Source organism: Argopecten irradians, chromosome 3, assembly GCF_041381155.1.
Source record: "Argopecten irradians isolate NY chromosome 3, Ai_NY, whole genome shotgun sequence".
Taxonomy (NCBI): domain Eukaryota; kingdom Metazoa; phylum Mollusca; class Bivalvia; order Pectinida; family Pectinidae; genus Argopecten; species Argopecten irradians.
Window position 1 is genome coordinate 33,094,939 of NC_091136.1, and position 134,182 is coordinate 33,229,120.

At 35.5% G+C, this 134,182-nt stretch overlaps 7 protein-coding genes, 1 long non-coding RNA gene and 1 pseudogene across 8 annotated transcripts; 6 read left to right on the forward strand and 3 right to left on the reverse strand.

Annotated features, from left to right (window-relative positions):
- The first annotated feature begins 390 nt into the window (after positions 1–390).
- Positions 391–3,162, forward strand: LOC138318296 (uncharacterized). Its single transcript, XR_011207866.1, has 2 exons — positions 391–1,301; positions 2,659–3,162. It is a non-coding gene; the product is annotated as an uncharacterized lncRNA (long non-coding RNA).
- A 19,879-nt stretch (positions 3,163–23,041) lies between these two features.
- LOC138319636 (uncharacterized) lies at positions 23,042–23,677 on the reverse strand. The gene has a single exon (XM_069262786.1). It carries the CDS (start codon positions 23,675–23,677, stop codon positions 23,042–23,044), a length of 636 nt encoding a protein of 211 aa, XP_069118887.1.
- A 4,218-nt stretch (positions 23,678–27,895) lies between these two features.
- On the forward strand, positions 27,896–34,678 carry LOC138318297 (sodium-dependent phosphate transport protein 2B-like). Its single transcript, XM_069260517.1, has 9 exons — positions 27,896–29,837; positions 30,320–30,373; positions 30,729–30,819; positions 30,953–31,081; positions 31,253–31,396; positions 31,911–32,102; positions 32,361–32,479; positions 32,711–32,867; positions 33,323–34,678. The coding sequence occupies exons 1-9, from the start codon at positions 29,799–29,801 to the stop codon at positions 34,186–34,188; spliced, it is 1,791 nt and encodes a 596-aa protein (XP_069116618.1). The 5' UTR covers positions 27,896–29,798; the 3' UTR covers positions 34,189–34,678.
- A 9,653-nt stretch (positions 34,679–44,331) lies between these two features.
- On the forward strand, positions 44,332–58,611 carry LOC138318298 (sodium-dependent phosphate transport protein 2B-like). Its single transcript, XM_069260518.1, has 9 exons — positions 44,332–44,521; positions 51,846–51,899; positions 52,067–52,148; positions 53,667–53,795; positions 54,095–54,238; positions 54,440–54,631; positions 54,951–55,069; positions 55,309–55,465; positions 57,166–58,611. Exons 1-9 carry the CDS (start codon positions 44,474–44,476, stop codon positions 58,029–58,031), a joined length of 1,791 nt encoding a protein of 596 aa, XP_069116619.1. The 5' UTR covers positions 44,332–44,473; the 3' UTR covers positions 58,032–58,611.
- An 8,260-nt stretch (positions 58,612–66,871) lies between these two features.
- LOC138318300 (sodium-dependent phosphate transport protein 2B-like) lies at positions 66,872–75,558 on the forward strand. Its single transcript, XM_069260519.1, has 7 exons — positions 66,872–67,180; positions 67,983–68,118; positions 70,616–70,759; positions 71,537–71,728; positions 72,184–72,302; positions 72,630–72,786; positions 74,399–75,558. The coding sequence occupies exons 1-7, from the start codon at positions 67,133–67,135 to the stop codon at positions 75,292–75,294; spliced, it is 1,692 nt and encodes a 563-aa protein (XP_069116620.1). The 5' UTR covers positions 66,872–67,132; the 3' UTR covers positions 75,295–75,558.
- Positions 75,559–75,600: 42 nt separating this feature from the next.
- On the reverse strand, positions 75,601–91,741 carry LOC138318303 (trafficking protein particle complex subunit 6B-like). Its single transcript, XM_069260521.1, has 6 exons — positions 91,627–91,741; positions 90,590–90,651; positions 90,113–90,230; positions 83,341–83,424; positions 82,548–82,641; positions 75,601–80,301 (listed from the first exon to the last, which is right to left on the reverse strand). Exons 1-6 carry the CDS (start codon positions 91,705–91,707, stop codon positions 80,270–80,272), a joined length of 471 nt encoding a protein of 156 aa, XP_069116622.1. The 5' UTR covers positions 91,708–91,741; the 3' UTR covers positions 75,601–80,269.
- A 177-nt stretch (positions 91,742–91,918) lies between these two features.
- LOC138318302 (pinin-like) lies at positions 91,919–107,124 on the forward strand. Its single transcript, XM_069260520.1, has 9 exons — positions 91,919–92,074; positions 98,255–98,323; positions 98,797–98,856; positions 100,802–100,889; positions 101,640–101,737; positions 101,876–101,951; positions 102,555–102,710; positions 102,959–103,097; positions 103,758–107,124. Exons 1-9 carry the CDS (start codon positions 91,956–91,958, stop codon positions 104,426–104,428), a joined length of 1,476 nt encoding a protein of 491 aa, XP_069116621.1. The 5' UTR covers positions 91,919–91,955; the 3' UTR covers positions 104,429–107,124.
- LOC138318299 (piggyBac transposable element-derived protein 4-like) lies at positions 94,172–98,248 on the forward strand (annotated as a pseudogene).
- A 3,088-nt stretch (positions 107,125–110,212) lies between the features above and the next one.
- On the reverse strand, positions 110,213–121,679 carry LOC138318304 (uncharacterized). Its single transcript, XM_069260522.1, has 7 exons — positions 121,539–121,679; positions 117,682–119,520; positions 117,277–117,354; positions 116,827–116,948; positions 116,382–116,508; positions 115,697–115,767; positions 110,213–115,529 (listed from the first exon to the last, which is right to left on the reverse strand). Exons 2-7 carry the CDS (start codon positions 119,481–119,483, stop codon positions 115,189–115,191), a joined length of 2,541 nt encoding a protein of 846 aa, XP_069116623.1. The 5' UTR covers positions 119,484–119,520; positions 121,539–121,679; the 3' UTR covers positions 110,213–115,188.
- Between the last annotated feature and the right edge of the window lie 12,503 nt (positions 121,680–134,182).

The following is a 134,182-nucleotide window of genomic DNA, read 5'->3' on the forward strand; positions in this document are numbered from 1 at the left end:
TTTTGGGGGAGAGTAAGTCTGTTCTAAGGCATCGCACGAGGGAGTTGAGATTGCTGCATTGGGCGACTCTTGTAGTGGAATAAATCGGTTAGTGACTTCAACTTGGTACATATCCTGATCAGCGGTACACTTTTGATTCTTCGCGTGTACCGGTATTTTGTTTTTCAGCTGTTTTTTAATATCACATATTTGTTTCTGTGTATTGTCAGCTGCTATTTGTAATGCGTTGATTGATTCTCCCATTGTATGAATGTCATCTTCGCACTGTTTTGTTGTTTGCATTGCATGCTTAAGTCTGTTTTTTTTATACTTTCAGTGCCATTTGATTGCTTGTCGTCGAACCTTCGAGCTATTATGCTACAATGATTTTTTGCTCAATTTTCATAGGAAATGAGTCAAACTTGTGTAGAATTATTAGCCTGAGATAACATTTTAATATCATATATCATATTGGTTCTGGTCAACCCCCTCGGGGCAGAGGGGCGGGGCCAAAAGGGGCAAATAGGCTCAAACTTTAAAAATCTTCTTCTTAATACTGGAAATGGTAGAATCTAAAACTCTTCATCCCAGATAACATGCCAATATTGGCCCGATGTTGGGTAATGGTCGTACGGTCGGGTGACCGCTGGCAGTCGGTGTACTATCAATGGGCCAATGTTGGCCCGATGAAGTACGACCAACGGTTGGGATGATAAAGTTGGCCCATTATTGGTCCGATGTTGTACGCCCAATGCTTGGCCTGCTTACATTGGTAAAATGTTGGCCCATTATTGGCAAATTGGCCGATTCCCAATACAGTTTCATTAGGCCAATGCGACGTGTGACAGAAAAAAACTTTCAATAAAATAATGAAACAATGTTATGTACTACACACAGTTACTAGAATTTCTCTAATGACCGTGAGTTGATTTAATTGGTTTGTACCGTAAATAATGTAAATGAAATGTAAAATGTAAATTTATTTCCTAGGCCTATTTTATTTTTTGTCTTTCTCCTCTGTGTGTATCTGCGAGATTCATTGCTTGAATTAAAATTTTTGCATATTTGACTCGGTCTTCTGGTCATACTTATACCATTACGTGTACAAGGATTTACAAGTAAGTCTAATTTCCGCTGGCGGGCACTATCAATGATCCACATCTGCTATGAGTCACGTGACTATTCCCGCCAAGACCATCCCCATCTATTTGTATCTGGACCACACTCTATAGCTAGTTGACCAGGAGCTGACCAGCACACATGAATTCATATTGAGTTTTGCTGACGTATAGGAAGAATTACTTCAAGACCACATCAAAATTGTAAGTAGAGTTACTTTTGTTATAATATACTAGTTAATGATCAATAATAATGATATTATATCTGTTTTAACGTTGTGGCGATGTACAGATTGTTTGGTGTATGTTTATAGTTCCATTTCCATGTTCAAACTAAAGCTAAACCTTTGCCAATTTATCAGTATTATTACACATGCCAAAAACATATTTCACACTGAAATTTGTGATCAGGTTGAAAGTGGTACATGTAGATGTAGATAATTAATGTTATAAAACATGTGCATAATGTACATGCAACAACGAAATATATTATTTTTGAAAAGCTGGGAACGTCATATTCATAAAAATTCGGGTGGTTAACAATTAAGCTGATTAGGTAGTGGGCGGAAAGTATACTTAAAGTGCTTAGTGACCAGCCTCTGCTGCTGCATGTAAACATTACCACATGTGTCTAAACCACATGGTCAGTGTACGTATACACTGTAGATGGTGAGAAAAGATTAAGTTGAATAACATCCACAGACATAATAACATTATTTCATAAGTAGTATAAGTTATTTGTCTGATATGATATAGAGTTTGAAAGTTCTAATAAAGAAGTACATTTTACAGCATTAGAGCAAGCTTAAAATTATACATCAGTACAGAAAATTCCTTTTGAATTATAATTAATGTTGCTATAATCAGGCTGCATACAATCAAGCCTACTTTAGATAAACAACTTAACAAGTGAAGAGTTATATAATTATATACAAGATTACAATTTTGAATACATAATCCAATGCTGAAATGGTTGTGATGTATAGAATAGATCACACTCCCTTCACAACATTCCTCTGTAACATGAAACTAAAATCACACATCCCTTATTTCTCTTCCGTCCATATCCTAAACACTGACCACTAGTCTCCCTCCAGGCACTTGGTAAGAAGGTTATTGATAACAAAACTATAGCATCACCTGATTGTGGTGGAAATCCCCAAAGTATGTGCAAATTTTGCTGCTTGGATATAGATAGTACACCCAATTTACACTGTAATCACAAGTAAGTATAAAATTAGTCATTGTATAATGTCCATAAAGGGAAGACATTTTATACTTTGTTCTGTCAAAGTTTGATATTGAAGTTATAAGTAGAAAATGCTTTAATCATAATGTAAAGTAATTAATTATTACATATCAAAATTTAGTACTTAACTGTACGATAAGTTAGCTGCATTTTGTTATCAAAGCAAAGCTTAGAAACGTGTTGGCAGAGAGTGAAAATTAAGCTCAGATATAGACATGAAAATGTAGAGATTTAGACCTGTGTTTAATGGTATACTCTTACAATATTTCTGTACAGTACATATCAATAGATGTATTTACTTTTTTATTATAGAGGCTGTAAGAAAAAACAGAATGGCATCTAATGCAACAGATGCTGAAATTCACAACATCATAAAAGCCTGGCTTTGCACATTTGGAGACAGAGAGGGAGGAAGCAAAGAAAGACAAAAACAAGAAGCTGGCCACTATATACAATAGTAGAGACTGTCCAAGAAAGTGGAGATCCAGATTAATTTAAACGTGTAAAATAATCCTCTTTGTGCCATTGGCTGAAATTCCTTTGGAGAGATTGACATTTTCCATAACTGACATTTAAAAAAAAAACATACCAGTGAGCGCAAGTTATACAAGCTTATTTGGGGTTATTTCTTTTTATGTCCAGAGGAATTATAGTAAACTGTTATGAATACACAAACAATGAACATAGATTTGGGAAATACCACAAAAGGTTTGATCCATTAAAAACAGCTGGCATGCTCTTTAATCTTTATGATTTAATAAAAAAATATTTTATTGTTTTTGAAGTAAAAAAAATACACTACAATGTTATTCCATATCTAATAGTTGCATTTTTCTGTGCTGACATTTTGATAATTTTAGAAATATATCATAACAGGTTATTTCATCATTTAATTAATTAAGTTTTGGAATCTATATTTTTAATGTCATTTTAGGAAATATATATATATATGGAAGAATATGAGCTTTTAAAGTCTATTTTGATCAATAGAAGCAATGTATTATCAAATGTTGAAATAACCTGTTCAGCTCATGTGGAATGGATTGGTGTTTAATTAGGAACCATGCGATTTTATGGCATTAATTAGAGAGGTATTTGCCAAGCTTAAAATTAATTAATGCTTATATTTAGCATCGACCCAATGGATCAGACAAATCAACATCAGACCAGCATTGGGCCAACAGATAGCCGGAATTGGGCCAATGCTGGGCCAATATAAATGCTAACTTCTACATCGGCCCAATGTTGGCCTGACATTCAAAAGCCGACATGCCAACATTGGGCCGACATAGAACCGACACAATGGGCCGACAATGGACCAATTTGCAAATCAACAGCGGGCCAATGTCAACTGCCAATACTGGCCCGATGTAACTGCCAGCATTAGGCCAATATTGGGCCAACATTGCGATGCTATCTGGGATAGATGGACAGGTCTTAAAGCGTTTTATGAAAATTGTGAATTATATGACCCTTGGGTCTCAGGTTTCCCCCTGGGGAGGGGGTAAAGTTTACAATAATTTATATAGGGAAAACACATTTTTGAGCATTATTTAGTCATTATAATAGGAAATTAGTAAATTGTCGTCAGAATTATCCCTATGTGATGGCCATTGAATCTTATTAACAAATTTTCAATGACTGATCCCCAGGGGCCTTAGGGGCGGGGCCAAAACGGGTCAAATAGGCTAAAACTTCAAAAATCTTCTTCTGAAATTCTGGAACTGGTAGAATCAAATACTCTGCATAAATGGAAAGGTTTTAAAGTCCTTTACAAAATTTGTGAATTATATGACCCTGGGGTCTCGTGTTTCCCCCTTGGGAGGGGATTAAGTTTACTTAAGTTTATATAGGAAAAACACATTTATGAACATTATTTGCCTATTTTTCATAGGAAATTAGTCAAACTGGGTTAGAATTATTAGCCTGAGATAGCATTTTAACATCATATCCATATTGGTCATGGCTGACCCCCAGGGGCTAGAGGGGCGGAGCAAAAAGGAGTCAAAATGGTAATTTAAAAAATCTTCTTTTTGAATTCACAGATTTGATGGAACCAGATACTCATGATAGATTGGAAGGTCTTAAGACCCTTTACAAAAATTTGTGAGTTTCATGGCCCTGGGATCTCAGATTTTCCCCTGGGGAGGGGGTCAAATTTACTATAGTTTATATAGTAAAAACACATTTAGGAACATTATTTGCTTGGTTTTCATAGGAAATTAGTCAATCTGGGTTAGAATTATTAGCCTGAGATAGCATTTTAACATCATTTCCATAATGGTCCTGGCCGATCCCCAGGGGTCAGAGGGGTGGGGCCAAAAGGGGTCAAAATGGATAAAATTTCAAAAATCTTTCTTCTGAATTCACATAATCTTCATAGATTAAAAAGTCAAATTAATAAAATCACTGACTGACTTCAAGAGCCTGATGGGCCAATAAATAGTGTTTATATGCAAGTCTTTGTTTCATTCTGTATCTGAAATCAGGTGACAGTTAAGGCCTATGGGCCTCTTGTTTTTTATCCTTTGCATTTGCTGCCCGACAAAAGGCGACTAAATTCAGGACTTTGCTCCTTTGCACACACACCGGGGATATAGGCGACTAAATTTGTATCCTATACAAATTAGCACTACGTATAAATTTCGCCACACATTTGACGTCACACGTGACACGCTTTCAAGTCAGCTCATATTGTACTTGTTCTACCGAACATAATGGCTACATTTTGGTAGATCCGGCCTTCGGCTGCCACTTGCCGAAGGGTTATTTGCGCTCCACTGTGCTGTCAAATATTTGTCCACTTTCATGGTCCCGTATTACTGTTCGTATTATATTATGTAATCGTTTTCGTTTTGTTTGTCTTGATAAAGGGGCAGATCGCCTCGAAAATTTGACAATTTTTATTTTGTCCACACGGTTGGAATTACTTCTTTGTCCCATATCATGGTCCTTATTAACGTGTTCATGAATCAAAAATTGAAGTCACATGAAAAATTTAAAGATACTCCACCGCCGACAGAGCATAAATGATATTAATCATTTGAACAATAATTGATGTTTAATCGTGTATTTATATGCCTAATTAACACAAAAAATAATATGAAATAATTTATTTCGCCTTTGGTGCATGCGCAATCAGTACTTCATTCCATATAGGATATAGTGTCACGGAATTTTTTCGGGATGCAATTAATTATTTTTCATATCTTTAACTTGAAGTTAAATTAGAAGCTCAAACTTTTAAATGGTGGTAATATTGTAAAGTAAATAACTTTTGTAACTAGAGAAAAATACTAGATCGTCTGCTCCTGTTTTTTTTATAGTGAAAAAAATACCATTTGTCAGCGGTGGAGCATCTTTAACTTTGATTACTGAAAAAAAGTACGAAAATGTAATTTAAGGTTTTTTAAAGAGAAATCAAGAAAATTCATTACTGACTACTACCGCGACATCTAAACTACTATATCCGAGCAAGTGCGTCAAAGTTATCTCCCCTCGGACACTACAATTTGAAAATATGACTTTAACTTATAAAATTAATTTCTATGATAGAAATAGTCCTAGTGGATTCCTAATGTTTATTTTTCTCGATTTTTTTTCAATGCTAATTTTCAATGTATCTATCCTTACAAAATTCGCTAAATAAGTGATGAATTGTTCGACCGATCCCTAACTTACAAGGAAGTCTTCAGCATTTACATAGGTGTACGGCTGACTTTCAGTCTAAAGCAAGCTTGAAAGCAACACTGAATCTGAAAACGCATAATGTAAGTAACTGTTCGGCTAACCACTAACACCAGTTGTATTAGTGGTGGGTTCATCATGTCATAAATAGATAAATATATTTTGTATTTATTTCCCGTAAAAGAAGGAGATAGAAAAGAAGAAAAATATCAGTCAGTGGCCACGCTTGAGTCGTCCATCTGTCCAATGTCTTAGGTGTACATGTACTTAAAAAGAGCGTTAGAAACTCATTCACCGCAAGGTTTTATAATGATGTTTGGGTGGAGTCTACATATTTGTCTAAGTACTGCTTATTCATTCATCCTAGACCGGGATTCCCGTGAAGGATATCCGGGTTTTTAAATTACGCATTAAGATAAATATTTCAAGAAAATATCGCCATCCTAAATGTAAACAATTTACATAAACACCGAAGGCCCATTTAAAATGTTTAAAATGGCGCTTGTCCAATGGCCCACATGCTTTATGTATTACTCATCGATTAAGATATTTAACTTTATCGGTACGAAGCAACACTTAAACAGATTAATGTCATTGTTGTAATTATTTGGCACTTGTACATTGTATTACATCACGTGTCTATGTACAGTTATTACTGTATAAGTACATGTGCTACATATATTGACGTGCTGCAATATTGTAGTAGCTATGGTTTCACAAGGAAGACACCAATGCTGTTCACTCAATTTATTCATTAAAATAATACCCTGTAACATGAATTACATCATATTACCATCTAATACACAAATATGTATATGCATACAATTATACGGCTATACTCATATGTTCAATATTACTTTACATATTCTAACGGATAGTTAACCAGTTTTTTATCAGAACATAATTAATAGCAATTTACAACATCTATATGTATAGATGGCAACTATTACATAACCATAGGATATATAAAAATACCCACCTATTCAGTGTGAAGAGGGTTTCATCGGACCGTTGTCCGACGAGCTCGAACCACTCGTTTTATACAACTGTTGAAATAATAAAACAATACAATTAATCAAAACAATACGAATACCATCGAAATCACTCTCCGTCTGAATAATTATGCCCGATATTAAAATTTATCGAAATTCAAAAAATGATAAGTTACTTTTAAATAAACGATTACCATAATCAAATACATTGAATAGATATTATATTATAGATTCTTTTATGCTAATAATATTTAAACTACATACAAGTACTTACAATTATTATTTGGCTAATTTCCTATGAGACTGCAATCAGTTCATCTATTACAGATCGATGCTGCCTCTTGGTCATCCAAACCCCAAATGACCAATACCACAAATAAACTACCCAACATTCACTCGAGGTAGACAATATACTTACATAACTCATCGCTCTCACTCACACGCCTTTTTCCGCGCTCGCGCCAACGATCTTGTCGCATTGCGTATCCGCGACCCGCGAATATCGCTACACGGATCATACTCGAACGCGCACTCAAATATAACGTATACAAAATAAAAGTAGTAAAATAACACTACTACAATATTAGAAACAAGTTAATTGAAAGTTCATTGTGCATGGCCCAATTTTGCTACACAAAACCACGAAGAAAATATAAAATAATTGAAATGCAGAACCACTTGGTGCCCAAAAGTGCAATTATTCTTTTTGATACCGAAGTTACTCTATCTACTTTTAATGTAATAAATGATATTAAGAATAGGTTTATTTGTAATAGTCCTAAGCTCATCTTCCAATAAGTTATTACTCACTGATAATCCTAACAGTGTGACTGATGTCCTGCCTGGAAATGCGGCCGAACATCTTTGACTGTTATGAATTGCCCCTTTAATAATTTTGTACTTAATACGATATCAAAGTTGGTAGTCTACACTATTTCAGCACGGTCTGTAGCTTTTCTTTCATTGAAGACTAAAATAGCTCGAACGTGTAATTGTGGTTCCATTTATATATATTTACACTTGCTAGGCTTGTTTACTATAGCCGATTTGTTTAAGCCGATTTTGAGTTACCATAACTGTTCAATTGTGAGTAAGCTCCTCCCACTTTTGACCGACTTCTGTTGAATAATTACCTCACTTTCAAATGACGATTTTATTCCATAAAATATACATAAAAAGTCGTGTGAGTGTAAATATAGGGATTGGATTTCGCTTTTATGTTAACCATGCTTGTATGGAGCAATTACTCTAAGAATATATTCAATATGCACTGGGGCCTCATGTCTTTACTAAGGTTGGAGCACGCCCAAGGCACAGCGTGTCACTTGTCGTTTGTATCTCTCAGTTGTGAAAGTGATGTGCAACTAGATATGAGGTATCAAACTTTATGCATTTCAAATGACAAAGTTGACAAATTCTTAAGTCTTTTTTTTCTTTGGATTTGGATTTTATTTGGATTGGGAGTACATATCATTCATAAAAGTAGAAAAAAATCGTATTTTGAATTAATGCCAATCAAAGAAGCATGCATTTTCTGTTAGATGAAAAAAATGAAACATCAATCATCAACAAATACTTTTACTTTTTGTGAAATCCTATTACAACATTATAAATTGTAATATATATATTCAACGAAACTATTTTTTTTCGTATAAAAAAATAAAATTTGCAAATAGCTTCTGATGCAGATTCTGTATCATCACCGTTATACTAATCACTAATGCTATTCTCGATATCCTAAAGTTTGATTCATTCGGTAGCATTAGAAATGTAAAAATGTATTTACACTTTTCTGTGGAATGAAGTCAAGCTATTTGCGTGTCCACCGAAATGCACTCGCATATGTTACATGTATTATATCTCCCAGGTTTTAAAGTTGTATGGTCTATAACTTTCGCTCTTTTTGTCATAGTGAAAACTGTTTAAGTGTTATACATCTTTTTCTCCGTCTGTCTGAGGTTTAAACTTTCTAATTTTACCACTTTTTATAAAGTTGCAGAACTGGAAGTATCTTTAATTATAAAATATTCCGAACTCTTCCGAACATCGTCGGGACAATCTCGAAGTAAAACGAGAGTTGTGAAACCAAGAGAAAATATCAACAATTTTTCATAAACAAAATATGTGGTCGACCTCATTTTTAGACTCTATCTACAAAGAAAATAATGCTCGCACATTACAATATTTGATACACACAACATTTTACGGTAATGTGTAAATTGGATGTTTCAAATACTCAATCTGTGGACATATACTAGCATGATAGGCCAGAAGGAAAACGTAAACAAACACATGTGTGCTTACGCTAGTTACCTGGCTCACCACGTGCAGGTCGTGTCGAACGTCAGTCACGTGATACGATTAGGAATCCGACAAAACCCGAAGTCACTGAACATGGCGGTGATTGAAGGCGCTTTATTCAAAACCAGGAATATATGATTCCTAGATTTCGGCTCTCTTATAGGCCGACATATGCTTTTGGGGAGCTAAATCATCAAGTTACATGTCAATGTTTAAATATCAAATGTTTAAGTTACATATCGTTACAGTGAAATTAGCAGCAATACAACTTTAATGTTAATTATACGTAATTTTTGAAATTTTAGTATTGTATTTCGTTTCGTATCATAAACCGTCTGAGTAATACCGCTAGCTAGTGACCATGAGTGAAGCATTCACTGATCATCCGTGATCTCCTTAAAACTCATCACAAGTTAAACATGGTGTCATACCAAGGTCCTCTTAAATGTCCTGTCATCGACTATGGCCATTTAGGACGAATTCCCTGGAGGTATGTGTATCGTGTTCTAACGGGCTGAACCCGGAAGGTCGTATTTACTAATAATAGGGTCTTTCTATTGTTACATTTTTAAAGCAAAATTAAAAGAAATAAAAATAAAAGTAAGACAGCAAATCAACTATTTTTACCGATGAATTTATACTTCAATTAACAACAGGCATACTTTACTGGAGTTTTTAATATCCCCAACTAGTACCCCACTCCAATATTACCTTCCTGTAAAACTGTGGAGAAACTGAACTCTTTTTTGAGCACGTCTAGTTTAAAGTCTGCTACAACTAAAATGTCATCAAACCAGAGATGAAAGACCTCAAAATATACCGCTTTAAAGGCCCACTACCTTTCCGAAACGGCTTTTAATTTTTAAAATGGGAATGTAAAACAAGATCGATATTTTTGTAGAGTCTTAAAAATTATTAACTTACCGTTAATACTACATTTATCATTACCTTCTGAACGATTTGATTAAAATAAATAAAATGTTTATTTTCATAACGCGGGTCGTATTATGTTTCCCGCCGTCGTCCTAAATACCGCGCGATAGTTGACTATCACTGCGCCAGACGGTAAAACAGCGAATTGACTCTCCACTGTTTTCATATGTTACGCAGGAAATCTTGCATATGTTTGGTGTCGTAACCTTATTTTAGGTCATCGGTATGCATTTTCTGATGTTATTAATGTTTTTTAAGAAACCTTTATATTTTGCTCCGGAAAGGTAATGGGCCTTTTAATCATTGTTTTACTGTAATATGATTATTATGTGTGTCTTTTGCCTATAATCTCGTTGTCATCATTCTTTACTGAGCAATAATGCAGATGTCTTCCTTGTGTTTACTAGTAAAATATTTGTGAGAGTCAGTAATTTTTCAATCGATGTTTCTTTAGTCATATTACCCGATCATCAAAAATGGAAGGCTGCCTACTCGCCTGATGCAATAGAATGAATGCTGACAAGATAACAAAACTTAGACTAGACTAGACCAAAGCTTGAAAAATATAGCTTATCATAATTCAGGAATTCAGAGGTTGTTTTAAAGATTTTAATTGTTTTCAAAACTGAATTTAGAAAGAACGTTAAGTAGATATGAATATTCTTAACCATGTTTCTATAAACAAAATTATTATGGAAAGTATGTGTTTCAAAATTATTCATCGACTGAAAAATATACTAATAACTGCAAGATATACAGTATCCTTTTGATTTTAGAACAAGTTTTAAATGCAATAAAATTGTGCTACGGTAAGCCTACGAATAAAGTCATCATGCTATATAATCATTCAAGGTGGTCCATAGCCTACAGGACATTAACGACATTCATTATTTGAACACTGTTTAATCATGTCTGTATATGTCTAATTAACACAAAAATAACATAAAATAATTTAATGCAAATGCCTTTTGTGTATGAGCAATCAATACTTCATACCATATAGGACATAGCGCCACGGAATTTTTTTCGGGATGCTATCAAAATTATTTATCTTGAAGAAAAATTAGAAGCTGAAATTTTTCAATAGTGGTAATGGTGTAAAGTATGTAACTTTCGTAATCTGTCAGTGGTGGAGCATCTCTAACTAATAATACATTTAAAGGGTTCGACTATATTGCTAAAATGTTTTTAAAACTTGAATATTTATACAAATGAAAATGCATGTATAAGAAAAAAAATCAGTGTTTATCACATATTTTGACCTCGATACCCATGAAAAGCTTTAGTTGGAATGTTTACATCTGTACATAGCGTGAAGATTTCAGATTTTCACAAGGAAGTACAGGGATACATTATTATCAGCGTTGTGAATCAGGTGAGTACACAAGCACTTTACAGGTAGACGGTATCACGCGTTTGTATGAATAAAAGACACGAGTGTACCAGTAGTGTAGAAATCAGTGCCATTACTTAATATATAAAACGATTTACATACCAGTTACATGAGTTTGCTAAAGTCAACTGTGCGTGTGTAAAACAATATGTTATTCTCTTGTTAACTATCACAACTTGTTTGAATAAGATCTGGGATTAAAACTTATACTGTGAGACAATTAGTGCGTTGGATCGTGTTCTAAATATCTCCGGGGTTTGTTTCCGCATGCCAACGCTATATAATTATAACTGTCATGCAGACGATGATTAAAAAACACCCGTACTTACCCACTTCGATTCATCAGACTGTTAAACTGTAATTGTAGCAAAATAGATATATAAGATGTGCTTCTGTTTTTTCCAAAGAATTTTCTCCGTCCAAATTATTAAGATTAATATTTGTTGTATGCATTTTAAGTGGTTGCTGATTTATGAACATTTTTAAATACATGTTTGATAAATAAATTCATCTGACAAATAATTTACTTTCAGATATTAGTTTTGGTTGTCTTTTAATTCATAAGCTTTAATCTTGAATGCTGATTTTCCGAGAGATCAAACTATCGTCTAACCAATGTTTATAAAAAATAAAGATTATGTTCTATAAAAGAAAAACCTAATATCGTTTTAAACAAAGGCTTATTTTAAAAGAATCTGTATTATAGTATTCCAAGAAAAAACACATTTAACGAAGCCTTTTAAAACACGTAATTACAGAATCAAGCTATTGTTTTGACAGTAAATTAAAAATGAGCATTTTCTTCCGCTTAGAATCAAGTCTTTCAAAGACCAACATCATTGTAATATTTAGTTTCTAGATCAACGAAATCAGTTGTTCTCTAGTTCTTCATTATAAGTTGTACCATCTTAGCCCTTGATTCCTACATGTGGTACACTGCCGGTTGATTAACTGTCACTTCCTTGTTAGTTTGCCTTGTGAACCTAATACGTTACCAACATGAAATAGAGTCCCGAATTCGACGGTCTAAAACTGCAATCAAAATCCACTGTATCAGTTAAGAATTTTCCAGTTTTCTCCACAAAAGAAGCGTTATTTGCTCGTAAAATGAATTCACGATTTCGTTAACTTCCCGTATCTTAATTTGGTATCCATCCTTGATATCCAGGGGTTCCGATCACTTACGATCTCTACACCCCTGGACTATCTCATAGTAAAACTGGAGGCAACAGAATAGAACAGGTAATTTAGTCATTTGATGTACATCAGAAGTGTCGTTGTGGTTGACTGTGTGGCTTTGATGTTAGGCGTCTCTCTCTCTGTAGTCTTCAAAAAAAATCTTTGCTAGCCTGTGATTGGTCAAATGTTTTCCACTGAGCTGCCTTCAATTTCACTATGAGATAGTCCAGGGGTGTAGAGGTCGAAAGTGATCGGAACCCCTGGAGTATCGAGGATGTAGAGATAGAAAGTGATCGGAACCCCTGGAGTATCGAGGATGTTTAGTATCCAACTGGTCATTGAACATGCAACTCTTCCACGTTCAATTTTAAAATACAATAGGTATATGTCCATCAATAACGAAAACAATGAAATCATAACGTTATAATTCATTGGAAAAATATTTGTTCTCGACGTTCAGTCAAGCCATGCAGCTGCCTTTAAGCAACGTTGCTGGATTTAACCATATCGGTCTCGGCTAATGTAATGGTATACATGTAAATCATACAAGAATTAAACATGTAGCAAAACCTTCTACAACATCTCTAAAATGGATAGTAATAATGAAGGAATTTAGTTAGAAAAAAATGATAGAGACTTGTTGAAAAATGCATGGTGCAAGTATCATTTTGTCTAATCGTGATGAGATATTGACTGATTAACATTGATAAACGATGTAAATCAGCGTAGAAATCCTGAAAAACTTTCACCGCCATATCATAACTGGTCCGAGGTGATATTCACACTACGAACATCACATTAACCTCGATGGGTCACTAGACTCGGATCACGCGTGTCCACGTGCTCACCTAATAACCGTGAGGGTAAACCAGCTTTTGAAGTGTAGTGAGAGGTCATCCAATGCAATGAGAAGGTACAACTGGCTGAATAACTATATATTGACTACATATCCCAATGTTTCCAACGTGATTTGTTTTATAGATATTTGTATCCACTGAAGCTTGACGTTACATCAATGATATATATAGCATGTGTTATATAGTATATAGGTTTTTTTTATACATTTAAAGCTCTTGTGGTGTACCTGAGGCTGATATTCTCAATTTACCTTTGATAACTTCAAATCTTTCAAGAGTTTTAAGAGAAGTGTGTTTGAATGGGTGGTATCATGAAACGTCAACACAAAATATACATGTGCTCTGTATGCTAGTTACATTTTGAATACTTTTAGTATACATCAGTTCGCATTGTTTTCTCGAACAGTTCTAATATTTTTTTAAATTAACAATTATAGGTAACATATTCCATACAAGACCTATAACGGATATAGACTATTTTGTGACGACCAAATCGGTGTAATACTATGGCCCTATCAAATAATATTTTGCATGAAGATACTTTAAACTTCGATATAACAAAAGAAGGCCAATGGGGCAAAGGTACTCATGGGCTCTTGAAGTATAATCGAAGCTTTAGGCATGAACAAAGCTATACTGATGTAATCTTGCTTAAGAATAACAAATGCTTTTGTGGCCAAGACAGCTCATGTAATCGGCATTAATATTTTGATTGCCAGAATATCGGTAGCTGATACCTATACGACCAAGCCCGTGCACTAATCCGGATGTATGGATGGATACCTTGTGTAACTCCATTAGTGTAGGAAATTACGACTAACACTGGCATACTAAATATCTTATCAATATAACTTAAAACAAATTTTTAAAAAAAAATGGACTGCTTTAAGTTCTGAGCTAATGATCTTGACAATTGGAATTGAGCTGAGGAGTGTTTCAGTTTGAGGCCATTTTGAGGTTGATTTGTTTGTATAATGCAGGGGTAAATCTATTTTAAATAATGGAGTCTCTGTGCCACTGAAATGCTTTTTACGACAGAAATATTCGAAATAATCGGTTGGTTTGCTACATTATAACAATGATATCTAAGGGCATTAAGTACACGGGGATGTGTAAAGAGTATGTGGTCTTGTTTTTATCCACGTTGGGAAGTCATCCGAGACACCCTTGGCTGTGTTTATGCTCCGAGTGTGAGCGCAACTGTGTACTGAGATATATTATACACTATCCTGAATTCGGAATTATGCATACACATCGACAATCTTTATGAATATAAGTTCTTAAAGTATTTGAATTTACAAATTTAAATAATCATTATATTCTTGATAAAATTACTGTTCTAATATTTGTTTTTAATTATATATTCATACTCTAAGGTTTATATATTTTATTATCAATAGTGTATACCAAGACATACTGTTTTGTGCTTCTTATTTATTGCAAAACTGAAAGGAGGCATTCGCAAAACGCATTGCATGCATAATGAAATATTTGGATAAAAACCTATTAAAATCAGGCAACCGTGTTTTCATCAGATTAAACCACATTTCACACAAACTTTTAAATGGTATACAGCGGTTTTGTTCACTTAGAACTAGTCTCTAGCACTCTCACCACGTATGTGACGCGTGATGATGGGTAGTCAAGGTACGTCAGCACCTGAGGTTTACATGAGTGTACTCAGCAGTGTTACGATAGAATATTCAGGATTGAACACGCTTGTATAGACCGAAAAGTTCACGCTGTATACACTGTGATTAAATATTGGGTCCAAAACTTGACAGACAAAATGATTTAACCAATAAAAAATCTCGTTACAACCAAAATTATCATATAAAAATAATAAATGTGCTTTATAAGCGTTAGTTAAAACACAGAATTGTGTTCTGTAAAATTGTTGTTTTCTATGCATTATTTATGTTTAGATAGAAACATACCTGCAGAAAAAACTAATAATACTGCAAAAATTTGAAAAAAATTGTAGACCACAATTTGGCTTCATGGTCTTGACAGTAGATGTAAATAAAATGGCAGTTCACTATAGATGTAAATAAAATGGCAGTACTATCAAAAATCATTATCAGTTCTTATTTGTACTTGTACAATTAAAACCTATGCATCGTAAGTTCTGTAATTATCAGAATGTTGGTAAATTTTGGTGATGAATCACATATTAAAACTCTTCTTGATTCGTGAGAATGTAAAATACGGCACATATAACTTTTACTTATAATACAGGTGACTATGTAGGACATAAATACAATTTAACTGTCCATCCAACGATATTTTTAGCTTCCGTTATCCAACAAGATATCTTACTTTTATGCAGCGGTGCATGGTAGAAAATATACACTTTTGTATTCCGGAAAAATGCTACGGCTTCAAAATATGAACATCACTTAACAGAAGACATTTGATGAATTACATAAATTAAAGAAAAAGAATCCTTTTAATTAAAAAAAAATAGAACATTCCATATACATGTATTTTCAATTAAAATAATGAAAAAATCACCGACACAACTGCATCTAAGCTTTGCCTACTAAAAGATGACATCTATGATTTCAGAGTACCGGTCAGAGGATTTCTGTAAACAAATAAAAGGAAACTTACCATAAATTCTGTACATATACAATAATTAACACAGTAATCAGTTTTCATTGTTAAATGAATCAAACACATTTGCTGCTATCCTAATTAAACACATTTCAGGAAGCCTTGGATAAAGTATTGCGAGTCAATGCCAATATTGTATTTTGTTCTGTAGCTTAATTCATCATTATCCTAGATAAGCAACCGTTTTATGTTTATACACTCCTAACTCCTTATACCCATGTTATTCCATACGCCGGATTAGCGACGGAGCAGTTTCCTGTAATCTTGACCCGTGGTTACAGTTTATAGCTAATTGTTCCTCTACCATTGTCTTCAGGAAAATGATTTCACATTCGTATGAAAACGCACAGGTATACCATATCAGGAACGAAGCTCTCATGTTTCTTGATTCTTGATGCTAAATCATTACAAAACTTCCATTTTTCTTTTCCGAGTCACTTTGGATATGAAATTGACCGTCTTCCTAGTGTAAAAGGCCTCTAAATGTAAGTGTATCTAACTGTAATGATGGGACATTATATCGCGACTCCTTATTTAAATATTTTACTGTGTTTCTAGATTTATAGGGTCGTAAATGCATTGGTTAAGTAAACATCTCTAATTAAACCATACAACAGGAAGATAATGTGACGATCTGCTTGTTAACCTACATAATATAAGAATCAAAGTACTGAAAGTACTGCAGCGGTAAAACTTCTGGATGATAGGAGTTGATTCGAGTGTAACAGCTTGATAAGTCAATGGTTAGATTATCAGTATAACTGCAAATTGGAAAACGATCCAAAGAAGACGGGACTGAAACTTAGGTTAAAAAACGAATACAAGTAATTGTTTTTTTTTATTTGGTCGTAATAATTTATCACATTGATTTATTTTCTCACATTTTGTACATGTCCAGTTATTCTATATACACATAATGCATTTCAGTGCAGAACCTTCAATCAAAAAGGAAACATTTAAGTTGCCTAAGTCAAATTTATATAAAGAAAAGTTTCAGCACTATGGTGACTTGTAATGTCAAATTAAATTGATTTTTTTTATCATATCATATATGTTAAGTGTAGGATCAGAGATCCTTCATCTACGAAGAAAAAACTTACTGGTTATATTATATAAAATCTCATATAATGTTCAAGCAATACCATACACATATTTGACCTTTAATGACTTATATGAATGACATCAAGGATTTCCTTTTTAACAAACATAAGTTTGTTAATGTTGTCTTATGTATCTAGCAAGTTTAAGAACACCTTACTATCTATAACTACAAAAAATAATGGTTGTCAGACCGTGTAACATATATAACTAACGTATATTGTCATAAAGGATGACCTTCATGCTTCATAACTTCACTAACACTACTTTGGCAACATATCAGGAAGAGAGAAGGGGGGGGGGGGGCGGGGGGGGGACGAGAGAGGGGAAAGAGAGAGAGAAAAAATCTCTAGCTATCAGCTGTTTACCGGTATATGTTTTATCAAGTTTCAAGTACATGAATGCATATATATTAACTATAAAACTAAATAACATAAGTTAAATAACTAAACGACATGCAAATGCCACGAAGGATGATTTTTTCTCAAAAAATGTTAATATTGTTTCTCAATGTCTAGTACATCACAACATATATCCTAACAAACAGAAACGGCACGAGTAAACTAAATGGCAGATATTGTCCTCATTGTACAATTTGTAAATATCTTATTATTAAACATTATGGAAAGTTGTTCAGCAAAATTTGCAGCAAGGATAGGTCCAAAATTCGGATCGCAAACTCATTCAGATATTTTACTTTGACATGATAATTTACTTTGAAATTTGACTATTGATAGCAAAACTGTTCTTATAAGGCTTGGTTCAAGAAAAATATAATTGCAGTACAATGAATATGATTTAATGAAGGATAGTGACACGCTTACTTTTTACTGTTTTGATAATTTATACAAATCTATCAGATTAGTACTAATTTTGTGGAATATCACGGTTTTATTATCTGCTATCAGAGAACAACTGAATTAAGCTGACTAGGAAATATGTCAAATTTTATTCGTATTAACATTAAATATTTCATATTGATCTGTACAATGTAATGAAAAAAAAAACTCTTACCGGGAGAAGAAGATGGGAAGACTTAGTTCAGTCGAATCATTTGAAATGGGTTGATATTTCTAAATTTTCCCTTGCAGTAACGAAAATTGTAAGCTTCAGTGGTTTCAATATATATTATAGCAGATTCACTCAGCAATTTTATTTTGATATGATAATCTACTATGAAAAAAAATATTTGTGTTACAAATTATATAAGTACATTTAGCTAGTTCAGAATATTACGTACATGTATTACAATTTCATTTATGTTTTAAACACCTCCGGAACTACCAAAAGATTTCCTTATAAAATGACACCAAGGATTTATAAGTGAGACTCATATACGTCCTTTATGACACTTAATCCTCTAAACAATACAATACAATACAATACAATTTATTTTATTAAAGTGTCACATGTCAATTTACATAAAACAAAAAAGTACTGTACAAAATATTCAAATTTAAAATTGACACCCAGCCTATAACATAAAGGCTTACGAGACACTGATATCTATAGTATGTACTTAAAAATTCATTCTTCTACTATACATTTTATAGATTGTGCTTGCTAAAATATTTTGAAGATTGAATTCATTCATTAAAAAATAGTTAATCTTGATTATTTAAAAGGCTAAAATCTGGAAAAATTGATTCAGCCAAAGTAAAAAGATGTCTTCGTAAATCTGAATAAAAATCACATACAATTGAAAAATGACATTCATCTTCAACACAGTTTGAGTTACATAATGTGCAAAGTCTGTTTTCTAAAAGAACCTTAGGACGAGAATACCGACCTGTTTTTATATTCAGCTTTAAATTTCCACTTCAAAATTTAGCTAACACCTGTCTATGTCTAAAATCCATGATATTGAAAGCATATGCTTCGGTATAATTACTGGTTTTATTCAAACGGTATGTTCTAAATTTATTACCATTTATACAATTTTTATCATGAAATAACTCCTTTTTCCAGTTATCATAATCGGTATTAGTGAAATGATGTTTAACTAATTTTACACATTCTTTAGTAGATGATTTATGAACATTCGTGAGTAGTTGTTCTAAGTTATTATTCCTCAATAGTTTGACCACTCTGTTTTCTCAACTTCTATTGACCGCTAAGGGCCAGTTATGAATACTTTTAGGTAATCTATTTTCATTCAAATCTTTTAAACTAAGTCATAGTCTGCATACTTCGACTTTTTGGTTCACTTCACAAGAGTTCCATCCAAGGTCACCTCTAGCTGCGATATTGGAGCCGTTTTTACCCGTTCCAAGGAAAAATCTACATGCTCGATTTTGAACAGTTTGGATAAAGCTGTATTTGTTATGACCCTAATTCCAGCACAATAGAAAAGGACAGGTTCCACAAGTGACGTGTAAAGTTGTTTGAAAACTCCTAGTGACATTCCTCCAGCACATTTGGTCTAAGTTATCAACGCACTAAGGGCTCTGTTTGCAGATTTTGCTAACTCACGCACGGATGCGGTCAAATCCAGATATTCCGTAAGCCAGAATCCTAAATACCGGTAGCGATCCATATATCCTATATCAAGGTCACCACAACGAAAATTAAAAGACGAACGCTGACTTGAGGGATTTCGAAAGTGTATTATTTTCGCTTTTTCTTGATTGATGAAGAGTCGCCACTTTATGCACCATGAATTTATGCATTGAAGCATGCGTTGAAGTGAAATTTCGTTAGTTGCTAGCAGCGCGATGTCATCCGCGTACATCAGGAGCGATATCATATTGTTGTTATATTCAACACCACATTCCAGAGCATTAATGTCGCTCGCCAGGTCGTTCACTTATACAGAAAATAGGGCAGGCGATACGTTACATCCTTGTTTCACGCCACGTGCGACGTTGAACCAATCTGTAACGTAATTGTTCAAGCGTACTGCACATCTGACGTCATTATATAACGATTTGACGGCATTCATGAATGCTCCCTCGATGCCGATTGTATAGAGTTTATACCATTAACAATCCCGATTGACGGTGTCGAAGGCTTTGCGCAGGTCTACAAAACATACAAATATGGAAAGTTTCTTCAATTTCCTATTATTTACGATATTATAAAGTGAATATATATGGTCTAAACAGTTTCTTTTCCGTCGAAAACCATTTTGTTCATTTTCCAGTATGTCATGAATTTCCAACCATTTGTTCAGGCGTTGGCCAAGAATGTCTGTGTAAATTTTACAAGGAATCGACAGAAGTGATATCCCACGGCAGCTGAGCGGGTCTGTCGGATCTTTGGTATCAGACTTTGGAATGGGATGTTTTATTCCGGCCGACCAGTCACGTGGTATCTCTCCATTGTTAAAACAATATGTAAAAATTCTATGAAGGATATCAATACAGCCATCATTTCTGAGAACATCGGCAGGTATATTGTCGAATCCGAGAGATTTTCTTAGTTTTGCCCTGTATATGGCCGGTTTTTACTTCGTCCCGCGTTATAATGGTGTTGAGTGTGGAAATGTCAGGGGGCTGACCCGGGCCGACGTTGCCGTCCCTAAAATTTCTCCATATTGTTTCCAGGTGAACGTCGTCAAATGACTCACTACTTTCGGCCCCATTATATAGAGATTCATAAGTCGACTGCCAATGGTTGAGCACACTATTTACATCATATACATTACTACCATCCGATCTTGTTATTGTCATAGGGATACTGGACGAACGGTCATTTGCGATACCAAATTTATAACGTTTCGGGGCACGCTAAAATTCATGTGTCAGCGCGAGCTTTTATACCCTCGGATTTTGTCAATCCGGGTCTTACAAACGCTTTACTCGCTAGCGTAAACTTGACAAGCCAAGCGTGTAATACACCGAGACAACAAACAGGAAACCCGGACGCACACATGTTGTAAACAAATATACAGCGTTGTCTGATCGGTATGTGTTGATTATTTTCATTACATTACCCCCGCCTTCGAGGTTGAAGCTTCCACGCTTCTAAATCATCAAAACCTAATAACAAAAATCATAGCAAACATATTTACAAACAATGAACTAGTTTTAATATATGAATTAATCGTTTCTACCAGGTCTGATACATATATTGAACTAACCAATGACTAAAACAAGATAAAGTCGGAGTGTTTGGCAGGTGCTTTCCTTCGCCAACGACCATGTCGTGGTTCTATTTCTGGCGTCTTAGAATTACCATCCTCACTCACTTGCTCAGACTTGTATTCTGTCTGTTGGAACCAGCAGTTTGCATCATAGGGCTCATATGTGTTACTCTTAGCTTTATCCTTTTGGCTCTCAAAACGTCCTTCGAGTTCGGTTGACCGATTGGCCATCTTGACATAACGCAGGTGTCTGTCTACCTCATGATTACTTGGTGGCCTTCTAACTGACCATGGAATTGGTCTTGTGCCCCCTTTGTTGATCCTATGTTGGATTACATCTGATCTACCTAGACCGCCGGCAGTAACAGCATCCAGTGCCCGGTGTGCTACCAGCAACTCGTATGCAGCGTTGTTCTGCTCTTCCTTAAGTGCTTGAATGTCAGCCCTCAGTCTGACTGTCTTCTTAGGTGTTTAGTAGTCGACATTTCCCATAACCTTACCGAAGGTGCTGACATGTGCATTCGTCACCTCAGGGTAAAACTGTGGACTCTCATTGCATGGATTCATCAATCTCACAGGTACAGTCTTATTATACTGCTCATGTGTCTTGGTGACTAATGCTCTCTGTGCTTTAACAAAAGTATCTGGCTTCTTTACTAGAATCAGTTTGCTGACGGTTTCGTCCTCTTGTAAGCATACATTGTCTTCGACAACGAACTCACTGTTGGCTAGAACAGCCATTTTCTCTTCTAAGGAAAGGCGGTAGCAACCCATAGCACCCTTATTGCTACGCCGCTTGAGGCGTAGCAGTTAGAATCGGATGCAAATCACGCCATCTTGCAGGATAGCCATGTAGCAAGAACGCTTGAATCAGAAGGATGTTGGTGGGTTTCAAGCACTGCCTGTTGAAGTAATATTAAAACGAATTACGGAAACAGACTTTAATATGTCCAGATTTGGACGCCATCTTCCTGATAAAGCATGGTCACATGTGCGCTTGCATCTGTTAATTAGATTTCGGTGTTGAACAAGCATTCGTGGTAAAAGTATTCTGAATAAGGATTTTCAAGAAATTGATCGGGCATTTTAATTAAATCTGGTTCCATTTGCAGATGGAACAAATATATCTGTAGTAGTATACCATGTTCGAGACATTACTTTTATATTTCTTATTTAGTTTAGATCATTATCGTGTAACATTAATAATCAGACATATTATTAACCGGACACGGATCATACTAAAATGCGGAATGACAGTACATACTGAAAGCGGAATGAAAACAGACCATGGAAAACATAGAAACATATTAGATTAAGTTCAATATTTTCTTTGCCTTTTCTCTGAGCTTAGCAATCTCTGCATAAAATCCTTTTTAATTTGTTGGAAGCAAAAGTATAATTAAAACTGTTCGTCTGTACTAGACCTGGCTACCTTGCACTAGTTCAACAGAACAATTAAAATTGCTAAACAATATCATCATATCATTGTCTAATTTCCATATTCTGTCCAATCAAAGGGTTAAGCTTCGGCGTAGCCCACCTAGCTTTTGGGAAGCTAATACTTGTAGGTTGTTGGTACTTCCACAGCGTCAAGAATGAGAACACCTCTCTTGAAATCAATGGAACCATTTCGGTCCTGCATCGCGTCTAGTCCCAGTATACCATCGGTATTAATCTTGGCTACAATGCCTTCAACACAAATATTCGTTGTACTGTTCAGTCTGATGACAAAACTGCCCATGCCTTTGACCTTCAGCATCTCACCAGTGGCTGTCAAAACCTCTTGATGAACTTTATTCAAGCGGGGTCTCGCTGAGTCTGGAACTTGATCAAAGATGCGCTCTGATATAATGGTGACTGTCGCCTCCGTATCAACCAAAAGATTTACTTTTACTCCGTGCACATCGGCAGCTATATACATGCCGGACTCATGCACTGCAGTTGAGGAACCTATGCCAGCTCTCGGCTTCTTCCGTCGCTGTCGACGGCGGGTGTTCACTTGCTGGGCACCAGCCTTTTTGTTAGACTGGGGACAGTTTCTCCGGAAGTGTCCCTCCTCTCCACAATTAAAACAGCTTCTGTTTTTGACTATATTGCTTTTTGTATTGGGCTTGTTCTTAGTTTTAATCTTCCCAACATCTTTTTCTAAGGGCTCTAACTCCTTCTGCATATCTTGCAGAAGCCTAAGCATCTCTGACTGTTCAGATGGTTCAGCAGTAGTGTTACGGAGATTTGACTGACCCTCTGTTGACTTCTTCTCGCAGCGGTTATAGGCTTCTAACTCTACTGACTACTGTATAGCTTCAGTCAAATTCTTAGGCCTAGCCTGCTTGATGCGTATGCGCATATCTGAGTCTGCGAGGGCCTCTATGAACTGCTGTTTCGCCAACGTTTCCTTAACATCACTTGACACAGTATGTTAAGTTTACAAGCCGCCTGATGGCTTGCCCCAACTCTGATAGAGTTTCGTTAGCCTTTCGGCGTCTCTCCATTTACTGGACCCTATACAACTCCGTCTGGTTAGGGGGAGCGAACCTTTCTTCTAAGGCTCTGACCAGTGCCCCATAATCCTCCTGCTCAGCAATATCGAGGTCATCTAATAGGAGATTTCAGAAAAGATGGCGATGACGTCACACAAAGGTACATCCGGGCGCTCAAAGGTACAACTCTGTATATTTATACATAAATATAGTGGGAACACAGCCGCTTGCGATGTTTGTTTACATTTTATTGTACTAAATAGTACGACATTCAGAGAACTATTGCGTTATTTTAATTATAAAAAGGGTAAATAAATACATTTAACAATAATATTTAGATATAAAATTATGGTATTCATATATTTTACTCTGTTTATACTCCATTTTCGACCGCCACGAGAAAAAACACGGTCGCCATTAGACCTACGTATAAACATTGACAGAAGTTACAAAATTGACAGAAATTACAATAAATTCCAAGTTTCCCCCAATATTATACTGACATTTTAATAATCGATTACTGTTTTCTAAGTCTAACTTGGTAAAACACCATACGATGTGTGATAATGACCAAATTAAAATTTGCCTTCGTAGATTACCCCAAGCGCACGGCAGCCATTACGTTCAGTACTGCCGAGATCCCGAATTTTATCATTTTTGAGATTCACAAAATTATATATTCTGATTAACTTTTTCGTCAGAAATTTTGGAATTAAGTTAATGACATTCAACTGAGTAATTTTATAGTTACTTTTTATCATATTTTAAAACAAAACTTCGAGTATTTTAGGATTCTCGAAGCCGTGCGCAATGTGTCCTAGTCGGCATTTATAATTATAGTATTACGATCTAGCTATATTCATAAATCTAAATGTAGTCTATCTAACATGTATTCAAATCATTTAGAAGTAAATCATCTCAATTTTGGACTTAACGGCACATGGAATAAAAGTGATAAAAAATTCAAAAATAAACTCATGAAATTGAACGATTTCACTATTTTATTTTTCGAGATATCGGCAGCCATACTGTACGTGTACGTACACGTACATCTTCATTTATGTGTAACAGTTGTTTATACCATTCATTTTAAACAAGATATACATGGGAAATAATGAAATATATATCTTTTACAAGTACTTATTGAGATATGTGTTGGTAATTACGTATAAATATTATTAATTTCCCAACTAATGATTGTTACCCGAGGTGATCTACCAGCGAAGCCATGCACGAGCGGCTCTGCATGGTCTGGCCAGGTGGTTCACATTTCGTTATATTTATATTAAATAGTGTTATGAACAGATTTTTCGTGTATAACAGAAATATGATACATTGAAATCAATTATCTATTCATAACTTGTTCACAAAATGGATTTCTACGCGTGAACAAAAAGCGGGTACGAGTGACGGCCTGGCACCGCTTCGCAAACTGGCTTCAACACTAAATCTACACAAATATATTTAGCAATAAACAATTGTAAATATAAATGTCTGTAACCTCTGAAACAATAAGGAACTATTTTAAAATCAGAATTTGCAAGTATGAAAGTGTATACTTTTGTCAACGTATCGATTGTAAAGCAGGGATACGTATCTGTTATTGTTTTTATTAGTCACCATACTGTGTTTGTACCTTTGAGGACCCGGATGTAAACTTTCTGTGACGTCACGCCATCTTTTCTGAAATCTCCTATGAGCCCTGAGCTTGGCCTCGTAGCGACACCGCTAGGTGGAGACCTTTCTCACTAGTCGACCAGCGATTTATTCTCGAGCAGGCCTCGAAATGTGACTTAATGTCAACCCAGGGAGTTGTGCCATCGTATGTTGATGCATTCACATTAACAGTTTTCTTTCTCTGTTTCCTGGTCGTGTCACTGAATTCGCCGTGCTTATCGTCTGATCCATCAACATCATGACCAGTACTCCTATATGATTGTTTATTTTGTGTCGTGACATGGTCAAACTCGTGACTACCAGATCTGGGCCCTTTGGTTTGTTCTGATGTCACCGGTTGTTCTTGACAATAGATTGTAACTGTCAGTTTTCATTTGCAACATCTGTTCTCTGAGATCGCTGATCTCTTTCTCAACTTTCTAGATACTTTCATCTTGTAAGCCCTAACTCGTATTAAGGTTGAGTTTCACCATTTTTGGGCGAGTATCCTTCTCCCTAGTCCCCAACCCAAAGCCAGTAACTGAACTTTGGCCATATTTATCAGGTATATAGGGTTGTGAGAATGGGGTAGAGAAATCAAAATTCCGCTGACCGGTATTGTCAAAATCAATGCCATGGTCAGACACATCACCCAAAAGATCACGGATATTGGTTTGCGTCATGATGATTGAGAACAACCAACAAATACACCGTTTTGTGATTTTATTACAAAAACAATTTACAGTACTATAATATCAATTAGAATTTCAAAGTGTAGACTACAAAAACGTTGTCAAATAACCAAGATGCACACCGCTGCCACCAAAAACTGTGACGTTTCTAAATGGGTTCGTCACTTATAGTGAATGATCTTGGTTAATGACTAGTCTACAGATGCAATTATATACAGATATAACTACTATTTGGTAGCGTAAAACATTTCACAAGTTCCGAGCGATTAACAATAGACATAATTTCATATATAAGTATATATACAGTGGTCTGCCTGACCATCGACACCTGGTCTTAATGATTGGATATACAACAAACAATCTATATTCACTTACTATCCTATAGTCGTCAACCACCCCGTGGTCACTGACCGTGTCGCTGACTACCGTGTAGTCGTTAACCACCTTGTGGTTACTGGCCCAGTCGCCGACTATCGCTAGCCGGTGACTCTCGATAACAACGTTGTTGCTAACTACCTTGTAGTCGCTGACTACCTATGTAGTCGCTAACCACCTTGTGGTTATAGGCCTATAGTCACTGTCCTGTGACTCCCGACAACTACGTTGTCGCCGACTACCTTGTAGTCTATGACTACCTATGTAGTCACTAACCACCTTGTGGTTATAGGCCTATAGTCACTGCCCAGTGACTCCCGACAACTACGTTGTCGCCGACTACCTTGTAGTCTATGACTACCTATGTAGTCACTAACCACCTTGTGGTTATAGGCCTATAGTCACTGCCCAGTGACTCCCGACAACTACGTTGTCGCCGACTACCTTGTAGTCTATGACTACCTATGTAGTCACTAACCACCTTGTGGTTATAGGCCTATAGTCACTGTCCTGTGACTCCCGACAACTACGTTGTCGGCGACTACCTTGTAGTCTATGACTACCTATGTAGTCACTAACCACCTTGTGGTTATAGGCCTATAGTCACTGTCCTATGTGTACTCACCTTTGATACAACGTACTCCGAAACTGTTGTCGGCGACTACCTTGTAGTTATGACTACCTATGTAGTCACTAACCACCTTGTGTTATAGGTAAGTCACTGCCGTGACTCCCGACAACTACTTGTCGCGACTACCTTGTAGTCTGACTCTATGTAGCCTACCTATAGCGTTATGACTCCTTGCCTCAGTGACCCTGACTCCGACAACTACGTTGTCGCGACTACCTTGTAGTCTATGACTACCTATGTAGTCCTAACCACCGTCACTCCAGTGACTCCGACAACTGTATGTCGGCGACAACTGTGTCGCGCTACCTTGTAGTCTATGACTACCTATGTAGTCACTAACCACCTTGTGGTTATAGGCGTAGAGTCACTGCCCTGAAATACAATAATAAATTGAGTAAAATAAGCCCGGAGAGCAAACTTGACATTAAGCTTTGGAGGCGGTAACTTTTGACTTTCTGTCGGACCGCTCATAAGTCTAAGATAAAATTTTGCATATTTATATCTTTGGACCTCTTAACTTTCTAGACTTGTAATTTGGGGATAGTTCGTAACTTTTTACGCCATATCTTGTCATTGTTTGTTTTACGGACCCTGAAAGATACGGATTGTGCGGCTTTAAACGGTATCCATTCTATTTTATCAAAATAATCAGGACCACCATCATACGCGCAAGTGTACATTATGTATTTCTGTAATACGGCATTTGAAAAAAGATTTTGTTTAGATTAAAGCCGTGCTTGCAAATATTTCTCATTCTCAATATAAATTCCCTTAAATCATTTATTGGATATAAAGGATGGAATTACTTTGTTCCAAAACATTTCTATGTGTCCTTCCTGAATATGAAATTATTGCACTAAGATATCGCCCTTACTCAGCTTTTCCACAAGTTGTCGAGGTCAACGTGTGCGACTTTCCCCATCCTTATCTATGGTACGAGGTGGCATTAAACCAAGGGTATTGATCACGCTCCACCCGTACATAATAAAAGGAAATTCCTTTGGTTCCAAGGAGGTAACCCCTTATCACGTAACATGGTATCGGTGATCTTGTGGCCTTTATTTCTGGTCACTCATGACCAGGTGTTAGGGCACTTGTGACCAGCCTAATTAAGATTTTGTCTTAGTTTAGTACTTTAGTCTTGTACAATAATTAGTAAAATGAATTACCTGTCAGGTACGGACTTCGTCACAAACAATCTAGTCAGTGCCAATTCTCAATTATCAACCATCAGAAATATGTTAGGTTATATTAATACTACCAGGTATTTCTGTTAATCACCCCAAATTATGTTATATTATGTATTGAGCAATCATATCAAAATATTTCTCGTGAATTTATATAGATATATGAAGTAACCAATATAACTACATAAACCCTTCATATTTTCAGGTGTTTTTTTTTACAGTATCATCATACTTTATCAATACACCTTTTATATAGCAAAAATAAAAAAGATATTAAGGGTGATCATATTTGTTCTGATACACCATTTCGTTTGGATATATCTGACTATACCCCTGGTACTAACATATCTTGTACAAACGTAAATCCGGGGCTGAGCTGAAGGGAATGAGATTTGAAAGAGGTAGAGAACATTTTTCACAGATTCGGGAGAGTATTATCGGAAACAAAGTTACGTTATACATGTCTTTTGCAAAGACGCTGTCAACGATAAACTGATAAGAATCCATAATTGTTCCAAAATATTAAAGTATGGGAAATTTCACCTGAATCTTATTATATGTTTTGGATCTCTTATCTAATTACTCGATAATTTCAATATTCGAAATTCAAAAGCTTTAATCAATTGTAACAGTAAAAAAATAAGTATGTACATACTCATTGTGATGGGTCGTGAGAGCGGTGAAAGGCGATGGACCTCGACGACAGGTAACAGGTTATTTCAAAGTTACTGTTTTTGGATATCGTATTGCCGGTTATTTTCGCGGGGAGGATATTTTAGCGATTTTGCAGGACATTGCTATGGTGAGATAATGACAAATGGTTGAATCATATATACCCTGAAAGTCAGATCGCGAAAAATCTTAAATTATTAAAAAAATTAATTTCATCGTTTTTACTAAAATCGTGAACTTTTGACCCGCATATAGTAAGAAGATACATACATATTGATGACCTTCAATGAGGTGAATGTTAAGGTATGACATTATGAAAGCTAAATAAAAACTCAATCGATTAAAATACAATGATATTCTAATTTCGTCACAGATCTCGACAAAATCCTAATTTAACCCGATATCAGTTGTCCTTAACCTTGATACGCTATCTTTGCATGTGTTTGAGTTGGGAACCGGGTATGTCACGTGATTGAGAGTTATCTCCTATATATAGACGGTGACTTTACATGTCTGTGTCGGTGTCACCTCGAGCATCGTTCGAGTCCTTCTAGATATCATCTAGTCCTTCTCAATATCATCGCATTCGTCGATAGGAAGAGGTGATCAGTCTGCCAGAATGTTGAGCAACGAACCACCGCCGTACAATGCAAAGCAGGTGAGTTATTTCAAATAATTAATCTATGACTTTTTATATTGATTTTTCATTGATTACGTACATGCATTCACATGCTAACGCGGCAGTCAAGAACATCTTTTTTGTATTTGATAGGCGTGGAAAGGAAAATGATAAGGATCGTATTGTTTTATTTCTTATGGCCTTATTATTTACAAAGAAAATACATTTATATCTATTTTTATGTCAGTGAACATTTGATAGTATTTGAAGCAATAGTAAAGCTAGTAGGATTCAGAGTTTCTAGAGGATTATCATTTGCCCATAATAAAATACATTCCTGTCACCAAACGAATGATTTACTAAGTCTAATTGTTTTTTTTATTATAATATTATTTTATGGTGGTTATTAAAGCATGTATATATGAACGATAAAAACACAATTCCAATCTGATGGTAACAAGCGAACGGTTTTCTTGTAGTATAAGGTTTTATTATAATAAACTTTTGGTTTTCGATTTTAGGAGGAGTCCTTCGACAATGCTGGTTTTGTGAGCGATATCGGTGTAATTGAGAATGTAAGTACAAAAAGCAATTACTGCTATGTTACAGGTATAACATATAAGTTAAACTCATGTCGCAATCATTAACTTAAATGAATTCCAGATTACACAGTCTTTAATAAAATATCGTTTAATCTTGAAATTATTTCATTTTCTTTCAAATAAAAGATTACTTCCAATATGCAGCCATCTCCCTTCAAAATTCAACACTTTTGTCGTTCATAGCACAGGAAATCTGTTCTTTTTTCAATATAATAATATATAATATTAGGAATGAACAATTAAATTTACCTCTCAGCTTCAGTGTACTTTTCAGACAATGTTACCTTGAACGATGAGGTAAATTTACCTAACCTATTGCGTTCTTCAGGGTATCGATAAAAAGGATGTGAAGGAGGAGGAAGAGGAGATTGATCCTTGGGAATTACCTGAACTCAAAGACAACTCCACGCCTTTCAATGGTAAGTAAATATCAGTTGATAAAATGTAAATATATGACAGTTGACACGTGGTGTTAAACAGCATAGATACTAATTCGACTGTACGAATACTATGTGCTAACATCTATCTTTTAACTTTCTTGTTCTCTTTCAGAAATGACAGGCAATCAAAAGGTGGTGTACATTCTGTGGGTCCTGCTAAGGTTTACGTTGTTCCTTGGCTTTCTCTACCTTTTCATTTGTTCCTTGGATTTTCTCAGTTCGGCATTCCGTTTATTGGGAGGTAGGTTCTTTTCATCTAAGATTCTATTTCTGTAGTAATAATCTTATCCCTTAACACATTGATTTGCTTTTACTGTTAACAAAAAAAAAAAAAAAACAATGATGAAGGTATTGCTGTTGATTTGGAATCAAAACAACAATAAACAAAAGTATTGTGATTAAATGTTAACAGGTAAGGCAGCAGGCGAGGTGTTCCGGAACAATGTGATCCTACGGAACCCTGTAACTGGTGTGATGATTGGTATCCTAGCAACTGTTCTGGTCCAGAGTTCCTCCACCAGTACTTCTATCGTGGTGGCCATGGTGGGAGCTGGACGTAAGTGTCTGGATTATTCGTATTACAGTTGACAATGCAAGTTATAAAAATCGTACTGAGATTTAAAACAGAATAATATCTTTTAAATGGTTTACAGATTACACTTGAATGTAGGCCATCGTTTCTATGGATGTTTGGTTGACATTTTAATTTTAGGGCACCTTGTTACCAGTGTTGGCAAACCTGGGTATAAATAGAGGAGTGTTATAAAACCGGTTCGCACATAGTACTCCACAAGCCTGATGACTGAACTAACCATACAAAGTCTACCCCAAATTATAGGAAAGATTTTTTGCAACATAAGTTATTTAACTTTAAGATACTTTTTTTAACTTGTATCTAACTTTATTACAAGTACACGTGCGAACTTTAACTGTTCTAGAACAACAACTGAACAAGAAGCCAATTAAAAACAACGATATACATGTAAATAACGAGATTTTATGTTCGTCTGTGAATTATAACATTAATATCTAATTATGTGACGATTTCAATAAGTTCTTTATATTTCCAGTCCTTGATGTCCCGACTGGTATTCCTATCGTGATGGGTGCTAATATTGGTACTTCCGTGACCAACACGATCGTGGCTCTGGGACAGATTACCGATAGGGACGACTTCCGGCGGGCCTTCGCCGGGGCCACTGTCCACGATATGTTCAACTGGACATGTGTGCTTGTACTACTTCCGTTAGAGGTCATATCAGGTAGGTGACGTCAACATCAAATATTTTTCAAGCATGCATTTTAAGAAAATGCGAGATCAATACAATTAGTTGTATAATAACAGAAAATGTAAGTTATACGAGTTTTATCAGTGGTACCCTGGTAAAGTTACCTGTACACAATAACTGTAGTATGTTCTTCGAATATTTTATTGTTAAATGCAAACAAAACTTGAAGAACTTTTCAATTTTTATTATACAATTTGTATTTGAAACATTTAAATTTCGTTTATTACTTAGGATACCTCTTCCGTTTGAGCCGGGCGATCGTTGACAGTTTACCTCTGGAGAAGTATAGTGATGGCGAGACAGACTTGCTAAAGGCGATCACAAAACCATTTACCAAAAAAATTATTCAGGTAATTTTAAGACGAGTTTGGAATGAAAAAGTAACATTATTTATACGTCAATGGATAATAAGTGCTACGTGCTCAGTGAAGACGCCAAAAAACAATGTTTCCTCATATCAATTGCTAGTTTGGTGCTTCATAATTTTAACGAGTTATGAATTTTTTTCTGACAAAATACGTTGTTTATTGACATTATATATCTTTCATTAAATGTTTTATTTCTTTGTTATCTCCTTTTAGGTAGATAGTGGCGCTATACATAAAATCGCTCAAAACGAGGAAGTTGATACTCTTCTCGAAATGTGCTGCAAGTATGAAAAACCAGATCCTGTTAATGTCACTTATTCCAATGGAACGTTGAATATGACGGAAGAGAACAAAGTCTGTGTTGAACAATGTAAGTAAACACCCTCCTCCTCCCCTCATCACCATCATCATCATCGTCACCACCATTATCATCTTCGTCCATCTTCATCAATATCATTATATCAATATCAACAACACAACTGGAGATAAATTAAATATATTCCGATTGTCTGTATTCATTATTTTTGTCAAAAAGATTGTGTGATTGGTTTGAAATTTAAAACGATATCAGGATTATATTACAAAATCACACTCATGATATCTGTGTTGACAACACTTTTTCAGTATTATCACTTGCTAAAATCAAAATTCGTTGATTGTTTGAAGACTCGTTGACTGAAAGACGAAGAATTGAAAAACAAGGGTCATATTGAGCTATTTAGGTATTCCATTTATAAACATTCTTCCAAATTATAATTTGGTGATGCATTTTGTAGCGAAAGCTATCACACAAAAGTACAGATGTGTCGTTTCTTTGTTTGCCAGGTGAGTTCCTCTTTAAAGACATTGGTTTAAAGGACACAGAAATAGGTGGGATTTTACTTGTGATTGCACTCATTCTTCTATGCGTATGTCTGCTTTCCATCGTGAAACTGCTCAATTCTCTTCTGAAAGGCAACATAAGGAGAATAATCAAGAAAGTGATTAATGCAGAGTTTCCAGGAAAATGTGCCTACTTTACTGGTTATCTCGCCATTATCGTCGGGTGTGGACTTACCATCCTTGTACAGTCAAGTTCCATCTTCACGTCGGCCATGACCCCACTGGTAGGTGTTGGTGTGATCAGCATAGAGAGAATGTACCCGTTAACCCTAGGTGCAAACATCGGTACAACCACCACAGGTATCCTTGCCGCTCTAGCACAAGACGCTGGTGATATCAAAGAACCGCTGCAGCTGGCATTCTGTCATCTATTTTTCAATATCTCTGGTATTCTTCTGTTTTATCCACTCCCTTTTACGAGGTTTCCCATTGACCTAGCGAAATTTCTCGGGACCAAGACATCAAAATACAGATGGTTCGCCATTTTTTATTTAATCTTTATGTTTTTCCTGTTGCCATTGCTCGTGTTTGGACTGTCCCTCGCTGGCTGGCAGGTGATGGCCGGCGTTCTCATCCCCATCGCCGCTCTCATCGTCATCATCTGCTTAATCAAGACAATTCAAAAAAAGAAGCCGAGCATTCTACCGAAGTTTCTCCGTAACTGGAAGTTCCTGCCCCTGTGCTGCCGCTCTCTGGAGCCCATTGACAGAGTAATGCATTTATGTGTCTGTACATCAATGTCGTGTTGTGCCGAGAGTAAAGATATGCAGCTTGGGACAGAAGATAACGTAGAAACTACGAGAATTTAACTAGGACTATTTTAATTGTTTAATTGTGCGGCGTTTTATTTATACAGTAGTAAATAACAACACAAGATAAGTATGACGCAATAAGTAATAAATTTCATTTTATACTAAGACTCATTCTGTAACGCCGACACATTTATTCCGCTTTTCTACAATGCACACAGTGTTCGTCTTTTCATGAGTACCGGGTATAAATGTTTTATGTCATTTTCTTTTTAAATTCGTGAATCACTCTGCATCCTAGTGCCATTTTTTGTTGTCTATTATTGTACTTTGTGTATGGCATGCGTTACAATGCCCTGTTAAGTTGTCTATTTTGTTTACCTTGTGTATGGCATGCGTTACAATGCCCTGTTAAGTTGTCTATTTTGTTTACCTTGTGTATGGCATGCGTTACAATGCCCTGTTAAGTTGTCTATTTTGTTTACCTTGTGTATGGCATGCGTTACAATGCCCTGTTAAGTTGTCTATTTTGTTTACCTTGTGTATGGCATGCGTTACAATGCCCTGTTAAGTTGTCTATACCTTGTGTATGATTTACAATGCCCTGTTAAGTTGTCTATTTTGTTTACTTGTGTATGGCATGCGTTACAATGCCCTGTTAGTTTTTACCTTGTGTATGGCATGCGTTACAATGCCCTGTTAAGTTGTCTATTTTGTTTACCTTGTGTATGGCATGCGTTACAATGCCCTGTTAAGTTGTCTATTTTGTTTACCTTGTGTATGGCATGCGTTACAATGCCCTGTTAAGTTGTCTATTTTTTTACCTTGTGTATGGCATGCGTTACAATGCCCTGTTAAGTTGTCTATTTTGTTTACCTTGTGTATGGCATGCGTTACAATGCCCTGTTAAGTTGTCTATTTTGTTTACCTTGTGTATGGCATGCGTTACAATGCCCTGTTAAGTTGTCTATTTTGTTTACCTTGTGTATGGCATGCGTTACAATGCCCTGTTAAGTTGTCTATTTTGTTTACCTTGTGTATGGCATGCGTTACAATGCCCTGTTAAGTTGTCTATTTTGTTTACCTTGTGTATGGCATGCGTTACAATGCCCTGTTAAGTTGTCTATTTTGTTTACCTTGTGTATGGCATGCGTTACAATGCCCTGTTAAGTTGTCTATTTTGTTTACCTTGTGTATGGCATGCGTTACAATGCCCTGTTAAGTTGTCTATTTTGTTTACCTTGTGTATGGCATGCGTTACAATGCCCTGTTAAGTTGTCTATTTTGTTTACCTTGTGTATGGCATGCGTTACAATGCCCTGTTAAGTTGTCTATTTTGTTTACCTTGTGTATGGCATGCGTTACAATGCCCTGTTAAGTTGTCTATTTTGTTTACCTTGTGTATGGCATGCGTTACAATGCCCTGTTAAGTTGTCTATTTTGTTTACCTTGTGTATGGCATGCGTTACAATGCCTGTTAAGTTGTCTATTTTGTTTACCTTGTGTATGGCATGCGTTACAATGCCCTGTTAAGTTGTCTATTTTGTTTACCTTGTGTATGGCATGCGTTACAATGCCCTGTTAAGTTGTCTATTTTGTTTACCTTGTGTATGGCATGCGTTACAATGCCCTGTTAAGTTGTCTATTTTGTTTACCTTGTGTATGGCATGCGTTACAATGCCCTGTTAAGTTGTCTATTTTGTTTACCTTGTGTATGGCATGCGTTACAATGCCCTGTTAAGTTGTCTATTTTGTTTACCTTGTGTATGGCATGCGTTGTAATGCCCTGTTAAGTTGTCTATTTTTTTTACACTGTGTATGGCATGCGCTATAATGCCCTGTGAAATTGTCTTTTATTGTACCTTGTGTATGACATGCGCTATAATGCCCTGTTTCTATGTTTATTGGGTTTTTTTGTGTGGTAAGCTGATGTGGATCTTGTTTCCTCGTTTGTTAGTTTATCACTTAGAGAATAAATAAATGTACCATATTAATGATGGTATTACAATGTCTGTATTTGTGCCATATTGATGTACGAAAATGTTTTCTTCTGTTTTGTGATAATTTGTTGATGGATAAGATACAAATAGAATAAAGGTGACAAGAGGAACCATTTTAATGTTTCAATTTCTGTGTAAGGACTATCTATTAACAGCTCTTTATAAGTGTATTAAACTTTATCATTTGTTTCATCTTTTTCTAGAACTTAATTTTGTATTGTCATTTTTGTATCGTTAATCATATACATTACTAGGTTCAAAAACTACTTGTTTTGTGTTTAATCTGGGATACGGAACAGGAAATTATATTAAATATACATCACAGATAAAATATATCGTCTTAAGTAAAGATCTGACTAAAAACTACCATTATTTCCATAATTCCAATTCAAGTTTTTACAAATAACCTTCATTCAAATTTATCTTTACATTGTCGACATGTTAAGGGTACAGTGAAGTGGATACCTTCGGAATTCCGGTATAAAAATGTTTAGTAAGTCATATATAGGGCTGAGCGACATGTCTTGAAACAAGATATGATTTTATTGTTATTAAATCTTTTTAATTGTTTATTAAATTATATATTGAAATAATCATGTTGTTTTAATTGTTTGTTTAATTATAGATTAATATAATACATTTTTTCTTTATATTATACCTCAAATATTTCCTTTGTCTATATCGTCCGGAACCCTACCAATAAATCATGTACTGTTGTAAATCCACCTTACGTATACGTGACTGGCGCATCAGTTCTATCTCTTACAGTGGGGTTCACCTGTCAAATAACTGTTCAGGGCGACACAAAAAGAACATGCCGTGAACGGATAATTCTACAATAGTAAAATGAGTGAAACAAACTTAACATATTCTAATAGTTTTGTACAGAGTTGTTCGTGTTTTTATTGGTTTAGTTATGTCATTGTTTTAACTATAGCTATATTTACACTTATTTCATTGTTAAATTTGTTATTTTGAAAATATAAATGAATAAAATTTATATATACCTAATGTTTATCATTATTTTATTTGTTCTAAAACTAGAAAATAAGGATGCACGTTAGAATTAAGAACCTGTTGAATCTAGTGATATTATACACGCATGCGTATTATTTTTTCTTTAATTCAGTTGACCAGAACCAAGTTTACCAAAAGTCTGTATGTTCTATTGCCATCAATGTAAAAGGGAAGGCATGAGAAATGTTAAAAAAGGTCCATAACTGAAGATAACATCATTAGCTTCTGTAAATGCTTTCCTAAAGCTGTGAAGAACATTGAATTGGTACTTTTAATTTAAAAAATAAAATATACTTACTCTATTTTTTACCTGAGTTAGTGTCTCATAAAACATCTCCCTTCGAACTTTGACATAGTGCTGATGGAATTCGGCTTTAAGGCTCTGACCTACAAACTTTCTCAAATTATTTCCGATTTGTAACAATATTGTGTTAAAAGACTACAGGCGTTTTTTATTTCTTTTGTTCGTTTTACCTTATTTTTCACACGGACGCTCGTAATCGTTTTGATCCATTGTGAATAGTACTAATTATATTGACTGGTCTATCCAGGTATGCCCATTTGTTCTGGACAATGGATAGCTAATTAGCTACATTAAACATGAGCCTGACCAGTCAGATTAGAATGGTGGTAGGAATCGTCCACACCTCTTCGCGTCTATGAAGAATATCCTTCTATTTTTGTCTACGACTTCATAAACCCAAAAAAGATATTGAGAGCAATGCTTGAATATTTCATAATGACATAAAGGAATTTAGAAGATAGATATTTGTCTATCAAAACCATCTTATGTGTACATACATTAACCTACAAAATATAATTGTTATGCAGATGACAAAAATGTGATGTCGCTTTTTATTTGCATGACGTTTAGCCATATTACATGATACGTTGTTGGGGTTATTGCCAGCCAATGAAATGTCCGTTACTTAGGCAATGCGCCTTTGTTTCACGGTACGCCTCCCATAAACTCTAATGAATACGTTTTAAAAATAGCACCAAATTCAAACTTTTAAGGATATTTTCATTCTTCTAGAGCAAGCCATAATTATAAATATTTGGAGTGGTTTTTTTTTATCTACGATGAGTCTTTTGACGGAACGGATTAAATTTTTTAAACAAAAAATTCGTAAGTAGTTCATTTATCTGAACCTCTCCTTATTCAGGCAACATCGGACGTAGCCTTACACAAGAAAGAACCTCAAAGCGCCCGATTTTAAATTGGTTAAAGTATTTATCCGCTTGCACGGAGACATTGTGGCGTATCGTTATATTTAAGTGCGGTCATGGATCACGCAAATAGAGTGATAGAAAAGGATATTGATCAACAGGAAAAGTAAACAATGTAAAATGAATAACGAAGCGTGATAGGACACATAATCATATTTAGTTATGAGTACATAGAGGCAAGGATGTAGATGCGATATTAAATATGTTTGTTACGGGTTACATAAAATTTACACGGGCTCCATTATCATTATACCCTCATAACCTCAACAAAATAAACATCTATTCCTTATATTTACAGTTTTTTTCAAGTAAATGAATATTATTTTTCCAGCGGCAGTTGCAAATTTTTAATCAAAATACCCATATTTTTTTCCCTCCCGTCATCGTCAACGAATTCGATTGAACAGCTGATTGGAATCGAGTCATTCAAATGTTCCCGCCAAAAGTGGGGTCATGACCTCACGTTGCTACGCCATCGACTATTCACGCAACAATAGAATCGTCGCCGCGCGTGTTGTGCTAACATTATACACAGATAATGATAATACTAGAAAGCATGGTTATTTAGTCAATGTCAGTGCAAACTGTAAATATATTAAAGTATACTTGATGTTCTCTCTGTTTATATATTGACAGCTTTTTCCCTTATCATTTAGCGGCGTTGTAACAACTATTGTAGTATTATATTATTTTATTTTATCAATGTCTCAAACTGCATTAAAAATGCAATGCATATAAATCCTAAAATTTCAATTACAAGAGCCATTCAATAAATAAATTATTAAGAGACGATGAATACAGACTATTAATAAACTGCTTAAAATACATTAATTAAATAAATTCATATTATAACGATTATAAGATAATGATAGTATCTTATGTATGAGCATTAGAGTACTTTAAAATATATATGATTAATATACTTAGTATATTATAAATAAGCATTAGAATGCTAAAAGTTGTATAGTCTGTGACTTGTATTTTTGGCATAAAAAAAGTATTTAAAGTGTTATGCATATTTTTCTCCGCCTCTCTAAGTTCGTATTCGCAAAGTTATTATACAATTAAAATAAAACATTGATTTTCAACGTGTACATGCATGTTTAAAATAGCTTAGAAGTATCCGAACTGTTCCAATCTATTCCGAGCTGTACGAGTATTGCCGATTTTGACCATGTGATACGGCTCGGGAGGTTCCGATCTATACGGGTATCGCTGATGTCGTTCGCATGATGCAACTCGGTTTTCCGATATTACTCGAAAGTTTGAAACATGGCGTTGACTGTTGCGGTTCTTTCAAAATGTGTGATATTTCATGCGACATTAACCACTATGTCATTTGTATATTGGTGCTTTCATGGATCTGAACCACCATATATAAGTTTTTGTTGAGGTTATGAGGGTATAATTATAATGGAACACGTGTAAATTATGTAACCCCGGCGAAGCCGGGTTACATAAAATTTACACAACAAAATAAAAATCTTTCCTTATATTTGCAGTTTTTCACGTAAATAAATGTTATTTATTCTCGTGGAAGTTGCATTTTTTTTTATTAAAATACCCATATTTTTCTCTCTCCCGTCATCGTCACCGAATTCAATTGAACGGTTGATTGGAATCGAGTCATGCATATGTTCCCTCCAAAAGTGGGTGGGGTCATAACCCCACGTTGCTACGCCATCCTTTCATTCATTTCTTTATTCCTCCAAATTGAAGAGTTACATAAATAATAATGAACAGGATAAAGAAGTACACAACAAAAGTAAATGCGAAAAGTAAATATACAAGAAACAAGAGATCCCAGAGGGATCTTGGCGCCCACCAAAGAATGATCTATATCTGACAATGGAAAGATGGATCTTTTCTCTACTTTTTAAACTTTTTCAAACATACTACACATAAAATTTGAGATAGATCGCTTCAGTACCTTTTGAGAAATAGCAGTAATAAACTTCAACTATCAAAATCCAAGATGGCTCCTGGGCGGCCATCTTGTCGATAAATCGGCCCCAAATCGCAATATGCACAACTAGGGCCCTAGGGGAACCTACAGGTGAAATTTGAGAATGATCCATTCAATACTTTCTGAGAAATAGCGATAACAAACTTTGAATATCAAAATTGCCTGGCAGCAATCTTGTTGGTCCAAAAACGCAATATGCACAACAAGGTCCCTAGTGAACCTACATATGAATTTTGAGACAGATCCCTTCAGTACTTTCTGAGAAATAGCGACAACAAACTTTGAATATCAAAATCCAAGATGGCTGCCTGGCGGCCATCTCGTTGACCGTTCGGTCCCAAAATGCAATATGCACAACTAGGTCCCTAGGGGAACCTACATATGAAATTTGAGACAGGTCCCTTTAGTACTATTTGAGAAATAGCGATAACAAACTTTAACTATCAAAATCCAAGATGGCTGCCTGGCAGCAATCTTGTTGGTCCAAAAACGCAATATGCACAACAAGGTCCCTAGTGAACCTACATATGAATTTTGAGACAGATCCCTTCAGTACTTTCTGAGAAATAGCGATAACAAACTTTGAATATCAAAATCCAAGATGGCTGCCTGGCGGCCATCTCGTTGACCGATCGGTCCCAAAATAATAATATCATAATATCAAAAATACACAGCTACATATTACATATTGAGTTAGATTAAAACAAAACAATCTTATTGAAATGTTAAAGCTGAGGCCTTGTCAGCAAAAAACAGACAGTCACGTATGAAAGACAGAATTATATTGTCATCAACAAGAGCTAGAGCAATGTCGTCTGAAGGACGACCTAGACTAGTATGGTGGTACATATGTAATTTGATCTTCTCTTTCTGTTTGGTCTAAAGTTACATATACATGAACTGGGTAAACATTTACTATATTTGTATAGAAACTATCTATAAGTGAGGTTACTTCAGGACTCTTGCAGTCTAAAAGACAGTGGGCGAAACTGAGGCAAATAGCTGCCACTAGCACAATGTAGTTCGCAGTCAGGTGGAATAATCCATAGCTTAGAGACTCGTTTACAATTTTCAGCTAAATTTGGAAATGCCTGTGACAGACGCCAAAGAATAGAAACTGATAATTGTCGGTGAATTAACTCAAATCTGCACAGGTCACTATTTAGACTCGGACGCTGTTCAAAAAAGCGTAATTTGCATCGTTTAACATAAGATGAAATCGGAGTCAGACCTAAGTTCAGCGCAAAGATGGTGGATAGTCTCTAAACGGCGTGAATCGTTAGAGGACAACGAGAACCAGAGCTCACAGCCAAATAGCGCTCTTGGAAGAACAATAGATTTATTACCCGGACCAATCCAAGTAAATCACATTACATCAGAGCAAAGCTTTACTTTACATTAGGATCATACCGATAACGAAAAGGATAGAATATATTTCATTTGTTTAAGAAGGATTGTCTTTTATTTAAAATATTAAAACAGGTTTTGGAAGCTTGCACACATAGTTCATTGTCTGATAAAATCAAACCAAGTTTGTCACTATCAGATGTATTCGTGAAATCATTGTTAAGGTAGTAAGCTTTGGTAGATAACTTAGTTCTCTTCTTGTTATACAGCGGGCAACGGTATAGTACATGTTCTTTTTCTTCCACTAGATCGAGACAGAATTATATTGTCATCAACAAGAGCTAGAGCAATGTCGTCTGAAGGACGACCTAGACTAGTATGGTGGTACATATGTAATTTGATCTTCTCTTTCTGTTTGGTCTAAAGTTACATATACATGAACTGGGTAAACATTTACTATATTTGTATAGAAACTATCTATAAGTGAGGTTACTTCAGGACTCTTGCAGTCTAAAAGACAGTGGGCGAAACTGAGGCAAATAGCTGCCACTAGCACAATGTAGTTCGCAGTCAGGTGGAATAATCCATAGCTTAGAGACTCGTTTACAATTTTCAGCTAAATTTGGAAATGCCTGTGACAGACGCCAAAGAATAGAAACTGATAATTGTCGGTGAATTAACTCAAATCTCTGCACAGGTCACTATTTAGACTCGGACGCTGTTCAAAAAAGCGTAATTTGCATCGTTTAACATAAGATGAAATCGGAGTCAGACCTAAGTTCAGCGCAAAGATGGTGGATAGTCTCTAAACGGCGTGAATCGTTAGAGGACAACGAGAACCAGAGCTCACAGCCAAATAGCGCTCTTGGAAGAACAATAGATTTATTACCCGGACCAATCCAAGTAAATCACATTACATCAGAGCAAAGCTTTACTTTACATTAGGATCATACCGATAACGAAAAGGATAGAATATATTTCATTTGTTTAAGAAGGATTGTCTTTTATTTAAAATATTAAAACAGGTTTTGGAAGCTTGCACACATAGTTCATTGTCTGATAAAATCAAACCAAGTTTGTCACTATCAGAATGTATTCGTGAAATCATTGTTAAGGTAGTAAGCTTTGGTTAAAACTTAGTTTCTCTTCTTGTTATACAGCGGGCAACGGTATAGTACATGTTCTTTTTCTTCCACTAGATCGAGCAATGGGGACACAATCGATCATTTCGCTCAGATCCCTAGTATCGTCCAATTCAACGCGAAAAAGGTGCCGAGCTGCTCACCCCCCCCCCCCTTTACACTGACAGGTTTCCATCCTATACCACCAGATACAACTGCTGAAGATGTGTATTTGCCGACACCCATATAAAACACCTTTCCTCTCGTCGTTGTACAACTGCAGAAGATGTGTATTTGCCGACACCCATATATAAAACACCTTTCCTCTCGTCGTTGTACAACTTCCACAGAGGAATACGATATGATGCCCCTTAGCTTATCGCTGGCCAGACCTTGTATTCACAAAGCTTGGTGAATGTAGAATATGGAAACCCACCGACTGCTTTTGACTAAGCAATAAGGAGACCTAACGCCCTCGAAGCGGATTTTACAACTGTTTTCGCCATTTCATTATATAAGTATTCAGTAAACAACAATCCAAAATAGACGTACTTGTCCACGACTTTCAATTCAACATTTCCGCATTCGAACCCGAAGCTTTTACGATCTATAAAAGGCGTTCTGAAGTGGACAGCCTTTTATTTAGATGGGTTGATATTAAGACGATGGATCTCGCACCAATTAGCTAATGTATTCAATAACATCTGAAGATCCTCAGGCGTATCCGCTACAAGCAACAGATCGTCCGCGTAGAGGAGGTCAGTGACCATTTTATTATTGACTTCCACACCCACTTTGAAGACTTGTAGTACAAGTACGCCGGGTTATTTCTCACCAACGGGCGAACTTTTCTTTTGAGAAAGGCCAAAGGTCAAAATGTAGGTCATCTGCTTTAAGGTGATAATTATACCCACGAAAGCCTTTTGGATCATTTTGAAAAACGAGATATTTTTATCGTTAAAACACGATGAATGCAAAATGTATATCATTTAACATCATAACGAGATTAATTTACATTTTTGATATAAATATTTCGCTTTGCCGCGACAATTAATTATCTCGATAAACTATCTCGAATTACCTATTCATTTCCTTTCTTAACACACCAGGGAAAAAACCTAAACAACTATTTACTTATATGTTGTAAAATTGTATTAGGAAGAGAAATGGCTTTATATAGGTTTGAAATTCTGTCGGAAGTTTTTTTCCAACTCATTTGCACAAATATTTAATATCATGCATACATAATATTGGCATACATATATTTACATTACGTATGCATTAGCGCATTGAGGATATATATTATTGCATCAATTATTTATTTTACTCAGCAGATACTAAATATTGACCGGCATCATTTGGCTAGTGATGATAAATGTTCGATTTGGAATTTTGTCAAAAAACCTAATAGCTAATTTTACCACGGTAGTGGTTTTATTTTTGAGTTACAGTTGAGTAATCCGCTACTCGATTGTCACGTGATCAAAGTTATCTCGTATAAATAAGCTTTTGTAAGCAGCAGCGTGATTCATTCATTCAGCAGCGTGAGACGAAAATTTGTGCTTGAGGATATACAGGTGAAGCTTTAATTCCTTAATAGTGTTCGGGTTGTGCTCAGTGTCATCGCACCCATCGCTTGGGGAGAGGTGGAGCCGTTCGACAAAATGAAATCTTCCTACAGCACTCAGCCACCGTCGTATAGTGACAAAAAGGTTAGTTAATTTGTAATTATATTTTGTAAAATGTTAAAATTGTTAAAGTGATAAGTTTATTCTTCCACACACCATCACTCGGCCTCTTGATTTACGCGTATTATGGAGAAATACACTACCGCAACATGATTTTATAGTTCAGATCATAATGTTCGAAGTTCATATGGTTTTATGTTGATTTCGTATCAGATGAAATATATTACATAAATCAATAATCCACAGATATTTGATGGCCTTTGAAGTCATCGTTAAATTATCGTTGTAACAAGCAGGGGGTCGAAAGTGTCTTGGTATGCGAAGGGTGTAATTTGGTATGGGAAGCAAATATGGCGTCGAAAGCTCCGCTTCGTGTAGTCCAGACTATGCTTCGAGTGTCAACAGTGACTTGGAAATCACTCATGCCCCTTCTTTGCTTCTTGCACCACTCTTATAGATGTTGCGTTTCGGTGACAAATTGATTGCAGTTTCTAAAAATGCAATATATAATTACTGTCCTCACTTAAATAAAAATCTATTGAAGAAAAATCACGCGATTTTCACGCAAAAAACAGCACCTGGGCATGGTACAAAACTTTGTTTGGCTGAATGTGAAATTGTAGTTCGTAAGAACCGTATGATAGACAGAATCCTGTAAAATACTCTATCACACAATGTTTGCCCTGTTTCCACTGTGAGAAATGACTGAATTCACAGCACCGAGCGTTTTATTTCGGTGTACGCAATCATTGGTATGTGTAGTCGTGGACACCACCGGTTTTGGCATGATGTGGTCTGTTTACATACAAGTGATGTAGATATTTTGAAAGTGGTATAACTGCTTAAAGTGACAATTCAGTCTAAGCGAACATTAAAATTTGTACATATATCGGACAAAAACTAGTTCTAATGGAAATTAGATCAGTCGGTTTTACTGTGATATGCCAGAAAATCCCATGGTGGTGACATGTGTGTGAAATGTTAAAACTCGCTCGCTGTCCGCCATTACAAATTGTGGTCGAACTTCTTGTATGCCGAACCCTGTCCCTTGCTCGTAGATTAGTGTAACTTTTGTCTAGAACAGCTCTGACAGTAGTGTGTTTACCTTATTATGGTGAATTGTCTTGCCTAAAAATCATTTAATCACCTCCTCGGTGGTTATATAGTTCATTTGTTTAACATGCGTGACTTTTGCTCGGGTATGGGCACAGCGTACATATTGTACCTGCTTAATCGGATTGATCAACGATTTATAATTACAACGATATAAATTAAAATACTAGACTATGACGTGGAATTTGTCAATATTTTATGTTGTATGTTTCATAAGAAATGTAGAACAATACGTATATGTTATATTTTGCTTCTTGATTATGTAAAAGAACTTAGCCTGAGTGAATTGTCCCTTTAAATATGTGATGTAGGTATTTTGGAGTGTGCAACAATGTTTTTGTGCCATTGCAATGGGTACCTGCAATATTGTAGATTAGACAGAAAATTGTGTCGTCTTTAACCGATATAGTAGGCCGGGTTGTATATTCGTTATAGAGGTGGGAGGGGGGGACATAAATTAAATACTCCATTCTGACGACTTTAAACACGCAATTTTAAATAGTAATATAAATTTGTTTTTATTTTATTGATTTTATGTGTCCCTGTGATCAAAGCCCCATGCAGCCTCGATGTAACAAACCCCTGTGGTCTTAGCCATGTTCCATACCCTACAGCTATGCACGGACGCAGGCTGATAACCAAATATTAACTTGCGCACGTGCTTGAAACAGGATAGTATTCGAATACATTTAATTATCTGTGCTCGTGCATAGCAACGGGCAATACATTCAATAATAATCCGGTTCAAGTTATCGGCACCCTTGTGTAAGTGAAACCAACAAAAACTATACAATCTCGGTCGAGACACAGGGCCTTATAACATTATATATGTAATGTTATGTAAATAGACGCCACCTATCTTATATATATGTCCTCAATTAGGAACGAGGCCCTGTGGTCGGGATATGCACTCAAGCGTGACACAGGTATAAGTCAGCCTTCACGTGCACAGAGACGGGATATATATATATATAATAAACAAACTTAGTAATTTAAGAATTCAGCGTATGGAACTCTATCTTAATGCATCAAACGCAAACGTCGTTTATGATTGAATAGAACCGAAATCATCAAAAATATATTCAGGAAGATGAATGATCGAATTACAGAACATTAAACTAACCAATTATGCAAAACGATAAAAAACACTACATCGATAGTATGGATGATTACATTTGTTTGTTTGTTTTGGTTAAATTAATGGCTTATTAATGTAACAGCAAGGGTCATGTAGGAAGTGGGGGGGGGGGGGGGGGTTGATTCCAAAAACGGAACATACTCAGTATCCGCTACAGCTAGGCTCATTGCTTGATGGACCAAAACTAGTTTTTCTTACCCATCTGTTATAATGACAGCATTAGTTCTTGGTAAATAACATGTTAGTAAAATAATAGAAAATACGAGTTTAGTAGTCAAACACTAAAATTCATCATACCAAAACTGGTGGTTTCCACGACTACGCATACCAATGATTACGTACACAGAAATAAAATGATCGGTACTGTAAATTCAGCCATTTTTCATAGTGGAAACATGGCAAACATTGTTTGGTAGGGTATTTTACAAGATTCTGTCTATCATACGGCTGTTCTAACGAACTACAATTTCACATTCAGCCAAACAAAGTCCTGTACCATGCCCAGGTGCTGTTTTTTGCGTGAAAATCGCGTGGTTTTTCTTCAATTTTTTTTTATTTAAGTGAGGACAGTAACTATCTCTCGCATTTTTAGAAACGCAATATCTACAAGAGTGTTGCATGAAGCATAGAAGAGGCATTGGTGATTTCCCAATCACGGTTGACACTCGAAGCGGAGCTTTTGATGCCATATTGTACATTTATACTACCAAATGAGGGGATATATAGGAAGATACAAAAGTGCAAACGTATTTAGATGCTAACCCTGGCAGATTATGGTTTATTTCACCAACAATGAAATTATATTTTTTATTCATTTAAAATATTTTATTGTTTAAGCATTTTGCCTGACTGTTTTGCATCATTTACATTTTAAAATGTAAATTTTACAGAAAAGCGTCTCTAAAGTATACGTACATTCATGATGCTCGATATGCACTATTTGCGTTACCATTTCCCCTCTGGAATGCTGTGGAGGAGCAAAATCACATCGACTTTAGACGTTCAAGATTTACTGATTTGTGAAAAAATGGTTTTATTTATTATAGTCACATGTTCAAGTAGAAATGAAATTGTCAGTTTAAGCATTTATGAAACTCCGTGTGTTGAATTGAAAATCATTTAAAACCGTTTGAACATCGCGATTCAAATACTAACTCGTCATGCCTACTTATGCAAATAAGAAAGTTTGAAAGAATTCGATATTCGGGACACGAACTAATACTACGTCTTACTAGTAAAGCTAGGAGATGGATTAAGTAGCCGAACTAAGTCAAGAGGTGAAAACTGACATCAAACATCCCGATGTATAATATAAGGGATTATTGTAAAAATAATCCATTCAAAGTCGGACAAATGGCATCTCTACTCAAGATGAAAATGAAGTAGGGATACAATTGACAATTTATTACACTCTGCATTCTTAGGAAATTGACAGTTATCGTTCGCTTCTGCCACAGTTTCGTAATTAGTTCAGATTTATTCGATTGAGTAGCAGATTTCGAATCCTACTCCGAGATGTCATATTCCAGGTAAATATTCATCTGCTTGTGGCGAGTAACTTTCACTGTACAGTATATAATAAAATGAATTTGACAGAAAACGGATATTTTCAGATAGAAACATGACTAATTTTATTTAATCGAAACATAGAGTAGCTTTGTTAAACGTTTCACATGACACTAATTGGTTACAGTAACCAGGAGTAATTCTCAGACAGGTGTGCCATAAGACAGATTAACGTTTGTTACTTATATCGTGTTATGAAATCACAAATATCACACAATCAATCGAAAACAGCGAAGAAGAAGGATTACCCGCGACCAATGACTTTACGCATTATCGTAGAACTGATGTAGTTTGAATGTTTGATTAAATTCAAAACGTAGCCTTTTCTGTTATTTTGTTGAGTTGTCAATACTTATTTTTGTGTATTATTATTAGATATTTTCATTACTTTATAGATGTTTTTTTACTTTGAATCACGAAGCCGAAACGGGCTGCCCTGGCTAACACTTTTGATTTGTTAAGAAACTTATGGTAAAAATAATAATACCGCGCTGTCAATAGTTAACTTCGTACAATACATTGTATGTTTGTTTGATTGACATCTGCTAGTAGTAAATAGCTAGTTTAGGTGACTAGATAGTTTCGTGGGTGATTAAAAGATTATAATTAATAAGTAGAAACTTCCGTACTTATAGTATTATGTGAATAGTGTAGTTAAAACATATTTTAAAAGTTTACTTTATCAATTTATCTTTGTAAATCAAGGACATGTTTATTTATAATCATTTATCCTTATGAGTAATGGTATGGATTTGCGTCATTTCCCTTTAATTAGTTTGTTTTGTACATTGTAACTAACTTTAGTCAATTTTATTGCTTCTCATAATTGTCCATTTTTTCATTTCCTTGTTATATATTCAAACCATTTATTTCAATCCATTTTCTGACACAAAATATACTATCTTTCATATAATATGTTGAAAGGCACATTTTTTTCGTTTCGTTATTTTTCAAATGCTGTCCAAAAATTGTAAGGAAGTTTTGTGAGATATAATCTAAATATTAAACTAAACGCTTAGAAGAATAATCAATACATAGCTACAGACATGTTTTGATTCGAACTTTTGTGAAACCTGGTGTTATTTTTCTTGTAATAACAACGTAGAAAAACCTTTTTGAGAGTATACTATTTGCATAATAGACTGATAAAATAACAAAATCCTTTAATACATGTATGTATTTTTCTTAAGATGTTATAGTTTATTTTCTTTCTGTTTCATCAATGTCTGAAACCATTTTTACATAGATAAATTTTCTTCTGGTTTTATAATTGCTTGACATGAATGTTTAAAGAGGATAAATCTACTAATACATATTCTAACACATATAATAACAACATATTTGTCTGGGATTAGTATTTCAAACAACGATTAGTACTAAACACATTTTAATTACACTATTCAAAATAACAAAGAAATAATTTCGAGTATAAAGAACTAGGCACATCGTAAATTGAAATATGAATTGCATACCAAAAAACATCTTATTTTGTGGCAAATGAGAAAGTGGATCTTGCGAATAAGATGATCATGTAAATCTTCTTTTGTGCAAATCAATATCCATAATTATATCTTCCGGTCATTTCGATGACATCGGACCAAGAATTATCTTTAGTAATCCCAAAATAAATATCCTAGAAACAGTCTGACATATATCTATCTGTATGTTGTAACACAGAAGGAAACCCTTAAAACTTTCATATGAGTTTCTTTTTGTTTTCTTAAAACTTATGCTAGGATGTTGCACAAATTTCTGTTCATTCTGGAAATGAAACTGTAAAACAAATATGACAAAACGCGGGTCGTTTTTATTACTATGTGACTATCACTGGCAACGCGACATAAAAGCGACATGACATTTCAATGTTTTCATAGTTTGCATAGCATGGGATATCTTGCATTTGTTTACAAAAATTCGACATATATCTATCTGTATATTGAAACACAAAAGGAAATCCTTAAACCTTTCGTATGAATTTCTTTTCGTTTTCTTAAAACTTATGCTAGGATGTTGAACAAATTTCTGTTCATTCTAGATATGAAACTGTAAAACACATTTGACAAAACGCGGGTCATTTTTATTGCTATAAGACTACCGCTACGCATCGCGACATAAAAGTGACATGATATTTCATTGTTATCATAGTTTGCATAGCATAGGATATCTTGTATTGGTTTACAGTTATAACTTCATATAAAGCCAAACTCCGGTGTTTACTGAATTGATACTAAAGTCTATTTTAAAGTTAAGTTTGTACTGGTATATGATACTATAGAAGCTGATGGAACCCATGGAATTCTTTGTAGAAAAACGTGCACATGAATATCTAGATATTTTGTCGTTTTGATAATTATTATAAACTTTTAATTTTCTGTTTCTGAAAACGTACATGATGCGTTGTTGATAGTTCGTGGATGTTACATGGCTATTTAAGTTTTAACTTGGTAAATTCATTTCTCTTTATTTTGATACTTTGATCAGTGAATGTTATATATCTATTCTAATCAACTTGATGAAATCGTTTTTCTTATGACATGCATTATTACTTGTTCATGGATGTTACATGTGTATTTTAAATAACGATCTGCTAATAGAATAGTTTTATCAAACGTTTTCTTATTTTGTGTCTTTTTTTTCAAACAATAAACAAAATGTTGATGGTATTTTGTGTTGTAATTATTTTCTTACCACGCTGATATCACATTATTGAAAATGATCTGAAATTTTATTGAAATTACAATCGAAGGGACCCGAAGCAAAAATAGTCGAGTTACTAGTACGAAACTCAAAACAATTTGACTCAAGATTCAATTCATACAAAGAATTTCTTTGTTTATTTATTTATTTTTTCGTTACTTTCAAAATCCTGTGTTAGTTTTCTCATAATTCAACAAAGTGTGTGGACATTTTTATATTAAGTTCTCGTATTATGGATTCAAAAATATATACAAAGATTCATAACAGCTCAGCCACGAAAGTGTATTCCCTAGGATTCAAGCAGTCATGGTTGTTTCTATTCTAGAGTTTGATCTCCTTAGGTCAAGTGCTTCCGCCATACCCCTATTGCTTTTCCGATTTAACTTTTAGGTGTCACGATAATTACGAAGTTTCTACTTATTAATTTTAATCTTTTAATCACACACGAAACTATCTAGTCACCTAAACTAGCTACTTTACTACTTCTGCTAACTTAATAGATATTTTTGTAACTTTAAATCATGGAGCCGAAATGGACCGCCTCGTCTAATAATACAGATACTTCGGTCAGATTTGTTTAGAATCGTACGATAAAAATAATAAGATCGCATTGTCATTTGTGTTTTCATGTATTTTTATTGGTATTTCCATTAATTAAGTAAATATATGGAAAATTGTCCTTTTCTTTAAATCTTGGATTCGAAATGGACTTCATTACCTAACCTATTGGATAAGCAAGATTCAATATTATCAGTGACTATGGACAAATCTTTCACAGAAAAATATGCATGCGATTTCGATAAGGGAAGCAATATTTTTATTTTTATTTTTCAGAATGAGAGTTTCGACAATCCTGCTTTTGTAAGCGACAACGGAGTGATTGAAAATGTAAGCACAACAACTGATTTATAAGTTGAGACCAACTATAGCACTCGGTGAATAATAAAATATTACATAACCATTAAAGTAATTATCACTAGCATGGATTGATCGGGTTCGTGGGTACAATTTTATTTTGTATTAGGCCTCTATTGATGGATTCAATTTCGTTTCAGGGTCATGTACAAAAGAAGGAAGAGGAGGAATTTGATCCATGGGAACTACCTGAACTTAAAGACACCTCCAAACCTTTCAAAGGTAAACAAATATTAAACATTGTGTAATATAAATCGATTGATTGCACAGCTATTGCACATCATATACAAAGGAGACGTTGTCAATAGCTCCAGTGTACCAATACTACATGACAACCATGCATCATCTTAATAAACGTTGTCCCAACAGATACCTTTAGGATACACAAAGTTGACAGGTGACACATATTCACCTGCATATGTTTAGTTAGAAACCATTGATTATCAAACAAAATAAACCTTGAAAGAAGTTACAAGTGGATCCTTTGAATTCTATAACTAAAACTCAGTTCACACAGATTGATCATTGTGACACTATGTTTGTATTTACTTTATATAGGCCTAACTGACTTGAGGAATAGGTTTGCTATGTTTGCCATTTGACCTATCGAACTTGTATCTGGGGAAACCTACCATCATTATTTATAATCCATAGTACTTTTTATTTTGATTTGCCTTGCTCGTAGTAAGGACGTATATGAGAAGAATAAGTTACACTGGGTTTTGGGGGAGTAGAAGGCAGGGGCTTTTGTGTTTGTGCACTGACCGTGACGTTGGGCGACGACTGATTTTCCTTTGATATCCGCCGGCGCAGCCTTTGATGTAGCTTGCGGGTGCGAGGGTTACCGTATTACTTTCTGAAGTGGGCCGTCATTTCATGAGCTGTCGTATTTTTTTAACGAAAATTAAAGACATATCCTCAAAATCTTCCGTCCTTAAAACATGTTATAAACGTTGTGAAATTTAATAAACTTTACATTGGTGTTGCGTTTGACTCGATAAGACAAGTATTTGTTGAGAAAAATGTTTTTTGTTCCCGGTTCATAGGCGTCTCGCGTGGTGTTTAGTAATGTAAAGAGACATTCACGAATCCTTCTCACTTATAAATCCTTGCTCGTAGCATCCTCACGTTTGACCTTTGGCATCACTGATGTATAAACAATTGTGAGATGCAGGATTAATATATTTTATGTAGTCCACTTTGATCAATATTGCTCTCAAAGGTATATTAAGGGGGGAAAGTATTGCTTTGATCAAATGGTCTGAACCGTCTTGGTTTGTTATGCAAACCCTATATGATGACATCAAATGACAAGTACAAACTTCTGAAACTTGCATCGGGCAAGGCGGATATGGAAAACATTTACATGTAGACACTTGAATCGCGCAAAGCAAAGCCAAACTCTTCTGCATGCTTCTTTCAAATCCAATATTATTTCGAATCAGGTCACTAACAAACTAAGAATGTACAGTACCGAATATATCCTGTCGAATGATCTTTGAAAAAAAAACATAAACCAAAATAACTGAAATCATTACCTCATCGAATGTACATAGAAATAATTCTTGACGATCTCTCATTGCTTTTGGTAGCACTTGCCGTCTGCTTGAAGCATTTCTTGACCGCCATCCTGTTTTTAGAGACAAAAAAAACAATAACTCTTTCGTCCAAATTCGATAGAATTTTGCTTGACGCGGGAGAAAAATGCATATTGGTTTATATTTTATCTTTGTGTTTCAGAAATGACTAGCGGCGAAAGGGTTGTTTTCATATTATGGGTCATTCTGAGGATAACATTGTTCCTTGGATTTCTTTACCTCTTCATTTGTTCCTTGGATTTTCTCAGTTCGGCGTTCCGACTTCTCGGAGGTATGTACACTCATTCTCAAACTATAACCCCTAACTGTCAGTTATGCTATCCGCAATCACATCTACATATGTATTAAGAAACAAGTTTTACAACTTATGCAAATCACTCTCGATACCCCGGTTAAGAAGGCTACCATCCGATCACCCAATATCATTATTTTGACGTATGTACAGTCTAACTTTTGCTGTTAAGTTACATTTTGAAATGAATAATTCTTTTCAAATTTGCCACTCATCATAGGATTCAAACGACAATTCTAACTCTTTTATATATATATTTCTTTTATCAATTGCTACAGGTAAAGCAGCAGGCGAGGTGTTCCGGAACAATGTGATCCTACGGAACCCAGTAACTGGTGTGATGATTGGTATCCTAGCAACTGTTCTGGTCCAGAGTTCCTCCACCAGTACCTCTATTGTGGTGGCCATGGTGGGAGCTGGACGTAAGTGTCTAGGTTTTGTAGTCAATAGAAATAAATATTTTTTAATTACCTATGACTTTGAGTATCCATTTTGTTGTTGGGTTACTTTCCTTACTATATTACTACTCCATTGCACAAGCCAATCAAAAATGACGTTATAAACGGCTAAGAGATTTTAAGTGATTGGCTAATAATATCAATTTTCAACTTGTTCATTTTCAGTCCTGGAGGTATCGACAGCCATTCCCATTGTTATGGGTGCTAATATTGGTACTTCCGTTACCAACACGATCGTGGCTATGGGACAGATTACCGATAGGGACGACTTCCGGCGGGCCTTCGCCGGGGCCACTGTCCACGATATGTTCAACTGGACCTGTGTGATTGTACTACTTCCGTTAGAGGTCATATCAGGTCAGTGACGTCATCGGTAGCCGTGTTGATTTATAATTAGTAAATATTGTTGAGGTTACTTTTTGTTATGTAGATTGGTACAAACGACTTTCAAAGAAAGTGGAAAACTTAAAGCCTGCGGTATGATTATGTAATACCAATTGAAACGCAATGCTTAATGAACTACATATTCGTAGAATTACTTTGGTTCATCTGTCTCATTTTCAAACATTTTTTTTCTTTAAAATCACAAATAAGAAATATGATTTAACAAGAATTAATTTAGAAGATTTAAACCTTTCAGTTGTGTTCTTAAAAAATAAATCATTATGCTATTCAGGATACCTATTTCGCCTGAGTGGGGCAATCGTGGACAGTCTACACCTAGAAGAGTACAAAGATGGAAAGAAAGATTTACTCAAGGCGATCACGAAACCTTTCACCAAAAAAATAGTAGAGGTAATTTCAGAAAATGATTTCATTTCTAACTACTTAAAATTATGTAGAAATGACGTAACATTTTGAAATAAAACCATTAATTTATCGCAAAGTCGAAAAGGGTAAGAAAATATTTAAAAATACTTTAAACGATCATAATTGGTTCAAATCCTATAATTAGTTTACGCCTTTACTTTTCAAATCAATAATTTCTTGTTTTTGCCTTTTGACAAACGATACCTACAATTGTATCCTACCAGGTGGACAGCAAGGCTATACAGAAGATCGCCAAGAACGAGGACGTTGACACTCTCCTTAAATTGTGCTGTAAGTCGGAGACACCAGATCCTGTAAATGTTACTGACGCCAACGGCACGTGGTATATGGAGGAACAGGACAAAGTCTGTGTGACACCATGTAAGTATATCATCTAATCATCATCACCACCGTCATCACCATCATCGTCATCATTAGCATAATCATCCTCTCTTCTTAAGTTACTGATGACACCCAACACCTTCTTCGTAATGCAGAAAATAATACACTTCCTAATAATAGACTTGAATCTTCAAATTTTTCCTTTTTCCCTTCTACCATTCGTTTATTGAACCAGCTGCCTATTAACACTAGGCATAGTGAGCCATTCTCTTATTTTAAACACGCATCCGGAACCAATACATACAAACTTAAGAAATCGTTCCATACGTAGTCATTTATTCACAGAAAATAGTGTAACTGAATTAAAATGTCATTGCGGCTTCCCAGTTGAAGATCCGCAGCATTTTTTAAATTGTAATTCATATAATAACCAAAGAATCATTCTATTTCGACAGCTTAACTCATATATTCCGCTTTCTACCAATTTATTTCTTTTTGAAGATATGAACATAAGTAAACATGAAAACGAATTAATCTTCATTCACACCTAGCAACATATCAAATATACTCATAGATTTTAACTTCGTATCATATATTTCCCTATCTGTTTTACTCCCAATATCTTTCGGGTTTTGTATTTATATTTGTAAAATCCTCCGATACTGACGACAAAAGAGAAACGAATATTCGAAGGAAGCCTAGAGTGTCTAAGAGAAAGCCAAACGAAGGAAAGAATGATATGAACATTGATAGTTGAAAGTTATGGAAAATGGTTTAGAACTTCTGTCGTCCTTATCGAAGGGATCAATTTCAAAATGAAAGTATATCAGGAATTAAAAATATCACCTTGAGGAGCATACTGGTTATGAAATAGCTTTCTTCCTCCTCCCCCCCCATCTCTCTTTCTATCTCTTCCTTCTCTTTCTCCCTCTCTCTGTGTCTCAAATACAACTTTATATATTATGTAATTTTTATATATTGTAAATTCCATCTTGACTATGTAATTTGAATGTTTTAATTTTTTGGGAACGGGCTTTATATAAGTTTACAATTTGTGCCCAATCCCATTGAACATTTGGCAATAAAATATGTTTAAATCAATCATCGTCACCACCGTCAACATCGTCATCATCATCGACAAAACAAACAACGTAACATCTCATCGTCAACATCAGTAGCGTAGCAACTCGAGAATATCTATACCTTTTAACAAGAAGCACTACAACATTATTAACGATAATAACAAAACCAACGAAAACATCAACAAATTATTCATCATATTAATCAACAAATGAAAATATATGAATGTGAGAGGGCTCATTAGAAATATGTTCTTTTTGATATCTTTGAAAAATAAAGGTATTTAATTCAGCGGTAGATATTTCTGGTTTAACTCCAACAAGCTAGAGTGTTGTCTTCTCTTTAATTTTAACATCATCATTAACATTACATCCACCAATGTCTGTTACAAAATGAGCAGCAACCTTATAAACGAAAACATAACCAACAACAACAACAACAAAATGATTAACATTAACATGACTGTCAACAACATTTTAATCCCTATTAAAATTAGTTGATACTAAGTTAAGTCAACTCTTATCTGGAAATGTCATCTACAACTCAACTGGAAGAATCAATAAAATATGTCTTTCTCAGAAGCTTTAAGAATATAATGTAACAGTAGTGGTTACTTCTAACTCGCACAAAATACAGTTTTGTCTTTTCTTTATTTTCAGGTGATTTCATCTTTAAAGACGTTGGTTTGAAGGATTCAGAAATTGGTGGGATTTTACTTGTGATTGCACTCATACTTCTCTGTGTCTGCCTGTTCGCCATCGTGAAACTGCTCAATTCTCTTTTGAAAGGAAATATCAGGAAATTAATCAAGAAATTGATTAATGCCGAGTTTCCAGGAAAATGTGCCTACTTTACTGGTTATCTCGCCATTATCGTCGGGTGTGGACTTACCATCCTTGTACAGTCAAGTTCCATCTTCACGTCGGCCATGACCCCACTGGTAGGTGTTGGTGTAATCAGCATCGAGAGAATGTACCCGTTGACCCTGGGATCTAACATCGGTACAACCACCACAGGTATCCTTGCCGCTCTAACACAAGACGCCGACAAAATCAGAGAATCACTACAGCTTGCGTTCTGTCATTTATTTTTCAACATCTCTGGTATTCTTCTGTTTTATCCACTCCCATTTACGAGATTTCCAATTGACTTGGCAAAATTTCTTGGAATGGAGACATCAAAATACAGATGGTTTGCCATTTTGTATTTAATCTTTATGTTTTTCCTGTTGCCACTGTTCGTGTTTGGACTGTCCCTCGCTGGATGGCAGGTGATGGCCGGTGTTCTTATCCCCCTCGCCGCTATCATCGTCACCATCTGCTTAATCAAGGTCATTCAAAAAAAGAAGCCGAGCATTCTACCGAAGTTTCTTCGTAACTGGAAGTTCCTGCCCCTGTGTTGTCGCTCTCTTGAGCCCATTGACAGAGTTTTGCAGTTATGTGTCTGTAAATCCGTAAAATGTTGTTCTGCCGGCGCAGATTACACGCACGAGCCACAAAGGGATGTGGAAACGACGAGAATTTGAAAAATTGTAGCTTCGACTACTCACACATTAACATGAATAAAGATTTTCGTACTTACTTGTTACTAACTAAAATTGTGTAGCAACAACTATAATACAAGTGAATACAAACAACATGGCATGACTCACAGCCGATGTCCATTTTATGTTATCTCCTCTAATAATAGAAACCACCATTCTACGAGTGCCTTGGTGCATTATCCTTTGTTCTGTGCTATCTATGACAAATTTTACACTATTACACATGATTTTTATTACCTTTACTTCCCCGATCACTGATAGCCGACATTTCATTCAAAATGTTTAACTCCGATGTACCTTTTTAGAAATCCCGCCATACAGTTCATTTTCAGAGAGTGAATGAGCGAAAGTGAAAGTAAACGGTGGACGTTCCTGTGATATGTGATAAAGAGTTCAATTATGATATGTTACTATTTTTGTACAAACGTATTGACGTTTCCATAAGGGAATTTTTCATATTCATCATGTATAAAGTTAATATTTTTTACCCGAGATCTAGTTTTTTATATGTCAAATTCGTCGTTATATTGTTATCTTATTAAATAAAATGCACATAAAAGAATACGGGTGTTTTCGTTTTCAATTAAACAAACCAATATGATAATTTCATTGAGGAGGAACCATGCCTTTGTATCAGTGATATTCATGTTCATGCTTCCTGGTTTTAAGATAAAACAATAATTACAAACGTATTCCAGTTTTTGGTTATTAGCTTTTACAGATTCTATTGAGCTCATTTTAAGAGTTAATGCAATCAAATTAAAACCACATCCCATATTCACGCCGCTCTGGCAAACCTACTCTCTATTGACGTTGGCGATCAAGGTTTGATGTTAATCCGATAAAGGGTTATTGAGAGATTATACAGGTTGGTTTAATTCTCGGATAACGTCGTTGTGAATCCAAAACCTAATAAATATTCTATAGAGCAATCAGGTTTTTTTTTTAATTTAAACATATTTTATTTGCACATTATATACAAATGGGATAAGACACAAGTTGTAAACTTATAATCCGTCTTCTCCCGTAAAAAATATACATATGACCGCAAATATTTAACAAAATGATGATTGGATAAGGTATCAAAACTAGCTTTAAGATAAAATTTACAATATATTTCAATCATGATGAAATTTCTCTGTTTCCTCATGTCTATATAAAAATAAAATTACTGTAAAGTACAGAATCAATTTGTGAATAACATCATTACACGAATAAAATGTCAAATATTAGTAATACACCTTTGTTCAAAGTGCAGGAAGTATAGTAATAGATACATTCAACATTAAATTTATATAGGATCTATTGAGAAATTCCAAAAATTGCGAAATGCTGGTTAGTAAGTTATTAAAATGACTAAAAATACATATTTAGATAATCAATAAATTATACAAACACAGAAAACTGCCGTCTACATTACACTTTCTAAAGTATTCGATACTAAAAAGCACCACACCATAAAGTATATCACTAGTGGATATATATATTAATATACGCCACAAAAATGGCACAAAAGGCATATTACAAGAATACTTATATTTTACATATGTAATGAAACAATTATGCTATATGCTAGAAGAGCGCTTTGTAATATACGATTGATATTGACATGTAAACATCAATGGCGAGAGGCGTGATTGGGTCTTTTTTAATCAGAATACAAATCTAGACTAATTAGATTAGGAAAGGAAGACAAATCCTAGCATTATTCACAAAAGAGTCATATTTAATCATTTTAGCCTACCAGGTATTTGACTCCTGCAACTTTGAATGAAGGTCAAGGCCAAACATGAGAAATGCCCTTCTGGTGGCCGACATATTTTTATTCTCATTTGAAAGGAATTATCAAGACTATTAAGAAACCATAACCTCGCAAAGTCCTCCATTTTTATCTACAGGTATACTATATTACCTGTGATATCTAAATAACAAACACTCGACCTTGTCTAATAGATATACCCTGTGGAAATTAGTTACTAAATCACAACAATCTTCCAATGATTTGTATCTGTACCTGATATCCACCAACACAAATAACTGCAGGCTATTTTCATCAGTCTAGAGAACAATGCATTAGTTGTGGTGAATAAAAACAAAATATATAAAGAAATGATCCTTTTCTCATGTTGTTTGGCGAAAATCCATCTCTATAGAATACAGGATCTTAAATCCTAACTGACAAACTGCCGAACGTTGAAACACTCTTGAATTTCTTCCGTTTGGTGTGTCAGAATTTTAATGGCTGAAATATTTGGGGTTTCGTTTAAAACCTAACTCTTCTATTGTTTATGATATCAAAGAAGTATATATACCTGGTAGTGTGTAGAGGAGATTTAACATGCACTTTCGAGCAAAGAATTCCTTTGCAGACCATTAATATTTATGCTGCGCGATACGCGTGATAATTTCAGTTTCTTAATTTATTTTCTCTATAGTTTCACCCTGGCTTACTTAGTCTGTTGCGAGAAAATGTCAAATTTGATTCAATTTTCCAAGTTTTCCAATGATGCTTTTTATCACACCTTGGGCAAAATATATGACAATGGGGTTGTAGTATTGCAGATTGACTGTGGGAAATCTTTACGATATATGGAATCATGTTTTTTTCAAGGTTCCTTAATATTCCTTAAGGTAACGTTGTCATCGACCAGTTGTCCTTGGTGTTTCTATATAAATGCATAGATCTGTGAGGAAGTTTGCAGATGTCAATATTCCAAGATGTCCAATAAAGATTTTATTACACTCTGCGCAAAATATATGACAAGGGATTGCAGGGATGCACAATGCCTGTGGGAAACTTTTACGATGTATGGAGTCAGGCTTTTTCAAGGTTTCTTAATATTCCTTAAGGTAACGTTGTTGTCGGCCAGTTGTTCTTGGAGTTACTAGATAACTGTATAGATCTGTCAGGAAAAAGATGATTAGCTGATTGAAATTTCTCTATCTACTTATTGTCCGGTGGCTTATGTAATTCCGTGGGCTTTTCGTGATGAAGTTTGACACCATATATCAAAATGTTCAGTAGGCCACCATCTTTCAAAATATTGTTTTCAACATGTGGAAGGGTCAAGGTCAAGGGTCAAAGGTTAAGTGGTTTATAAACTAAAAACTAGTGGGAATGACATTATATTTTGACTTTTAGAGCGCCTAACTAGAGCGCCTAACTTAATTTTTCTTCTGCAATATATGCCATATGTTTAATTTTTTCACTAAAGACCTTTTTTTTAGTTCATAATGGGAATTTTTTTAAAAGGTCAGATGGAGTTAAAGTCAATGGAAACAGATGATTAGCTGATTGATTTTTTCTATCTACTTAATAATATATCTATAAAAGGAATAACCATGTGATAATTCGAATAGTCAATGTCATTGACGAAACACAGCTGTTTGATCTTGTGGAGCATAATATTTTGTTCTTTTTTAATCTCCTTTGTATATTCTATTGATGTCATATTCTGTGTGCAAGTTCCATCTGTCATTACATCGTTTCTCGTAGATTAAATATTAGATAATTCAGCTGGCAACAAGTCTACATCCTGTCTATTAATATCATACACCAGGCCTTTATTAAAATCCTAGATAACATGCATAGCGTAATGCTAACTGTATTTAACATGTAACATATTACACACATGTTGAAAATACCTTGAATTTTATGTGTATTGCCTTCAGGCTCGGCGAAGTAAAACAACTAAAATAAAATACAAATGTATCTAGCTCGCTTTCTGATATCCATCAGCATGCATGGCTTCAGGCTCTATTTGTCCAATGCGTGTCTCAGCTATTTGTAAGGAATACCTAAAGTATACCGATGTAATTAATTATCAAATGCATTAATTTAGTACACTTCTCTCTCTGAACACTAGTTGCTGGTGAGTGCATGTGTACTAATAGAACTAGTAGTAGTAGTTGACATTACAATAAGAGTGGCGAATAAACCGAATCTCAAACGGACTCAACTTCAGACATCACGCTATCGAGGATGTTGTAGTCCCAGATATCCATTTTTACTGCAAAAAACGCATCAGGTAGCTAGTGGACAATCAGCCACTTCTGATGTAAGTGACTTAACTTTTATCAGTTTTAAAGCTTTATACGTTATGGGTCGATATTTGATTAAGGTCTAGAAACTGTACATTGTTTACACGTCAGTGGCGTAGGAAGATGAAACGTCATGGGGGGGGGGCAAAGGTCCTCAATATTTTGTAACCCCCCCCCCCCCGCCACTTCTACAGGAGGAGATTAATTCAACTCCCAAACCATATAATATATGCTTTATGTACATTTTTCATATATCACTAAATTTAATCCTTGTACAAATTTATAGACAGTGGGGTCGCTAAAAGGAAATTAACGAATACGCAAATTGGCCAAATTAGCGTGTGAGCGTCGAAGGCGCAAGATTTTGGTGTTTTATTAGGGGTCTGAGGGTGCCCCCCGGGATGAGTTTTATGTATTTTGATGATTTTGCGATCGCCCGAAAGCAAGAGAAATTTGGTGTTTGGGGGGTCCGGGGGTCTCCCCGGGAAAAAATTACAATTTAGAATGGCTTAGATGAGTTTTACGATGCATTTTGATGAATTTGCAAGCGCCCAAAGGCGCGAGAATTCGGTGTTAGGGGGGTCCGGGGGGTCTCCCCCGGGAAAAAAAATTACGATTTAGAATGGCTGAGATGAGTTTTACGATAAAGTTTAATGATTATAAAGCGTTCTTAACATGGTAATTTTTCGATTTAAAGCTACCTGCATTTAGAAATGATAATAAAAAAATGAATTAATTGTCTCGCTAAGACAAATAAACAAATTGATCTTTTAAGAGACATTTTTTTAAATAGTACATAGAATCCCTTGATGGACATTTTTAGTCTAGTTTGTGTGTATTGAATTTTTACAATTTAAGGTTTGACATTATGTGCTTGAACCTTTTAGGAAATGCGCCGCGCAGCGGAAAAATTTTCTAGAATGAAGTACGAAAAATGTGCAGGAGGACCCTTTTTTCTTTCAAATAAGCTTTTTTAGAAAATTTCAGTCGACAAAAATGGGGGGGGGTGGGGGGGGGGAAAGACATGTTTGCCCCCCCGTCCTGGGGAACGGGGGGGGGGGGGGGGCAGTTGTCAACTACATGCCATGTATGTAGTCATCAAGCTAATTTTATTTGTACTTTATACATATGCTACTTTTACTTTTAATTTTTATTGTTTTCCTTTTTTTAATTTTTAATACAAAAAACGGTTTATAACCATCCAATTGCAAAATGGTCAGACATTTTTCCTTGCCTCTGCATTTTCCCCATATCACAATGAAGTCATGGCTTGGTAAGTCTTTTGTCAGTGCACATTTGATGGTGCCACATACATTTTCTGAGTGTGTCTGCTTCTTTTACATTATCTCATGTAAGACAAAAAAAATCCTAAACTAATTCCTGAACTATTTGCTTTTGTCTGAAAGACTCTCGTTTCGGATAGCGATATACATATGTTAGAAGTAAATATTATAATTCTGAATGATTAACTTGTATATTAGATACCTTATATTTGCTAAGTTTTTTCAGTAGGATTATAAAACTAGCTTTCTTCTGTTTTTAAACATACGTCAGACATTACTTAGAAGCAAAGATTATTAACTTTACATTTCAAATTTTACCGATGGTTATAATAATATAATCAATTTTTATTTGTTTTCATACTATATCCGAGAAATCCCGACGATATCATGACGTCACAATAAAGACGTCGACGTTGCGTATTAATTTATAAAAAAATAATCCATTGGAAAACCAATGGAATCGTACGTTATTTAAACGTATTTTATATTATCACGTAGTCGGAAAAATTAATTATTAGCTGAAGTAAACGTAATTATTTAAGCGATGGTTTTATCTTGGCGCTTTTCGAGCTGACATTGAAGTTCTAGTTCAATGTACAGCGATAAATTCTGTAAAATTTCCAATATCGAAGCACCGAGTTATATCCGCGGTAATAAATCATGATTTACAGTTTTCGCATTTGCACTAAAATTTGACTGCGCTAGAACCATTATGTTTACAGTATCTTGGTGAGTGGAGACTGGTGACTAGCCTTATCTTTGATATACACAAATAGATAATATTCTGTTGTACGTTATGTTAAACATCATTATTCCATTTCCAGTGTCCTATGTCGATCGTTTTATTCAAAGCAGATAATTTTAAACGAATCTTGTTCCGGGCATTTAGAGATAAATGTACCAAGTTTAATGGGATCTTTTAGTCATCAAATTTAAACATTCTCCCTCGTATTTCATATCCGTTTGCTAAAAAGGATGAGAGAAGCGCAGCCAATAGTTACATAAAGCTTTACATATGAATCATTCAAATGAATCACAATACAACCAAGGTAAACTTCTCAGTTACCAGGAGAGAATATCCCCACAGAAAACACGCCATGTACATGTTAATAGACAGTTATAAGCGTACTTATAACTCTGCGAATGAGGACAGTCTGGCGTATAAAGAATTTATGGGATACTTTCTTATAACGTTTATACACTATATGCCATTAATTATATGACATATCGTGTCTGAAATCATTTTGTTTAAAAGATACAGAATATTTTAAACACTTTAAAAGTATAAATCATATTACTGTTTTGCATAAAGGAATTTAAATTGATTTTAAGTTTCACACAATAAAACATTGTTGTTATGTGTCTGTTCTTGTTAGGTACAGTACAATGTTTTACACTTCACCTAAATCAAAATAATCAGGATTGATTCTTGTCTATGTTTGACAATTGTAATTAAAGGGAGATACATGTACTTAATAGTTATTACATTTCACGGGTGGTTTCTTTTTGATGTTTTCACTGAAATCCATGTGATTAAACACCAGCACGTGATTAAGATCAATTAAGAAATGTCATCGATGTGATTAAGATCAATTAAGAAATGGCATCAATGTAATTAAAAGCAGATTTGTTATCCCGCCCCACTACGATACTCTACAATACGAACTAACACAGGTATCGTTGTGGAGAAGAATTACAAGTCAATTTTCAATCTAATTAACATCAGACTGTCTGATGTTAATTAGATTGAAAATTCATTGACGTACATTTGTCATTCATACTTTTCTTTTGCTTTATGAATACAATATAAAAATCATTAAGGAAATATCAGCTTTGATACTGACCACGAAAACAAGTCAACATGCAACGAAAAAGCACACTGAGGTAATAAGTTTGTTGAAGGTGGTGCTGTGTTTTATAGCTGTACATCTCTGAAGAGATAGTGTATTTTAAGGGAATCGAAACGTTGGGAGGAAATGTTATTCACATGTATGATTTTGGCATGAAATATGAAAATCTTACTGAAAAGTGTCCGGTTTCAAAGTCATATTTTTCAAACTAGTGATTATGAATGAAAGGGGATTCGAATTCTTAACGTAAATGGAGTCCTACAAGAGTGATTACCATGCATGATATCATAAGATAATTCATTAAAGTTGAAAATACATGACACGAAAAACAAGTCTATTTTAATTATGTAGTAATACAGAGTTAGGTGGAGTAACAAATATTTACTGTTCATGTTAATTTACACTAACGTAAGTAAACAATGGATTTAAAAATATGATTTATGAAGGAGACTAATCCATCAATACATAAAAAGACGTGATAGACTGCAGCAAGCAGTACAGATGTACAGATATTTTGAAAACCACAAAATATTACACAAGAGGCCCATGAGCCTTAACAGTCATCTGACTATTAGCACAATACAACATAGTCGTTTTAGCCTATTTGACCCCTATGACCTTAAAGTTATTCATTTGAACAAACTTGGTAGCCCTTCATCCCAGCATTTCACCAATAACAGATCTCTAGTCCTCTTAGTTATTCACAAGAAGTCATTTTAAGATTCTAGCCTTTTTGACCCCTGTGACCTTGAATGAAGGTCAAGGTCATCCATTTGAGCAAACTTGGTAGTCCTTAATCCTAGCAACCAACAGGCCAAGTATGAGTACCCTGGGCCTTCCGGTTATTTAGAAGAAGTTGTTTGAATGAAAAGTTTACGCACGGCGCACGACGACGGACGGAGCATGATGACTATAGGTCATCCTGACCCTTCGAGTCAGATGACCTAAAAAAGTGGAATGTTTACATACAGTTTAAATATTTCAATTGACATACTAGCTTATTAAAACAATGATAGGATATGGACAGCGATACCATCCAGAAGGGAGACCAGGTGTTCAATAACAAGCGTCTCCTATCATTAGTCCTTTATATATAGTGAGATCATATTCTAATAGGTCGAAACTTAAAACTTCAAACTAGATCGCCATTTAAACATTAACACTTCCACATACTTACCATGCATGGTCATATGTCGAAGTTGTAATTGCTCTTGAGAAACAGTTGATTAAATAAATACATGTACATTGAACGTCATGCAAGTCTTTTACTAGACAGGTCACCAGACCCTAAGGTGCTGTTAAGACTTTCTCAGCAATGTTCTTTACCAGATTATCTCCCCCTGGTTTAAAACTTAGGAATCAGGCATGTAGTAGAGACAAAAATAATCAAGCCAATTTTTCTTTAATATTCTAGAGACTTGTGGCCAGTCTAGTCTTTTACCAAAATGAAATGTTTCTGAAATAAATGTTATTTTCAACTATATATACATACGTAATACGTATGATATGAAGAGTTACTTGTACCTTCTTCTAGATTAACTGTCAGTAGTGTAGGGTTGCGGAAGGACTCAGACATTTGTCAGGTATCATAAGTTGTCATACAACAATGAACCTCTCGTCATATGTGTTGATTCAAATTGACGCAATATACCTAGCATCAGTTGTACTTATGATAAATACATGATCCATCCTCACTTGACAGGTTCTGTTTAGCGTTTGGATAACCATCACACGTCATATATCTGAGGTGTATATCTATTTAAAACAAAAGTAGTTCTCCCTTGGAATTTCCTGGAGACCCACGTCATTTGTCAGGACAAAATAGCCGCAGGGAGACGTTAACGAGTTCTTGGCCTCTCTAACAAACATTCCGTGTGTGTGATCGAGAAACATTTAGAACTACACCGCCATGGTGGCTCACACTTTCGACTTGGAGAATAGGGAGAAAGAAAGTAAGGTAAGACACGTTAATGGCTTTATTGGGTAAAAATAATGTTTTTAACTTGTGTCTGAAAATAAATATTTGAAACTGATTTATTTTATTGTAATTGTCAGTTTTTACTCAGACCGTTTTAACTGTTTATGATATGGTAAAGATTTTAAGGCACTTTCATTCTGGCTCTTTCACAAACCAAAATAAATAGCATAACAAAAATAAAACCAAATTTTTTTTTATAAAAAACACATACACAAATTAAACATGTTAACCGCACTTTTGTCTCAAAAACCAAAATAAGATAATGAATGTAAAAAATTTAGAAAAATGAAAAACAGAAAAAACATGTGTCATGTGTTCGTTTTACCTTATTTCTTTAATAAAACAGTAGTTGCAATGGTTGATACGTGTCCAGAAAGTAAGACATAAATTTATAGTTACTAATTTGCTATAAACATGACAGAAATGTTAACGTATCGGACATGTGTACATCCCATTTCTACAGGTAAATCACAATGCCGAGGGCCATGTGTATATTCAACAGTCCACCAGTATCGTTATAAGTCATGTCCAGTATACATTATACGACCATTTTCCCACAACAATGTGTCATTATGAAAAATACATAAAGAACCGGAAATCGTCGTCCTGTCATATAAATGAGATTGTAGGTTTTATTTAACTGGCCATACTGTCCAAAAACATTGCGGATAACCGTATTCTCTCAATATTGGTTACAGAAAAATAATGATCGCTATAAAAATAGTTCGAATTAAAATGGGATATTTTTTTCTTAATCATTACATTATTTTTTTATTTTTAGGATGTTGAGGAGATGGAAGAAAGCCGATGTAAATTCATCTTCACCACCATTATTAAATTCATTTTATTTCTCGCGTTCCTCTACTTATTCATATGCTCGTTGGATTTTCTTAGTTCCGCGTTTAGACTTCTCGGTGGTAAGTACCTCATTGTCAACAAGTTTAGGAATATACAAACAGTTATCTAATGTATATTCTTTCACTGTAGTATGATCTACCTCTGATTTTGTCAAGGGATTACATTTTGTAAACATTTTCTCAAAAACGTCAGTCCTGAATACTCCTAATCTGTATGATTTATTAACAACCGTTTAATTGAAGTATGACAAATAGTTTTCAAAATAATTGGGTTAATTAACTTTCTTTGTAAGCTTTAACAATTTCCAGTGTTACTGAAGCCTGCATACATGCAGTGATGATCAATTAGGCATGTTGAAATGAAGGTCACAGGTAAGAGTGACCCCAAATCGTCTTCCTGTACCTCTGTGGTTGTTTTTTTTATCCTATTATGCTGACGCATTCTGTGACTAGCCGTAGTTTTGTGCTATGACTTAATCCATATCATTACGATAACCACTTGGCCTTTTTATTATCCCTCGCTTGATGATTTGTGCTTTATCTTATCTCCTGGCTGTGTTTGTAACAGTTTACAGCCCTTCAATGACGTCTTACCGTTTTCTGTATGTGGTTTTATGAATACAGTTTCACAGTTATTCACCAATGTGTGAATTATAGACACCTTCTGGGGTTATAATAGGTATTCATTATTTGTTATCTAGAGAGTAATGTCTGTCAATTACTACAAAACATCAATCCACAACAGCAATCGCAATTTTATTCCCACACAATAATGACTTGTAACCACACCTCATGTTCGCACACGCACGTGTACCTATTCAATGCCATAGCATACACAATATACATGTACAAAATGCAAAGTCAAGTGCGGTACACGAATAGTTTGAACAACAACCGGCAATCCGCCCATTTCCTTTGTTTCTTGAAAATTGCTGAATATTGGCATTCACTGAGTGTATGCGATTGATAATTACGACATTCCAGTTGATATTTGAGAATAACAAATACCGAAAGGTAATCTTCCAATTGAGTATGATATTCTCTTTCTCGTAAACGATAAAAATTATACAAATCGGGTCCATTGCGTGTGAAATTGCGGGGACAAAACTTTGGGTTTAAAACTTATGATCGCGATTAAGAAAATTATTTTTGATGAGAATTCGTCAATATCTTATTAAGCCAACATAGTTTTCTGATGAAATAAAGGTGCATGTGATTGTCTGATGAATGTCGATGTGTCATATGATTTCATGATCATTGCTGGGATTGTTGATATGACTAACGATTTCATTATTATCGCCATGACTCGTTTTGGATTGTCGATGTGACTAACAATTTCATTATTATCGCCCGGACTCGTTTTGGATTGTTGATATGACTAACAATTTCATTATTATCGTCATGGCTCGTTTTGGATTGTTGATATGACTAACGATTTCATTCTTATCGTCATGACTCGTTTTGGATTGTTGATATGACTAACAATTTCATTATTATCGTCATGACTCGTTTTGGATTGTTGATATGACTAACGATTTCATTATTATCGTCATGGCTCGTTTTGGACTGTCGATGTGACTAATGATTTCATTCTTATCGTCATGACTCGTTTTGGATTGTTGATATGACTAACGATTTCATTATTATCGTCATGACTCGTTTTGGATTGTTGGTGTGACTAAAGATTTCATTATTATCGTCATGGCTCGTTTTGGACTGTTGATATGACTAACGATTTCATTATTATCGTCATGGCTCGTTTTGGACTGTCGATGTGACTAAAGATTTCATTATTACCGCCCGGACTCGTTTTGGATTGTTGGTATGACTAACGATTTCAATATTACCGCCCGGACTCGTTTTGGATTGTTTATATGACTAACGATTTCATTATTATCGTCATGGCTCGTTTTGGACTGTTGATATGACTAACAATTTCATTATTACCGCCCGGACTCGTTTTGGATTGTTGGTGTGACTAAAGATTTCATTATTATCGTCATCACTCGTTTTGGATTGTTGATATGACTAACGATTTCATTATTATCGTCATCACTCTTTTTGGATTGTTGATATGACTTAAGATTTCATTATTACCGCCCTGGCTAGTTTGAGATTGAGGCTGTATCATTATCTCCATACGTATGGTGTGTGAGATCAATTAAGGCGGTTTAACACCCCCCTCCCCCTACCTCGAAACAGCTGGTCTTGTTATCCAGGTTCCGTTTTCAATGTCCTCCGATTAAATCCATCGATATTTTAATAGTTTGACAATCAGAAAACAATTTTGGGTTTGAATTCATGAAATTATTCATTGATTAACTGAACTCGTCCTATTCAAACGCGATGAAATTCCATATAACTATTATTACTGTCCGTGTACAAGTTTTGAGACTAAAATCATATATGATTTTTGTTTAATTGGGGAAATATTTAGGGGCTAAATAAGTAGTTACAGCATATACATAAATAAGACAGTATAACCTAATTTTTACAATAGTGAAACTTTGTAAAGTGCATCCTTCAGAGATTTCAGTTTAGCCTGATTTTTTTTCAGGAAAAATGGCTGGAGAAGTATTCCGGAATAACGCCATCCTGCGGAACCCCGTGACTGGGTTGATGATCGGCGTTCTATCCACTGTCCTGGTCCAGAGTTCCTCCACCAGTACCTCTATCGTGGTGTCACTCGTGGGAGCTCAACGTACGTAGATTTATAGCACATTATATAGCTTCAATAAAGTAGAGCCGTTTTCTTCTTCTTTAAAACGAACAGTCGGGCAAGGATGGCTAAAGTCGGTAAAAATGGTGTGAATGTATCCAGTATAATTTCTTATGAAATAGAAAAATAAAATCTCTGGTCAAAATCTGTCTGCGTACGAAGAGATTAATTTAAAGTATAAGAATCCTAAAACATCCTCCCGGCTGACTATGTCCGTGGTTACATTTCCACGCAGCCTCGCTTTCAATGCTTTCAACTTTTCGTTATTTCAATGGTCAGAACTGGGAAACGTAAGCAGAACTTGACTGTCGTATTAATATGTGAGAACTTTTGGAAGGCCAATGAACACATTTAGACTGGTTTTCTTTGCCCGACTATTCACTTTAATTTCATATAGGGGTATGATTTTTTTTCTATTTTATAAGAATCAATCATTTTGATATGTCAGGTGGTGATTTGAATAATGATAATAATAGTAATAATACAAATGTGTTTACATTATGAAACAATTAGTATTTTCCTCTCTTATGTTATTTATTTATTTTCATTTATTTATATGATTAATTGCTATGTTTGTTGATTATCCACTTATACAGCACAAATCAAATTTAACCTTTTCTTTGGACATAAAAACGCGCAAAGCTACTGAATTACTAAATACATGTACATCATTGTGGAAAGAAAAAGATTTTTGTGAAATGTTTCTCATAGTTAACAGAGGGTTACATTAACCTGATCTGCAAATATTTTTATTGACAGTTTTGGATGTAAAAACAGCCATCCCTATAGTGATGGGTGCTAACATTGGTACTTCGGTCACCAACACGATCGTGGCTCTGGGACAGATCACCAGCAGGAGCGAGTTCCGTAGAGCTTTCGCCGGAGCAACCGTCCACGACATGTTTAACTGGATGACAGTTATCATTTTCTTACCATTGGAAGTCATTACAGGTACTAGATATGTACTATAGCGTTAACATCACATTCTAAACAATGTTAACATTTTTGTCGTATTCGCACTTTATACCATTTTCTTGCATGATTCGCAAGACGTGGCCATTTCTTCTGGAACATTTTCTTACGGTCGTTCTTTTTAACATGTATACCTATCTTTATAATAGATTCTATAAATGGGGCCACAATCGCCGAGTTGTTAAGATGCCGTGACATGTTACCACAAGCCCTCCACCTCTAGATTTCGAGGTCGAATCCCATGGGTGCAGTTGCCAGGACTGGCCGCTGGCTGGTGGTTTATTCCCCGGATACTCCAGCTTTCCTCCACCTATAAACCTGGCACATCCTTAAATCAATGACTCCGGATGTTAATAAATCTGTAAGATATATGTTCACTTCTGCTCTGGATTATTTATTACAATCAATAGTACTGATCCATTTCGTTTTTTCAGGGTATCTATTCCAATTGTCTGAGGTTGCCGTGAACAACTTAAAACTGGAGGCATATTCGGACGGAAAGCAAGACTTCCTAAAAGTGATCACCAAACCGTTTACAAAACGAATTATTCAGGTATGTCAATATCATATGTCCGAAAGAATTATTCTAAAACAATCTCATAACTCCGAAGTCAGAGACCCACAATTATTCACAGAGACCTCGGTCTTGAAAATATGAAATTCTTAGGTATTCTTAAAAAGAAAACATAAAAAGCACAGGAAAATAATTTCTTAACTAAAGATATTGTAGATGAAAGTAGGGCGGTTCACCTCAAACTGCTGTTTTACCTGTGCGCCTGGTATTACGTACAAAAAAAGTCTTGCATGAACAAATTTGACGATGCAGACAATGCATGCACAGACCAACAAATGTGTCATTCTGATATTTTCTTTCCTTTAGGTTGATAAGAAAGGAATTGAAAAGATCGCACAAAATGAAGATGTTGACAGTTTGCTGAAAATATGCTGCAAATCGAAAACTTTGAAGAATGTCAACGAAACCTTTACAAACGGAACAACCTACATATTATCGTCAAAAAAGATATGTGTACAGGAATGTAAGTATACTTTTTACAGCCGTGCTACCCCAATTGAGAACGACGTGTGTATATAAACCCCTACCGCTCTAACGCTGACTTGTATCGATGTATTGAATGAGTGTCCTGTAGCTGTTATTTATAGACTCAGTACTGTCGCCAAACCACAGGTAAATCGGTACTGGATGCTACATTCCGGCCTCTTATCCAGCTTAACGAAACTGAATGGCTAGTTAGCTTAACCGATCTATATATCATCAACAATGCGTCTGTATCTACTTAAAAAAAAAAACAAATATTCTTCAAATTGCATCAACATTCACTTGAATAGTATTTCTTTATTTTAGATATTTTAACAAATCTTCATATTTCTAGTAAAATTGCATGAAACTCTTTATAGATCTAGCGATGCTCATTACGTAGGGAACCGCCATACCATGTCCCAGCTGCAGGCCGTGTGCAAAAAGTCAAAACACACGTGGGATTTATTAGATGAGTCCTAAACTGTCCTATATTTAGGATTTTCAATAAGTGGTTTGTATTATTATTACAGCAAAACTGACAAGCTACAAGGTTAGTAGCATTTTTAACTGTACTGTTATATATAATTAGCCATCAGCTTGGATCCTCTCAATGTGATTATTGCAAGCCAACATATCTGCTATCCGATTGCTTTTAAAGTTTGTTAATGATATCAAACACACTTATAACTTATTGTGGCAATTTTAAGTAACTAGATTATAATATTTTCAAATTGTTCTGATAACTATTCATATAATATCTCCAGACATTGACATGTGTACGGAGTACGGCGGACTGCCAATGTTTTTGACATGTTCTGCAAGATATATTCAGTTTCAGTTACGGTGGCCAATAAAAGAAAACAAACACAGTGCAATTATATTATGTTATTTCTTCTTAATACAACACTTCTTTGTGTATTTGTCAAGCATTTATTGTGAATGTTTTGAAATGAAATTACCACCTTTATAACATTGAATTTGTGGGTCCCCTGACATCGTTTTCCCCAAAAGTTTTGAATGCGCAAAATATACCGACAGTAGATTTTTTCAGAATTTTCAGCCCTAAGAAAAAATACATGTGCAAAGTACACTGGTGTGTAAGTTACACAAGTTTTACGGTACTTAATAATAGTTACTACGATTGTGTTTGGTACATCTAATGTAGCCACAGCGCCCGCGATTTACCTGTGGATTGGCGACAGTACTCTAGTATATAAATAACTAGCTACACTCTTTCAATACATCGATACAAGTCAGCGTCAGAGCGGTAGGGGTTTATATACACGCATCGTTCTCAGTTGGGGTACCACGACTGTAATTTTCTCTGAATAATAGCATAAACTTTGAAAAGAAAATAATATATCTTTTGCAATAGCTGAAGTCAGGTGTAAATGGTCCTTTCACATTCGTTATAGAAAGTTTGGAGATGTTTACATTTGCACTCTTGTCTATGAAGCAGAAAATACATAGCATTTTGGGGCAATGCTAACCTTCTCATCTCTGACAAATCCACAGCGGTTAAATGACATGACTTTCGGTGGATATATTAACCCATATCTGTTTTTTCAAACGTCATGCATTTCTTTAATCAATGAATAAATATATTTCAGGCGAATACATCTTTAAAGACACCACCCTGAGCGACAATGAGATTGGTGGCATACTGCTGGTTGCATCCCTTGTTCTCCTTTGTTTCTGTCTATTTGTAATCGTAAAGCTTCTGAACTCCATTTTACAAGGCAAGATCAGAAAGGCTATCAAGAAGTTCATAAATTACGAGTTCCCTGGCCGGTGTGGCTATTTCACTGGCTACCTGGCTATCGTTGTTGGTTGCGGTCTGACTATACTTGTCCAGTCCAGTTCTATCTTCACGTCCACTATGACACCGCTCGTCGGAGTAGGTGTTGTCAGTCTGGAGAGAATGTATCCATTAACACTGGGTTCTAACATAGGAACAACAACGACAGGAATCTTAGCGGCACTCGCCCAAGACGGGGACAAGATGAGACATCCTTTACAAGTAGCATTCTGTCACCTCTTCTTCAACCTATCTGGCATTTTGCTTTTTTACCCAATTCCTTTCATGAGATTTCCAATTCCCTTAGCCAAATTCTTAGGTAAGGAAACGTCAAAATATAGATGGTTTTCCATCCTTTATTTGATATGCATGTTTTTTCTGCTACCTCTCGTTGTTTTTGCTTTATCAATGGCCGGCTGGGAGGTCATGACGGCCGTTCTTGTCCCAGTAGCTACGTTGGTTATTATGGTCGCCATAATTAAAATCCTGCAAGCAAAGAAACCCAATGTCCTTCCAACAAAGCTTCGGGATTGGAAATTCTTGCCCATTTGTTGTCGATCTCTAGAACCAGTCGACAGAATGATGAACATGTGTTGTTGTGAAAAGTGTACTTCTTTGGCAGACGATTCTGAATCCGAGGTGGAGGAAACCGCACCTGAGGTGAAGGTCAATAACAGCATCGACAACAACGATCTCACACATATCTGAGGAACCAAAGGGACCCTGGCAAGAGCAAGGTCAATAACAGCATCGAAAACAGGCTGGAGATCAAGACCAATGCCGTTATTGACAACAACGAAATCATGCATATCTTAGGCACCACAGGAATTTGTCAAAGTCCAGAACGAAATTGCTGACAATGTCCATTTATATTTCATACACTTGAATGGGTATATCAGTGTGCACAGGGACTTATCATTGGCGTAATGTCTTAAACAGCGTGAATCAAATGAAAATAAACTATAAATGAAATTGTTTTGTCACGTGTGTAAGAATCAAAAGTAACAAGAATAATTTTGCTTATGTTACCGTTTTATTAAGGACTGCGCATTAACTCTCCAATTCATTTACACAAATCAAAAACGTTTAAACAATATATTCCAATATTGACTAATTTGGTATCATGTAAATTATATTGAGACTTTTGTATATCTTTTCGTAATTGACAGTTTCAAAAAAATCGTTACGTATGCTTAATGGTTGGTCACTTTCTATAAAGTGCTTTGAATACTAGGCGTAGACCTATATGTAGCATTCGTAATGATTTCTATGTATAATAGCAAAACCAGGTATCTAAAAAAATTACTATAGAATTACGTCATACCTCACTCTGATACTTAAATATCTCCAATTCATGAAACTTTCAATGCATTTGATCTCAATCTTATCAGTACATCTATACATTTCCTGTGTGTAAAGTAATCTTGTTAAATACCTATCAAAGTTCTGAAAGCCTTTTCATTATATAACCACATTTCTATTCCCTTACAGGCAAACATGCCGATATGGTCTTATCCTTACATATTAACATCCATTGGTGCATTTATTGACCAATGAAATGTGTCCTAACATACAAAGAGCTTATATAATGACTACATATATACATAAACAACTTGAAAAATCTATTGCACATATTTTAATTACCTGTACTTATATTTCACGCTTTCAAACTTTCTTGCATTTCTCTCCTATCATAGCCATCACTCAGCATTCAAACATACAATGTAAAAATATCTCTCAATTCCTTTACACACAATTCTAACTTGTAAGTCCATTCATATATACCTGCCTCACTCTGTATACGTAATGGTATCAGATTTTAAAAGGGACTCCAATTTTGAAATTTTACCAAACCAACCATTTTTTTGAGCTCTGAGACTGATGATATGAATTATGTTTTTTTTTATATATATATCAATGTGTCAATGCTCCTTTTGATGCATCTGTTATTTGTTATTTTTGTTTCATGTTTTGATTGGGTATTTTTTGATAATGTTATACAGATCATTCTAGTTAAGAACTGACTTGAAGCGAAATTCCAGGAAAGTTCAATAGCATTAAATACATTAAAATATTACATGAAAAGTATAGTACTTCCCTGGCAAGTATTTATTGTCATGAATTATACCTTTACAGACACATTTTGATAATGTTTTAACATGTTATACAACATTTCATTTAAATGATTCCAACTGAATACCTTTCTTTATATGTATTAAATTGTATTATGATTGTGATATACAACTTAAAAATAAACAATAACAAGAGGCCCAGGGGGCCTGTATCGCTCACCTGGTTTGTAATGCCAAGTAATGTTCTGAATACAGGTTCATTGTTTCTTTTCTGAAGGAATTTTAATATTAACCTCTAAATCCCCTATTGGGCCCCACCCCTCCTGCGCCCAGGGGGCCAGAGCCAAAATTTATACAAGTTCTGTTCCCCTTTCCCCAAGGATGTTTGTGGCCAAATTTGGTTACAATCCATGCAGAACTCTATGACTAGTAGCGATTTAAAGGATTTACCTCTATTTCCCCTATTGGGCCCCGCCCCTCCTGCCCCCGGGGGACCAGAGCCAAAATTTATACAAGTTCTGTTTTCCCCAAGGATGGTTGTGGCCAAATTTGGTTACAATCCATGCAGAACTCTAGGACAAGTAGCGATTTATAGAATTTGCCTCTATTTCCCCTATTGGGCCCCCCTCCTCCTGCCCCCGGAGGGTCAGATCCAAAATTTATACAAGTTCTGTTCCCCCTCCCCCAAGGATGTTTGTGGCCAAATTTGGTTACATTCCATTCAGAACTCTATGACTAGTAGCGATTTAAAGGATTTACCTCTATTTCCCCTTTTGGGCCCCGCCCCTCCTGCCCCCGGGGGTCAGAGCCAAAATTTATACAAGTTCTGTTCCCCTTCCCCCAAGGATGTTTGTGGCCAAATTTGGTTACATTCCATTCAAAACTCTATGACTAGTAGCGATTTAAAGGATTTACCTCTATTTACCCTATTGGGCCCCGCCCCTCCTGCCCCCGGGGAGTCAGAGCCAAAATTTATACAAGTTCTGTTCCCCCTCCCCCAAAGATGTTTGTGGCCAAATTTGGTTACAATCCATTCAGAACTCTATGACTAGTAGCGATTTAAAGGATTTACCTCTATTTCCCCTATTGGGCCCCGCCCCTCCTGCCCACGGGGGTCAGAGCCAAAATTTATACAAGTTCTGTTCCCCCTCCCCCAAGGATGTTTGTGGCCAAATTTGGTTACATTCCATGGAGAACTCTATGACTAGTAGCGATTTAAAGGATTTACCTCTATTTCCCCTATTGGGCCCCGCCCCTCCTGCCCCCCGGGGGTCAGAGCCAAAAGTTATACAAGTTCTGTTCCCCTTCCCCCGAGGATGTTTGTGGCCAAATTTGGTTACATTCCATTCAGAACTCTACGACTAGTAGCGATTTAAAGGATTTACCTCTATTTCCCCTATTTGGCCCCGCCCCTCCTGCCCCCGGGGGGTCAGAGCCAAAATTTATACAAGTTCTGTTCCCCTTCCCCCAAGGATGTTTGTGGCCAAATTTGGTTACATTCTATTCAAAACTCTATGACTAGTAGCGATTTAAAGGATTTACCTCTATTTCCCCTATTGGGCCCCGCCCCTCCTGCCCCCGGGGGGTCAGAGCCAAAATTTATACAAGTTCTGTTCCCCCTCCCCCAAGGATGTTTGTGGCCAAATTTGGTTACAATTAATCCATGTAGAACTCTATGACTAGTAGCGATTTAAAGGAAATGTTGACGGACAGACGGACGACGGACGGACGGACGGACGGACGGACGACGGACGACGGACGACGGACGCCGCGCCATGACATAAGCTCACCGGCCCTTCGGGCCAGGTGAGCTAATGACGTATACTAATTTTGTGTATTTTATCATTAGTATTAATTCAGAATGTACACATGTTTGTTTTATGATTACTTATTAAAATGAAAAAGGGTATTAGTGGATACACTGAAATCTACCCCAGAAGACACAAGTAACAAAAACATGCGTAGGGGCTATACTGCATCCTCAAAACAAGGATGTATGAACAGTGAAGTGATGGTCGGTCTTATATCATTTGTAAATTAATGAGTCTATATAAAAGGAATGTTAATTACATAAAACTATGTTTGATACATACTGGTGTCAATGTGTTATCATATGAAAGAAAACTACAAAACACATTGAATATTAAAAAAAAAAATCATACTATAAACTAGTATTTATAACAAGTGGCCCATGGGCCTTAAGGGTCAACTGAATTTGATATAGAATGAAACAATGACATATAAACACTATATACTGGCCCATCTGGCCCTTGAAGTCAGTCAGTGATTTAATAAATTTGAATTTTTATCTATGAAGATTATTTAATTCACTCAAATCTGTGAATTCAGAATTTTCTTGAAATTTTTGCCATTTTGACTCCTTTTGGCCCCGCCCCTCTGGCACCTGGGGGTCGGCCAGGACCAATATGGGTATGATGTTAAAATGTTATTTTAGACTAATAATTCTAACCCAATTTGACTCATTCCTATGAAAACTAAGAAAACAATGTTCATAAATGAGTTTTTCCAATATAAACAACAGTAAACTTGACCCCCTCCCCAGGGGAGAAACATGAGACCCCATGGTCATATTATTCACAGTTTTTGTAAATGATCTTAAAACCTTTCCATCTATGAAGAGTATTTGATTCTACCATATCTAGAAATTCAGAAGAAAATTTTTGAAGTTTTATCCTATTTAACCCGTTTTGGCCCTGCCCCTATGACCCTCTGGGGGTCAGTCATGGAAAATATGATTCAATAGCCATCTTATTGGGATAATTCTGACAACATTTGACTAATTTCCTATAACAAATAAACAAATTATGCTCAAAAATGTGTTTTCCCTATATAAACTATAGTAAACCTAACCCCCTCCCTCGGGGGAACCTGAGACCCCAGGGTCATATAATTCACAGTAGAGGGCCTTGAGACCTTTCTATCTATGAAGAGTATTTGATTCCACCACATCTGTGAGTGGAGAAGAAGATTTTTGAAATTTTAGTTAATTTTACCCCTTTTGGTCCCTCTCACAGCCCCCTGGGGCGTGTGAGCCAAATAATTCACAACTATTATTGCATGCAGGCCTTATGCCTTAGAAGGTTTGTGCAAAATTTCATTGAAATTGCTTCAGCTGTTTTGGAGAAGAAATCAAAAAATGTAAATTGTTTACGGACACACGACGGACGATAGACGATGCACGAAAATGGACAAAAGGCAATTAGAATAGGTCACTTGAGACTCGTTTCAGGCGAACTAAAAATGACAATCCCTATAGCTACTATCTTGGATATTCCTTCAGAACAGATTAATTCCTTAAAAGTGGTACAAGTGGAAGAATGGATTCATTATTCCTAATAGTAATAGTACTTTAAATAATTAATCAAATTCTTGGCAATTTCAATTCTAGCACTATTACAAGGTATAATCAATCTTATAGTCTACATGCATGTAACAAACAGACTTTTCCTCATATGGAATCCGTATTTAGCAGAGAACTTTAGCATAGAATCAAACTGGTTTTATGTAATGTAAAATAAATCTGAAGCTTTTCATTAACAACCATAACATATATTAATCATTAAATAAACCATAGAAACTGATGTTGTGTCTCATATTCTTTGGATCTGTATCTGGAATTTACCTAAAAGAAAATAGTACCTTTATCAATTTAAATGGCATTTAATTTATTTAAAATATCCAAAAGAGGAGCCTGCTTTTAAGCTTGCCTAGCTCATAATCAGAACAACAATCCAAATTTTCTCTCATAAAACTAGCAAAAAAATCTTTTAGAAGTTTTGAGAACTAATTTTTATAAATAAGATGCTTCCTTATGGACATCATATGACAGTGTTCATTACTATTCATGACAAACAGACATGAAGCATGCATCAATGATATTTCAAAAGCGAAATTTAAGTACAAGAGGCTCAGAGGGCCTGTATCACTCACCTGGTTTGTAATGCCAAGTAATGTTCTAAATACAGGTTCATTGTTTCTTTTCTGAAGGAATTCGAATATTTACCTCTAATTCTCCTATTGGGCCCCCCTCCTGCCCCCGGGGGGTCAGAGCCAAAATTTATACAAGTTCTGTTCCCCTTCCCCCATGGATGTTTGTGGCTAAATTTGGTTACAATCCATGGAGAACTCTAGGACAAGTAGCGATTTATAGGATTTACCTATATTTCACCTATTGGGCACCGCCCCTCCTGCCCCCAGGGGGTCAGAGTCAAACTTTATACAAGTTCTGTTCCCCTTCCCCCAAGGACGTTTGTGGCCAAATTTGGTTACAATCCATGTAGAACTCTAGGACAAGTAGCGATTTATACCATTTACCTCTATTTCCTCTATTGGGCCCCACCCCTCCTGCTCCCGGGGGGTCAGAGCCAAAATTTATACAAGTTCTATTCCCCTTCCCACATGGATGTTTGTGGCTAAATTTGGTTACAATCCATGCAGATCTCTAGGACAAGTAGCGATTTATAGGATTTACCTCTATTTCCCCTATTGGGCCCCGTCCCTCCTGCCCCCAGGGGGGGGGAGGGGTCAGAGCCAAACTTTATACAAGTTCTGTTCCCCTTCCCCCATGGATGTTTGTGGCTAAATTTGGTTACAATCCATGCAGATCTCTAGGACAAGTAGCGATTTATAGGATTTACCTCTATTTCCCCTATTGGGCCCCGTCCCTCCTGCCCCCAGTGGGGCTCAGAGCCAAACTTTATACAAGTTCTGTTCCCCTTCCCCCATGGATGTTTGTGGCTAAATTTGGTTACAATCCATGCAGAACTCTAGGACAAGTAGCGATTTATAGGATTTACCTCTATTTCCCCTATTAGGCCCCGTCCCTCCTGCCCCCAGGGGGGGTCAGAGCCGAACTTTATACAAGTTCTGTTCCCCTTCCCCCAAGGACGTTTGTGGCCAAATTTGGTTACAATCCATGTAGAACTTTAGGACTAGTAGCGATTTATAGGATTTACCTCTATTTCCTCTATTGGGCCCCACCCCTCCTGCCCCCGGGGGGTCAGAGCCAAAATTTATACAAGTTCTGTTCCCCTTCCCCCATGGATGTTTGTGGCTAAATTTGGTTACAATCCATGCAGAACTCTAGGACAAGTAGCGATTTATAGGATTTACCTCTATTTCCCCTATTTGGCCCCGCCCCTCCTGCCCCCGGGGGGTCAGAGCCAAAATTTATACAAGTTCTGTTCCCCTCCCCCCATGGATGTTTGTGGCCATATTTGGTTACAATCCATGCACAACTCTAGGACAAGTAGCGATTTATAGGATTTACCTCTATTTCCTCTATTGGGCCCCGCCCCTCTTGCCCCCGGGGGGTCAGAGCCAAAATTTATACAAGTTCTGTTCCCCTTTCCCCAAGGGTGTTTGTGGTCAAATTTGGTTACAATCCATGCAGAACTCTATGACTAGTAGCGATTTAAAGGAAATGTTGACGGACGGACGGACGACGGACGCCGCGCCATGACATAAGCTCACCGGCCCTTTGGGCCAGGTGAGCTAAAAAATAACTACTAAATTAGTCTGTAGATGTAAATAACAGCTACATGTATCTCTTCTGAGCAGGGTTTCTTTTTTTCTTTTTCTTTTGAAAATGAGGTGATTTAAAAATTAACCTACCTATCAGTATCTACCCTCAGGAGCAGATAATCCTGGAATATGTGAAGACTTGTACTGCAAACCAACTTTCTTTTGTATGCAATTCATTTTTGCAAATTTTGCAATCGATTGAATTCAAATATATTTCCATTTAATTTTAAATTAGTGAAACTTAATCTCAGCGAAAATGCCTTGAAACTGAAATTTAGAAGCCACAAAAGACAGTTTGTTTACAGTATATGGAACAAATAACACTAAGTGTAACACTGTACTTACATGCTGGCATTGCACTGACTTCTGCTGTCACCACACAGTTGATCCCCAGGTTGGACAACGCTCCTCTTATCATCCCACAGGGGAAGGCTAAGTACTGAAGAATAACCAAACACATATGTATGTTACAGTATATCTTTACCAACCTGAAGACAATACCTAAGAACATTCAAGTTCCGCTACAATGTTCAACTTTGAAACACCAGAGCTGCTTTAAGGCTACATACACTACATCATTCTGTTATCATCCAATATCATAATTAATACAAATACACATTATATATGGACACCAAACTATGATAAAATGTCAATTTACAATGTTACATGGCCACCAAATTAAGATATAGTGTCAAATTGTTATATCATATGGTAGCCAATTTAAGATATAGTGTCAAATTGTTATATCATATGGTCGCCAAATTAAGATATAGTGTGAAATTCTTATATCATATTGTCGCCAAATTAAGATATAGTGTCAAATTGTTACCCGGTATATCATATGGTCGCCAAATTAAGATATAGTTTCAAATTGTTATATCATATGGTTGCCAAATTAAGATATAGTGTGGAATTGGTATATCATATGGTCGCCAAATTAAGATATAGTGTCAAATTGTTAAATCATATGTTGCAATGATTGAATGTATCCAGGTTACAATATTCTAAACAAAGAATTTCTGATTTTCTACTAATAAAGTTCAGTATACAAAACAAATGTTGACAGAAAGTAACATAATTATATACTTTTGTAAACTTTGGTCAAACATTTAATATATCCAATGAAAATATTTCATACCTTTGGTGCAGCATCCATATACTGTTTTCCACTGGATATTTGTGTTAGGAATCTAAATTTGTTGTCTTGCAAAACATATACACCCTACAACAAAATTTTACCTGTGATAAATATAAATCAATGAATACATAATCAAAGTACTGAAAGTACTGAGAGCTTAAGGCAAGTGAAGAAATTTAATTTGCAGGTATTCAGACGAGTAGACATAAAAAACAAGTGTTAGCTTCCCAAAAAGCTAAGAAGGCTACCATACAGTATTGTTTATTAGGAAGCAATGATAGGAAAGCTTGACAAATTGTTCTTTTCACAGTTACCTAGGGTAGCTGCCATAGTTCTTATTCTCATTTTTGAATAATGATAATTCAAATACTTTCACATTCAATGTAAAAGATTATCAACTTCATGATATTCATGAAAGGGCCACTAGGCTACCTTTCCGAAACAAAAAATTAAAAATCTTTTTATAACAATTATAATATAATAAATTGAAGTTTTGCCGTGTGGCGCAGAAATGGTCAACTAACCCATTGTAATTATGACGACGCCAGGAACATAATACAACCTGCGATATGAAACTTAACCTTTTATTTATGTCAATAAAGTTGTTCATAATGTGAAGAGGGCCTTTTCCTTATGCTAACAAGTTTTCCGTCAAATATACACTATACTGATATACATTTACATGTACTTGGACAAGTTGGTGAAATACATAGTATACAAGCATAACTTTTCGGTTAAAACTGTACTTTACTGTTTCTATTCAGTACGTGTAGCGACTCTGTAGCGAATATGATTTCTGAGAATAATGTCCAACAACCAGAAAAAACATTCAGACTTCTCTGGGTTTATCTAATGATAATTTGTTTGCAATGATTTCCCCACTGGTACCCCTTACACACATGAAATCTTCAACAACAAGTAACCAATTTTTGTTAGCCCTGCAGGTAGGGCGTTAGAATTGTACCTGCTGCCCTTATTGCATGATCGTAAAAGGCGACTAAATTTAGGATCTTTTCTTTTCTATTCTTCCTAACTTACTTTATCTTTCCTAATGCCTCCATTGGCACCGCCTCACTTTTGGCCTTGAGATGAGCGTTCGCCCCTGTAAGGAAGGCTCTGGGTTCTGTCCCCTGGCCGAGACAGACCAAAGTCTATAAAAGTTGTAGTTTCTGCTCCTGCTTAGCGTTCAGCATAAGGGGAGTGGGACGACTGGTTTGCCCATTGTCAGTATAATGTGACCGGGTGGGGAGTGTTGTTTGGTGTCTTCAGTTGCATGCTTCAGTGATATAGCACTATAAAAAGGGCAACAGTTCCACTATACAAGAAGACACAACATGAATTTACTGCAGTCTCCCAAAACACGCACCTCGCACAACATTCACGCAACACACCGCATACATAGGAGGCCATCCTTTCATGACCATAGCTGTTAATAGGACGTTAATTAATCAAACAAACAACACACGTAAATCATTTGGGCAAGCCAATCAAAGTGTAGTGATAGGGAAGGCCACGCGTCCTGCGCCATACGCACATTTGTTGGATAAATGACGCATCAAAAAACATACTTAGACATTTTGATTGATCATCAGTAAGATACTATGGTTTTTGAGACGGACCCCGGTTTCTAAACACGATGATGTAAGGTCTTTTTTTATTGGTTCCCTGCCCGCTGATTTGTCAAATGTATACAGAGGTTATATGACGCGTATTACAAACCATTAATGCATTGAAATATCAAGTTTTGTTTATTGTTTTTTTAAGTAAATGTAACTATATATCGTGTTCTGCCTTCGAGTGTAAGCGATTTTCATCTAAATAAGCGACTTGTCACGTGACACTCAGCAATGGTATAAGCGGTCTGATGTAAACAAAGATGTCATAACGCAAAATCTGATACTGTCCAGGGAGTTCCCTGCGTTAGCACCTAGATGTAAATCTGATACTGTACTTGCTGGTCGAAATCATCTATGAGAGATAATTTCCATTCTTTTCACTCAACAGCTTGAAAGCGACAGAGACAATTTCTTTAGCATCCCCCCAATGTGGTCGATCACATTCACGTAACTTTATCTGAAGAACACATGAACAAGTCAACCACGTGCATTACGCTAGTAATCTTCAACATCCCTTCCGTATTTGGAGACAGAAACAGTAAAATTCGTAAGCGTTCATTTCATTTTATTTCTACATTAAATAAATTGGTCTTTGGTTTGGTATATGAACTACATACCACTTATGTTTCTGATTTTGTATTTGACAAACAATGACGAATGAATTGAACTAGGTAACATGTCTGTGTATTTCTGCTAACATACATATAATCAATGTTTTGTTTTACAACAAGAAAAAAAAAGTTTAATATTACTTCAAATTTTGAAGCAGTTTCTGGTTAAATTATCAGTTAATTTGCTAGCATTATTTACTTATTTGCTGAATCAACAGTACACTGACTAATGAGTGACTAATAAAACATTGATGATACATGCTGATGTTAATTTTTGTTTTCGCCTCAATGTCCCTAGAAAATGTTGTTTTGGCGCATTGTCTGATCAAATGTCCCATCGAAATTTTATTTCAAGGGGACATAGTCGCATAGTAACAAATCTCCTTCCCTATCACTGAAGTGAACTGTGTTTAATTATGTTTATTCAAAAATACTTGAATAAAATAACATAGCATAACATAACAAAACATTATTTTTATTTTACTCTTTAGTAATACATGTCCATCTGAACGTATGCATTTTTATATGTTTTTACATACCATAAATCAGTTCAATTGCAAATTTACTAGAAACCTGCAGTCCGCTAATTATGTCATGTTCATCATTAGATGTTTTGCAACACTACAGTCAATTAGACAGAATTGTAACCCTAGATCTGACGACAAAGTTGTCTAGAGCTTTATATATCTGCCATTGCAGCTAGTTAATATATGCCCGGTATTATTTCACTGCTTCTTGATAATCTCAATTCTTCAACATTTTGAGTCTGCTGTGGATGACTAGCAAATATTGGGTCCTGTTATTTTAGAATTTAACAAAATATGCAATAATTTCAATAAAAAGTTATAGAGTACTCTAACATAAACTTAAAGAATTTAAAAAGTTCAAGTCAGTTGTGGAGTCTTGTATACAAGTAATTTGAGTTAATATATTAGCATCATTTTTAATCTTTTTATTTTTAATTTTTATCAATATTTTAAGCTCATGTTTCCAGTTTTTAAATCAGAGATAATAATTGTCTTAATAAAATCTAGCCTTATTAGTAATTACACTTGTCTCTTAAACTTCATATATACACATGTATATTATGTACAAATGTATTGTGTATGCATGATTGTGTAACAGGAGAGGAGAAAATGTAGCGGCCAGACTGGGATTCGAACCCGGGACCCTAAGAACACTAGCTGAGTGCTCTACCGACTGAGCTACCTGGTCTCCGATGATCGACCCAGTCCAATCCCGCTACACTCCTCCCTCCTTTCTCGAAGTCTTCGCCCTCGAAGACATACGAGAATCTTCCAAATACCACCAACGTGGGTTATTTAGTTGGGCGCCAATTTTGTAACGGGAGAGGAGAAAATGTAGCGGCCAGACCGGGATTCAAATCCAGGACCCTCAGAACACTAGCCGAGTGCTCTACCGACTAAGCTACCTGGTCACCGATGATCGACCCAGTCCAATCCCGCTACAATTGTATCTCTATATTGATTAGCTACTGTTGTAGCGGAAAAGATATCACCTTTTGACTGAAAGTCAGTCAGAAGGTGATATCTTTTCCTCTACAACAGTAGCTATATATTAATTGATTACATCATTATGCTAACTCATTGTCATGTATGTTACACACTATACAAAATCCTACATACCGTTATGTTTTGTGATGTGACACTCCATTACCACGGTATCCATATGGACAATTTGGCAAATTAAATCTGTTACACCTACTGAATTAAATGCATTGAATTGTATGTCATAAAATTAGAAAAAAAATGCTAGCAGTTAATTTTTGTCAACTTCGAATTTGAAAAGGAAACTGCTCCAAAATATAAAGTAATGTTCTTGGTCTTGTAATAAAATAAAACATCTATATCACATACGTTAGCAGAAATACACAGAGACACGTAAGTTCACTTCATGTGTAATTTATATACTGTAGACAGGTATAAGCAAAACGAAATGAACACTTACGATTTTTGCTGTTTCTGTGTCCAAATACGAATGTACGAATGGAATGCTGTAGGCCTTGATTATTACCACACGGGTCGTGTTGGGGAAGTACCCGGGTACCCGTCAAAATACACGTAGGAAACATGTGTAGGCTTCCCGGCCGGGCATCCGTCAAAATAGGAAACATACTGATACTGAGTGTTAGATGTCTGTGTAAACGTAAAATTCATTAACAAGAAGTACAAAATAGCACTCTTTTGTTCTATTTTACTCACAAAGGATGACACTTCATCTGCTGACATGTTCACAAGCAACATTGTTGCAATTCTTATTTCCCATGATCGGAGAAGTGATCATGAATGGCGCACATGTTTACTTTCACTATCGGTATGCTGTATATGATAACACCAGAGGCTATCCGAATGAAGACTACGTCACTCTTTTGTACTTCCTGTTGCGCATGTGCGGTAAACAACATCTGTCACGGACCTGTCAGCTTGTTACATTACGATTGTATGATGTTACCGATTGATATTAAATTGATATACCAATGCCATTTGCAGTATTGGAGAATGAATCTCTCACATTTCATTATGATTACATTGAAATTTGCTCCATCTGCAGATTGCTCCAAACAACATCGGTAAATTGTACCACTAAGCTAACTCACGAAGTTGATACGTTCACATACTGTAGGAATACATGTCGAGTATCTAGGTACGGATCGGGTACTTAAATTCGGGTACACGAGGACAAAATTTAGTACCCATACCAACCCTACTTATACATACTTAAATCCTGTCAATTCCTTTATTTAGTGTTATCTAAACTAGAAGTTCATCCTATATGCAAATGATTGGCGAGAATTTAGGTCATCGATCGCTATCATTCATGCAAATTATTCTCACTATTTTCCATTAATAGACAATGATATTATAGCTTTGGACACATTTTTGAAACTATAACACTTAAGGAAATACTACAGATTTTTTTCATGCAATCATAATTACACCATGACAGCATATTTGCTTTAGAAGGCGGATTTTTTGGACCTGAGGAGTAGTACTTTTTCACGCTAGGTGGTGTCGTAGTCGAAAAGGCATTTTCGGTATTTCCGGTCTCGCAGACAATGACAATACGCTGTAAGGCTATATAGCCTTAAGCGTAAAAATAATTTTATTAGTAAAACATACTCTAATACAGGGGTTTCGAGATCCCAAAACGGCGGTGTTAAAGTGCAATTTACCATTGATTAGTCCCACCAGATCCGGTGGTTATATGATGTCATCAATTTGACGTGATTTTTGTGACGTTACAATCACCAGAAGTTTGGCCTAATTGACAGTAAATCATACTTTACCCATATCGTTTTGAGATCTCGAAACACCTGTTTTGTTATTACTTTTTTATTTTAACATTGAACAAATTGTAAAGATCTGTTCATGAATTGATGAATATCAGACAAACATTTTTTCATAAGCATGACCTTCAAACTTGACTGATCATGATAACTCCTAAGAAAGATTTTTTGTAAATTAATATAATTTTTAGGGTGTAGAACATGTTATCAATATGAAAGTAAAGGAAGGTAATTCGATCACCTGTTGAAAGAATTTTTGTAGATTTTCAGTATAACGTTGATTGATAAAAAAAATGGTGAATCACACATTGAAAAACATACTTTTTTTTAAAAAGTTATGATTTGTCCTAAAAAGAAAATGTCTGACAGAAAATTGCTGGTCAGTCAAAGCGACATTTCCACATATCTCCCTAAAACACATCTACTCTAATTTGATCTATTAGGATAATCAAGCAGCATTCATCTAAAGAAATTAACTGCATTAAAATCAATGTTGGAGTGAATATCAATCACATATTCCGTCTTTGCATATTACAGAGTTAGCTCCCTTGAAGGTAGGTATCCATTATGACGTCATTATTTTGTGGACGCAATTCACATCTTTTTCTCTGAAAATTATGATGTTACACTCGCAAACATATTACGCCACAATCAATACCTACCCGCAAGTGCAGATAACTCTGTAATATGCAAATGCAGAATACATGTACATTGAGATGATTGAACTCGCTTATCCCTAATGCTAATTTAACCTTTTCAATTCTAAGGATGGAACAGTTCATTGTTTAATTTCAGGGGTGAAGGAATTAAAATGAAATGGATCTTTAAATTTTGTAGACTGGGTACGGTTATTACTCCATACTGGCACACCATAATGACCATGACAGATGGATTTCTATCAATAATATGTTTAAAATACAGACTTTTGCTATTATGCAAAATTACTTTGACCGCATTTGAAATATGAAGAAATGGGATAAATTTTTTGGTTTTATAAAATGTTATCAACATTATTAATGTAAAGGGGGGGTAATTCAAAATATATATCACCTGGTGAAAGAAGTTTTGCAGATAAAGGGATAAATCCAGATTTTTTCCCTTCATCTACGAAAATTCTTTTACCAGGTAATACATATTTTGAATAACCTCCCTTTACATTTATGTTGATTATATTTTATACACTCTCAAGATTTAACCTTGAATGTCATGGGAGGCAATTCAAAATACATTTAGTTCACCTGGTGATTTGTCCTAAGGTTATCAACTTGTTTCTTGTAAACTGAATTCCAAAAATCTTTACATATGAACTTCATTGTATCAAGCTCATCTTTGAATCTGGAACAGTCTTTTGTGAACCTGAAAATGACATAAAACATCTTATGTTATATTTAGAAAGGAAAAATGCTCTTTAACAAAAATCATCATGCAATGTAATTTTTTTAAACTACTCATTTTTCTATTTATTGCATATGTACCGATGTAACAAAAAAAACAAACAAAAAACAAAAAAATTTACAATTAATGACCTAGTATATTTGCAATATAATATTTCCATTTAATAATGAATCATCTGTCAATAGCCTTGTTATTATAGCAAAAGTTTTACTCAACTATTGTAGGTTAGAGACTGAACTATTTGACAATAATTTGAAGTATTGTTTTTCTTTTACAAAAGACATTTAAAAATAGCATGTTATACAATATACATTGATTACCTTTCGCTGAGACTCTGGCCAACACGGAATCCTAGTGATTCTAATTTGGATATACAATGGTCCTATAGCAAATAAATAATTAAAAATAAAGCAATTTATATTAATTTAATATAAAGCAATTTATATCAATTTAATATCAAACATTTTACATATAGTATCAAAATATCTTAATTATGATATGGGAATATCTTCTAAATTTGTGAATGATCACTGAGAATCTGATCAGTGTGATTTGTATATAATGTTAGTCAATTTAGTAAACATGGTATCTGCCAGCTGACAGCATGCTTCATTGCTTCTTAGCTGTCTTTGGTTCAGTGACATACCATGCGTTCCATTTGCAGATTCGTACCAGTTGTATCTATACGAATCTGTTGTATCTCAAATGGAACACGCCGTACCAGCAGAACTATAACGGTACAATTTAAGTGGCTCGTTTTCCGTAGCGTACCACTTGGATCCAAGATGGCGGACCCAAAAACTTTCATTTGTGATCGGAATGTTTTCTTTGTTGAAAACAAGACAGAAATTATTTATATCCTATAAAACTATTGATGTTTTACTTTTATATCCATTTTATTGTTAACACCGAAAATACTTGGCTTTTATATTCGAAGCGTATCTTTAATATGGATGCCGCTATCATGGAAAAATTCAAACGTGTTCCATTTGGCGGTGCCCTATCACTTTAGTACAACTGGTACGAATCTGCATATGGAACGCACAGAGTCATTGTTTTAAAACAGGATCGATTCCTGATTGGGCCATTTGACAGAACGTGTAATTTTTGTACATACAGTATAGCAGTTAGCAGTACTTTCAACATCATTTAGAATTAGATTCTACATGTACAATATCTAAATGTGGTGGATATCATCATGATGATCAAATGCTACATGCAATGGGTGTCAGTGATTCAAGGAACTGTGACTGAAGCTGTCAAGATATGGGGTGTTAAGCTAAAACATTTTTTTCTATTGGTCATTATACACAATAATAAATGCAAGATAGAACCATTGATATAAAATCGCTGTTACTTGTTCAATCTTTTCTGCAGTTCTATATAAATAGCTAATCATTTCCATGTGCAGGTACTCAAACACAACTTCGTCTGCCATGTTTCTTTTTTTTCTATCTAATTTCGAAATAGGCGATTGGAATATTTTATCCGGAAATATTTGGATGTCGCTTATAGGTCTACACATTGTAATTCTTCGTGTTGATTATGAATTGATTAAATAACTTTGAATGCATTAGATTTATATGAACTAAATTACAAGCAATGAAGGGCTAAATGTAATATAGGAAATATTAAATTCCGGATATTATCGACCTCGGCTTTGTTTCAATTTTACCTATTGCAAAAATGGCTGACGTGCGTGGAGTATCGGCGTTGCAAGACGAGTTAGAGAAAGCGAAGGAAAGCTTAAAAGATGTCGACGATAATATAAAGAAGCTTACAGGAAGAGATCCAACAGAACAAAGGTTTACAATTTTTATATATTAGACAAAATTAGCATTGTTATAATCGGGATAGAGAACACTGGTGACTGGGGTGTATTTTTTACAGGAAAAAAAAGGGGGGGGGGGGGTGCACAAGGATCAAGCTACATGTATGTAAGTATGGAACGAAAAATGGAATAGGACAACTTGGACATTATGACAGGCATCGATATTCAAAAACCATAAAGAGACCTTGTGGTATATATTAAGTATAGAAGTATAAGTATTTAACAGACTACAGATGGAGGCAAAAATGCACTGTTTGGATTGGTTTAACTGTCAGGTCGGGGAGAAGTCCTGATTTGGCTATTATAGCCAAATACGGCTGTAATAGCCAAATATATCTATATAAACAGTGGCAAAACGCATTGATTCTTCCAGAAGAGGTATATGTTGCAAAAAGCGAGAGTTTTTGGCGCTATGTACGTTATCCTTGTCCTAATATATAAGTTGACACGATAACAAGGTTAAAATGAAAAACTCACCTATGCATTTTTCTGTAAAATCATCGTTTTTCTAGCAGGAAATTGCAATTGTTGTCTGCATTTGCTTATTAACCAATTTCTAATCCATCTGAAGGTCACAATAACATGTTCTCCCATATTTGTGCCAATCGAGTCAGAGTCGCTTCAACCGGAAGGGGATTTATACGACTTTTTTTTCCCTTTTTGACTGGCGGCCAAAAATGTCAATGGGCCGACTTGGGTATGGTCCGAGTTCTCCTTCACTTAGAGTTACTCCCCTTTGTTCATTCTGTTATCATGGCGATAAAAACCAGGGATTTTACACAAAATTGCACAGGTGAGTTTTTGGTTTCAACATTGTTTCTGTAATAACTAAGAACATGGATCATATTCCAATTTACTGTAAAACTCGCTTTTTGCTTTAGATACATTTTTCGGCAGATTCCATGTGTTTTGCCACTGTTAATAGCTATATTTGGCTATTATAGCCATATTTGGCTATTATAGCCAAATCATGACTTCTCTCCGACCTGACTGTTACTTGTTTATTTTTGTTTAATTTTAAATTTTAGTTGGGGTTTTAACCCTAGTCATGCTGTGACCGACTAAAGTTGGTTCTTCGGTGTCGTGCGGATACCGATTTTAGTTGGTCTGTGTCGGTCTGTGTACTGTACGGCCACTTCGTATTTTGTAATATGAATAGTTCTAAAATAAAACTGATTTCAAAGTTAATTTCGATACTGACCATTCAATAAATATGTCAGCTTTATGTGTGTAAAATATGTAAACCTAACTCGTTTGCGTTACCAAGTACCGTGCCGTAATTGTCTGCTAGCAGGAATTTTCTCTTTTACATGATATTTTTAGCCCTGGAAAACCAGCCCGGAAACTCAGCCTAGATATTCTGAACAAGTGCAGTGCGGTCGTGACCTCACTTTCGCGCACATGTCTGCAAATATCGAAACAGGTACCAGGGATTTTCTACAGTAGAATCTGGGGCCGAATAAAGGACCCATTCCCCTCCGAAAATTTAGCTAAAATTCCCAATTTGTAGCTAAAAATTCCCAATCTGAATCTAAAATTGAAAGTCTGAGTAATGTCATTCTTGGTATGAAATTGTCATGATATGTTGAATACTAAAAACGAAATAAAAGTCGACTACAATGATTGAATGAACACTACAGTCAATTTGAAATATTTCAGATGTACAATAAATAAACAGTTAAATCATAAAATAGTGGGTTTTTTATTGAGTCATTTTTCCCAATTTCATGTTATGCCGCGTAAAATTTCCCAATTCGATGGACCCTGGAACCTGTAAAAAAAACTAGGAAAATCCCTGGGTACTCCGGTAAAAAAACGGCACTTAGACGACGATTCGATCTTAATCGGCAAATTCTTCTGCACGTACGTAATATTTATATCGCACTTGAAATTGCTAGTTGCATTTTATGGTCAAATTTATTTATAAATACGGCGAAAATTGATGTTATTTCAGTATCAAATTGATCTACTCTTATTGTCATTACGTCATCATAACATGTGTAAACTGGAGTAACCTGTTTTGACGAAGACGAAAATCACTAAATTCGTTCTATTTTCGCAAAGAGTCAAATTAATTGATTGGATTATATAGAATTGTTATGTTGTTATTTATTATTTATTGTTTGGGATGTTTTAATGGCTGAGTAGTCATAAAAACGAACCAGAATTGAGATTGACCAGACGGTCGTGGGTCCGGTGTCGGAATTTCGCTATGGCGGACGTGAATTTCTTGCTCCGAAATGTTTTGCCGGAAAATCGCGATCTGTTTGAGGAGATATTTCTTAATGAGGACAGCGATGATGCTGAGTTTGAGGGATGGGACGGTGATGATTTTGATGTAGTAGAGGAACACCCGAACGTGTTTGAAGATGACAGCTGGGTGCAAGGCGGTCTACCCCCGTCTGGAGGGACTTTCATTGGAAACACTGGCGTTACAAATCCTCCGGAGAAAGGCGAGACGTTGTCTCATCTGGACATTTTTCAGAGGTTTTTCACCGAAGATGTCATTGGTTTGATGGTACTTGAGACCAACAGATATGCAGCCTACTACTTAGAGAACAGGACCCTGCCACAACACTCCAGGTTGAAGAAGTGGGTACCTACAACAGTTGGTGAGATGAAGGCATTCTTGGGGATGGTGATAGCTATGGGGCTTGTCAGACAGACCGATATTCAGGAATATTGGACCACTAACGAGGTAACCAGTACGCCATTTTTTGGGACTATTATGTCTAGAGATAGGTTTATGAATGTTATGAGTTTTTTTCATCTATGTGACAACAATACTGCTGTGCAGCGAGGCCTTGATGGTTATTCCCCTTTACAGAAGTTAGGTAGACTCTACACAGAAATTTTGAAGAGTTTTGAAAACTGTTACAATCCTGGAAGGAACATTGCTATTGATAAAGGTATGATACCGTGGCGAGGGAAGTTGAACTTTCGTGTATATAGCCCTGATAAACCAATTAAGTATGGACTCAAGATGTACATGCTGTGTGATTCTGCGAATGGATACTGTAGTCAGCTTGAGTTATACACTGGTCGCGAGGGAGTACAGCTGGACTGTAGTGGGAATGGTTTGACTTTTGATGTAGTGATGCGGTTGATGGAGCCATACTTGAACAAGGGACATCACCTATACACTGACAACTACTACAGTAGCCCTCAGCTATTCTATGATTTGTTTATGAACGCCACACTGGCTTGTGGAACTTTGAGGAGCAATAGGAGAGGTGTTCCAAAGGCAATGAAGGAGGCACATCCGGCAAAAGGAGAGATATCCATGTTCAATAATGCAACTCTGGTCGCCCTAAAGTATGCTGACAAGAAGGATGTGTCCTTTCTTACTACAATTCATGAAGGTATGTTTGTGTTGCATGGAGTATCAACATACATGTATACATGTACATAATTTCAAGTATAATCTACAGTACAGTATGTTGCTGGATGTGTTATTTCTAAAATTTGATTTCACAGAAGAAATTTATATACCAGTACACTGTAATAACAACTGAGAACTAGACTCATTTTTTATAAATGTTAAAAACTTACAATATTTTTACCCTGTGCAATTACATGGGTAAGTATTTTTAATTTTAGTTTTAAATTTTGAGTTCTAATTAAAAAAAACCAAAAAAAACCCAGAAAATTCAGATTACTATTTCATTATTACAGGTGTAATGGTTGATACAGGAAAGCGTGACCATGATGGAAACAGAATTGTCCGGCCTGACTGTGTCTTGAGCTACAACAAGTACATGGGAGCAGTAGACAGGTAAGTTAAATAGCCAGACTAGATTGAATTCTTACAGATAAAACACTATTGATAGATTAATAATATGAGAACCATTGAAATTTAATCTGTTGAAAAAGATTTGTTTACATTGTAAAAACTGCATCACTGATGCTAGTTTTTTTTCATTGGTTTAACATGCCAGGTACTGACCACTGGCTGGTGGTTTTTCTCCGGTTACTCTCACTTTCCTCAACCAACAATCCTGGCACGTCCTTACATGACCTTGGCTTTTAATAGGGCATTAAACCAATGAAAAAAAGTCCTATTAACTGATGCTAGGAGATTTGCATGTCAGCAAATGAGTTTATTTTGCATGTCATATCTCAAAGCATTTTTTTTTTGAAAAGTTTAAAATCAAAACATCACTCTAAATAAAGGACATTGCTTTAACAGGTGTGACCAGATGGTATCCTACAATGGATTCGACAGACAGACATTGAAATGGTGGAAGAAGGTCTTCTTTCATATCCTTGGCATTGCAGTCCTGAATTCTTACATAATCTACAAAGTCCGCACTGAGTCAGCACCCAGTTATTCAAAGGGTATTCAGGTAATGAAGTACAAGTAAAAACACATAATGTCAGCTGAGGAAGCGGATGTATTATTGGAAAGAAAACATATCTGTCTTAATTAACTTAAGACAGAATAACTTAAGACAGAATAGATTAAAAAAATGGGTTTTGAAGGTGCATTTTACTGTTAAATATTAATTTCAAAAAAAATCAGGAACTTTTATCATGTACAAAAAGAAAGTTTTCAATGGGAGCATAAAAATTTTGACATCAAAGGCGTTTTGTGTGAAATCATGAAAATTTACATTCCCATAATCTATTAATTTTACATTTTCAGGAGAGAAGTTGTCCGCCAACTTGTCATGGAGGCTGATGTGACAGGACCAGAGTCTAGAGGTAGGAAGAAGGGAGACAACCTTCAGCGCCTGTCAGCGAGACATTTCATAGGGCACCTTCCACCAACGGGAACCAAATCAGCAGCCAGGAGGAGATGTGTTGTCTGTGGGCCTGGTGAGATGGAGTTGTATCGAGCACAACATCAGGGAATTCCTGCTCCAAGACGTCTTGGAAGGGAAACCACTTTCCAGTGTAAACAGTGTTGTGTTCCACTGTGTGTTGAGCCTTGTTTCGAACTATATCGCACTAAAGCAGAGTTTGTGTTGGCTTACAAAAGACTAAGACTTACCACCCAACCTAGACAAGAAGAGTAGACTTTGAATCGATAAATTCAAAATTGTTTATATGATGACATGTTGTGCCAGGCTATGTATATACTTGACAATTACTTAAAACATGATTCATTGAATAAGTTGTGATGTAATTATAATTGATGTTGACCAGGAAATCAGGAAATGTACCAGTCTAAATTTTGGTGGAATATTGCATGTAAAGTGATTGACTATATTGAGTTAAAGAGAGTTATTTTATGCCAAACAACTATTCAGTCTGATGCATTGAATTAGAAATTAATTCAATAAACATGTTACTTTTTTTCACTTTTTCTTAAACAATGCACATGTTTCAAGACATTAACTCTTCCACTTTGTTAAAAATCCTTTGAAGCGGATTATCTCCCTTGATCAATTTATTATGACAAGTGTACATTTGCCATGATATTAAGTTTTTTCTCTTTTTAATTAAAAAATGAATGTAAATTAAATAAATTGATAAAAGATATGGATGAGTTTAATTTTAAAATATGATTGTTTGCTGAAAATATGACATTAATATTAATACAAAATATTCATGATTGAAGTTTTATCGTTGTTATGTTGTTGTTTTTGTACTTCCTGTAAGGTGAGAAAATTGCCTTGAATTTGCTCAGGAGGTTTCCCAAAAGTTAAACAGCATATTTGAAAATATTTTTGGACCCAAAAAAAATAAATTAAAAAAAAAAAAATTCAACAATTCAGCCTTAGACGTCGGTAGAATAGCAAACAATACAGCATGACAAGGGTTAAAACTGACTCTTTTGTAATTAAAATGACTATGCACTTATGTTTTCGTGATAGATTTATGTAGACATTAGGGACCCGGAGTTGATACATGGATTGAGCTGTGTTATTTTGAAATGAAATTGAATAAGAGTTGGAACTATATATATATATAGCTAGTACCGTACTTATGACAGGTTTATTGGAAAGGAGAGGGGGCAAAAATGCTTTCAAGCTTACTTGGCTTAAAGTCTAGACATGACCCTAATATTTGGAAATCGTTATTTTTTCTTTAAATTTCACATATTAGTTTCCCAAGGCTACCATGTTCGAATTCTGTACTATTGAAGAAAACTCTAACCAAGGTCATCATTTCATTATAGGCATATTATGTTTTGTTATTTATTTTTTAGGCCTTCAACAAGGCGAGTGACAGCTGTTCCTGATGGAAGGGGTAGGGAGCGTTTGCTTTTACAGGCTAGGTATGTAATAATTGTTTTAGTTTTCCATCCAACACTAAGATAACCATGTTTGATAGAAAGTAGACTGTCTAGTAATAAGATTGTAAATCTCTTACTTATCGAATTTGTAAAATCACACATTATTGTTTGATATAAAAAAACGGCTATTTTATCAGATATAAATATTGCCCTCAACGGGACCTACGGCCCCCAACCACCTATTATTAATTTTCAATCATCTATTAAAAATCTTTGTGAGAACCCTGAAAGGCCTTTGAAAATTAATGATTTTACAAATACTTCAGAGCAGATATATGGATAAAGATCATTTTTGCTGTTCCACATTTGAAGAATTGCAATCATTCAATATTATCTCGCTGACAGCCAAGCACATGTATTGATAATTGTGTTTTATAAATTGTTCATAAGAGTTGGTATTTATATATATATATATATATATATGTTCATTGTACTCATTTTTCCAAACACATCAGGTGGGGTCCTGATGAAGAAATCCAAGCCAAGAGAAGAATTGTTGGAGGAGCATTCTCAAGGTAAATATTTTTTGAGAATCAGAATTGAAGACAATTCACAGAGGAATCGTTGCTTACATTTGCTATACTGGTAAATATATTAAAAGCTATTGTTATCGTTATTTCTCAGGAAGTACTGAAGGGATCATTTTCATATTTTATATGTAGTTTCCCGTAGGGCCCTAGTTGTACATATTGCGGTTTGGGACCGATCGGTCAACACGATACGATGGCTGCCTGGATCTTGGATTCTGATAGTTAAAGTTTGTTATTTCTCAAAAAGTAAGAAAGTGTCATTCTCAAGTTTTATATGTAGGTTCCCCAAGGGCGCTAGTTTGGAAATTGCGTTTTGGACCAATTGGTCAACAAGATGGCCACAATCATGGATTTCAATAGTTAAAGTTTGTTATCGGAAGTACTTAAGGTATCATTCTCATCATTCTCAAAGTTCTTAGGTTTCCATAGGGCCCTAGTTGTGCGAATTATTCCCCGCCCAACGAAGTTGGCGGGGGATATACAAATGGGTTCCGTCCGTCCGTCCGACCGTACGAAGGGTTTCCGGAGCATAACTCTAAAACCAGTAGAGATATTTCCACGAAACTTCATACACACATTGGTCTTATGGTCTAGTAGTGCCTTTTGCTATTTTTAGGTTTTCATTTTTTGGATTTTTTCCGTAACCGTGGAAACATTGCTGAAAATATCATATTTTTGTACCAGGTTCGTTTCCGGAGCATAACTCTAAAACCAGAAGAGATATTTCCCCGAAACTTCATGGACACATTGGTCTTATGGTCTAGTAGTGCCTTTTGCTATTTTAAGGTTTTCACTTTTTGTGCTTTTTTCTGTAACCATAGAAACATTGCTGAAAATATCATATTTTTGTAGCAGTTTCATTTCCGGAGCAGAACTCTAAAACCAGCTGAGATATTTCCACGAAACTTCATAGACACATTCTTTTTATGGTCTAGTAGTAACTTTTGCTATTTTTAGGTTTTCATTTTTTGCACTTTTTCCGTTACCATGGAAACATTGCTGAAAATATCATGGTAAATGTTACTTTGCAAAACTCCACCCATCTTTGTGTATATAGTCTAATATAAATGTCAAGGCTGTATACCCGATTCAACAATTGTAGCCCCGCTCTACTTGAATTATACTCCATCTTTCTTTAGCTCAACTTCCTTTTTCCTGTTTGTTTTTTTCATACACATTAGTCTCCACAATCAAACTTACTTCAGCTTTGATATCTCCATTACTATGTCCTTGTTACGTTTTGGGATCGATCGGTCAACAAGAAGACCGTCAGGCAGCCATCTTGGATTTTGATAGTTAAAGTTTGTTATCGCTATTTCTCAGAAAGTACTGTAGGGATCATTCTCAAATTTCAAATGTTGATTCCCCTAGGGTCCTAGTTGTGCATAATGTGTTTTGATACCGATCGGTCTTAAAGATGGCTGTCAGGCAGTCATCTTGAATTCTGATAGTTAAAGTTTGTTATGGCTATTTCTCAAAAAGTACGAAAGGGTCATTCTCAAATTTCAGATGTAGGTTCCCCTAGGGCCCTAGTTGGTCATAGTGTAATTTGTGACCGATATAAGATGGCCTACGAAAGGTGGTCATCTTGAATTTTGATAGTTGCATGAAGTTTGAAAAGTAGAGAAGAGATCCATCTGACATTTGTCACACATAGATCAATCTTTGGTGGGCATCAAGATCCCTCTGGGATATCATGTTATTTTACTTTGCTTTATTACTAGATCTAGAACTAAAAATTTGAACACCAATTTAATACTACACCTACATTGTACTTGAAAAGTGGTTATATTTCTTAAGATGTTAACAGTTTTATCAGGATAATCAGAATTTTTTACATAGTCATCTGCAAACTTCAATCTGATTTAACGTGTACAATTACCTGTAAAAAATGATAAACTATAGATGTTCTGCTTTTAATTTTCATTAGGCTTGGACCTATGCACAGGATGGGCCGAGGAGGAGGGCGTCCACCTAGAGGACGGGATAGTGGGGACGAGGATGATCTACCCAACAAGGTGGGTACAAATATATATAAGGGTAAATTAATGCCATTCATTGGTAGTATTGGAGATTCTGGAGTGAAATGTTTCATTACACTTCATTCTAACACCTGTAGCACTGAGATGACTAAATTAAAGTAGTTAAGATGTTCCAACATACTATGTCTGGGTCCTAATATAAGTTTGTGAGGCAGTTGCCAGCTGCTGAATGTTAGTCTGTGGTTTTTCTCTGAACTTGCAACTCATGACACTGAGGTGAAGGGTTTGTAATGTCCCGACATTTTAACCATTCAGTCAACCCACACACATTTTGTATAAATATGGTTCATATATAATGAGACATATTCTTAAGGATTCTTTAGACTTGGATACCAGTCGGTTTTATCAACCTATAATATGACATTTTAATAACGGTTGAAATTTATTCTTCATCGCCAATTTGTTTTGGTAATGAACATATACACCATGCAAATGTAAATGAAGATACAATTTTTTAAGTTGAAAACAAAGACAATTAAAATGCAGATCAATTTATTGCTTTTAACATATAATTTTGGTAAGAGTATGTTTTTTAGGATAGATTAAGTTTTCAATTATATCCTTCTATACACAAGTGTAGATTTTTATTTGATGTGAAATGAATGTTTAATATTGTCTGTCATTAAGTCATTATGAAATAACATAACACATACATAGAAAAACCTTTATACTATATTTGAAGATTTGATTTAGAATTATACTGGAAAATTTGATGTCTTTTTTCAGCCCACTATCCAGTCCTCCGTCATTGCTACCCCTAAAGAGTCAAGGACTCGTCAGTCCAGCATCGAGGAACAGAGTTCAGACAGGAAGGGCACTGCCAGGTAGGTGGATAATCAGGGACGTCTTAAAAAGAGGGGGGGGGGGGGGTGTATTGTAAAATTGTAACCCAAAGTCATAGACTAAAGTCATTGTTTGTGTGATATGACCTAACTAATGTTATTTATCTTTTCCTTTTTCAGAAATAGAAGAATGTTTGGCTTACTATTGGGGACACTGAGAAAATTCAAAGATGAAGCGAAGGAAACTGAAGATAAGGTTAGATAAGATACCTGATTGAATTCAATTTGATCTTTCATGAATACAGGAGGGGTACATGTGTCTTCAGATTACCAATAACTTTTGAGATGAAAAATTTGAAATGCTACAGTGGTAATTTTCTCTTTGCACATTACAGTGTTATATCCCTTGATGGTAGGTGTCTTTTGTGACATCATTATTTTAGGAGCTAATCTCACATTACTTTCTCTGAATAAAAAAAGACGTTAATTTACGCTTATAAACACATTATGAAAACCCATAGTCCAACTGGATTTGCGCTCTTCTAAGAAGAGAAGTCTACTCGGAAGATCTTCCACTTCATGGATGGAAGAGCTTCCAGAGGCAGAAGAACTACTATAGATCAAGTGATATTCTAGAAGTCGAAGAGGGCAAATTGAGTAAGGCTTGTACTTTCCCGCAAGGGAGCTAACTCTGTAATATGCAAAGATGGAATATTGTACTTTGTATTTCCCTTGTAATCATGTGTCTCGAGATATAGGAGCATACGAACATGTCAGAGTCTAATTTAAAAGGAATGAGACATGAAAATAGAAAAAGTAGATTTTGATTAAATGTTTAAAAAGGTTCTCATATTGACAGGAAGTGCAAAGAAAACAGATTGAGCAAAAGTTAGAAGAAAAAGCCATTTCAGAAAAGGAAGATCTTCTCAGAGAACGACATCAGCTTTTCCTGGAGAGAAAACAGCAGCAGGCTAAAATTCGTCGCTTGGAGTATAAAATGGAACTAATTGAAACAGTAGGTTTTTTACAGTCAAACTTTTGTTAACACATGACTTTGTTTCATAATTTAGATATAGATGTAGATAGTTTTATCTGTAATGCTGTTCCAATTTCAAGAAACTACTTTGCTTTAGGAAGATGTAAAACATTGAACTTCTGAAATTGGATTTAATAATAGTAAAAACTATCTTAATATATTTAACATTTTATACACAATTTCACTCACTTTCTTAGTTTTTGATTTAAGTTATTCTTATTTGACAGCATGATGCCTGGGAAATTGAGACACGCAAATTAGAAAATTTCATTATCACCAAAGCCAAACCACACATATTTTACCTTCCAAAATCTATGGACGCAGTATTAGAGGGGAAAAGAAAGGAGACTGTGAAATATGTAGAAGGTATGATTGGTAACTTTATGAATTTTTCTTTACTTTGCTGTACATTCTTCGTTTAATATTAATAGTGTTCTCATTCTTCCAAATTATTACCAGCCCTCAAGTTGAGATGTTCAAACTTACAAAAAGTGTACCAAAACACAAAGACATTTACACACACACACATACATACAACACATTGCAAACAGAGAAGGCTATCATTTAATGACCTTTATAGCTGTTAATAGAACGTTAAGCCCAACCAACTTCTGGTCTGGGCTTTTCAAGAACAACAATACTGTAAACCAACTTTCTTTCACGGCTATTAAACTTGGCGATTTCCGTTTCAAAGCATTTTCGTGAAGATTAAGTTTTGCAGATTTAAAATTGAATGTAGATACCTTTGAATATAATTGTGCTGCGATAAACTTTAGTGAATTTTCCTTGATCGCGAAAATAAATGGCACGTGAAAGAAAGTTTGTTTATAGAATTCCAACCTATGGATGCAGCTTTTCGCAAAATTTTAATTTTATTTTGATGAATTACATAGAAACAAATAGAATGAAATCATACCGTATTTAAAAAGCTAATGTTAGTGTTCCTGTGAAGCAGTGAAAGTCATTGACAAGCTTTTTGTTAAGAAGTTACCAAGTAAATGTCAATAATGATGTTGAAATTTTTAGGCATGATAGAAGAACGACGGAGGAAACTACAGGATGAGATTGAAGATTTGATGGCCAAGGACCAGCAAAGTGGAAAAGCTGACATGGAGGGGGATGAGGATGAGGAAGGGGCCATGGAGGGGGACAGAAATACAGATAAGGAAAACAGACGTAGGAAGTCTAGTGGGGAGCGGCTAGATTTACATAGACAGTTAGAACAGAGGGGTTCAAGAGGGGGTCGGGATGGGGAGTCTCCTAGGAAACGCAGGAAGTCTGATAGTGTAGCCGACGATGACAGACACAGTAGGGCAGGTAAGCATCGTAGGAGGAGTAAAGAGGATGGGGATAGGTCTGGGGGAAGGAGGGATAGGGCAGGGGCATCGAGGAGGGATGATAAGGCTAGAGACCGCACCGAACCTAGAGTCGAGATCAATTATAATGATGAAGAGGATGAGGAAGAGGAAGGAGAGCTCCGGACCGATTCGACAAACAATAACAGTAATGATAAGGAGGAAGTGAAAGATAAACGGACAGTGGAGGCATCAGATATGACTGGAAAACCAGACCAGATGGACACGGAGGATACACAGGTGGAGTTATCCAAGAGTGTAAAACAAAATCAGGCGATGATGGCAGAGGATGAGGAGGATGAGGGGGAGGAAGGGGAAGTACACGACGCTGTGGATGAATGATGGGGAAGGGGGTGAATTTCATCTTTGCATATTACAGTATTGTCTTACTTTTTGGGTAGGTATCCATTGTGACGTCATTATTTCATGAACGAAAATAACATCATTTTCACTGTGACTGTCGCTTACTGAATAATGACGTAACAATTAATACCTACCCAGAATAGTAGATAACTCTGTAATATGTAAATACCGAATGTGACTATACTAAATAGCTGATCCGATCTATAGCAATCCACATCAATCAACAGGGAATGGACAAATCTCTGTTTTTAATAGATAGGAATGTTTTTTCCATTTTTTTTACCAATTCTTAAAAAGAGGGATAGAGGGTTTCTTCATATTCTTAATAAAGTACGTGGGGATAATGTATCAAGGCCTATTTTAAATACCTGATATGCGATGCTATTGTTACTGAAATCGGTAAGGAGTTCTCTTAAATTCTACATGAACAAGTGAAGGGAATGGATAGCTTGTAGAATATGGACTTGTATTTTTACTTGATGTTGTGTTGAATGCTTGAAATCTATTGTATTTAATACGGTAAACACTATGTGTACAGTATATATTAAGGTGAAAATCCCCAATACAAAAAGTTTTTAAATTGGAAACTTTTTTTAATTTAATTTACTTTTATTTAGATCCATATTTGTTTTGACCATTTGATTTCATATTTACATACAATTTATACTGAGTTCCATAAAAGTAAAAGTTACTACGAAAGAAGCAAAAATTACGATGTAACAGTTTTAAATGTACATATTATATGAATTTCTTCAAAAATTATTAGCCAATTTACTGATTACTAGTAACCAAATTATCATTTTTGTCATCACTAATCAACTTTCATTTTCAAATGTTTGCAAAGATAGCCATAATTCCGAAAGATTATTTAACTATCAAAATAACTTTTATATAGTTGTTGTTGTTCCTGACTATTTGTAATGCAGTTATCTTCTCTTGTCGGCTGGTATTTACTGTTGTGTCACTAGCGTGGCCCAAGAAAAGAATGGCATGGCAGTCAAAAACCAGTGCACAAGAGTAGATAACCTTGTATTACAATAGAACTTGTACCCTCGTAGTTCTATAATAAGGATAAAAGAGATACAAGAGCTACTTACATTATACTGCTTACAGTGTTTGTTGTAATAGATTTCTTTTTAGATTGAACCAAGAAGAGGTAAGTATTAGCAGATTAACACTAATGTCCAACAGTCATCTGTAAACACATGGTCGGCGTGATGATGTTACATAGTCCTATCTGACCACCAGAGGTCTTACCCTCGCACAAATCAGTCATGCTATACGTTACAGGATGGAAACAACAAACATTTGTTGTGATAAAACATTCAACTGTAATTTGGCAATTTTATACAGTTCCTGGAACTGGTGTGCCCATCATTATAAAACAAAATCATGTTTTGCTGTATAATTTTTTCTGATTAGCCTTTTTTATTTAGTTTTTCTCTGGCATAATTTAATTTTATTATTAGATTTTATCTTGAACTTAAATTATTATCCCAAAATTTCCAGGATGATTTGATAGGAATTTTTGCTGCCTCCATGGATTAGAATTTATCTTTTGCTCTCTCACTTTGGATTGGTCATTAGGTACCATGCTGTGAGTTTATAAGTACTGATGGTGCGATGTGGGCCATCGTTACTAATAATTGTGTTCATAAAATCTACAATAGGATTGTGTACTTTTATTTCTGCAAATTGGTCATGGCAAAGCTAATTTGTCAAATAAATATTACCAGGCATAACATAATAATGCTCATTCCACTTCTAGATGTAATTGTTTTCCATCCCAAATCACCTCATTATATTATGTATGTCTCTGTGTAGTCCACTGAATGTCAAGTATATGTTGAATGTCTCATTCTTCTACACCCACAAACTGTCGTAAAGGTATTTTTTGTGTTCAACATGAAAAATCAATTGTCCTTTGATATCTTCACTCTAGGTTTGGATCATCCAAAAATAATATTTCTTTAAATTGTAATCAACATTCGACTGCATTAAGAGCGGGATTGAGTTGGTACTTTATTTGTTTGAGAGAATAATCTTTAAAATCTTGAAAAATAGCCCAATAAGAATGTAAGTGTGAATGTCTATGTTCATCATCAATTGATAACTTGTTAAATCATATATAACAATAATCAGTACTGGTAATTATCTTAATTATTACATATATCTTCTTGTATCTTCATTCTATAGTAAAGCCTTTAAGAATCACATGAAAAGGCAACATTAAAGTGATTGTTTTAAACTATAGATGTTTTCCATTGGAGATGACTTAAAACCAAAGCATACAGTGTGTTTACTTATTTCATGGTCATCTTAAGTAGCTTACATCATCAATCATTAATCCTGGAAAATATGTTCATATTGGTAAATAAAATTTATAGGTGTATAGTACTGTCTTCAAATCATATGTGTGAGATATTGTACATAAATGTAATTATGATACGTTGAAAACCGATATAGGAAAGGAAGATTAAGATAATTGAATTTCAATAGTTTTTTTTAAACATTCCTTTGCCAACTATAGATTTTCTGATTAAGAATTAGAAAATTGATGTTTCCTACAACATTTTTACAAAGGAAATTATACAATGCTTGTCAGTGTGTTAAATGTGACCAATCTATATAGAAATGTTCCATCACAGAAATAAATATTCCTGAAAATCAACAAATCTTTGCAGTTGTGCTTTGTTTTTAGCTAAGAAGAGCAATTCTATATTTGCATATTAAAGTTCTCTGCATTTGTGGATATGTATCGATTGTTACAACCTGTTTTTGTCAGATATTTATGTAAAAAGACGTAATTTTCACTCACAAAATGTTTGTACCTACCTACAAGGGCAGATAACGCTGCAATATGCATATATGGAATTGCTCACTACGAGTACTACAGAAGGAATATATATTGCACAGCCATCTTGAAGTGGAAAATTAGTTTCATCAGGTTGTAATCATTTTCATCTTCATTCTCAATGATGTTAATCTTCCTTAAGAAGGATTAAGATTAATGAAACTCTTTCATTGATCACAGATCTTCACTCTCAGATGGCTGTGAAATTGTCCATTCAACATCGGATCCAAACCTGATAAATTTGACCAATGACAACCATGGTTTTATAAGATGAATCAGGTATTCTGTTTAGCTAGGGCTTTCTGTGGATACATTTACAAATCAGCTAATTACTATTTGCAAAGGACCTTACATCCTTCAAATCTATTACTAATAAGAGCATTTGATGCAACCATGTCGGCATGAGAGTTCAAAGATTTTTTTTTTTTTTTAGTCATTCAAACAAATCTTTACCTATACTCTCCAGGGGAAAATCTGAGACCCCAGGTCTATAAAATTCACTAATTTTGAAAAGGATCTTATTAGTCTTTAATCTATGAAGAATATTTTATTTCACCACATCTGAATTGAAAAGATGTTCGAATGTTTAGCGAGGAGCCGCAGTGGCCAAGAGGTTAAGATGTCTGGACATATTACCACAAGCCCCCCACCTCTGGGTCGCAAGTTCGCGCAGTTGCCAGGTACTGACCGCTGGTTTAGTGGTTTTTCTCCGGGTACTCCTGCTTTCCTCCACAAATAAACTTTGTACGTCCTTACATGACCCTGGCTGTTAATAGGATGTTAACTAATAAACCCACATCGAAAGTTAAGTCAATTTGACCCCTCCCACATGTACAACCCCCTGAGGTAGGGACCATACACTGTAGTTCACTATTCTGATTGGCCTTAGGCCTTGTGCAAACTTTCAGTACCAGGTAGTTTTTGAGAAGTTGAAAATGTACAATTTTTAAGGATAGTTAGGACACACAATGGATAAGATAGATCAAAGACAAAAGGATCCCAGAGGGATCTTGGCGCCCACCAATGAATGATCTATGTCTGACAAACGAAAGAGGGATCTTTTCTCTGCTTTTAAAACTTTTACTACATATTACTACATATGAAATTTGAGAAAGATCCTTTCAGAACTATCTGAGATATAAAACGGTAACAAATATCAATTATCAAATTCCAAGATGGTGGCCTGTTGGCCATCTTGTTGACCGATTGGTCCTAAAATTCAACATGCACAACTAGACCAGAAGGGGAACCTGCAAAAAAAAAATTGGAGACAGATCCCTTCAGTACTTTTTGAGAAATAGTGGTAACCAGCTTCAACTAACAAAATCCAAGATGGCGTCCTGTCAGCCATCTTGTTCATCATTCAGTCTCAAAATGCAATATGCACAACTAGACCCCTAGGGGAACATGGACATGCAATTTGAGACAGATCCCATCAGTACTTTCTGAGAAATAATGGTAACAAGCTTCAACTATCAAAATCCAAGATGGCGGCCTGTCAGCCATCTTGTTCACCAATCGGTCCGAAAATGAGATATGCACGGCTAGACCCCAAGGAGAACCTGCACATGCATTTTGACACAGATCCCTTAAGTACTTTCTGAGATAAAGCGGTAATAAACATCAATTGTCAAAATCCAAGATGGCGTCCTGTCGGCCATCTTGTTCATCGATCGGTCTAAAAATGCATAGTGCACAACTAGGGCAATAGGGGAACCTACATGTGAAATTTGAGAACAATCCCTTCGATACTTTCTGAGAAATAGCGGTAACAAACTTTATCAATCAAAATCCAAGATGGCAGCCTGTCGGCCATCTTGTTGACCGATTGGTCCCCAAAATGCAATATGCACAACTACATCCCTACGGGAACCTACATGTGAAATTTGAGAGAGATCCCTTCAGTACTTTCTGAGAAATAGCGGTAACAAACTTTATCAATCAAAATCCAAGATGGCGGCCTGTCGGCCATCTTGTTGACCGATTGGTCCCAAAATGCAATATGCACAACTACACCCCTAGGGGAACCTACATGTGAAATTTGAGAGAGATCCCTTCAGTACTTTCTGCGAAATAGCGGTAACAAACTTTAACTATCAAAATCCAAGATGGCCGCCTGTCGGCCATCTTGTTGACCGATTGGTCCCAAAATGCAATATGCACAACTACACCCCTAGGGGAACCTACATGTGAAATTTGAGAGAGATCCCTTCAGTACTTTCTGAGAAATAGCGGTAACAAACTTTAACTATCAAAATCCAAGATGGCCTTCTGGCGGCCGTTTTGTTGACTGATTGGTCCCAAAATACAATATGCACAACTAGGGCCCTAGGGGAACCTACATATGAAATTTGAGAAAGATCCCTTGAGTACTTTCTGAGAAATAGCTGTAACAAGAATTGTTAACGGACGGAAGGACGGACGGACGGACGGACGGACGGAAGGACGGACGACGGACCACGGACAAAAAGCGATTTGAATAGCCCACCATCTGATGATGGTGGGCTAAAAATACAGACTGGGATTGAATTTGGGTCACTGTTACTGAAAATAGAGTTTTATAGAAAATCAGTCAGAATTAATTGTTTGTCTAATGTTAGGTCAAGGTAACCATTGTAATTAAATATCTTCCTCTTTTTGATTTTCACGGTACAGCTTGTAGAATCTAGGGCTAGTAGGAGTTTCTAAGTAAATCAACTTCACGTTATTGTTATAGCTTGTGATCATAAAGACCAGCAGCGGACATGTATTGCTTGAACAATAATCTTAATGCTTCTTTGCCCACTTTTTGTTGTGTTGCTGTATTTACAAGTATTTCCCCCCAACCTTAACTCCATGGTAATTGATTGTCTAAACCAGGTGACTTTGCTCATTGATTGTATTCCATCAATACAAATAACGAAATATCGTTTTCAAATTCCAAAAATATTTTTATTGCATAGAACATTCCATAAAAAACTAAATTGACAATATATAGGTTTCTTTTTATCAGATTTTTTCAAGCAAATTTTAGTAATATTCAAACATGGAAGGTTTTGAAGTTTGGAGTTATTCTTTCTGAAAACTAAATGAATAATGAAAAAATGTCTTAATGTACTTTAATTCAAGGAGGCATGTAAGATGTTATGTACATCACCTCGTTTTAAAACAATTCAGCTATTAGCAAAAGAAAAAAGGCAAAACTTTAATAAAAAATGTAATAAAATATAAACTAGGAACACATACCTGGTGATTTTCTAAAAGATCTGCACCATCCACTAATTACTTTTTAGGATAAATTATAATGTCTAAAGGATTACAAGACTTATACAGCCAATACAGATCATCAAATTACAAACTTTTACGGATAGATAACTACCTTATGCTGTATACTAGACTTAAAATTTGTATACATATTTAATATTGAAAAATGTTTATTTTGCATTATGATTAGTAATAAACCTTGATATGAAAATGCACTATTATCTGTTGTTACCAAATTCTTTTTGGAAAAAAAAAGAGCTCAAATTTCTTAGTAAAACATCACTTGACATAATCAAATTTTCAGACCAAGTATTATCATAATTCATTGTAAGTATCCGTACAAATTCCATGTTGACTGAAAAGAATGAGTAATCCCGGGGTAATACTACCATTATTATTATAATAAGTACACTAAAACAAATATTATAGAGCGTGATTACACTCTCTCCTCGCCCCATTTCTCTTTATTCTTATTCTATATATATATGTCATCACCTCAAAAAGCAAAATTCTGGAAAAGTAAATTTAGGAAGAACTTGGATCTGAATTTACATGTAATCATGAACACAATTTATTTGTTACTCATGTTGATACATGAAAGAAAATAATTGCACCTAAATATAACAAAACAAAATTCTTTCTTTGTTTTACTTATAGCCTACGCTGTAGTATCTTCTAAAAGGGTTGACTGTTCAATATCCCAAAATACTTGTTTTTGAAGAATAGTTGCATAGTGCACACTAAATGCATGACAATGTACATATATTATCCCTGCTGCCTCTTACAACCCTACCTTTGCTCTCAATTAATACATACTCCATACCTTTTTTTTTTTACAACCCCTTTCTTTCCTGTTTCATTAGCCCTCCTCCCCCACCCTAGTCCGCTAAACCTGCCTAAATTATTAGGCTTTTTTAAGTATTTTTTTTGCCTAATATATATTATATGTTACCTGGAACAGTAACCCCTCCCATCCAAGCACTCCTTTCAACTCTTTCATTCTTCTCCCTCTGGACAGATTTCTAACGACATAAGTCTGTCCCACATACTCATGCATAGTACCTCTTCATTCAGCACAGCATTCCCCTTACTTAACATACCATACAACCCTTAATGTTCCTTCCCCACCCACCGTCCCCAAATACAACAGTCAATTATATTTTATACAACCCCTCTTCTTCTGTTCTGATAAACCTCACAGTTTAAAGAAATAAAGAATTGAATTACCCCACTGTGTGCATCCAGTGTCCCCAATTGCAGTACGCTTATACATGTACACTGCTCCCTCTCACCATACTTCATACAACCTTATCCTCATTACCAAATATATTGCCTCGTCCTGTACAACCCTGCCCCTCTCCCCCATTCCCCAAATTCATTCTGCAATACCTAATTAAATCAAACCTTTTCCTCCCATGCGTCGTCTGTACTACTCTTCCCCTATGAAAACACACCCCCCTCCCCATTGATTCTAACAACTTTAATTACCCTACCTTGATCGCTCAACCAACCTCTTTAAACTACTGTACAGAAAACCCTTAACCCCTAATCAAATACCATAATTTAACCTCATAAAAATTTCCCCTTCTCCTTGCCCCTATTCCTTTGTTGTCGCCTTTCTGATAACCACTATTAGGGTTGCCCTAATGACCAACGTTATTGATTTAATACTCTTTAATTTTGAACATTTTTGAGACTTTCTCACTTCCCATATCCAATTATTTCCTAGCTTATCCACCCCCCCCCCCCTCCCCATCACTACCACCATACACCAACCTCCACCTATAGGTCATTTTGAATTATATTTCTTTATCCCCTTACACCCTTGGTCACTCTCCCACCAGACCAGGTATGACAGTTCTTCATCTTTTTACACATAGACAGGTGTAAAACAGTAGCTATTGCAGTGAAAAACACTACAACATATCAACAAAAAAACTACAAATCCATTGTTACACTTGAATAAAACGCATGACCAGGTAGCAATTTTCTTATTATAAATAGTTTTAAAATGTATTCTAATAGTATTATATGCAGCACATCTTAACATTGAAATAAAAAGATATTTTTCATTATATTTACTTTCCTGGAACTTTTCTGAAACATATCAACAATAGAATTGTCTAAAATTACATTGGCAATTAAATACAATAGATGGAAGAAACATTTTATAATATACCAGTAGATATAGGGGATGTGTGTCTTAATCAATGCACTACTCTGGCTCAGAATTTACTGCTGCATATTTGCTACTTCCTCTATAAAAATTGATGCCTGTAAGCACCTTAATATCATGATCTTTACAAAAATTGATATTTATGGAAATATATGTCAGTTAGATGAAGAAAATAACTTCAATAATTTCATTTCCTGAAAATGGATAAAGAACTCAAGAACAACTGACCTAATAAAGTACAAAATTACAAAAACTCAACTGAGTTCAACAATAAAGCACTACACTATCAACCAATCCCATGTACAAGTAAGAGGCCCAAAGGACCTGTCCCTGACAAATATATAATGTAGACATAACAGCAGTGACAATATAGACAATATGAAGCAGAAACAATATCATTGATAATGATTTTTAACTTTTTTTTCTCCTTAAGGAACCACTAAACACAGCACTAACAGAAAAACAGGCAAAAGTCAAGGGGCTGTTTTCAAACTAAAACATGAAATAACAAAATGTACAATATACAACAGTGTTAATTCAAAAACCATTACAATATTACCCAAATACACACAATATATGTATGTGTAAGACTATATACTGTCTCCCGACAACAACCACACTACACATTGTAGTTACAACAGGTAAATATAAGTAATGTATACAAACTTATGAACGTCCTTTACATCGGAAACAAATGTGATATATGTAATTTAGGCTATGGTATGCATACCTAAAAGACGTTCAAGAATAAACTTAATAATGGACTACATCTACAACATATAAATTCTGTAGGTAACGTTATAAAAATCTGGAAAAAAATATAGACTATAATCATTACCAATAGCTATCAACCATTTTCAGTATCAGCATGGATTTATTCTAACCCTGATATAAAACCACCAATGACTTCACTTAGAAAAAAACAATAGGTCAATTTCAATACTCCGGGACTATTCATCAGCAGCATTCTAAATTTGTTTGCTTATCTGAATCATGTGACCAATCTAATTTATTCTCCGGAGTATACCAGGAACAATCTATAACCAACTGACAACTTCTGCTACAGAAATTGTAGCATCTTCAACAACAATAACATCTAACAACAATCTATAGTGTATATCATCAAGAAGGATGTATTGCATCCTTAAGATAAGATTCACATCTTCAACATAATAAAGTGCATAAAATTCATGAAATCTATTTAATGTAATATCAGTAATAAATAAATTCAACTTTGGATTCAAAACTTGCATAACCTTTTTTATACCCAATATTCTGATTACTCGGTAAAACTGATCACAAAACCAGATTCCAGTTGATGTACGTTGCCAATAGCACATGGGAATTATAATGAATACTTATTGCAGTAGCAATCAAATACTGTATCAATTCGTGAATAATATCAAGAATTATACGTAAAAAGTAAATCCTTTGTTACTTAGTAAGTCTGTTTAGAACATGAAATAGATTAATAATCTTGTTTACAATAATTATACTTGTACTTTTTATTCAAGACATAGGTTGTTATACTGCACAATCTTTTACAGATAAAAATAAATTTTAAACTGTATACTGTCTGCAACAACAATCTTACACTGAACATGTTTCATCAAGATGTAATACTTATTGCTATGGTTAATGTTAAATGATTAAAATTACATATGTACTATACAAAATGCATATGAAATGGAAGTCAAAAAGTTAAAAATAATGTAAAATCACTCAAATACACACATGAACATTTAATAATTTCACGAAAGAAAGATTCAATGATCAAAAACACAGAAATAGTTCAGAAAGCAGAGCAAGTCCTTGCCAATTAAAAAATATTCATGGAAGTCAACAACTTGGCTCTTTATGTTATAATTATATCTTTACTGTAACAATTTCTAATTTCCATACTTATTTGATTCTAAATATTTAAAAGATTTAGAATCAAGTTAATTACTTCTATAATCTGTTAGCATGAAACAACAAAAAGAACAGTTCTTAAGAAAATGTTTTATAAAAGTTTATAACCAAATGATATATATTCTTGCATTATATAAACATGTGTTTTAAAAATAATACTTTCAAAATTTGTTACGATTAATTTTCACAACAAGGCTTGTATGGATATGAAAGTATGCTAGCTGTAACATGGCTTTTTTACAAACACCTGATGTTTTGAACTAACATGATGTGGAAACGATAGCCGAAAAAAAACAACAACAAAATCAGACTCAAGTGAAACTTTTGGAAAACTGTCTTAATTAAACATTTTTCCATTGAGTATTCTTGAGCTATATATATACAGAGCAAAGTTTCTGTTCATCATGCAGCCTTAACCTTCACTGATCTCAAACAGGTGCTGTTCAGCAGCCATGCTGGGCCTAAAATACCCGTTGGGTAAAATATATTTCTTAACTAAGCCTTCTGTGCTTCACTCCCCAACATAGCACACTAAATACAAAATAACGCAAAACACTACTTATACAAAATAACAATCTTATTGCAAAGAGTTTCAACAATGCCATTTTCTGGAAGCACAAAGTCTTCCACATTCTCGCCGACCTTCTGGGAGGAGACCTCCAGTAGGTTAGCATTACTGGACAGCAGTTTCCCTATTGACCACAGACCTGTGTGACGACTTTTGCCCTGTCGTCCATACACAAGGATGTTGTCACGGTCAGCCATGCGTAATATGTGCTGGAGTGTTTCTGATGAAGTTCTACTATGGACATGGAACAGTTGTGGTATACTGTCATCTATCTCAAAGTCGTTCGGCAGCTGTGCAGCCGCAGATGAACGTAGAACAAACAAGATTCCTGAAATTTACAAATGAAATAAAGATTATTGTAATGATTCTCATTTATTTCCTATTGATACTATATGTAAGCTTTATAATGCATTATATGTAAGTATGGAATGGAACATGAGAGTATATAAGTATAAAGATCTAGGTACGTTAAACTAATCACTGAAGATAACATACCTGTGAGAATTGTCCAATGCGCTTTATGTCCCTTCTTCATGCAAGGTTCGTGGTTTGCATCAGCATCGTAACTACGCAAGTTAAGAATATGGCAATATCAAAATGGAGGGAAAATATAAGTATCAAAGGATAAGTTCCACATTTGTTCACCAGTTCAACTGGAAATAATTGACCTTTAACTTTGTACCTTATATACCTACTAGTATAACACCACATTAATGGACAAAACACCCAAGTTTCCGATTGATTTCCTACTATTATTTAAGTTTACAACAGCCAGAATCATTTATTAATCTATCAATAAATCCATGCATATTGACAAAGTAAATCTTCAGGACTTTTTTCTTTCAGTTACACAGCATATTGCCATAAAGAAAAGTCAAAGTTAAACACACCAAAATTAAACCAGCCTATTATTGATACAAAAACACCAAAATGTCCTGACGCTAAAATATCCCAATTTAGGGTAGTAGAATGTTTGATGTCTAATCTCCTCACTGGTCATTTTTATTCCTGTCCAAACCCCTCATTTACATATTCCCATTGTGGATCACAAGTCTAATTTATAGTTTGATACTCAAAACTAAGGTTTACATGTAGACCTGTTTGAATAGAACATATTGTATGGTTTCTTAGCCTATAATGCTATGACTACACATCTTAGAATAGGAATACTTAAGGATACGGAACAAGGCAGATGTTGCCCCCCACCAGGTGACGCAGCAGTAGTTCTCTGGATCCTGTTGTGTCCATGTCCAGTACTTCACATTCACATCCATATACTTCCCTAGCCAACGCGCCCATGTCAAATGCTGAAATACAACTTTTTTGATAAATCTAACAATAATGGTATTAATAGCATAAAAACAACAAGTCTTGAAGTCTCCTTTTATACATCCTGCACGCTGGTGAAGATTGCTTTGGTTGGTTTAAAGCTGGTACATTTAATATATGAGAGTGTGTAAGGATTTATCACATATTAATAATGAGTACTTGAGTGAAAGTATTTCTTCCTCATCTTTTTTTATTTTTTGTTTTGTGGTTTGACTGGTGTGGTTTATAAATTGCCATATTGTATTGATCAACAAGCACTTATGTTTGGGTTTAGTTTGGTTCCTTCTGAATCTTACCCGAGAACATCTCGCCTTTGTTTGTATAGCCTCTAGCTTTACTAACTGCCAGCACATCCTCAAAGGTAACATCAGCTTTCTCCATCAAATCTTTCGCCATTGCTAGAGCCACAAGTCCACAGCTACATCAAAATGAAATCAGTAATGTGTAAGGTAGAGCAATAAATCTTTCTCTAGATTTCACTATTCAAATTCGTATGGATGAGGGTGTTTAAAGGCTTACTGACATAAGTGATTTCTAGTACGTGTGTGTATATACGTGTACACTTTTTCTTTTTAGTAACTTTGGTCAAACTAGGTTTCAATATATATATATTTATGCAAAGTTTAAAGTTTTCCTGAATTTTGGTGAAGAATGGTTTCAATATCATACAAAATTTCAACTCTTCCTTGATTTAACAGAAATTTGAGTCGTTAACAAGGAGATATTACAGTTCTTGTGCCACTTACCAAGGTCCATCTTGTAGGAGAGGAACAACCTGGCTATGACGTAGTGATACAAGACTGATCTCATTTGACCCATCCTCTCTGTAATCAAATCATGTACATATTCAGCAGGCGTTTGGGTTACCAATTGATATAGTGATAGGTATCTTAACTCAATGGAATTGATTATTTTAAAATGCTATCTCTACTGCACTTTTAAATAATATTCAAGACTTACTTTACTTAAAATAAAAGAATTATGGCATTAACAGAAAATAGATAGTTTGGGTCATGAAAGTTTTTTGAACTCTCATTTAATAAAATGTAACTTTCTTCAACCAAAATATTTTTACTAGTAAAATATGTTCTATATATAGTAGAATTAAAAATTAAGCAATAACAAATAGAAACACAAGTTGAGACACATACATGATCTTAGCCAGCTTCTTTCGTAGATTATCCTGCTCGGCATCAGCTACCGTAGCCTGAGGACTAGAGGTCGTGTTTATCACGGACATTGGTGGTACATCAGGTGGAGGAGGAGGTGGGGGTACAGCATGTCTCATGGCCTTGTCTGTACTCACATAAGATGCACTTTGACAAGGAAATGATGAAGAAATAGAAGATACAATAGAATTTGGACAACTTGGACTGAATGCCATTTCACTACTCTCTACTTGTTGGTTTATATTCTCAAATCCCTGTTCCAGTACACCTTGATTTCTATCTGTCCCTAGACCATTACTTTCCTCTGATGGAATCCACGAGTTTGTCATTGACAAACTAGATGGCTCACATAGAAAAGAGATCTCCTTCCCATCTGGAGTGCTTGTTACTCCAGACTCAATTTCATTCATGTAATAAGGAACGTCGACATCGTCAAGAAGTCCAGCTAACACTTCTGCCACCACTTTGGTGGACTCTGCTGTCTGAAGCTTGGTTGGGCGGGAAACTTGCTGATTTAATGCAGATCCAACAAACTTCTTGTTTCCATGAAAGGCATCCTGTTTATTGACATCTTCATACCCAGAGGTATCCATGGCACTTTTCATAGGAAATCCTTGGCTGCTATCATCATACATTAAATCAGAATCCTCTTGAAAGAAAACATCCAATAAAGCAGAGTCGGTTTCAGAACAATAACTCTTTTTCAAAGCTTGCTGTCCAAAGGGGATTGCAGAGTCAGAAGAACTTGAAGGAAATATTTGTGGGTTGTCATAGAAGCTATCAAAGTAATTTGAGCCAATGTCATCAACACTGGAGCAAAATGGCTGATGGAAAGTGCTGTCGTGTCTTATACTTGTGGGAAAGGAAGATTCATCTTGCTTCTTTTGCATGGGAAGGAAAAGATCGTTTTTCTCATGCTGAAAAGTTTCAGCAACTTTGCGAAGTGCACTCTGTGGGTATGTAGTGTCTAATGTGTCCATATCTTGAATGCGTGAATTTTGTGGAGGAAAAAGGTAAAGATTATCAACAGAGTCAGCAAATGACTGGTCATCATCACAAGCATGCATGTGAAAAATTGCGTCAGCTGCGGTCGGAAGGTGTGAACTTTCAAACCCAGGTGGCTTGGTGAATGTTGGTTTGTATGGTTGGCTGTCATTTGTGGTTGTAATCTGTGCTAAATGACCATGAATAGGAAAGCCTGAGGTTAGGCTACACTCTGCTCCCTGGCCGGGGCTTCTGATGGTCGAATGTTCAGACATGGCTACACAACTTGGTTTCTTACATGTATGAGTGGCTGCGGTGGTGGTGGAGTTTATTGTGTTGGCTTCATCATGAACAGAAGACAGAACTGTTCTAGTGTCCATTTCTGGCATGCCAGCAACATTGGAGTACTTGTAGAGGAGAGAAGATGGAGAAAGTCCATAGTTTGGACTGGAATCACACTGCCGGATCGGTATGGAAAATGGACTTGTTATTGTTGTAGACTCGTCTAAATCAAGATTATCAAATGAAAGATTTGTGTAAAAATTAGCTGAATCTAAAGCTGAAAATAATGGTGGTGCTGATTCTAAATAATGGTCAGGTATACGAGCGTTGTTTTGGTGTGTGGCTTGTCTCCATTCCTGGCAGTTCGGTTCAGAACTAGAGCCCCTGGAGGGAGAGCCATTACCACTCCAAGGGGATGTTACTTCAAAGTTGTGGCCAGGACGGAAAGAGAATGGTATGGCAGAAGAAGGACCTGATCCATGTCGGAGATAGTCAGCAGACGGCTTACCCTCTGGCATAAAGCATAAAGCCTCGCCAAGCTTTAAAAGTAAGCAACTGAAAAGAAAAAGTTGTCAATGTTATCTAAATCAATTAATAATAAAATAACACAAGTGACAACACTATGGTTTTGTGGTGTATATACAATATTCAAATGATTCTATAACTATATATATATGGTAATCCTCAATATCCCAGGCGTAACACACATTACATATCCACCCCTATGCCATAGTGAAACTAAGGGCTCTGCATTCGACAACAGATAAGACAGACAGTTTGGTCCTTTAAATCTATGTACCATATTCACCATAATTAGTGCCCAGGGCATTTAAATAATTGTAACAAAGGGGGACTTATTAATGAACAAAACTGTAAGTTGAAATTCAGTCATATCTTAAATCTGTCTGGTACATTAATCTGTTACAGTAAACATGCATTTTATCCTTTGAGATGCATTATCACGTCGAGATTCACATGTAAAAGACTTACAAGTTCATAATATGGGATACAATATTGATGTCAGAGACATCATATGTTGTAAAACATCGTTAAATCCATAGGATGGGGGTGATTATACAACTTCAAAATGGGAGGGGCGCTTTTAGGAGGAAAGGGCTCTAATTATGGTCAATACAGTTCAAAAAAAGATTTGAAAACATGGTATGACTTTGAAGTTTGGCGTCGCTTTCTTTAATCTTCAAAGAAAGTCTCTATACTGGCCTATAATTGGTCAGTTTTTTTCCTCCTGAAATGCCTTCAGTTTCAATATAACATAGTCTAGGGGTGAACATCATGACAGTGATATATATATAGATATGGTAACACCTGAAGGATCAAGTAGATATGGTATGAACTGTAGCGGGATTTGACTGGGTCGATCATCGGTGACCAGGAAGCTCAGTCGGTAGAGCACTCGGCTAGTGTTCTGTGGGTCCTGGGTTCGAATCCCGGTCTGGCCGCTACATTTTCTCCTCTCCTGTTACAAAATTGGCGCCCAACTAAATAACCCACAGTGGTGGTGTTTGGAAGGGTCTCGTGTGTCTTCGAGGGCGAAGACTTCAAGAAAGGAGGGAGGAGTGTAGCGGGATTGGACTGGGTCGATCATTGGTGACCAGGTAGCTCAGTCGGTAGAGCACTCGGCTAGTGTTCTGAGGGTCCTGGGTTCGAATCCCAGTCTGGCCGCTACATTTTCTCCTCTCCTGTTACAGAACTATATATATCTGAACTTTAAAGTCTATATATTCAACTTCGAAGTTGTTCACACGTAACTTAAGTTAGTAAAAATCAGCTATTTCCTTTTCTAATCACATTTAAAAGTTATTAAATTCAGCTATTTCCTTTTCTAATCACATTTAAAAGTTATTAAATTGACATTTTAACTATGGACAAAGCACCTTAATTCCCTAGTTAGTACATGTATTTGAAGCTGCCCGTGAATAGCTGGTCTAAAATTAGTTACTGGAGTACATACACAAAAGCCATCCAACTTGTGACTTAAATAGCATGCATATGTTTCACACTAATATGGCTGGATCATTCTATTTTCAAAATCTTTCTTTGAATTACTGGAGACTAATTCAGAGAGATTCAATGATGAACTACTTCACAGAAAATATATTTTCTTGATTGCTATAAAAAAGAGCTAGAGGGGTGCTCTGGACTGTGGACATGGATCGGGCTATGGAATGTTGAATCAGACACACAGTTACAACGCCTGTGATTGAATAAAAGTTTATTAATATAAATATCCCTTTGATGTGCAGTAGATCTACACTTGAATAGGCTAACTTAATCACTAGCCTAGTGTGTAGGTCATGCAACGATGCATGTTTTTGTTGACAAAGATTTCCATAATGTTTATGGATCGCTATTTCCATAAAGATCGTGGCTACGTTTAAAAGATACAAAATACTCAATACAACATGATACATTTATTTGATATTTGATAGGACAGTAACATGCCATTTTCATCGTCACGGACATCCATCACCGAAACAAACAGCAGCCTCCCTTCGGACCCCGTTCGCGATGATGCGACCTATATATTTCAGTCCTAACACACAGATATTTACCATATATGCTAGGTACATGTGAAGATGTCCTCCAGAATACAGATTATGTTGGTGTTGCTGCTTTACGCACGTAAAGATGATGGGACAAGAGTAGAATACCTACTCTCGTCTAGGCACTTTCTGACAGCTCTGATGAGTCACGTGACATAATAACACGAACAAGTACTTCCGGTGCGAAATGACAACGTGGCGGGAAACTTTCATACCTACACGTGTAATACTGGCTGGTCTAGGGCAATATACTCATGTCGCCTGAGGCTGTATTGCATGGCTACCCATGCAATAAAGCCTCGTAACGTCATGGCGTCAACAAAATCTCTATTTCCTCGGTAAAATTTTAACATTTTTTTCACAAAATTGACTGGTTTTACTTTAAAAGATGCATGCAACGGAATTTGTTGAAAAATATCATGTAATTTTTCATGTGTGGAAATTGACTTCATTTCAAAGTGGCGGGATATTAGAGTTGTAAAATTGCAATAAACGTCGAGGTATGAAAGAAAAATACTCTTTCATAAGTGTATATGAAGGATAGGGATATTCTACCCTCGGGATCACAAAATATTGCAAAACCCTCGGCAAGCCTCGGGTTTTACTACATTTTGTGACCGTCGGGTAGAATATCCCTATCCTTCATATACACTTATGAAAGAGTCTTATATTCATGCCCTACGAGCTCACAAATTACTGAAAAAAATAAAGAAATGAATCAAACAAATTGCCATATTTGGAGTGATATATTTCCGCCATTTTTTATAAAGCCCTTTGAAATTCATAAGTTTTGACAACAAAAGTTTATACAACACAGGTACGAAAAAGCAAGACTGTACATATAGGTTTAGATACGGGTGGTAGATTATTCCATGGAGATTTTCCAATGTCTCTTTGAGATCTACTTAGGTACCTAGAGATAATTTGTAGTTATGACCCCTGATAGAACTGTGATTACGTTGCAGGTTGAGGGTGACTAATTGATCATATTTGTTGAAAATTTTGTAAGTCTCTGTCATGTCACCCCTGGTTCTTCTATGGGCTAGGGTTGGAAGGCGTAATTTTTTTCAGTCTATCTGAATACGGAAGATCCTTAATAGTTGGGATTAATTTTGTAGCTCTTCGTTGGACGTTCTCGATTGCTGGTATGTGTTCCATTTTATGAGGTTGCCAGATTGTGTTTCCGTATTCTAGATGGGGTCTAACTAAGGCCTTATATCACATAAAAAAGTTCTCCTCGTCCAAATGAGTGAAAGTTCTTCTGATAAGGCCAGTAATGCTGTTTGCCTTGTTGACCTTGGCCTGAGTGTGTTGATCAATAGTTAGTTTGGAGTCTACCGTGATGCCGAGGTCGGTCGCACTTTCCACTGTCTTGAGCTGGTAATTGTTGTTATCTTTCGTGAGATGGTAATAGTGAGGATCATCTGGTGGTTTATAATTACCCAATGTTGGTACAACACATTTATCTGGATGGAACCTTAAGAGCCATTTGTCCGACCATTCTTGGAGTGCAGTCAGGTCATTTTGCAAATTCGTGTCAGCTGGGCATGTGATCTCTTTGAAAATCTTAGTATCATCTGCGAACAGGTAGGTTATTGAGTCACAACATCCGGAAGGTCGCTGATGTATATGCAACTTAGTACAATTTTACGATGCATACGCAGTAGACTCGATCGAAAGATATAATCTAAAAAAGATAGTATTGTACAATTTCTCATTGCATATAACTTTGATATTCCGTGGTATAAAATAAAAACTGTCGTTTTTTCCGTATCAACGTAACACGAGCCTGTGCTTCGTCACTCATTCCTCTCAGGAGTGACTTGTCCTCTACTGACTTGTAAACAAACTGACGATTGCATTGTATGAGTGTATGGTTCTGAACACGGAAGTGTTGAAATAAACTTTACATAAATATTTTGTGTTCCGTTTATCATGAAAGACAACGCAAGGGGCTTGTTATCAGAATGTACGTTATTAGTGCGCGTGTGTGATATTCATCCACGTCAGTGTCTATACATGTAACTGAATCATGAGTGATAATAACGAGAACATTGATTGCATAGATCAGACGCCGTCATATACGGATCTCTTACCAGTTGATCAAGAATACATGCAATCCCCATGGCAAAATGGACAAGTAAACTTTCATGATAGCCACGTTGAGCATAATGAGAGTTTTATACTTGAATCTGTTTCTGTGCGTAACCAAATAGTAATGGATACTTGCGATGAATACCAGTTATCGATGGAGGGTCAATCCACGTACTCTTCAGATCTGGAATCATATATGGAGCACCTGGAGCAGGTAAAGGATCACCCAAAAATAATACTTGTGGAGGAAATTCGGCAGTTAACACATGATAGTATCACGGACATAGAAATGTTACGCGATGCGTTATTTGCCAAGGCAAGAACACGCGATGATTTTCCGTATAAGGAAGGGTACCTCAGGAAACGCAAAGAGACGAGGACACCAAATGCCCCATCGTTACAGGCAAAGTTGTCCCGAGACTGTTTTGTGTTAATTCGAGCTTGCGACGGCGAATTCGTTGAGGACTTGTCCGAAGTAGTACCTACAAAACAGAGACGAGATCAATCTTTGTCCGCGTCAATTAGAAATCGCGATACCAACGGAACCGTAGGGATCGGAGTGCTACAAGAATCACTTGCTGTCTTAAAGCGTGACATCCATCTTATTAAGAGTACATACGAACAGAAAATAGAAGCACTGTCATTGAAACTTGAAGGTCTTCTGAAAGAGAAGGAAAGTGCTTAAACTAGAGCTCTCAAGTATAAAGAAGACTTAAAGCAGCTACAATCTGACGTAACAGATTGTAAAACTGTTTGTGAAAACGCTGCAAAAGTATGTCACTGAATTAGAGCTTAAGCAAAATGAAGATCGAACGGAAATAAATTCGGCGAAAACTGATAATAAAAAGATTCGAAAGGAAGGTTCTACAACAATTAAGTATATTGAGGACAAACAGAAAAAGACTATTAGAGAAATAGAACATATAAAGAAACATGTGACGAAAGTGAAAGTTAATGTTAAAGAAATGGCAGAGGCTACAACAGATATCAAGAACATAATAAAGAAATTTGATAACGACCAACTTAACGGCGTGGAAAGAGTGAAAAAGACAATGAAACTGATGTCAGATCGTATGACTAACTGTACAAAATGCTATGAATCCGATCTCAGTGAGACAAGGGATTCAATAAAGTCGTGTTCGGTTTCTGTAGTTGGGCTAAAGAAACAGATAGACAAACCGAAGAAAGATATACAGAAGAAGAATGAGCGCAATGCAACAAGACAAGACACTCCGCCTACATGTGACAAATTCACTGATAATATCACTGAACCAACAGTTAAGACTTCCAATAGAGTTTATGGGCTTAGTGTTGAAAAACTTGGAAGTATCACCGAGAGTGTACCGATCCAGGAACACGCCACATATTCTCAAAAACCTGGAACAGATCGTAACATCGATGAGTCTTAACCTGCTAACGATACCCATCGCACCGTTTGGAGCGACACTGTAAGATCGAAGCCCCCGAAGGAGAAGCGTCCTATTGGCACCGACTCTTCTAATGATGCTGAAACAACCCAGCAACCGATAAAGGTTCATTTTCCATCGTCTGTCTGTAATCCGATGGCAAAAAGATTCGTTGGATTCCAGCAGCACCATAGAAAGAAAATCAAGCGATTTTATGTGCATGGGATAAACCGTCAAATATTCTCAGAAGCTGCAATGCGGTGCTATCTTGAGGAGGCAAATGTGCGTGTTACCTTGTTAAGATACTTCGAGAAGCGATGGAAAAACATAGCATCGGCCCAGTTGAATGTAGTCGCTGAGGACGCGAACATTAAATTTGACGAATCATTTTGGCCTGAAGGAATCGGAATGAGGGAATGGCAGCCGCGTGAGGTTTTCTTAAATGAACACAGATATGGGTGAGCACATTAATGCATTATGTTGGAACATTGAAGGTATTATGTCAGGAACACCATATCTTATAGATTGTCTTCAGAAATATGAAATTAATTTATGTGGTATATCTGAACATTGGTTACGTGATTTTCACATGTCCTTTATGGATACTTTCAAATCTGTTGGGTATGGAGTTATTGCCAAACCTGTTTTTGAGTTAGATCCTTTTAAGTACAGATGTAACATCAGAGGGGGTGTTGCTCTTTTGTATAAAGAATCCTCTTTTGTTGTCTAAGCCATTGAGGTGGATAGTCCACGGATAGTAGGGGCTGAGATAACTATATCTGATGATCTTGTATTTTATTGTTTTGTTGCTTATATGCCAACTTCTTCGAGAAGTATTGAGTTGTTCATTGAACACGTTGAGCTTCTAGAATGTTTATATTCAGTATACTCTGAAAGAGGCAAGGTTATTTTTATTGGAGATATGAATGTTAAAATCCAGGGTCCTAAGTTTAATTTTGTTGAAAATGAAATGTCCAAAATTTTTCAAGAATTTTTAAACAGATGTAATCTAATATCAGTGAATGTACAAGCTAAGTGTATAGGACCAAATAGTACTGTCTTCCCTCATACTGGAAATTCAACACTTATTGACCATATTATTGTTGAATCGAGTATGATAGACTTAGTAGAGACAGCAGTTATTTTAGATGAAAATGTTTTGAACCTGTCGGAGCATGTTCCAGTACTAAGTTCATTAAAGTTGCCAATTAATGTCACACGTGACTGTAGTACATGCAATAACAATTATACTCGGTTCAATTGGAAGAAGGTCGACCACAGTACTTACAAAGCAGTTTTACACAAGAATTTGTCTTGTATTAGTAGTATAGAAATTGACGATATCGAACCAGGGTGTTGCTCGAGTTACGAATGCATAGAGAAATATTGTGATAAAATAGTATATGCAATATTTAAATCTTCTGAAGAAAGTATCCCAATTCGAATGTATAAATCTTATTTAAAACCATACTGGAATTACTAGTTATCTGATTTTTCATCAGAATATGAAATGTACTAGGCAAATATGGATAAATGAGGGAAAACCGAGGGATATGAACTCAGAAAGTTTTAAAGAGTACAAATTTATGAAGAAAGAATTCAGGAAAGCGCTGAGGAAAGTTATCAGTCTCAGTTATCAGAGATTGATAAATCAAGTGAAATAGATCAAAAATTGTTTTGGTATCTTTTTAGGAATCAATAAAAAAAACGACGGAATTGTCAAACAGAGTTTACATGTAATGGGGAAACATTTAGAGACCCTAAGATCATTGTAGATAAATGGGCATCACATTTTCAAAATATATTTAAGAATGATTACAGTAGTCCTTTTGATGACAGTTTAAAAGATAATATTTCAGGTAAAGTAAGTGAAATTGTAAGTAAACCTTGCGAAGCTGACACGTTTTTAGATGAACCCATTTCTATATCTGAGGTGAGGAACATTTGTAATAAGTTACAGATCAATAAGTCAGGAGGTCAAGATAGTCTTGTTTATGAACATAAGAAATTTGGGAATGTGGTGTTGTATACTCATCTATCAAATTTATTTAATGCTGTAGTTAAGTGTCGTTACATACCAGCAAAATGGAAAATGGGCACAATAATAACATTGTATAAGGGAAGCGGTAAACCTAAAGATGATCCTAATAATTATAGGGGATTAACTCTTTTATCGGTCATTTTTAAAGTATTTGAAATGATTTTAGCCAAAAGATTGGAACCAGCTCTTAATTCCAATAATTTTCCGAATAGACATCAATCAGCATATCAAAAAGGCCTATGTAGTCTGCTAACTTCATTTAACTTACAGGAATGTATTAATTATAACCTGGAAAGAGAGGAAGATGTTTATGTAGCCTTCCTAGATAGCAATAAGGCATTTGATACGGTGTGGCACGATGGGTTACTATATAAACTAAATGAGATCGGTATAACGTCAAAATCATGGCATATTTTGAAATCAATATATACTGATATAACAAGTACTGTTGTGTTTAATGGTTTGAATTCAAGATGGGTACGGATGGAGAGACGGATTTTACAAGGGAGTGCGTTGTCTGCCAAAATGTACTTTGTTTTTATAAATAATTTATTAGACATGATTGAAAATTTTAATTATGGTGCGCTTGTTGTAGATTTAAGATCAACGTACCAACACAAGCTGATGATATATGTCTAGTTAGTACACAGCGTAAAAGTTTACAAAATATGCTTGATATATGTGATTTATACAGTTAAAGGTGGCGCTTCACTTTTTCTGCAGTTAAAAGTAAAATAATGCGTTTCACAAGAACAAAGAAGCGAAACTGTGTTGTTAGAAATCTGTATCTATATGAGCAAATTCTTCCTGTAGTTAAGGACATCACACACGTTGGTGTGATATTAAACAATAATTGTAACAGTATGGAACTCACAGTGCGTGCTTGTAATAAGCTTAAAAGTGGTGTCATGAGTTTAATAAGAAGCGGTGCTCATCCGTGTGCCTTAAATCCCTTGACTGTGTGTAAAGTAATTAAATCAAAAGTATATGCTTCTGCCCCGTATGGATGTGAATTGTGGTGCCTTCCAAAATGTGAACTTGTAATGCTAGAAAGAGCTCAGAGGTTTATTTTAAAATCAATTCAAGGGTTTCATACAAGAACTCTTACGGATATGTGTACGGAACTTCTTGGATGGTACAGTATAGAGGCATGCATGAGGAAATTAATGTTTTTTGGTAGATTATGTAACCTCGATAAAAACTGTATGTCATATCACATATTTTTCACTCGTATTTTTATGTCAGACATGGGATCAGATATGTACAGTTATGGTTTTACAAGTGATATATTAATTATTCTTAAGAAATACAATTTATACCAGTTCTTACAAGATTATTTATCAAATGGTGTGTTTCCAGTGAAGAGTTCATGGAAAGCGAAAGTAAAGTATAATATACATTTATATGAAGAAAGAGCATGGAGAGAAAGGATGCGTAGTGATTGTGATTTCAATAGATTTATTTTGGTCCATGATAATTTGTTTCCTCATACATTTTGGAGATTTTTGATAAAGCATCCGCAAATTAGAACATCAGTCTACAATATAATGTCATTAGTTGTTGATTTAAGAAGTCCAGAGACGGATAAATTAGATTTATGTCATAGGTGTGGGAAAATGTATAATGATATATATACGCATATTGTGTTACAGTGTGGATTTACGGAAGAGGTACTAGATCGGTTATGGTGTGAGCTTTTAAGTATAGATGGAATCGGTTTTAACGTATACTTACATTCCCATTCAGATTTCCAATTATTTCATATACTTATAGGTGGTAAAATTGTGTATGATTTTAACAGTATAGATATGATAGAATTTCGCCACGTTTCTGTCAGATATGTTTCAAAAATGTTAAATGATTTTTTCAAATAGTTATCACGTCTAATTATGACTATTCTTTACGGTGGCTGATTTGTGCCATTTCGTCTTTTCGTCTTTTCGGGACGAAAAGACGACGAAAAGACGAAATTTAACAAATTTAAATTTCGTCTTTTCGCGGCGAAAAGAAGAAAAGACGAAAACTCAAACACGAAAAGACGAAAGTGATACACGCTAATTAGCGACTTTAATTCTCGTCTTTTCGCCTTCAAAAATCTCGTCTTTTCGCCCCGAATATTATCAAACCTTAAATTTCGTCTTTTCGCCCCGAAAAGACGAAAATTAAAGGCGCTAATTAGCGTGCTTCACTTTCGTCTTTTCGTGTTTGACTTTTCGTCTTTTCGTCTTTTCGCCGCGAAAAGACGAAATTTAAATTTGTTAATTTTCGTCTTTTCGGGGCGAAAAGACGAAAAGACGAGAATTAAGATATTTAATTTTCGTCTTTTCGGGGCGAAAAGACGAAATGGCATAAATCAGCCACCGTAATTCTTACTACTTGTATGTGTAGTAAATTGATTGGGTTCATTGTGTATATATACATACTGAAGTGTTCATTTTTCCCCTGATTTTTTTTTATTATTATTATTATTATACTATTCTTTTTTATTTATTTAATATTATTATTATCATTATATTATTGTCTTAATTATTTTGCACCACTACACTGCACTATAGATAGTACTAAATAGTTGTATGTACATCTACTCAACTAGTTGTCACATCACTTACATTGTTATTTGTACAGATTAAGCCATGTTGAATATTGTATTACATGTATGTTATTCTATTTATGTAATCTTCAAATTGGAGGAATTAAAGAGAATAATAATCACCGGAACAAGGACGTTAAGCCCCATCAATCAAATCAATCATAACAAACAAAGATTATCGTATAACAGGTGTATTAAAGAACAAAAAAAAAACTGTGATTTGTGATCAATGTGTTATTATCATTTTTTTTTCACTTTTCTTGATGCTGAAACAACTGCTACATGCACATTACATTTACATTTTTTTTCCTATTAGGAAATACTAAATCGTACATCATCAAATATATAGGTGATTAAAAATACAATGTTATCCACTTCTTATAAAAAAACCACTGTATATGAAAAAGCAGAAATCTGGCTTAGTGTTAACGTGCAGATCTTCTGATCTTTCGATTCTCACCACCGGTGGCAAATTTATTTGTTTTTCGTTTTTTTTAATATATCATGCAAACATGCCTATTCAAACTATTCACAAAATCTGGCGAGGGCTACATGTACATGTAGCTACTACTACATTTACATCGGATATATATACACGGTCAGTATCTCACAGTATGCCAGAGACGTATCCTTGAATAGGCCTGTTAGTTTTATTTTGGTGTCGACACGGAAAGACGAGATGACTCCTGTCTCCTGGACATTAAAACAAATCATTTATTTCATCTAGGCAAATAATAATTTGAAAACTCCATATACCGCCTGCAAGGAGACGTCCTAGGCCTATCGCTAATCACAATGCACTCGATCGAGGTCTTGCACATAGACAATAGACAATGTTTATTAAACCAATCAAGGTCCCGCACGGGGCATTTACATACAAAGCATTTATGATTACATAAGTAGACATCATACAGGACAACTTTTAAAGTGAAAACGCACTTATATGACTAGAGATTCATAACTAGATAACTATAAAGGTTATATAATAGTAGATATACAACAAAAAGGAGATAGATAGTTAAAATGTATACAATTTGATAGTTAGCTTCCTAACTGTTAGCGACAACAAGAAGTGGCTGTGTCGTTTCAGTGGGAAATTGAGTTACATAATTACCGGGGAAGGTTCTGTGAAATAAAATCAGACAGAGGCACGAGGATACTCATGTTTTCGTTGTTCATGAGCCATATAAAATGGTTAAAGTGAACAGTCGGGCAAGGATGGCTAAAGTCGGTAAAAATGGTGTGAATGTATCCAGTATAATTTCTTATGAAATAGAAAAATAAAATCTCTCGTCAAAATCTGTCTGCGTACGAAGAAATTAATTTAAAGTATAAGAATCCTAAAACGTCCTCCCGGCTGACTATGTCCGTGGTTACATTTCCACGCAGCCTCGCTTTCAATGCTTTCAACTTTTCGTTATTTCAATGGTCAGAACTGGGAAACGTAAGCAGAACTTGACTGTCGTATTAATATGTGAGAACTTTTGGAAGGCCAATGAACGCATTAAGACTGGTTTTCTTTGCCCGACTATTCACTTTAAGTGAATCTAAGTGTAAAAAAATTGGACATACATCATGGCATACATTGACGTTGTGCATTATATTTATCACAGGCAAATAGAAAATGGACTTCGTCCTCTACATGTCCGTCATTACAATTTTTACAATGCCTTTCGTCCCGAGGTATCTTTAAATAACGTCCAGCTTCTAACATCAGTCTATGAGCGGAAATGTGGAGTTTAGTGAGAGATCGTCTCGAATTGAAATTGGATAGAGATGAGAGATATTGTTCTGTACCAAAGTTATTTTTTAAATTACAATAAGTTGAGAGCTTGCCATCCATCAACATTACCGCGCGTTGTGTGCCACATTTTAATATAATGTTCACGAAGACGCGTTTGAATTGATATTCAGATTTATTGATTATGCTCTTATTTGTGTTAGTCATTGAAAAGATAGAATTGATTCAACTGAACCATGAAGATTTACCGTTTTCACATAATAATTTAGAGCATAATACAGCCTCATGTAGCAGGGGAAATTGGTGCGCTGTATGTTCAAGATGAAAGCAGTACATGCCCATCCCCTTGATTATATTAAAATGGATCGGAAAGCGTCCAAGCTCCGATCGTACAGCGAAGTTCGTACTTTTTTTGTGTATACCAAGGAGAAATTTGCAAAGTTTTAAATGCAGAAGCTCGCTTTCCCAATTGTTGTAGATATCATCTAGAGTAGGCGATTTTCTTTTAAATCTTGGTGCATTCGTATCAAAACAGTCCCAAATTTCAGAACCTTATAGCAAATTTCAGAACCTTATAGCAAAATCGGATTGATTGTATGGTCGAACACATTGAGACTTGTTTTTACTGAAGGATTAAATGATAAGAAGTCTTCACGGAGTTTGAAGTATGCTTTCCGGGCTTTATTACAACATTCTTTACTGGCTGCTGAAAAAGTGCCAGAGGCAGAGAAGATCAATCCTAAGTATTTATAAGTATGGACACATTCAATTGTATTGTTCTGGAATGAGAAAGGTAATTTGATCAGACGACCCGAATGATTGAATACAACCACTTTGGTTTTTTGAATATTCACATTAAGACACCAGTCTGTACATTATGAATTTAAAAGATCGAGTTTCTTCTGGAGGTCTGCAGCTGAGGCTGAAAGAAGGACAACATCATCTGCGTACATCAGACAATTAAGAGATGAAGACTGAAGATAGACTGGATCTTGAGAGTCTTCCAAATATTTAGGTAGATCATTTAGAAATATTTTGAACAGGTTAGGACTAAAATTAATTCCCTGTCGGACACCTAGTTTACAAGTCGGTTAAAATGTTGCCTTCCTTCACTCGTGACTTACTATGTATAAGTTGTTACTGAGACCGAGGTTCTGTAGTTTTAATTGAAGTCCACTATGTATAACGCTGTCAAATGCTTTGCGAAAATCAACAAAAAATGCATAGATGTGTTGTTTGCTGACTTTACAGTATTTATCGATAATCGTCTTAAGTATGAACATATGGTCAGTTGTCCTGGCTTTTTTGTGAACCCTATTTGGTGTTATTTTCTTGTAGAAAGTTTTCGAGTCTGTTGTTTAGAATGCTGTTGAATAATTTCCCTAGGGAACAAGTAATGGTGATCCCTTTATGATTATTGGGGTCGGTGGTATCGTTTGATTTACAAATGGACGTTATGTAGCCCTCACACCAAGAGGGTGGATAAAAACCCGTTGAAAGAAGCAACTGACCTTGGCCATACTTCAACATCTCATTTGATATCATGTCAAGACCAGCCGATTTGCTAGATTTAAGTTTCGAAATTGCGGAACTAATTTCTTTAAGTGTAATTGTTTTATCAAGAGTTTCTGGCCCTTTAAGGGACTGATTTTCTTTATCGACTAGCAGGTTTTCTAGTTCTTGAATCTTTCTTTGGAATGAGAAACAGGGTTTATCTAATTTTTGAAAGTGTTTGGCACATTGATCCTTGTCAATGGAGGGATCTAAATTAGAGGTCTGATAATTTTCTTTAAGGTCATTTATTAAGCTCCAATAAAGCTTAGGGTTAGATGATGACAGAGCATCCAGTTGATTCAGAATATTTTGTTTATAGGATCTGAATTTCTGTTTCCTAGCTTTGTTGTAGTATCGCCCTTTGATAATGGGGTCTTTATGATTTTTAGAGTATAATATACCAGTATCTATTACCCTTCTTCTCATTACTCTGAGGTCGTCATCAAACCATTTTTTGCTCTTAGGTTTTTCCCTTTTTAGAGGTGGTTTGCCTCCTACAGGTTGGTTTAAGTGAAGCCTCGGCCGCTGTCATAATACAATTGGTTAATTGAGAAACGGCACAGTCAATACCATTGTCGCTATCAAGTTTAGTAGATGATGAGGTTGCCAGTCCGTGTAGGGTTTTCCTAATTTCATTGGAAGATATGGCGTTAATAAATTTATCAGATGAGGTTTTGTCCCACTTGAAACCTGATTTAAAAATTGCATCTTTCTCGTGTGTAGAGTGGTGACTATGATTAGTAAATTTAGCTAGTATCTTCCAGGATAACATACACAGGCAGTCGGACAGTGTGGCAAGGAAATCTGAGACTTGGAAGGATAATACTTGGTTCAGTATGTTTTCGTCTGCCAGAAGATAATCAACAACACTGGAACCATGAAAGTTAAAACATGTAAATTTTCCAAATGCGTCGCCCAAACATCTGCCATTCACAATTCTTATCTGATTTGTTATACAAAAATCTAATAAATTTTTGCCTCTCTGGTCTAGCACCTCATCACAACTTTTTCTAGTAAATAGAGCGTTATCAATTTTATAGGAGTCGTGCAATGGTAAATATTGATCAGAATCGGAAAGAATTACATCTTGTTCACTTGCTGTGCGAGCATTACAATCACCGCATACATATGTATTATGTAACTTTTCATCGATAATTTGATCCAGATATATCTGTCTTCGACAGTTATATTTAGAATTATGAATATGTGGAAGGAACGTGTGTACAA

Bases quoted from the DNA above. Each gene is read 5' to 3' on its own strand.
- LOC138319636 (XM_069262786.1), bottom strand. From the start codon at position 23,677: ATGCTTAGGCTTCTGCAAGATATGCAGAAGGAGTTAGAGCCCTTAGAA.
- LOC138318300 (XM_069260519.1), top strand. From the start codon at position 67,133: ATGGTGGCTCACACTTTCGACTTGGAGAATAGGGAGAAAGAAAGTAAG. The intron at 67,181-67,982 runs GTAAGACACGTT...TTTTATTTTTAG, and splicing joins ATAGGGAGAAAGAAAGTAAG to GATGTTGAGGAGATGGAAGA. The intron at 70,760-71,536 runs GTACGTAGATTT...TTTTATTGACAG, and splicing joins GTCACTCGTGGGAGCTCAAC to TTTTGGATGTAAAAACAGCC.
- LOC138318303 (XM_069260521.1), bottom strand. From the start codon at position 91,707: ATGGCAGACGAAGTTGTGTTTGAGTACCTGCACATGGAAATGATTAGC. The intron at 82,642-83,340 runs GTATGAAATATT...GTTATTCTTCAG, and splicing joins ATATGGATGCTGCACCAAAG to TACTTAGCCTTCCCCTGTGG. The intron at 80,302-82,547 runs GTAAGTACAGTG...ATTTTCTTTTAG, and splicing joins AGTCAGTGCAATGCCAGCAT to GTAAATTCCAGATACAGATC.
- LOC138318302 (XM_069260520.1), top strand. From the start codon at position 91,956: ATGGCTGACGTGCGTGGAGTATCGGCGTTGCAAGACGAGTTAGAGAAA. The intron at 92,075-98,254 runs GTTTACAATTTT...TTTATTTTTTAG, and splicing joins AGAGATCCAACAGAACAAAG to GCCTTCAACAAGGCGAGTGA. The intron at 101,738-101,875 runs GTAGGTGGATAA...TTCCTTTTTCAG, and splicing joins GACAGGAAGGGCACTGCCAG to AAATAGAAGAATGTTTGGCT.
- LOC138318304 (XM_069260522.1), bottom strand. From the start codon at position 119,483: ATGCCAGAGGGTAAGCCGTCTGCTGACTATCTCCGACATGGATCAGGT. The intron at 117,355-117,681 runs GTATGTGTCTCA...ATTTGATTACAG, and splicing joins AAGAAGCTGGCTAAGATCAT to AGAGGATGGGTCAAATGAGA. The intron at 116,949-117,276 runs GTAAGTGGCACA...ATTTTGATGTAG, and splicing joins CTCCTACAAGATGGACCTTG to CTGTGGACTTGTGGCTCTAG.
- LOC138318297 (XM_069260517.1), top strand. From the start codon at position 29,799: ATGTTGAGCAACGAACCACCGCCGTACAATGCAAAGCAG. The intron at 31,082-31,252 runs GTAGGTTCTTTT...AAATGTTAACAG, and splicing joins GGCATTCCGTTTATTGGGAG to GTAAGGCAGCAGGCGAGGTG. The intron at 31,397-31,910 runs GTAAGTGTCTGG...TTATATTTCCAG, and splicing joins GGCCATGGTGGGAGCTGGAC to TCCTTGATGTCCCGACTGGT.
- LOC138318298 (XM_069260518.1), top strand. From the start codon at position 44,474: ATGAAATCTTCCTACAGCACTCAGCCACCGTCGTATAGTGACAAAAAG. The intron at 54,239-54,439 runs GTAAGTGTCTAG...GTTCATTTTCAG, and splicing joins GGCCATGGTGGGAGCTGGAC to TCCTGGAGGTATCGACAGCC. The intron at 54,632-54,950 runs GTCAGTGACGTC...TATGCTATTCAG, and splicing joins TCCGTTAGAGGTCATATCAG to GATACCTATTTCGCCTGAGT.